At 31.5% G+C, this 108,267-nt stretch overlaps 8 protein-coding genes and 1 long non-coding RNA gene across 22 annotated transcripts; 5 read left to right on the top strand and 4 right to left on the bottom strand.

Annotated features, from left to right (window-relative positions):
• Positions 1–2,822: 2,822 nt before the first annotated feature.
• LOC114408918 (probable CCR4-associated factor 1 homolog 7) lies at positions 2,823–4,613 on the bottom strand. Its single transcript, XM_028372136.1, has 3 exons — positions 4,355–4,613; positions 4,151–4,203; positions 2,823–4,031 (listed from the first exon to the last, which is right to left on the bottom strand). The coding sequence occupies exon 3, from the start codon at positions 3,974–3,976 to the stop codon at positions 3,155–3,157; it is 822 nt and encodes a 273-aa protein (XP_028227937.1). The 5' UTR covers positions 3,977–4,031; positions 4,151–4,203; positions 4,355–4,613; the 3' UTR covers positions 2,823–3,154.
• A 10,416-nt stretch (positions 4,614–15,029) lies between these two features.
• LOC114408916 (chaperone protein ClpB4, mitochondrial-like) lies at positions 15,030–22,157 on the top strand. The gene is made up of 10 exons (XM_028372129.1): positions 15,030–15,374; positions 15,862–16,080; positions 16,158–16,395; positions 16,994–17,189; positions 17,389–17,443; positions 18,461–18,611; positions 19,494–19,802; positions 20,043–20,308; positions 20,410–21,339; positions 21,534–22,157. Exons 1-10 carry the CDS (start codon positions 15,123–15,125, stop codon positions 21,840–21,842), a joined length of 2,925 nt encoding a protein of 974 aa, XP_028227930.1. The 5' UTR covers positions 15,030–15,122; the 3' UTR covers positions 21,843–22,157.
• Positions 22,158–22,661: 504 nt separating this feature from the next.
• On the bottom strand, positions 22,662–28,381 carry LOC114408917 (pentatricopeptide repeat-containing protein At4g39952, mitochondrial). 5 transcript variants are annotated; one of them, XM_028372133.1, is made up of 4 exons: positions 25,396–28,381; positions 24,703–24,951; positions 23,930–24,245; positions 22,662–23,097 (listed from the first exon to the last, which is right to left on the bottom strand). In XM_028372133.1, the coding sequence occupies exon 1, from the start codon at positions 27,984–27,986 to the stop codon at positions 25,722–25,724; it is 2,265 nt and encodes a 754-aa protein (XP_028227934.1). In that variant the 5' UTR covers positions 27,987–28,381; the 3' UTR covers positions 22,662–23,097; positions 23,930–24,245; positions 24,703–24,951; positions 25,396–25,721. The 5 variants fall into 5 exon arrangements, with proteins under 5 accessions (XP_028227934.1, XP_028227933.1, XP_028227936.1 ...); XM_028372132.1 differs by having other exon boundaries at positions 23,930–23,971; XM_028372135.1 differs by having other exon boundaries at positions 22,662–23,071; positions 23,930–23,971.
• A 3,503-nt stretch (positions 28,382–31,884) lies between these two features.
• Positions 31,885–33,731, top strand: LOC114408915 (U-box domain-containing protein 12-like). Its single transcript, XM_028372128.1, has 2 exons — positions 31,885–32,633; positions 32,710–33,731. Exons 1-2 carry the CDS (start codon positions 32,098–32,100, stop codon positions 33,620–33,622), a joined length of 1,449 nt encoding a protein of 482 aa, XP_028227929.1. The 5' UTR covers positions 31,885–32,097; the 3' UTR covers positions 33,623–33,731.
• A 5,129-nt stretch (positions 33,732–38,860) lies between these two features.
• Positions 38,861–42,583, bottom strand: LOC114408914 (stromal cell-derived factor 2-like protein). The gene is made up of 6 exons (XM_028372127.1): positions 42,175–42,583; positions 41,898–42,044; positions 41,439–41,579; positions 39,864–39,913; positions 39,648–39,777; positions 38,861–39,339 (listed from the first exon to the last, which is right to left on the bottom strand). The coding sequence occupies exons 1-6, from the start codon at positions 42,289–42,291 to the stop codon at positions 39,256–39,258; spliced, it is 669 nt and encodes a 222-aa protein (XP_028227928.1). The 5' UTR covers positions 42,292–42,583; the 3' UTR covers positions 38,861–39,255.
• A 2,620-nt stretch (positions 42,584–45,203) lies between these two features.
• On the top strand, positions 45,204–54,051 carry LOC114408913 (nucleolar protein dao-5-like). 2 transcript variants are annotated; one of them, XM_028372126.1, is made up of 15 exons: positions 45,444–45,568; positions 46,838–46,895; positions 47,094–47,297; positions 47,408–47,589; positions 48,784–48,910; positions 49,020–49,217; positions 49,315–49,362; positions 49,459–50,358; positions 50,439–50,546; positions 50,713–50,786; positions 51,319–51,370; positions 51,929–52,015; positions 52,089–52,132; positions 52,833–52,907; positions 52,982–54,051. In XM_028372126.1, the coding sequence occupies exons 3-15, from the start codon at positions 47,142–47,144 to the stop codon at positions 53,517–53,519; spliced, it is 2,589 nt and encodes an 862-aa protein (XP_028227927.1). In that variant the 5' UTR covers positions 45,444–45,568; positions 46,838–46,895; positions 47,094–47,141; the 3' UTR covers positions 53,520–54,051. The 2 variants fall into 2 exon arrangements, with proteins under 2 accessions (XP_028227926.1, XP_028227927.1); XM_028372125.1 differs by lacking the exon at positions 46,838–46,895 and having other exon boundaries at positions 45,204–45,568.
• Positions 54,052–57,959: 3,908 nt separating this feature from the next.
• Positions 57,960–69,490, top strand: LOC114408912. 7 transcript variants are annotated; one of them, XM_028372121.1, is made up of 16 exons: positions 57,960–58,067; positions 59,839–59,982; positions 61,523–61,735; positions 62,587–62,790; positions 62,902–63,083; positions 63,407–63,533; positions 63,653–63,853; positions 63,951–63,998; positions 64,098–64,991; positions 65,121–65,228; positions 65,406–65,479; positions 66,053–66,104; positions 67,175–67,264; positions 67,338–67,381; positions 68,233–68,307; positions 68,384–69,452. In XM_028372121.1, the coding sequence occupies exons 3-16, from the start codon at positions 61,634–61,636 to the stop codon at positions 68,805–68,807; spliced, it is 2,625 nt and encodes an 874-aa protein (XP_028227922.1). In that variant the 5' UTR covers positions 57,960–58,067; positions 59,839–59,982; positions 61,523–61,633; the 3' UTR covers positions 68,808–69,452. The 7 variants fall into 7 exon arrangements, 4 of the variants coding, with proteins under 4 accessions (XP_028227922.1, XP_028227923.1, XP_028227925.1 ...); XR_003665957.1 differs by lacking the exons at positions 57,960–58,067; positions 59,839–59,982 and having other exon boundaries at positions 61,429–61,735; positions 68,384–68,865; positions 68,942–68,992; positions 69,118–69,490; XM_028372122.1 differs by lacking the exon at positions 59,839–59,982 and having other exon boundaries at positions 57,970–58,067.
• Positions 69,491–85,799: 16,309 nt separating this feature from the next.
• LOC114408911 lies at positions 85,800–91,600 on the top strand. Of its 3 annotated transcripts, none has more exons than XR_003665954.1 (4): positions 85,800–86,831; positions 90,366–90,464; positions 90,903–91,052; positions 91,171–91,600. It is a non-coding gene; the product is annotated as an uncharacterized LOC114408911 (long non-coding RNA). The 3 variants fall into 3 exon arrangements; XR_003665953.1 differs by having other exon boundaries at positions 85,800–87,296; XR_003665952.1 differs by having other exon boundaries at positions 85,811–90,464.
• Positions 91,601–92,771: 1,171 nt separating this feature from the next.
• LOC114408910 (transcription initiation factor TFIID subunit 5-like) lies at positions 92,772–102,549 on the bottom strand. The gene is made up of 19 exons (XM_028372119.1): positions 101,939–102,549; positions 101,779–101,860; positions 101,616–101,694; positions 101,406–101,503; positions 101,242–101,298; positions 99,619–99,706; positions 99,424–99,533; positions 98,900–99,007; positions 98,533–98,687; positions 96,969–97,079; positions 96,819–96,888; positions 96,659–96,695; positions 95,878–96,042; positions 95,671–95,747; positions 94,804–94,920; positions 93,851–94,116; positions 93,674–93,769; positions 93,258–93,333; positions 92,772–93,151 (listed from the first exon to the last, which is right to left on the bottom strand). The coding sequence occupies exons 1-19, from the start codon at positions 102,100–102,102 to the stop codon at positions 93,098–93,100; spliced, it is 2,010 nt and encodes a 669-aa protein (XP_028227920.1). The 5' UTR covers positions 102,103–102,549; the 3' UTR covers positions 92,772–93,097.
• Positions 102,550–108,267: the final 5,718 nt, after the last annotated feature.

The following is a 108,267-nucleotide window of genomic DNA, read 5'->3' as shown; positions in this document are numbered from 1 at the left end:
ACTAAACAAGCACTGGAATTTTAGGGGTAATTAACGTGATAAGATTATTAAAAAAAATTGGTAGACGAAAGCACACTTGCAATCTTTTTTCTAGAATAAAATAAAAGAGTACGAAAATAAGCATTGATATTTAAAAATACAAAATTACAATCTTGCACCTAGGTTTTTTATTTTTTTTCTCTCCTTGCCCTTTAAGAATTGTGAAAACAGTTCTAATAAAAACACGATATGTTTTTTTTCAAATTTCTTTGTAAATTATGTAATATAAAGAAACTTAATTAGAATACGTATACCTTTTTATAAAATTTAATTAAGTTATATGTATTTTTTTTTACATTATCTTCTAATCAAATATGATGAATTTGTCCAGGTTTTATAATCTTTACTTTAAAAGTTATATTTAAAATACTTTTACTAGTTAATTGTATATAAAAATTAAACTCATAAATATAATATATATATATATATAAACATGTAAGTATTCAGCATTATATTCAATAATATATGTTATGTAAGAAGTTTAGAATGACTCATACACAAATCAATTTAACAAAAACATAATAAAAATTTAGTCATGCTATCAAAGGCTCCATTGATCGATATTCAATTTATTGGTATGAAGTTATCGATAAAAAAATATGTGTCTAATGCATTTCTAAATTAAAATACAAGTTTAACTATTAAACTGTGTTAGCGATGATTCCCTTAAGTTTGAGACTAAGGACAGTCTCCAAGAGGAAAAAAGGAAATAACAAATTTAAGCCTGAATATTTTACATTTTATTTAGTGTCGTTTGATATTTAAAGGTCTATCAAATATGTACAATAATCACATTCTCACTATAATAACTGCAATCCCGCTACAATCACCACAATAACTGCTTCTAGAATGATAACTACCCCTATGGCAAAACATCTTCTTAACATTTCCTAACCCATCAAAAACACCTTGTCCTCAAGGTATTGGGTGCAGAAAACAGAACTTATATCCCAAATAAAAATGGGTGTAGGAATTAGTGCCTGAAGATGGTTGCGGAGACAGAGCCCTTTGGTAGCAACGAGAATGACAAAGAGGAGGAGGAAGAAAAGGGGTGGTGGAGATTTGTGTCCCTGACCGTGGCAACACACATAACAGAAAGGGAGAAACGGATGTCGGAGGGAAGGATGTCGTGGCTGGAGGGCTTTGTGTGGGAAGAAGATGCTCTGCCATGAAAATCTGTCATAGGGGTAGTTACCATTCTAGAAGCGATTATAACCTACCATAGGGGTAGTTATCATTCCAGAAGCAGTTATCATTAAGATATAGATATGCAATTGTGTTTAAAAGCTCTATGAATTAATGAATAAGGCAGAGAAGACTATTCGATAATTAACTTTCATAGGAAACCTTGGTCCTTGAAACAAAGTAATGTAGATTTCTCCCTCCCCTCTACTCCTAACAAACTGTCTAAATCTAACACTAGCATAGGACAAATACAATACATATACCAAATGACACAATAATTTTAGAATGACTATAAATTTTTATTAATATTAATAGGTACATCGAATTGGGTTAATTGTGTTTAAAATTCATAAACTCAATACCCAAGCCAATTGTAATTAGGTAAGTCAAAATCAACTCGAATCAATCCAATAACTTCATCTATAATGCATACCAAAAAGAAATTTAATCAAATACTTAGATCTTGTTAAATTCAATCAAGACCGAAAAAGATAATTAAACCAACACTTCTCCTTTTAGAGACTCAAGTCATGATTCAGTTCTAAATTAGGATTTATGGGCTATTGTTGCATCAAAGAAGTGATCCTCATACTAGCTAGATGTTCAAAATGCCTTTTCACACAAAGACATATTGCATCAGAACTTTTTATTATTTAGTAAGAAAACTCTTTAAAATTACTATTTAAAATCTGTTAGAGGTTGCAGTCGTACTTTTGGAGAATGAACTCTAATTTATCTTTTGTTCTCAATATATTTTTGAAAGAACCTAAACGGTATCTCAAACACGTAATGCATATTTTGTTTCAAACGTACTATTGGGTGCTTTCTAAAGTAATCCAAACATGTTATTTTTGAACTAGATGGCTTTTAGAAATCAGAACAATTCAAAATTATGAACGCAGGCGTGGTTAGAAAGACTGCCGCATGCCATTTTTTACTAATGTATTTTTACAATTCAAATTTGACGGGTCCACAAGGAATTGCAGAAACCTATTCAAATCAAATGCCATCATTTGTCACCAATTAAACGGTGGTAATTTAAAAAATAACCACTAAAAGAAATAATATTAGCATAGATTGAATAATTTCATTACCACATAATTAAAATCAATTCGAAAACGAGCAAGAAACATCAACTTTGATCCAAACCTGCCCTGTGAAATCTCTTCATTGCGGTGAGACTGCTAAATTGCCAAAACAGAGTAATCAAATACCTCTCATAAGTGGAAAATGTGAAACCAACAGAAGCACAGAGGCCATGTCTTCGAAAAGCGAGAGAAATAATGAAGCACCAGGGCCATCCCATCACATCTTGATACTTTCTTCGAAAATTCAAATTTATGAATCGCGTGCAATGCTTCAACCACGTTGCGAATCCGTAGTCACTTACAAGCCAAATAAATCACGCCATAATTGCATAGCATAACAAAAAGGACAGAAGAACTCAATTTGGACAACAACGCCAATAAAACCTTGGCCTATTCTGAAAGAAGGACCCGTATGGTATTTCACCCAGTCAACCCAGAACAATCACACTTACAGACACAGAAACACAACTTCTTATTAGAACTAAGAATTGGGCTAAACATCTTCAGAAATCAGAGAACAGTGTTGTTGGTATTGATTATAAGTTGAGCAAAGATTACAAGAAACAAATAGCTGCAGCAAAGCAAACTAAGGGAATCATCATATAAGTTATTATTTAAATTTGAAACACTAAACTGAAGTGATGATTTACAAAGAACTCAAGCTAACAAAACCAGCTAGGGTTTGAGTTACAGTTCAAGCAAGGATGATGATGAAAATGTTACAAGTAAACAACAACCATTTTTTGGCAGAAGTGTACACGAAGTAAAAAGAGACTCACACTTAAAACGTACTCTACATCCAATTATATTCTTCTTTCCTTTTTTCTTTTTCTCTTTCAATTTCAATTAGTCTGTCCACTCTCAACCCCTAAACCATACAAGACACCAGCATATTTCTCCGTGGAGCCACTGAAGAACGTATCCCTCAACTTTCTAAATGTACAAGAAGTGAGTAAACTATCAGACCCAGCCTGATGGCAGACGCCAACCCTCTCCACCTCCAACAACTCCGCGAGCTTGTTCAACCCTCCATGGAGGCTGTTGCAGAACTTCATCAGGTGCTTGATATCATATACCATCGGAAAATACATCTTGATCAGATCGAAGAACCCGGCCTGCGTGTCCGGCAAGCTCCGGCATGTCAACAGCTTCAGGAGGTAGCCGAAATCGTAGCCGCTGTGGAAGGTAACCCAGCGCACGGAGTCGTTCAACACGATCCCGGAGGACATGAGGAGCTCCCCGAACCGGTTCACGTCGATTCCATTCTCGCTGTTCTTCTTGAAGTCGATTCCGCACTGGCGCAACAGCTCGATCGAGTCACTCGCGAAGATGTCTTCGCTGACGTTGAACTCGCGGAAGTTGAATTGCCAGATGCAGGGGCTCTCCGTGCCGCAGGTGGGAAGGTTCCCGTTTTCGTCGGAGAAGGTGAGACCTAATTGGATCAGCTTCAACATGTCCACGTTGTCCTTCAAGGTTTGGTAGTTGTAGTCGTTGATGTTCTTGAAATTCCCCACCGGACGGAGAACCACGCCAGGGAACTCGGTATCCATCGCCACGTAGTTATACTCGTCGACGATTTCGCGGATCAACGCGAACTCCTCCTCGAGGTTATCGTTCCAAACCTCCCTGATTTGAACCGAATCGCCTTTCGGTAAAATCGACATTTCAAACGAACAAATCCGAGCAGCAGAGTGAGAATTGCAATCAAACCCCCCAGATCTGTAACAAAAACACGCGGAAACGGTTCAGATCTCAGAACCTAACAAATCCGGAACGAACATCGATGATATCTGAACAAACGAGAAACAAATCTAAACAAAATCAACGAGCCGCGATACCTGAAGAGGATTTGAGTGAGTAGAGCTTCGAACCGGTCGAGATTCAACTAGATCTGAAACAAACACAAGCATATTAGGTCCAGACGTCCAGTGAAGAAGAAGAAGAAGAAGAAGAAGAAGGAGTGGTTCTGAGGAATTAGGAGTGAACTAGAGTTGAAGCCGGAACCCTAGAATTGGAAGTAGTAGAGGAGTGAGGAATCTAACCTTGCGATGGGTGAAGAGAAGGTTGCCGTGAAGCGATATGAAGGGAGGGATCGGAGATTTGAGCTCCGATGAGGGGAGAATCGGAGGTCAACGAGCGGGGGGGGAGCGAAGAAGGGGAAGCGACAGGAAGTTGGGGGCGAGGGGTTGAGACCTGATTTGTACTGGGGATGGGGCGTGGGGTCGTTTTGGTCAGCAACAACTACACGGGAGGTGTCGTTTACAACTGGGCTCTTGCAATTCGGGATGCGACAATGTGATATCAGTCGTTAACATCTGTCTAGACCCAAATCACCGACCTTCTTGCTTTATTTTTATGCTTAAATATAATTAATTAAATATAATTTTAGTTTTCCTATGTTGAATTAATTTTTATTTTTTTTAATTTTAAAATAGAAATATTTAATTCTTTTATTTTAATAAAATTGTGTGATTTTAATCTTTATTTTCGTAATAAAGACATTTAATCATTCTATTTGAAAAAAATTATAATTTTAGTTTCCACATTTTTTTAAAATTTACCCTTTTGATCTAATATTTAATTTTATTTATGATTTATTTATTTTATTTCTTATAATATAATTAATTAAATAATTTTTTTATGATATCATAAATTAATATGTTAGGTTTATAACTCAAATCAATTGAAATAAAAGACGTAAAACATGATCAAATTTGATTAAACTTAAAAATTTTATAAAATAAAAAGACTAAATATTTTTATTTTAAAATAAAAGACTAAAATTATTGATTTTTTTAAAAAAAAAACTAATTGTCTCTAAATTAATATATTAAAATGTGAGAACCAAAATTGTGAATTGAACAAGCTTTTTTTTATTATTTTTAGTTGTTATTGATTTTAATATTTCTTTAATAATACTACTACTTGTTATTATTATTATTTTGTTTGCTTTAGACATGTAGAATTGTGTATTGATATGCTTAGCAGTTATTTTATAGTAGTTTATTTCAATCATTTATAAAAATATATATATGTTCATTTTGTTTTAAAAATATTTATTTATATAATAATCCTTGATTCAAAATATATATAAATTTTCAAAAGTTTAAACAAGATAAGATTTGTGCAGAAAACGGAAATTTTAATTAAAATTAAAATAGTGAAAGCTTGCAATTTGAGGGGGAAACAAACATAAGAATTTTTAGTGCATATAAAAATAAAAATAATGGAATAATCATGTATCGCATAGAGAAATGAAATAAAGGGGGTCTCTACATTCTAACATGGGAATTAAAAAATATAATCTAGGTATTGATTTATTTCCACGTTTAGGTTTCCATTAATTTTTAGTTAAGAGAAAGCTGCAAGTCAAGCTATTCTTGGCATAACATCTACATATCCCGGGTATTGTTGAGAAAATACTATAAATGGCAAACTGGTGATGGTACACAAGTGGGAGTGTGGAAGGATCCTTGATTGTATGAAAGTTTTTGGTCAAATTTTACCTAGCCCAATAATTTGAATCAAGTGTTGGTTGAGGAATTGAAGAGAGGTTAATGTCATTTTAGTGCTATGAAAATATGTAATTTCACCAATTGATGTGTTCTATTAATTAAATAAAAGATTAGTTAGCCTTTTATTCAAGTTTGTTTAAAAACTTTTGATCATAATATTATCACAGTTCTTTTTACTGCAAAATTAGCATAGTTATATTCACACACTCACTTCATTATGTTAATTAAATAAAACCTAAGTCGAATTAAATTAAATTTAAAGTCACTATTTTTTATAGTACAAATTATCTCTAATTTAATAAATTTAAGATTACTATTAGTATCGCTATATAAACAAATATTTGTCTCAATTTCAAACGCGCTAAAAATTTTCAGCAAAGAGAAGACATTTTGACGAAATAATTTGGCAGGAAGTCGGTAACAACTTGATAAATATTTTATAACCTCACATTAAATTTTTTTTTGTGATAAAGGACTCATGAGACGAACAGCTGTTTAATTCCATTTATTTGTTGTGATCGTTTGTTTGAAATATAAAGGATAAAAAGAGTATTTAATCACTTTTTCTATAAAAAGGATTTTTGAACTTCAATTTCAAAATAATTTATTTTCAAATTTTACTCTGCTTGCAAATAAATATTTTAAATTTCAGTTTTATATTAATACATACTTAAATTATACCCGTGATGTAAATAGATATAAAATTTCCTTTTATAAATAGTATATTTTATTAATGTTGAGTTAAATTACTAATGAAGAGAAATATTCTTAACTTTCTGTCTTTTTAATTCATATAATTTCATGATTCTAATTTTTTTTAGTTTATATAGTTTTTAAATTATAAAAATTAAAAGAGAATTAAAATATAAATTATAAAAATTAAAAAATATATTTTTAAATTACATAAATTAAAAGAAAATTAAAATATAAATTATAGGATTAAAAAGACTATTTTCAAGAATTGAAAATATAAGAATCATGAAATTATAGTAATTTAATCTTAAAAAAATTAAAGTATAAATTTTTCATTTCTTTTGTTTTTATGAATTTATAACTTTCACCGTGTTTACTGTTTAAAAAATGAATATTTCGAATTATAACTGGCAAATAAAACTGCAATACTATGTTTCTTGGTGATATTTTTTTATCCAATTCAAATAGATTACTTTAATCATTTTTTCGAATTATAATCGGCAAAAACAGTAAAACCTATAAAAAAGGTCACGGAGTGCCGACAAAAATCATCTAATTCTTATTATAAATATGTCACTAGCAAGTAGTAACCACTTATTGGCTTGGCAAGCCTTTATTAGCTTGACGTGTTTTTTATTTGCTTAAATATATTTTTTATGTTTATAAATATTAAAAAATTAAAAATTTGTTATTATAATTTTTTTATATATTTTTATTCTAATAAAATTAAAAGGTGTTATTTTTTTGTCTAAAACTAAATTGGGACGAATTCAAACCTAAATGTCTGATGTTTGTTCACTAAAAATTAAACATGTGAAACTATATCACCAACTTGCACTTAAACATCACCCCCTCATCCTTCACAACTAACCACCGCAACTTCGACCATCATGCGACCAACCACCACCCTATTCATCTCCTCCACATCGCAGAGTACCACCTCCTTCATTGCACACCACTATCCGCACGAGACACCCTCTATACCGTTGACCCTGACGCCACCAGATTTGATGGTGGAGTTTGGTTGGTGTGAGTAGTGGCACACTAGAGGAGGTGGTGCAGGTGACGGCGTGACAGGTGGTGGTAGTTATGGGTTTGGGAGAAAGGAATATTTTGCCAAAAAAAATCCTACAATTTATCATTACAAATTGTGATTTTATTTTTTTTTACAACAATTTTTTTGTAGTTTTTAACCCTTGAAAATTGCATTTTGTAATTTAAGTTTTAAAAAATGTCACATAATTTTGGATTTGTCCAAGTCTAGCTTTAGACCAAAAAATAACACATTTTTATTTTATGAAAACAAAAAACATACAAATTTTTTTTTGCAATGACGAATTTCAAATTTTTCAATATTTACAAAAATAGAAAACATATTTTAGTCTTTTTTATTTAATTGTTTGGCAACCTTTTAGGAGTATATTAGATTAGGATTTCGACATATTTTAAAATATTTTTTTATATGAAAAAATCCTGTGGTATTCAATGAGGATTTTTAAATATTATAAATAAGTTTTGTGATATTCAATTAAGATCTTTAAGATTTTTTAAGGAAGACAACAAAATGCAGTGGTATTCAATTATGATTTTTTATAACTTATTAAAAGTCTTTTGATATTAAAAAATATATAAATTTCAATGAATTATTTTTTAAGAAAAATTTCAATGGATTTTATCAGACTTCTTAGTATATAACATCTATCAAACCCTTGAGATTTTACTAAACTTTTTTTCTTTGTATATTGGTTACCAGAATTTTTTTCTCACACATACTTTATTCTCTCTTTAATATTTGGCAAAATTATAAATTTGGTCCCCCTATTTGTTTCAAAATTCATTTTTGGTCTCCTTATAATTTAATTCACGAATTTAGTCATCCATTTTTTTTTGCAATCCCGTTATTTCAGTCCCCAATCTTGAAATTGGACGTTGGTTGTCAATTGCTTACCTTAATCGTCATGTGTCGCACTTTTATTAGACATTGACCGACACATCTCACGCTTTTATTGGACGTTAATTTTATACATCTAATTAACGTTAACCTCCCGTAAAAGCGTGACATGTGACAGTTAATGTCCAATAAAAGCGTGACACATGCCAAAAATTTGGGAAACTAAATTCATGAATTAAATTATGAGGGGACCAAAATTGAATTTTGAGACAAATAGGAGAACCAAATTTACAATTTTGCCTTAATATTTTTCAAGATGCACGTGTCATATATAATTTTCCTATTCTTTTGGAATAACAAAATGTCAAATATATTTTTTCCTTTTGTTGAACAAGTGACCTCAATAATTTAAGAGGGGGTGAATTATGTTTCAAAAATATTTACTAACAAACTTTTAACCCCCTTCTAAATGATAGGCTCATAATGCAAAAAGAAGAAGTAACAATCAATTTAACAATGTTTTTTAAACATGTAAGACAAACTTGATTACAGTAACATAAATGAGATAAGGGAAGGGAGAAATAGAAACTTGATTTATACTGATTCAACCACTTTTCATGCCTATGTCCAGTCCTGAAGCAACCCACTTAAAATCTTTTATTATCTCTGTAAATCTTTTATAGACTTTGAACACACCTTGGGATCCCTCACCCTTGTTAAAAGATTCTCCAAGAGACAACCCGTTTCATGATTACAACTCTCACAATTCAAGAGACAATCAGTCTCTTGATTACAAGTGACTTTTTGAGATAAACAGAAAGATTTTTCTCCTTTAGAATGGATGATACAAATTGAAGTTCCTAAAGGAATTTCTATTTTTTAGAGATGATAATACAATTTGAAGTTCCTAGACGAATTCTCAATAGATTTGCATGTGTTCGCCCAAAAGTTGTTGAGAGAACATTTGACAATCAAGTTCTCTTAGAATATCTCTCTCTTACTTTTTGAAGTCAGACACATATATATAGGCCCTTCATGTCTTTTCAAAAATGGTTTGAAGAGATGTGTATTTTCAAAAAGTTTTTTTCTGAAATTTTTCTCTGGTAATCAATCACAGGTTACTGGTAATTGATTATACAGTTATATTTTGAAGGATAATGACTTTTCAAATTGAATTTCAAGAGTTTTGTTGCTGGTAATCAATCACACATCAATGGTAATCGATTACAGCTTTTAAATTCAAATTTCAAAACCCTTATAAAAGCTGTTTTTTAAGATTATCTTCTGGTAATCGATTACACTGCCTGGTAATCGATTACGAGAGCCTTAGATGTCTTGAAAACACTTTGTTTTGAAGCAAAAGCTTGATCTTTAATTAATCTCGAAGCAATGCTTGTTTCTTGAAACAACTTTGTATTAATTTTGAAGCAATGCTTAACCTTTGAATGTTTGTTGAAGTAATCTTGAAAACAACCTTGTTTTATTATTCCTTGGCATCTTCAAAATCATGTATTCATACATTCACACCTTTTGCATTTTTTTCTTTGTTTTCTAAATTAAATTAATGTTTGTTTTATGTGTTAAGACTAACTATATTTTTCTTATACTAATTATGTCCATCGCGAGCCAGACGTAATATTTTCATGACTGTCACCCTTAATTTTGTTATCCATATAACTGAGTTACTCTTCTGCCAGTTTTTCACTCTGACTACTCTCTTATAGTACATGTTTATTGTTACACTTCATTTAACACATGCCATTAGATTTGTCATAAAATAATTATAATAATTAAAAAAATAAGAAATTAATGTATAATTTTAAATGTATTATTTAAATCCAAAAGTGAGAATGAAAAAATGTTGTTGCAATTAAAGGTTAATACAAGAGTACATAAAGTTAGAATCAATATAACTATTACAAGATTAAAAATTATATTAGTTTTACTTTTTTATTCAAATCTCATCATTTTTTATTATTTTTTTACCAACTCTTATAATTTTAAATGTATTTTTTAAAAATTAACATAGTCCTTTCAAATCTTATAAATCTATAAATTATTTTAAAATTCCTTAAATTCTAATTATATAAATCTATTAAAATCTAAACTATCATAAAAAAAATTTAAAAAACTAATAAGTGATAATATTATTACCTAATCTTTAAATTTCACAAGAATTTTTTTTTATATTAAAACAGTCCTTTAAAATTGTAATCTAATACACCCACTTAATTAAAGTGATCTCATTTTAAACATGTGCTATTGTAAATTTACAATTAAAACATAAATTACTTCGCCTAAACCCATTTACTTAACATTAATTTTACAAAACCAAAGTGATCCAAAATTGAATTTATAAACTCTCGCTGAAACACACGTTTCTGCCACTATTTGTTGTCGTGGATTGTCCTTAGAAACCAAAGAACTATCAGCAACAAGTGTAATTACTAATTTCCATCTTAATCGCCACATCCCTTTAAACAGTTATACTTGGAATCTCTTAATAAAGTTTATTCAACCGGGTCTCTATCATAGACCAGGTCCAGGTCAAGTGAAGTGAATGTGAATCAATAATGATAAAGATTCAATCGAATTTAATAATATCAAGTTGTCATGCCTCTAACTTCCATCCACATCATGGTCCAAAATGGTAGGCAATTCCAAACAGTCCATATGAAACGCCGGTGCCATTCCCATGTAACAGCCGTAACCGCGTCACCCATGTACCAATACCTTTCTTTTTCTATTTCTTTTTAAAAGAAAATCGTCTCTCAATTTTTTACACTCACTAGCAGGGGCAGACTATCAAAATTTTAAATCCATCCGATAAATATACTAACATCAGAATTCATATATTTATAAGTATATGTTATTTCAAAATGATCTGATTTTTTTTGCGATTACAAAAGAATTGCACATTTTTCAATCACTCAAAGTTACAAATGACCATCCATTTCTGATACCGTCAAGAATCCTAGTAAACTTTTAAAGTTTGATATCTATGTCAAAGATATGACATACTCCATCTGTTACTTTATAATCATCATGTAAGAAAAAAAAACAATTATAATTTTAACATTTTAATGTAATATTAATTATTATTTTTACTTATATCTCTTATAATATTAATAATATGTAATAAAATTTAGAAATAAATTAATGATAATGTAATATTAATTTTATAAAATTATTTTTTTTTGTCTATTTATTATTTTATTATTTATAAAATATCATAAGATGATGTTATTTTAGATAGGAAGGAGTATTACTCCGGCCCTCCAATGAACATCAGTTCTCCGCTTGACTTTATTTAGATTAGAATAGTGGTCCGGGCTAGTCGTCCCTGACCTAATCAGATAAGAACTATTATCCTTATGATCGAACAACGATAGGGTAACCGGGTACAAATAAGCCAGTGAAATAGGACTAGGAAGTGTACGACGAAGTACGCGTGGTACGTAAGCGAATACGGATCACGTGGATTTGTACTGATCCGCGGGAACACGCAACGCAAAAAAACGTAAGCTGCTATACCGAATCCCCCGTTGACGAGTCGATCAGGCTCGACGACTGGAAGAAGCAAAACGAAATTCGGATTTGGCCAAAAAAGAAACAACGTTATGGATACAATGACCGATCACCATCAATAAAGAAGAACCTTTCTAAATCACTTCGGGTCAATAGAGGAACTACATATCAAAAAGACCGGATTTCATTTAGTTCCAAAGACTGGTAGGGATAGGGATCAATTCACTTCAAACTATGGGTAGCCGGATGTTTAGCAATAGGATACCCTTACTTAAGTATCTCGGCTTCATATTACATAGTACTTAAAGCCGTACAAAAGAAGCCGCAAACCCACAGCGTTAAATCATGATAAAGGATTTATGAGTCAACATTTTGCACGTTTATTAGAAAACTGGTTCATTTTATATTATATCCTTTAGTTTTAACTCAATGCTACTTTTAAAAAAAAAACATAACGAGCTTCATTGGTGCTATTTATTAAGAAAATTTATGTATGATACACATAAATGCATATATGTGTAATATAATATAATATTATGGTATATATAATTATTATGTATTATAATAATATACAACATTAATATAGTTCTATAGTAAAATATAATATATGATTTAACAATTTTAAGAATGGAAATAAGGTTTGGAAAAATTTAAAAATAATCTTCAATTATAGAATAGGTAGATTAAGTGAAGGAAAAAAAGGCTCATATTCTCGACAATTCACAGTGGCTAGCTGATAACCACAAACCTGATAATCTCATATAAAAAAAAAATCTAACGCCATAATTACATAATGGTATCACTTTAGTGCATGGTTACATCATACGTAGTACGTGAGAGAATCCAATGAAATTATTTAAAAATTAAATACAAAATGTGAGTGCTTTCATACAGTTGGATAGAACACTCGTTCAGTAAGCTAGGAGGTTTTGATTCGACTCTCAATGAAAACATAATTATATCGTAGCCAATATATAATCAATATAATGAAATTTTAGTTTAAAGATTTATTTCTCCTAATTTTTAATCTGTTAACAATTCATTATTTTGATCAAAACATTTTTCATTTCAATTGAGTTATTATATATTTCTTCTGAACTTCCGAACTGTATATTTCTTAATTTATTAAAAAATATATATAAACGTATAAACTTTGTAACCAAACAACGAAGTTGTAAACTCAAATTTAAATTTGAAACAAATAATTTTTATTTTTTTATAAAATATTAAATAATTAATTATTGACTTTTCTCAAAATCATAACATAATAGAGATTAAAATAAATTTATATTTTCACTGAATTTTGCTAGAAACATAGTTTGCATATAATTTTACTTTTTTAATTGTTTAGACAAAATATGAGGAGGGAATAACTTGTTTAATTTCAGGGATAAGAAATCTTATTAAACTTAAGGTGTATTTAATTAGGATTTAAAAAAATATTTTTAAATCTTAAAATATTTAATCAAGACTTTTAAATAATAAAAATAAGTCTTGTATTATTCAATCAATGCTATTAAGATTTGTTAAAAAAATTAATGAAATCTGATATTCAATTAAAATTTTTTATAACTTAAAAAAGTCTTTTGATATTTAAAAGTATACAAATTTCAATGTATTATTTCTTATGGTGGATTTTGAGACTTTTATGAAAAAATACACATCAAAACAATTTTATTAAGACGCTTGAAATTTCATAATACTTTTTTTAGCATATATAATCTCTTGTATCTTTGTTGAAAGTCATAGACATTTATAAATATGAGATTTTTTTTTTAATTTGGATAACATCTTGATTACATGTTTAAACATATAAAGGAACTTAATTATATATAAACATAAGAAATACATTGTTTTGATAAAACGTAAAAAGTTGTTTCATGTATAAGTGAACAAATATATAAATAAGTTCACAATAATTGTTAAACATGTTTTTTGTTTGGTGGGATGTTATTTTGAAAATAAATACAAGTATTCATACTACTCACAATATTATGGTATATAATTTTTATACAATTCACACGATTATTGATGAAAGGAAAATGAACCTATTGTATTTGTAAATATGTTAAAAAAATTTGATTTGTTATTTAACAAGTTTAGAGTTATTTGTATAAGATGGGTTTTATTTAAAATATTAGATGAATAAAATTTATTAATTTTAATCAATAATTTGAATGTTTTTTAAAAATTCAGAAAATCCTTTAAAATTTTAAATATCCAAATATCATTTCAAATCTTATGAATTTCCATGTTATAAATCCATTAAAATGTAAACTATCAAATCTCAATCATAAAAGTTTTCTAAACAATTTTAAAGATCATTATATTTTTATAATTTTTTTAAAAATTCACAAAATTTTTTTATATCAAAATAATCTTTTAAAAATTTAATGTAATATACCCCTCAATAAATTTATAAATGACTCAGCTTTTATTTTTTTACACGAAAAACAAAATAGTGAAATTGTTCATTCAATGTTTATGCTTATGTTTTGAAATTGGATTCAAATCTTCTTACAAGCCGGATAATATCACGATGATATTATTAGTCATATTTTATTCAATCCCAATATTGAAAATCTTTTAAGAAGTTATTTATATTCTTCAACAAATCTAAAACAATCATATTAGATTTATATAGTCCATTTCATTTTAAGTGAAGAATAACTATAAATAGTGTTAATCTTTCTCCATTTTTTTTATCTTTGCTAAAAAATAATTATTTAAATTTTTAAAAATATATTTGAATAAAAATTAAAAACTATATAAGTTGATTATTCTTTCTTAACATATTAAAAAAATCGAAATACTTTTTGAATAAAATAATGGTATAGGAGTATTTCCTACCATTAATAATAGACATATTTATTTAATGTTTAAAAAATATAACACAATTTAATATTGACTCTGTATGTTTTTGTTCCTCTAAAATTTGAAAAAATTGAATTTTTTTAATTTTAAAATAATAAAAAATATATTATAACCTATTCAGAAGAGAGTTCACAGGTTGTAAGAGTTTTTCTTTTTTTAAAAAAAAAATAAATTAAGACAAAATAAGAAAAAGAAAAAGAAAGGTTAGAACTTAGAAGAACATTCTACCAACTTCCATTTGCCCCTTTCCCAAGCTTCTAGTGCGCTTGATAATGCTAACCCCACTGCGACTGCCACTGTAATACGACGATGGCAACCAGAAGAACTCCGACGCTAACAAAATCCGTTTTCGCCGCCGTAACCGCTTCTAGGACTTCTCGCTCTCGCTCCCATTCCGCGCGACGACTCTTCCCCGCCATCCCTCGCGCTTCGGAGAATTCCCTTTCTCGGTCTCAGATTATCGACGCCACCAATGTCGCCTCCGCCAAGTTCCTTTCTCGCTCTTTCACTCGCACCTTCCACGCCACTAATCCCTCCCTCCGCTCCGCCGCAAGCTCTCAGGTCTCCATATTCGTTTCGCACTATTTCGTTAATTCCGATTATGCCATCGTTAGTTAGGTCAGGTATTTGTTAAGCATTCATTGATGACCGGGGAAGTTGGATTGGATGTTGAAATTTTAGTCTACATGTATTCTCTTAGTTAAGCACTTATAGAAGAAAAGAAATTAAGATTCTAAAATGAATTGAGCTTTTTCAGTAAGCTAAAATCAACTTATGCATAACGCTTAACTTTTATAGAAGCTATTTGGTTTAACTTCTCCAAAAGCTGAGGTGTATAAGTTGATTTTAGCTCCTAGTTCTGGATGGTGGATCGATTTTTTTTATTTTGTTTGTCAATTTCTTCATTTTATTTTATTTGGCTATTGAGCGCTGAACAGTGTATCAGCATAGCAATTCTTTAGGCTCTCTGGTTGGAGAATAAAAATGGACATTGATAAGTGCGTGTGTGTGTTTCTGGTTTAATGATGTGCTATTTGTATTTTATCAGGTGGCGCAGACGGACTTCACAGATATGGCATGGGAGGGGATTGTTGGTGCTGTTGATGCGGCGCGAGTTAGTAAACAACAAATTGTGGAGTCTGAGCACTTAATGAAAGCTCTTTTGGAGCAAAAGGATGGCTTGGCTAGAAGGATATTTACTAAGGCAGGATTGGACAACACGTCCGTTCTACAGGCTACTGAAGATTTTATAGCTAAGCAACCTAAGGCGAGTTTACTGGTGATATAAATAATAGATTTGCATTGGTATTTTGGAAAATTCTGACCTAAGGCTTTGTTTGGCAGGTTACGGGTGACACTAGTGGTCCTGTAGTGGGCTCGCATTTTAGCTCCCTCTTGGACAATTCTCGAAAGTACAAGAAAGAAATGGGGGATGAGTATGTGTCTGTGGAACACCTTTTGCTAGCATTTCATTCTGATAAGAGATTTGGACAACAGTTGTTTAAGAATCTTCAGCTTAGTGAGAAAGCTTTGAAGGATGCTGTACAAGCTGTTCGGGGAAGTCAAAGAGTGACCGATCAAAGTACAAATCTATATTTTAAGGTTTCTTTTTTTTTTTCCCCTAGAAATATAGGAGCACATGATTGGTCCTATCTTACTACAAATTACAATAAAGCTGAAAATTGTTATAATTTAGAAATAAACTTGAAACCAAATTGTTGCAAAAGTATAACAATATTAAGTTTGATGGGATGACTAGAAAAGGATATTGATTATTTATGATTCTTATAAGCTATAGTATAAAAGGAACAAATAGGCTAAGTGGTGATTATAAATTAGTATCATATTTAATTTGTAAGGTGCCTGTTGTTTCAATTGGCTTGTGTGACTCCAGGTGATATTGATTGTCCCTATGCTTGATCCTTGATCAGCTTACAGGTTATGAATCAAAACCTGATTTTAGTGCTCATTGTCATATCATGATCATTATTTTTTTAAATATGCCTGAACTGTTACTTAAATTTCATATGTATAAATTTAAGCCAAGCCTTGTTTTTACATAATTACATTGTTTCCATATGTTTGGTCTACTCTGTTATCTTTTCTTGTTGCTTTTGTTTCTTTGTCTGTCAGATTTCTATGTTGTGTTTGTTTTCTTATTTGGGAATAACTGTATGTAGATCCAGAGGGGAAATATGAAGCATTGGACAAGTATGGAAATGATCTGACTGAACTTGCTAGGCGTGGCAAGCTTGATCCCGTCATAGGTCGAGATGATGAAATTCGGCGCTGTATCCAGATATTATCAAGGAGAACAAAAAACAATCCTGTTATTATTGGTGAACCTGGTGTGGGGAAAACTGCAATTGCTGAAGGGTTTGTCTAAAATAATTTTATAGCAATTACTTGAAATGTGCTATACACAATATAACTTCTTGTTATTGTTATTACTTTTGTACCTTATACACAATATTACTGGCAGTAGCTTATATTTTTTATGCTGGGCTAAATATCCCCTTTGTTGTATGTGTTGTTTCTTTAAATGTACTGAAGGCCTTTTTTCATTGTTTTGCAGATTAGCTCAACGTATAGTGCGTGGTGATGTTCCAGAGCCATTGATGAATCGAAAGGTTGAGCTCCTATTGTTTTTTTCCTCTTGATTATAAACTGATAATATGAGTTGAGTTTCTTGTTTGTAGTGGTGTCAAGTCTCAATGCAGGCTGATTATGTAAAAGCTTCTGAAAAAGGTCTAATCAAGCTGCTAAACCTTGTAGTGTCATAGTTTCCTAATACCCTGAAACTTATTTTTCTTACGTTGAAATTATAGGGTCTATTTTGCTCCTCTAGCTTATGCATTTCAAGACTGAGCACAAAACTTAGATACTTCTATATATGTAGAAATCTCCCCCTCCCTCAAACTCACACACAAAGAGATAAAGATTTTTCTTGCTATTCTAAAATACAAAGAATGTTTCTTTCTTACTGTTGAAAATATGAGATTTTGGGTATTGAGGAAGGAAAATTTTCAATAATATTATCTTAAGGATTGTGATGTGCTAGAATGTGATCATATGACCACAAACCTAGTGTTCAAACCCTTATTTATAATAATCATAATCCTAACTATATAGGAAACAAATTATAAGATAAGGAAATAGGGAAACTAATCCTAAAGGATAATTGAGATATTGTAAGATATGATCAAAAGATAATATAGGATATTTGCATATATTATCATATTTATGTCCAAAACTAGACATTTAAGGTGGTGTGAAAAATATCATCTGAGAATGCTGTCATTGATTGTACTTACCTGTCTTGTAAAAATATTAAATTTTCCTATTTGAAACCCTTCTGAAGCTTTATTTTTGTCTCTTTTAACAATTATGACATTATCAATGAACTTGGAATTGAAAAACCTTATGAAATGGGTCACATCATTATTCCTATTTTCTTATCAAATTCTCTGAAATGTAATATTGTAATAAAGTGCAGCTTGGTGCTGTTAAGCTCTTGCTAATCTGCTATATGAGGGGTCCAGGCCCTTTATATTGCACCTTTGCTTAATATTTCCTTGGCAGTCAGTGCTGTAATTTTTTTTTTTAAATTTGTATTGAAAATTACTTTTATTCTTGTTGTTTAATAGTTGATCTCCCTTGATATGGGTTCATTGCTTGCTGGGGCCAAGTATCGTGGAGATTTTGAAGAAAGGTTGAAAGCTGTCCTGAAGGAAGTTACAGCATCAAATGGGCAAATAATTTTGTTTATTGATGAAATTCATACCGTTGTAGGTGCAGGTTGGTACCTTATTCTTGTTGCTCAAGCCTTACTTGTTAAACTTATAATATAGACATTAAGAATATTGTGTACTTTTTATTGTTAGACATAATATAACCATTCATATGCCTTCACCTAATAACTTAAACTTTTAGGATAGTCTGTTCGTGACGTAGTATCGTAGCCTCTTTAATTTGGTGGTCCAAAGTTTGATCCTGGCCGCCCCCCATTTTTCTAAAAAAATGTTGATTTTCATGACAAGGTAGGTGGACTTGTGCATATAGAACCAATTTTATGTTTCCAGAGATGTCATATAGAACCAATTTTATGTTTCCACTTAACAACTTAAGCTTTAAGCTAAAAAGGCTCTTGTATGAGACAATGTCTTAGAGATGTCATATAAAACCAATTTTATGTTTCCACTTAACAACTTAAGGTTTTGAGAAGATTGGTTCAGGACACTATTTATAAGAACCCACCTCCAGTCCCCTATCTCCCCCATCCCTAAAAATCTGGAATATTTGTCATCAGTTCTTGGTTATAATCAATTAATGAACAAAAAAAATAATTTATTGCTGCTGTCAAAGCAGCTTAATCTGAATAATTTCTGTTTCTGGGTAGACTGGTGGGAGGGGAGAATTGCTAATAGTAGAGTACCGATGGAAGAAAGTAATACACTATAAATATATTATCATACTGTCTATAGCTGATCCTTTATTTGCTGGGCACCAATATTTGTCCTTTAATTAAGCTTTTGCATGCCTTTGATTATATGCTCTCTTAACCAGATTTGAGTGGCATTTCGATTCATATATGGTCATCCACCTTATTTTTGTTCCAGCTCTTCTATTCAACCAATTAGTAATATGCTGTTTTTTGGTCATTGGCTCCCTAACTAACAGGGGCTACAAGTGGTGCAATGGATGCTGGGAACTTGTTGAAGCCAATGCTTGGACGAGGTGAACTTCGATGTATAGGAGCAACTACATTGAATGAGTATAGAAAATATATTGAAAAGGATCCTGCACTTGAGCGTAGATTTCAACAAGTGTTTTGCAGTCAACCATCTGTTGAAGATACAATATCCATTCTTCGTGGGTTGCGTGAACGCTATGAGTTGCATCATGGAGTCAAAATATCAGATAGTGCACTTGTTTCAGCAGCAGTTCTTGCAGATCGATACATTACAGAACGCTTCTTACCTGACAAAGGTAAGATGCGACTCTAGCACATATATTATGGGTTGATTCCTTTTAATGATTTATTTTTGGACTTACTTCAATATTTTAAAGAAGTTTATTCTTTGACTAGAACAATGCAAACTTTTCTTTTTGTAGAAAAAAACATTCTCTCTCTCTCTCTCTCTCTCTTAAAAGCCTTCAAATTGTTAATTGCTTGGAAACTTTTGCTGGTTGATTTTTTGCTTCCACTAATTTTTTTTTTCCGTTTAGCCATTGATCTTGTTGATGAAGCTGCTGCAAAACTGAAGATGGAGATCACCTCTAAGCCTACGGAATTGGATGAGATAGACAGGGCTATATTGAAATTGGAGATGGAAAAGCTCTCTTTGAAAAATGACACTGACAAGGCATCTAAAGAAAGATTAAGTAAGCTTGAAAACGATTTGAGTTTACTTAAACAGAAGCAAAAAGAATTGACAGAACAATGGGACAGCGAAAAAGTTTTTATGACTCGGATAAGGTCAATCAAAGAAGAGGTAATGTTTAGTTTGTGTGTTGTCATTGCCATAGTTCCTCTTCCCCCTCCCCTCCCCTCCCCCAAAGAATTCTACACCTTACATGTTATAAACATATGTAGATTGATAGAGTCAACCTAGAGATGGAAGCTGCTGAGCGTGATTATGACCTGAACCGTGCTGCTGAGCTTAAGTATGGAACTTTGATGTCCCTTCAGCGCCAATTAGAAGAAGCTGAAAAGAACCTAAGTGACTTCCGAAACTCTGGACAATCTTTACTCCGAGAAGAGGTCACTGACCTTGATATTACAGAGATTGTTAGCAAATGGACCGGTATACCATTATCAAACCTCCAACAAACAGAGAGAGAAAAGTTAGTCTTGCTGGAACAGGTTCTTCACAAGAGGGTGGTTGGTCAGGATACTGCTGTAAAATCTGTCGCTGATGCAATTCGCCGTTCAAGGGCTGGATTGTCTGATCCAAATCGGCCAATTGCAAGCTTCATGTTCATGGGTCCGACTGGTGTTGGCAAAACTGAGCTTGCCAAGGCTTTGGCTGGTTACTTGTTTAACACTGAAAATGCTCTTGTTAGAATTGATATGAGTGAGTACATGGAGAAACATGCTGTTTCACGTCTAGTTGGAGCCCCTCCTGGTTATGTTGGTTATGAAGAAGGCGGTCAGCTAACTGAAGTGGTCAGGAGAAGACCCTACTCTGTGGTACTATTTGATGAAATAGAGAAGGCACATCACGATGTCTTCAACATCTTGTTACAGTTGTTGGATGACGGAAGGATTACTGACTCTCAAGGAAGGACTGTTAGCTTCACAAATTGTGTTGTGATTATGACTTCAAACATTGGTTCTCATTACATACTTGACACTCTTCGTAGTACACAAGATGATAAAACTGCAGTCTATGATCAGATGAAAAGACAAGTTGTTGAGTTGGCTAGGCAAACTTTCCGTCCAGAGTTCATGAATCGCATTGATGAATATATTGTTTTCCAGCCTCTGGATTCCGAACAGATCAGCAAAATAGTGGAGCTCCAGGTAATTGATGTGCTTATATTAACTTAATCCACCTTTAAACTTATTTTGATTCATTTCCTTGTTAAATACCTATCTTTTAATGGTATTGAAGTTTCTTTTGATTGTTTATGACTTAATCCCATGTTTGTTTGACTCTATTCTAATTGCTGGAGTCTGGAGATGCATGCTAATACATGTTTTCTTACCTGCTGTAGATGGAGCGAGTGAAAAACAGGCTCAAGCAGAAGAAAATTGATCTTCATTACACAGAAAAAGCTGTTAAACTTCTTGGTGTACTGGGTTTTGATCCAAATTTTGGAGCTAGACCAGTTAAAAGAGTGATACAGCAATTGGTTGAAAATGAAATTGCTATGGGAGTTCTAAGGGGAGATTTCAAAGAAGAGGACTCAATCATTGTTGATGCTGATGTGACTCTATCAGGCAAAGAACGTTCTCCTCTAAATAAACTGCTTATTAAGAAGTTGGACAGCCCTGATGCGGATGCCATGGTCGTCAATGATTAATTTTGCCTACTAGCTTCAGTTAGATAAAAGCAGAGTTTAAAAAAAAAAATTGGTAAAACTCCATAGGGTACGAACGTAGTACTTTTTTTTTTGTGTGTAACTATTGTCTTGAGGATATTGTGTTTAAAAATAATTGTTGATTCAGGTTTTATTCGAGACTCGGGTACTTTTTTTTTTTTTTATCATGACAACCATGAGGATTGAGCTCAAGACGTCATGCATATTCTTCCAACTCCTAGTTGGCTGCCCCTTGTCGTTGATGATTATGAAAAGGTGTTAAGATTGAATACATAAGCAGCATGTATTTAAACCTCATTTTTAAAATCCACTGAAAAGATTGACAAAGAAAAACGTATTAAATAGATAAGTATTCACTATTTTCGTATCCAAGGGACCGAGGACCTGTAAGTGAATCACGATCAAATCGCAAATTTAAAGATTTTTTTCTTTTTTCTTTTTCTTTTATGTTGGTGCATGCCTTGTTGATAAGAGAGGTGGTAGACACACAATATTGGAATCCAAATTTATTTTGCGCCCTCATTACATCTCTAATGGTGCACTCTCTCTTTGGTTCTAATTCATTTTTATAGATCTTATCATGTTTCATCATATTTAAGATCTTAATATGTTTTTACTTTTAACGATGAAATCACTTAAAATGAATCTCACATGTGATCACAATATACTTTTATATTTATTTTTGTTTTAAAATAATAATTCGTTAGTATTTTAATTTTAACACAATAAATATGCAAAAGATAAAATATATTATTTCCCCACGCTAGGACGAGAGCTGTCACTTCTCAAAGGCTTGTAAAATAAGAGTGCCAGCACAAAATAAGTGCATGCTTGATTTATAGTTGAAATTGTTATGATCTTCGTTCCAATGTAATTTAATGGATAAAAGCAAAACCAAAATAAAAGCAAGAGTCCTGATCCTTTTGCAAAAATGATTTTGCCTCAAACATACTTTTCCATTTGATTTCTAAACATGCACTAAGAGTGTTGGTAGTTCTCACTAGAATGAGGACGATTCACCATTACTTAAAAAAAAGTGCGTTGAGCAAAAGCAAGGCAATTGCTTCCTGCACCTCCTTATTTTGAAATATTCCGAGATTATTCCTCCATCTTTTAAGTTTGTACGACCCACAAATGCTTCTCTGCACCTCCTTATCTTGTGTAGTTGTGTCTCCAAAGTGGATCTTCTTGACCCACCGTTAACTTCGGCACTGTAAATAAACGAGAATACCCATACCTATGTGAAAACAAGTAGAGAACTAAAGAATCAAACGCTAAACCAAAAAATGTAAACAATTTCAATAAATAATACAATATAATTAACCGAGGAAAAATTAAATCTGAAATTGAGCGGTATTCTAGAATACCTATTCCGGTATAATAGACATATATTCCGGCATAAGTGTTACAGAGTACCTTTACAAAATGTCACTTGATTCTGTAACACATGTTCCGTAAGCTTAACAGGCATTTTGAAAAGGTATTATTTCGAAACACCTATTTCGGAACACATTGTTTTCTGGGAAAACTCAATTAAAAACAATTCTTGGGAATGCTAGATTCCTGAGAATGATTTTTAAAATATGCATACTAAATGTAGGAATTTAAGATTTTCAATAAGATTCTTAGAAAACTTAAAAGAATCCCCTTATCAAATGCCACCTAAGGGTAATTTTATCTAGTCATGGAGTTTTAACTTTTTTATGGGGTGCAGGAAGCAAAAGCCCAAAAGCAATTAAGGCTTGTACATCTAGCTTCATACATCGATTTGCTGCAACCGTACTTTACAAGAATGGTTCCTATTTATAAGAATTGGTGAAGCATCTCCCAAGCAACTCCAAAGTCCAAACATTTGTCTTTGTTATATACCTTATATATACTTATCACCAAAATGCCTACAACGTCAACATGTATTACCTTTGGTGGTAATCTGGTAGAGCTAGGGAACATGGGATTCATATCATAAGAAAATTGTGTCTATAACTCTTCACAAAAATTAAATAGGTGGGGTTATATTAAGTAGGTGGAGATAAAGGACCAAGTATGTGAACAAGAATAGGATTGCTTACCATATCACCTTTCTGAAGAAACCAACGTAGTTTATCAACAATCTGCATATGTAAAAACCATTCTTTAAGCATTGCTTAATGGATGTAATTAGGAATATTGATATGAATACATTAGTAACATGAATGAAATGCGATTGATATGGGTACTACTACGTATGGTTAAGCATACAATTAGGCATTAGCATGGCCTAACAGTAATGCTGCTTTCGTACCAAACAGAATAGGCTTACTGTTTCTCTTATTCATGATATCTGTTTCACTTCAATAAAAAGTAGGATATAAAAGCTAGTCATCACATAACCCCAACTCAGCATACCTAAGGACGTAAAAATAAGTAGAAGATACTATATCAATAAGAAATGTCAATAGCAAAGAAATTCAATGATGTGACTAGATAAAGTTGGTTGAAAATGTAAGCTGGCATCCCTTCCAGCTTTTCCATGTGTAAAATGGAAAGCATGTGATGTGTATTGATTAAGTATATAGAATAGGTGTAAGATATACTTTCAGGTCGAAGTAATGGTAAATAAAATGTGTGGGGACTAAAAGAACGACTCGAAAAACAAAAACATCAATTTAACACTTGCAAATAACATGTGTGAATGTGATTGTTTGGTAAAAGACCTTTTCATGTACTTGGTGTGATATCTGCATCATCTATGTCATTAAAACTAAAACTGATAAAAGTAACTTGAGAATCCACCTTCAAGACAATATTAATAATAATCATAAATGAAGACGAGAAACACAGAAAAAGAGAGAAATAACATAACCTTGCCAAACATTTGCACACCAGGATATGACTTTGGACAGCGTACAAACAGAAAATTGCAACACAGGATCCATGTTATTTTCAAATTCTTTTGCAGACATGCAATAATAAATGGGACAAGTAAAAGGATCCCCATCAGCAATATTTCTCTCAAGTTCCTCTGCCACGTGTTTAATTATCTGAGAAAGTGACTCAGCATTACAATGTGGATGAAAAAAAGGTCCAAGGTTGCAGAAGCACATTTAATGACCTGAAAAAAGAATTCCCATATAAACTTTTAGTTACAACACAAGATAGCTCAAGAAAACCCCCGTTTCCAAAACTATCTTAACAAATCAATCAAAAGAAACACCAAATAAAATCGATGTTCAAGCAGGAGAACTAAGTCTTGCAGGAAATCATTGGAGGATAACAAGGATGAATATGCCATTAACATGGCATGTGCAACAGTTAAAGGTATCGTTTGAAGCACAACCAAATTCACAAGGTTCAAAATGTCAATGTTTTCATAAATTGTCAACATTTTTTTTTATCAGCCATAAATTGTCAACACTGTGAAGAAAATAACAGAACTGTTGAGACAAATTTCGTTAAACAGGTTGCCTCACACTTTTGGATAAGGGCATAGGTCTTAAATCAATAAAGCATCAAAATTCAAAGGAATCGAACAATGTACTGCAGAATCAAATACCACCTTTATGGAAACTTAGTCATCTCTCCCTCCTGCCAACCCTGGCGTGCCTCTCTGCTAGCCGCTGCATGAATACTTGTGAGTTACAGAATTAAAACATCCATCAAGAGGGTTATTTTTGTGGGGTGTCAGAACAATGTGAAAAGTATTTCATGATAATAACATGTCTGGTTCTTTAGCCCAATTGCTCAATGACAAGCTCATGAATGGCTTATGAAAGGAGCAAACTCGAGAAGATTAAGCCTATTGGCACTTGGTAAACTTCCAATGGTTTTCTTTAACCTTTTCTTTCTTTTAAAGCTCAGGCTTGAGGGAAGGGAAGTTTTAGTTCAGAGCAGACTCCAACCAGCTTTCTTTCCCATTGAACACCTCTCTTTCATCGTCCTTCTCACATTTTCTGCTTCTTCCCACCTCCCAATGAAGCTATACATATTGGCCATGATTATATAGTAGCCGTCGTTTTCTGGTTCCAAGTCAATAGCATACTTCGCAATTCTTATTCCCATCTCAATTTGATTGTGAGTTTTACAATGACCTAACAAAGCTCCCCAAACACCACCATCCGGAGAAATGGGCATTGATAGGACCATGGCTTCTGCTTCTTGTACATTACCATACCTTCCCAAAAGATCTACCATACAAGTGTAGTGCTTTAAATTGGGATTCACAGAATAACTCTTCATTCTGGCAAACATGTATTTGCCTTCTTCAACAAGCCCTGCATGGGCACATGCTGAGAGAAGAGAGAGGAAGGTAATTCCATTGGGCATAACATTTGATTCCTCCATATGTTGGAATATCTCCAAAGCAGATTCTGCATATCCATTCATTCCATAGCCTGAAATCATCGCATTCCAGCAAATCACATCCTTCTCCATCATAGAGTCAAATACCATTCTTGATTTTTGCAGTTGCCCACACTTAGCATACATATCAATCAATGCCGTGCCGAGAGGTAAATTGAGTGTAAAACCACTTTCATTTATGTAGCAGTGAACCCTTTCTCCTTTCTCTAGAGATGCAAGGTGAGAACAAGCTGAAAGCACTACCACAAGTGTGGCTGTATTGGGCTTCTGGTCTTCCCTAACCATTTTACTAAATAAATTTACAGCCTCTTCATGCTGTTTGATGTGAACATGAGATGAAATCAAAGTGTTCCATGATACAACATCCGTCTCCGATGTATTAAATATCCTCCAAGCAAAGGTCATCTTACCATATTTTCCATACATCTCTATGAGTGAGTTGGTGACTGAAATGTTTTTACCATCCAAAAAACCCTTTATCACATTGCAATGAATCGACCTACCCAAATTAACTGCTCCTAACTGGGCACATGAGGCAATTGCCGAAGCTATGCCAATTGTTTCGGAATGAATACCTAACCACTGCATCTCCCTGAAGAGCTCAACACATTTCACATTCTCCCCTACTTTACCATACCCAAAAACCATAAAGTTCCAGCCATCTCCACTCCCTTGGCACAACGGAAAAATCCTCTCTGCCAAACTTAACATTCCAAACTTGCAGTACATAAACAACAGCGAATCATTAACTTTCTCATCATCCACATAATATCTCCTTATAATGACTCCATGAAACGCTTTCCCTTGAAACACATCCATGGAATTACCAAAGCCCGAAAGCACACAACAAACAACAACCCCATCTGGGCGTATTTCATTTTCCTGCATTTCCCTAAACAACCTCAGACACTCCCCCATCATCCCAATCCTCGCATAAACCCCGATGACGGACGTCCAGCACAGAAGATCTTTGTGAATCACCTCACAAAAGGACCGATACGCTTCTCGAGGAACCCCACATTTGGAATACATATCCAAAACCGAAGACTGTATAAAAGAAGCAACCCCATTTTTGACAACCACCCCATGCAAACACGAGCCTTCGCTCACAGCACCGAGGTTCCCACACGCGAGAAACCCACCCTCCCACGTTTTAGCATTGGGCTTCTCATCATCTTCAACAACCCCATGCACGTGACGGAGACACCTCAAACCCTTCTCAGGCTCCCCGTTGTGCACGTGCCCGATGATGAGTGCAGTCCAAGCAACCACGTCCCTTTTGGGAATTTCATCGAACACCTTGCGTGCAAGATCCATTCGGCCACAGCGCGAGTAGAGTGAAACGAAGGAAGCGGAAGAATGGAAGAGGCCGGTTTTGGAAGCGAGGGCGTGGAGTGATGCGCCGTGGGGGAGGAGCGTGAGGTGCGCGGCGGCGGAGACGACGATGGGGAGGGTGAAGTGGTTGGGGGAGAGGTTGGAGGCGCGCATGTGGGAGAAGAGGGAGAGGACGCGAGGGAAGAGGGAGCGGGAGAAGAGGGATTTGAGGAAGGAGTTGTAGAGGAATGTGTCTTTGGAGGGAAGAGAGTGGAAGAGTGTGGAACATGAACTGGGATCGTTGTTCAGAGAGTCGTATAGAGATATCAGCTTTGAGGCCATGAAAAGGTTCGTGGAGTGGCCGCTTGTAACCGTCAGCGCGTGGAAGCGGAGGAGGGAATCTAGGGTTCTGATGTGCTTCGAGACCAAGATCAGTTCACCTGCATCGTAAGCCTTCGACATGCGTATCACCATTTTTGTGCTTCCTTAATCATGTCAGTGCTTATGTATATGAAAATCATTGTTGATAGATGTAAATTTTTTTTTGATGGTTTCTGTGTCAAATAAAAATGAGGATAGAGAGATTTGATTATAAAAGAGAAAAAAACCTAAAGACATTTGATTCAAATGAGAAAAACCATAAAAAACTAATTATCACATAATTTGAAAAGCTTGTAACACAAAGAAAACCGTAATTTGACAGAGTGAGAAACCAATTAGACCTAAAATTTATTTCAAGAAACATTTGTGTTAAACAAGTTTTCTAAGTCTAAAGCGAAAAATAAATATCTAAGGGTCCATTGGGTAGAAAGAAAAAAAAATAAAAAATTTGAATTAAAATTAAACATAGATTTCACATGATCATTTTACTGTTTAATTCTTTCATGTTTTCATGGCAGGCGAGTCTGTTCTGTCCTCTGATGTTAATGGTTCACTCTGTTGGTGGCTATTTTTTAATGAATTCTTGGGAAATGAGGTGACGGATTAGAAGTAAAAAGAAGAAGCATCGCTGCATCAGGTGGCAGTGGAAATAAATCTTTCTTGTCCCAATTCATCTTAGGAAAAATCCAAAGGTAAGTAGACCCACCACATGAGACTTGCAATAAACTCAGGATTTTACAAAGATATGTTTTCATTAATAAATTATTCATTAACATAATATAACACGTGTAAAAACGCACCTATATTTTATTTTTATACAAAAATTCTCCAGCATATTTACATTGACGTGAATGAAATGAACTACGTACGTTCAATTTTTGAGTTTGGTGAAAATTATCGTTAGTCTTGGTATGCCACAATGTTATAGCAGATGGGACAGTAATTTTTGGAGTGGCCAAACTTGGTAAAATTAAAATTATTTCAATAATACTTAAACGCCTTGTTACACTTCTTATTTTTCTCTGTCTTTCTTCTTATTACATTATATCATATCACTAATTTTATTTATAATTTCTCTCTCTCTCTCTCTCTCTCTTTTTCTCTCACTAGATAATGAATTATTAGAACCTTCCCAACATTATATATCAATTGCAGAGGTGTGTTTGTATTCACGTTACCTTCTGTTGAATATAAATGCTATGTGACATAGGATTTCCGTTTAACGTGTAATAGAAGGTAGAAAATCCACAAATCAAACACACACAAAATAATTCAAATATTGAAAGTGATACTTATATACATACCTATACATGTATGTAGTTAGTTTTTTTTTTAAAAGGCTTGTGCAGTTAGTTAATTACAATCAAATAACTAAATGAAGGTATAAATTTCATTTAATGGTTGAAAAGAGAAGGGGAGATGAATAAATTGTAAATTCAAATCTTTTTTATTAATATTTCTATCAAAATTAACAATTAGTATTGATCAATAAAAAAATCAAATAACTAAATATATATTTTTATGTCATTTAACATTTATAATTAATCTTATCAAACATTTTCAATTTAATTAACTAGTTTAATAGTTGAAAGGAAAATAAGAGATAAATAGGTTATAAATTTAAATCTTTTCTACTAACATTTTTAAAAATTAATAATTAATATTGACCGATAAAAAAATCAAATAACTAAATATATGTTTTATGTGATTTAATATTTATAGCTAATGCATCAAATATTTTCAATTAACTTATAACTTAATTTTGCCAAATACCCCACACGAACCTTCCTTCATCCACAACATTAGCTGGCGACAATATATTACCCATGGTTTATTTAAGTGAGAACCACCATATTCCTACTCTTACTACTCACGAGCTCTAACACTATGCCTGTTTAAAGGAATATTTGACTTAGGTGAAAAAGTGAAAGGGAAAAAAATATATAAAAATTAAAGAGTACTGAGATGTTTTGTTAAATTATTTAGTAGGAGAAAACGTGAAAAGGAAAAATAATTATTTTTCTAGTTATCATTGTTGCATAAAAAACAAAAGTAAGAAAATGTATGTAAAATGATACTACTATAATGTCTTAAAGTAATTAAATGCACTATGAATAAAGATTTTTTTTTTATCTTTGTATAAAAAAAATAACTTTTCTCTTTCATTTTCCTTTCAATTTGTAAGGTAAAATCCATATAATAACTTCTATCTGTGTGAAGATACGATTGTAATTTTCCTTCAATATGTTTAACAAAGAGATCGAAGATAAGATACTTACAAAAACATATTCTAAGGCTCAAGTCAAATAGTTATTATAATAAGTTAATATTATAAATATATTATTTTTATTATATCATTATTATTATGATATTTTGGGTAATGTACAAAGAGTTATTCTGATATGTTATTTTTCTTAGTTTTATGTAAACTTTCATATTTTTCTATAAAATCACATTAATTTTATTATTTCCAGCAACTTAACTAACTTATATAATTTTTGTTTTAAAATAACTCCTATAGTTAATTACTTCACACTTTTATATTTTGTTATTTATTTTTATTTCAATTTAACTTAATAAAAAAAATGAGACAAAAAAAAGAAGGTGAATAGCAATAGGCGCTATATGCAGCAACCGGCGGTGCTATTATGTGGAGTGATGGGAGATCGAGTTGCTCTTCGATGCAGCAAAGTTGCTTCAACAGTTGCTCACAATTGAAGATTTGTAAGACCAACTTTTCTTAAAGAAGCCCTAATCTCATTCTGTCCCAAAAGTGATAATAAGACTTACATGACAAGTAAAGAGAGTAAATGTGTTGTAAGAAATTAAATTTACATACTATTATTTGTGTGTATCACAACTCAATTAGTTAACTTTATTTGATAGGATACACTATTAACAAAATTCAACACATTTGGATTATTAAATTTTTTAAATATGCTGATAGGGTTTAATGTTGTGATTGTGTGTATGATTTTTTTTTTTACTTGAAAAGATAAAATTTATTTCAATAATCTCTACGAAAATATCTTATTTCTAAAAAAAAGTTAAATTATTTTCGTCTTTATAGTTTCATTATTCTTACTTTCTTAGTTTGGTATTTTTAGTTTAGATTTTAATTCTCAGTTTAATTACGAATTACTTGTTAATATTTTGTAATTGATAATATTAATCATATTTTATTAATTGTAATTGATAATATTACTCATATTTTGATGATACGGACAAAAATAAAATTAAAATATAAAATATAGAGACTAAAAAAATCACTTTTAAATTATAAGGACTAAAAGAGAATTTAAATATAAATTATAAGACTAAAAAAACCACTTTCAAAACTATAGAGATTAAAAGAGAATTAAAATGTAAATCATAGTAACTACAAAAATCACTTTTAAACCATAAGAAAAAATGTAAGAATTACCAAATGAGTAATTTAATTGGAAAAAAAAACTTAATAGGACAAACTACCTTAATAATTTGTTTTTCTATTTTCTCTAGTTTTGAATGACCAAACAATTGTATATGTTAATTTTTTAAAAATTAAATTAATTTATATATCATTGAACTATTTGATATTTTTTAATTAAATTTTAATTTTTTTCATGTCTCTGGTTTGTATTTATTTTTTAATATTCTAAAAAATATAATATTACTCATTTGATTTTATTATCTTCTTTTTCAATACTTGTTAATTTGTAGATTATTTTCCTCTGTTTTTGTACTGTACCCTCCACATACAAAACATGACATGCCAATCCATCCGAATAATTTTCTTAAAGAACAAATCATTTAGAAAAAGAGTAAAAAACTGAGTATATATTTAAGAAAATAAAAGAAGATGGATGAAAAATAGTAGGAAAGACAAAACGCAAAGAAGCATGGGTCTCCGATTTTGTAGTTTCTTTGTCTGAAATGATTACCGGTTTCCTTATCATTCCATGAATGCGAAATGAAATGAAGTTTACCACTCATTTCGTTTTTAAAACACCACAACGTTGAAAATCATCCTCTAACCACACACACACCGTCACTATAAAAGAAAGCCACAGAGACACAACAACGTGCACACTACGGTACTATAGTATAGTGTTTACTTACTTAATTACTCAGCACTCTCAAAAAAATAAAAACTTCTTTTATAAATTGGAAAAGGGACTCTTCACTCTTCTCTTTCTCTCTCTGCAATGTAGGTCGTCGGAGAATGGCAAAGTGTCATCAGAACAACGTCGGATCCATCGCTCTTGACCACCGCCACTCCGCCAAAAATGCCACCGCCGCCGGCCACTTCCGCGTGCTCCGCCGCTTGATCTTCGACGCCGTCAGCTGCGGCGGCACCTCTCGCTACCGGTATCGCCAGCGCGGTGGCGATGTCAGCGACGGCGGTGACTTCAGCTCAGCGGCGTGCCACACAGAGAAGGAGGAGAGGTCGGAGAAGCTATCGGATCTTCTGAACGCAGCGGAGAATAAAATGGCGGCGGCGGAGGAGGAGAAGAAGAAGGAAGAGGCACTGGCGGAACTGAAGCAAGTGGTGAAGGAGCTGCGCGAAGAAGACTTTAGGAAGCAGCGAATCGCCGCTGCGAGAGTGAGGTCACTAGCGAAGGAAGATTCGGAAGCGAGAGTGAATCTCGCAATGCTCGGAGCAATTCCTCCTCTCGTCGGGATGCTCGATTCAGAAGACGCTCATTCTCAAATCGCATCGCTCTACGCATTGCTCAATCTCGGAATCGGCAACGATGCGTGCGTTGTTTGCTCTGTTTTTGACCTAAACATTTTTTTTTCTTTTTAACTAACATTTTTAATTCAATTACTGCAGAAATAAAGCGGCTATAGTGAAAATTGGTGCGGTGCACAAGATGCTGAAGCTAATCGAATCGAGCGGTTTAGATTCGTCGGTGTCTGAAGCGATTGTTGCAAATTTCCTCGGATTAAGCGCTTTGGATTCGAACAAACCGATAATTGGATCCTCCGGTGCAATACCGTTCCTAGTTAGAACCCTAACGAATTTAAACGATAGTAAAAGCACGTCTCAATCCCAATCGCAAGTGAAGCAAGATGCTATGCGAGCTTTGTACAATCTCTCGATCTGTCAGAGCAACGTTTCAGTAGTTTTGGAAACAGATTTGGTTTGGTTTCTAGTGTCCACAATAGGAGACATGGAAGTGAGCGAGAGAAGTCTCGCGATTCTGAGCAATTTAGTGTCGACTCCGGAGGGTAGAAAAGCGATTAGCAGCGTTCGCGACGCGATTCCGATTCTTGTGGACGCGTTGAGTTGGACGGACTCGCCGGAGTGCCAAGAGAAGGCGTCGTACGTTTTGATGATAATGGCGCACAAAGCGTACGGTGACAGGCGGGTGATGATAGAGGCAGGGATAGTGTCGTCGCTGCTTGAGTTAACGCTCGTGGGAACCACGCTGGCTCAAAAGAGAGCCTCCAGAATATTGGAGTGTTTGAGGATAGACAAAGGGAAACAGGTTTCTGGAAGTTACGGTGGAAACTTTAACTTGGGTGTCTCTGCTCCTATTTGTGGATCTTCTTCTTCTTCGTCGAAAGGGTGCTTGGTGGAGGAAGATGGGATCATGAGTGAGGAAAAGAAAGCGGTGAAGCAGTTAGTGCAGCAGAGTTTGCAGAGCAATATGATCAAGATTGTCAAGAGGGCTAACTTGCGTCACGATTTTGTTACATCTACCCATTTTGCTTCACTCACTTCCAAGAGTCTCCCATTTTGAAGAATAATAATGAAATGAAACCATTTCTCATTGTAGTTTCGTTGAGTTTTTTTTTATCTTCTGTAGCTACTTAGCAATGATAATAATAATAATAATAATAATTACGATATGGCAGATTATATATTATTATATAATACAAGTTTTTCTAGTTTAATTATCTCACTTTAGGTTTTCTTTTTTTGGGCGTGAGCTATTTGAGCATGGGATGAGTATTCTCATGATAAGGTATTTTCTTTTAAGGAAACAATTGAATTGTGATTTTTTTATTTACTATTAATTCAATCTTATAACTTCTAAAAATAATATATTAATGGCCATGACAATCACTACATGGGTTGTGTTGTGTGTGATTCGTTTTGCAGTGTAGTTTGGTGATGCCTCTCTATCAGTAACATGACAAGAAAAAATGGAAAATCTTAGGGTGGCTTTACGAATGCTACTGCTCTACGAGCATTCCCTACATTTCAAAGAGTCGCTTTCTAATCATGACACACTTTTGTCTTCCAGTTGGCACCCGCTATTTGTGTTTTATTATTTCTAATTGTAGTTAATAAAATTAGATGGGGGTGTCGGTCATTTTCATCTACCATACCACGGATACATAACAGGGACTATTCACAGTCAATTTCTATTTGAGAATCTTCCCTCCTTTTGTTTGCGAATTTCGTGTGTAGATGAGTTTTCAGGAATCTCTGGATTAGCAGAGATGAATGCGATTTGTTGTGCATCATTTGCACTGAGATTGTTTGCCGTTAAAGCCATAAATTTAGTCAGATAAATAAAAATTCATTCTTTTAATGCCACATGACCCGGTTCACTGAATTAGTTTTTTCTTCTTCTTTCTTTTAACAGGCCACAGATCTAAATGTTATTAGTAAATTGAATCTGTTTGAATGTTGAATGGAAGATGACCTGTTGCATTTTCTCCGCACTACGTACGGGTTACATACTTACATTAACATGATGCTCGTTGTGGGGTCTACAGTCATATGTAATGTTATCTACTGCTGAGTGCATCTCAGTGAAAATATTTTAATGTCAATGTAATTTGGATATAAAAATTAATTAGGTTACCCTTCCGATCACAAATAGGGTCCATTATCATTGACTTTCTTGAAGTTTTAGCCTGACTCTGAACCCGAGGTTCCAAAAGGTGCTTCTATTATTTGAGCTACAGTGCTTTCTAGTTGGATCGCAAGAAAATCGATAATTTTTATAATTTTGCATCCCACGCAGTATGTGACCACGAATTTCAACTGATAACTAATGCCTAGTAAATGAATACAAGAGTACACTCCAATGTTTTAGATAAACTAATTGCAATGGGGTATCAATTTATGTTTTAACTCAACTTCAAAAATAAAATAAAATAAATACATTTCTGAGTAGTTTGATAGTTCCAACAATAATTGTTAGAACAAATTATGGCATTACATGGTTGAATTTTAAGTAAAATGATTTTCATCAAAATTGAATTTGAGGTAAAATAATTTATGATTAAAAACAAGTTAATAATAAAATTCAATATAATTTTTTTTATTCAACAGAAAGATTATTTAAAATTGCTTTACCTCAAAAAAAAAAAAGTTGAATACAAAGACAATATTCATCAAAATGAGACTATACATGTGAAGATTGATATTTCAACATGATTTTGAGCATGATTGGTGATGAATCCAAATTTTGCATTATCAACGCAACTTTTCTGTAAAACAATCATGGACAAAAGAGGTCAAGTTTCCGTGTGCTTCGTACACCTGCATTATTGCATGTAGTAAAACCGAAGATTAACTAAAGCCTTTCTTTCTAGTGCTATTTGAATCCAACAAGCAAACAGGGTAACTTTTTTGTTGTAAAACTGAAACCTTCATGGATAGCATTATGCTCACAATTTCCTAGACCTACCCATACCCCACACAAGTGTTGAGCTACATGCAACAAAAGTATGAATTCAATAATTGTAGGATAATTATAAGCATACGCCTCAATTTTTTATAGTTCATTTCCCCCTATTTTTTTTCTTTATCTCTATATTTTTTTATTACATCACATATTACATTTATTATTTCTCTTTTCATTTTTTTATTCTCTCTTCCCTCCACCTGATCTACCACTAAATGAGGTAGATATTTCCAATTATTCACAGTTATATTCATATATCTCATTTCTTTTTTTATATCCTTCCTCCTCATTTTTTTTATTACATCATTTTTTTCCTTAATAAAACCTATCCTCTTTCTACCTCTTTACACCCATTTACGTTTTTTTTTATCAGGAGGAGTCTTTTTTTTATCAGGACCCATTTATGTTTATGCATATATGAATATGCACCGGCAAATTATTCAATTTTGTTTTTTATTGAATATAAGTGTAGTTATTCACACTACTTTATAACAACATGCACTTGTGTAAATGTGTAATGTTCCTCTCTGTAACCCATTATTCATAACGTTATAGCAGCAGGTATACATGAAGCTAAAATCCAACTACCATCAATTGAATGGGTAATAGCTTTGCTTCGAATTCATTCCACCCAACCAACGCGGTGGGGAAGCGTATACGTACGTACTTTTATATCTGCATTCTAAGAAGTAACAAAATTGGCTACTTATCACATATAATCTATAGATATTTTAGTTAGAACATAGAGAACCTTTAGTGGGATTAGCTAGGTTTGCCAACTGTATCAGACATAAGGCTGGTGTGGTTTCAATTTTTTGGGTTAGTTTAAATTATTTTCAATCGGTTTTTGTTGAATATACAACTAAGTTAAATACTATATTCATGCTTGTAAGAAACAAGTAATAATGTAAAATTAAATATATTATTACATGTTTCTTATAAATAGGATTAGAGGCGGTACAATTTTTGTGCACCAATTTCATTAATTTTGGTGTTTTCATGTTTGTTTTTCTTACACTAACCTTTACTTACATATCCATTACTCATTTAATCTTTTCATCACGCATCGCTCATTATATACACTCGAAAGGAGTATCAATTATCAAACAATCTTTTTTTTTCCAAATAGGTTTCCTCATTTATCATGAAAAACATTGTGTCTTGGGCTTCCAACGACCGTGCAAACCAGAGTAAAATTAAAAGACACATTCACATTGCATCATGCAACTTGCAATAATGTATTTTAATTATATCAGACCCATAAGATTACTATACAAACGATAAAGTTCTCTCTGAAATATTTATTAAAATAGATACATTATAATGACTTAAATTCGAGATTATTAGTTAAGTTAAAACTAGCTCCAAATATTAGGTAGTATAACTAATTTTAGTAAAATTAATTTAGAACAGATAGAAGTGATTATAAATTTTATACTAAAACATGTGTCACCATGATTGAAAAGAATTGATTTTATGTTTTTGTCCAAACAAACACTGCCATCCGTATGCTTTGAAGAGCCGTCCCAATTACTGCAATCATGTTAAAACACACCGTCATTATTTCCATTGAATGTGGGACTGCTTATGGATTGAAAAGCAATAACAAGATGCAGGAAAAGTGTTATCATATATATGAGTGTTGCAATGGTACTTCCTACATGATACGTGCATGACCACACAATGCATCACTATACCATAACGCACAAGTTCTGTAGTGGAAGTTATTCGTCTCTTTTCTTTCTTTTCTTTTATAGTGGAAGTGGATAACGATGATTGTACACTTCTATGAGCTGTGCTGTGTTCACCTTTGTACGGGGAAAATGATAGGAGAAATAAAATGAGAGACCAATATAAATAAGAGAGAAAAAAATAAAGTTGAAAATAAAAAGTGTATATATATAAAAATTATTGTCCAGACAAGAATAACTGGCGAAACATTGTTATACCTGAGTTTTATTATTTATACACGTGTAGTGTAGTGGTCATTGATTGATGAAGAGCTAATACAAAAACGGTGTCTATACGACATTGACTCGTTCATGCATGGATCCAAAACATCTACGGTTCCTTTTCATGAAACAGTATAAATGCAATTCCAATCATAAAATGTATTTCATTTTATAATTTATATAACCAAATAATGAAAATATAATTTGATGAATGCGAATCGTACGTAAGATTCAAAATTTCATCTATCGCAACCATCAATTTATTTTCTAATAATTATTTTGTTATTTTTCTCAGTTTAGTTTTAGCATTTACTTTACATTTTTCTTTTTTTTATATCAAGCATTATATATTTTTGTTTTTATATTTATTGCAGAATGCAAACACCAAATATTTCTGGTTATTTAATGTCTGTATACGTGTGTCAATGCCAGTTTGGCATAGATACATTCATGCATGATTCATTTTGAAATTTTCAATGTCTTCAACCTAGCAGGATAGCCACTTCAAACTGCTCCTACAATGATTTCAACCAGCAATCCTGGATCTTAAAGTAGTCAAAGTTATAGACGGGTTGAAAATAAAAAGAAAAAGAAATACCTCTCATTTGATAATAAAAAAAATGAAAGAAAAACATATATTTATATCGAATAATTTTATATTCTTTTAATATACTAATAAATAAATTATTTAATAGATATTTATTTATAATAAATTACACTCCTCTCATTGATCTTTTCATTTTTCATTTTTATTCGGCCAACCTCCTCTACCTCACTTTCTATATCTCAAAAATTGAGCCCTTCATTTGTTTTGTTTAATCTCCTCCATTCCACTTCCTTATCTCAAAACTCAATCCAATTTTTAAAGTTTTTTAAAATTTTAACTATAAATTATGATCTAATGCTATAAAATAGAGAAATTTAATTGACTTTATAAAATAATTTTAAACAGACAAATCAAGACCATTAAACTAAAAGATGATAACCCGAAATCAACAACACTCATTATCTTTAACCAACCACAATCAGGGTGGGTTAATCACCATCCTCTAACATCATATCCCTCTCTCAATCACGTATAGCATAAAACACCAAACACCGAACCGTCGAAGTGGTCCTTCCAAATTCTTAGCTAGGTCATATGGTCACATGAAAATATTACTAGACAGGAAAGATATGTCCTAATTCCAAATGTGGTCTTTTTTTACTCGATCAATGACATTGACTATTTTGACTGACATGGGAAATGAAACAAAAGTTAGGAAAATATTAGCGTGGAAAATAATTTAAAATTTAAAGTTAAATAAAAACTATAAAAACAAAATAAAACACATTTAGACAAAAACTCTAATTTCACCTGAAAAGAATTTTCCTCGCTTGCAAATGAACGTAAAGGACCAGAAAGGATTTCCCATCCTTTTGCATTATCAAAATCAAAAAGAGAAACACATCCATAAAGGTTCATTTTTATCCGTATAATAATTCAATTGAAAAATAGACTCATTGCGTTTCGTAGTCCTATTAGAGGAATGGTATATGGCGTTCACAAAACAACAGACACCAAGTATTTTCAGCGGGGAAAATGAAAATGGGGCATGCACTTACTACATAACAAAGTGTACCTATGACAAAATATTACTACCGTTATCTAATCCTAAATGCTCCTGTATATTTATCCTTCAATAGAAAAACCTGCATTTGTTATCAGAACCGGTGCCAGCTACCCACTCCCACTATCCATGGTTTACCCGTTTAGAATAAGTATCGATACTAAGTAACTCATTTGCTTTCCGTAACGGGAAGGTAGACACCTTCGGCTGCCAACCACACATTGTCAGCACGCTTTTCACGAACACCACAAACCTGGTAAGATAGATATTATAAATGACAAAAATGTTAATATACATCCAACATTTTAGTTACTTATAAAATAAAATAGAATCACTACGAAAAATGACCATATATGCCATGACCACCATTATTCATTGTACTTTCTAAGCCAAATCTAACTTGACAAAATTATAGTTAGTGCCTAAGTCATCTACAGAATACTTGTAGGGTTCTGAAGAATAAATGCAGTAAGCATCGAAAATATTATTCACACATCTGTAGTCCTATAAAATGTTTTTAAAGGGAGAATAGAGTATTTTCATATCCAGGCAATTTCTCACCTCCTGCTGACCCCCAGCAATACGACTGTATTTCTTATCATGACTATGTAGATAGCCTCCAGTGTCAATATGCTGAAGGCGAATCCTCTGATCCTGCTTCCAAGTCTTTCCACTTCCTTCTATTATAAGCCTAAAGACAATGAAACAAATATAAAGCACCATCCAGAATATTGAGATCTAAATATTCATCGAGAAAAGAAAAGAAAAATGTCTCACTTCCAATAGTCCCCGGTGTCAGATTCGGATTCTCCTCCAAAACAACTGACCTAATTTCAGTTCAAAACTATGTCAGATATCCAATATCTCAGACAGGGTCTAAAACAGGTTATACTTGACAATCAAAATCTTAACTATAATCAGAAGCTAATTTGAATGCAAAGTCAAAGAGGATAATGAAAGAGATATCTATATTAGCAAAAAGTCCCTCTCTATGTATGTTCTGATAGTTCAAGAATTTTACCAGTGTCAATTTTTCTTGCATCAGTCTGTAGGAGGGGAGACAGATATAGTGAGATAGTTTATAAGTGGTAGTTAATTGCACGAGTGTTGATTTTAGTACCACAACTCTTATCCCACTAGATACTTGATAGTGCCAGCTATATAGATAGCTAAATCAATTGACAGCATTGGGATAAATAATATTGATTTTCAACACAATAGTGAATAACAATTACATCAAGATGCTACAGTAAGTCATTTTCATTGGGTTTTGGTAGCTCAATCCAAAGGACAAGTTTGGAGAAATATTATACCAACAGACCTAGTGGGATAAGGCTTTGTTGTTGCTCTTGTGTTATACCAGTTGAGACCAAAAACAAATAAATTAAAGTAATAATATGTAGAGAATCTTTAAAGAAGTATTTAAGGTTATATGATATATCATTAGAATGGTGCTACAAGCAAGGCATCAGATTAGCAAGAGATACCAGTAGAAGAAATGATAAATTGATTACAGGGCAAAAGCTACACAGAACTGCGTATTTTCATTGTCTAAGGTATACAACGTAAATTGGATGTAAAATCAAAGAGAATGTCATTCACAATAAATGGGTCTAACATAAGTTTGTTAAGAGAGGACATAGGTTCAAATCATTATTTAACCAGATTCTAGGTCTGTTGTTCATGCATGGGAAATGAAGTAGGACTAAAAGAACATGTCTAAGAAAAAAATGTACGGCATATGAGAGATGAAACGTAAAATGAAAGGGGGTGGTTCACTCAAAGCTAAGGGAAATAACATTATCGTAAGATGAAAAGGACTAAATAGCAAATAATTATGGGAAAAATCAATCTAAATATTCCAGTTTGATTTAGCTAACAGATTATTGTTAATAGATTAGAGTTTCATTTATAGATAGTGATTGATGAGGCAAGAGAGGCATTGACTGTGTGCACTAAGAAATAAGAATAGCTGTCTAATATAAAAAAATCCTTAAACATCTTCCTAAGTACAATAATATGATTCGCCATTTATTTTTAAAATATCACATACTCCCCGAAAGGGAAATAATAAAAAGAAAGCACCCTCAATTTGGTCCTTGAAGGTTATATGCCTCAATTACATTCGAATGCAGAGTCCTTATAATCAATCATCAATGATACATAGAAAAGGCGGAAACTGCGCTGAAACATTTCAAAATTGGCATATTTACAATCATACATAGAAAAGCAGCAAATATACCATGCACGAAAGAAAAATAGCTTATTTATGATGCACACATTACAGAAATCATCAACAGATCCTAAAGTTTATATCATTTGCAAACAAAAAAACTAAAAAAAAGCATTCACCTCAAGATTGCCTGATATCGGGGATGCATGCAAATGGCTGTGCAGCCACTTCCTTGTTCTCATGTGCTGCAATCTAATGATTGTGCCACTTTTAATGGGGTCACCTTGTTTAGCAGAAGTTCCTGGCTCAGGTCTTACAATCTACAAAACAATGCACATATCTTAAGTCAAGACAAAAACCAAATGCCGCAGAGCAAAATTTACGAAAAAAAAATAAAAATAAAAAATTAGAACACACTGATTTACACCGTTATCTAATCATGAATTGCCATATAATTGAAAATTTGTTGATTGTTATAGTAATTACTTTAAAAGTCATGTCTACGTTAATTTCTAATTAGTTGGTAGTGTAAAATTCTTTAAACCATAAACATAGATAATGCAGCAAAAGTGGCTCTCACGTCCTTAGATTTTTTATTCATTCAAATAAGAAAAAAAAAATATGAATGAGGAAATTACCCAGTAACTATTGGAATCGTCGACATTTGGGAAACCAGTAACCGATTGTTGTCCACTGCCAGAACCGTAGGGCACGTCATGAGAATGCAACCGAAATTTGGTCTTCTCGTGCATAAGCTTCAGAACCGTGCCGTAAGTAACCTGCACCTGCACAATTAAAGATCAAGCAATCAGAAATTACTTATTATTAATTGTCGAAAAATTGTATCAGAAAATAAATAAAAAAATCTGAGATCCCAACGGAAAAGAAAAGAGAGAGAGAGACAGAGAGTGAGACCTCGACGCCTTCGGAGGAAGCGGCGGAGGCGGAGGCGGAGGCGGTGGAAGAAGGAGCGATGTCAGAGTCGAGAGTGAGGAAGAGGAAAATGGCGAGGGCGAAGAATCCGAGAGCCATGACGAAGAGCAATGCGATGAACCAGTTCTGCTGCCAGATCGGGAAATCGGATTCCGATGGGATCCGAGATTCTCGGTAAACGATCCGGGTCGACCCGGGTGTTTGTTGAGAAGACGAAGACGAAGAAGAAGAAGGTTTTCTTCGAGAGAGGTTCTGCGAGCCTGAGGAAGCCACGGTTCGAAGCGGGTTAGGGTTAGTACCCAGATCGAAAGAGAGAGATAGAGCGCATTCAGTGAATGCTTGCTTCGCTTTGCTTTGTAAATACTTACACTGCAATGCAATGGACCTTTCTGCACGAACCGGCAAGGACACGGCACTTTACTTTCTTCTACGCGTTACGTGACATGTTTTCAACCAATGGAGATCCAACACGTGGCCGTTTGCATGACGTGGGTACTTATTAGTGGTTCAAATCATCTCTAAAATATTCAGGTATTTCGGGCCAGAGTTATGTTTGGGCCGTTTCTCATTTAGAGCTGCAGTTACTATTCATACTACCAAAATTGCTAATGACATTACTATAATGTGGAACAATCTTGCCTGACGGTGCCACATACTGCTCCCACTCCTCAGAAGCCTGATTGCACCTCTCATATGCAGGATGTCGGGTGGCTCTAAAGGAATATTTTGTAAGCACCTGAACTTCTTCAAAACTCTCTCTGATAGATATGGTGACATGTTTATCCCAACTTTAGTGTACCCAGAGCAATATGTTTGGTTCTCAAAAGGTCTAAGATCTCTTCGTGATGCATATGGAAACTAGACAACATTGGTCAAACACCTCCCTAGTCGAATTAGCCTTGTTGGTACCCCTCAACGCCAAGCGACTGCTTGCAATCATACTCCTGCACCTTCTCACGAGTTAGAATGGTCGACAATGCTCAAACACCCATGACTATAAACATAAAACTATTTGTAGCGTCATTTAATATCAACAAAGAAACAATTAAGTACACACAAAAAAAATACTTACTATGAGTAGCCTCATATAACCTACCATCTGCATGCTCGAATACAAACTCACACATGACAGTTGGTCATAGAGATAAGTTAGTGCAGTTACTCCCCAAACGTACTCATTGCAGTGATCTAGATCAATGAGGTACTTTTGGTATTTGATGTGTAGATGGGTTAGAGCTCTTGTTGACAGAAATGGTATTGTTGAGCAAATAGGTCATAGCAACCAAGAGATAGGACCTACTAGCAACATACGCGTGAGACAACCCCTCTAACCAATTTAACAACACCTTGTTGCCTACTAATGCCACAGCATCTGTCGCATGGTTTTTCACAATAGCAAGCCTGGACCTCAACAAACATCTGATTTCCTTCTTAGTGTAGCTCGTCTATGTGTGATACAATCATTGGGTGGTATCCGTGCATGTGCCTAAATTAAAATGTTATAATTGGGTATCTGTTTAAAAAAACCCACACTTTATAATAGGAAAAAAAATACATCCTTAAAAAAATGAAGAAAAATACAATTTTATCCATGACACCTAGGTCATTTGAGGGCATGATATATCAAATTAAATTTTGGTACTTTTTGCTTAACTTTCTTCATTTAATAATTTCTCTCTACTTTTATTTTAAAAAACATTTGCATCAAGATAAAAAAAAATGTGATAGTATTTTAAAGGAGAAAAATGTTAGAATTACATTCTCTAATAAACCTTTGTAGATAAATTCTCTTTTATTAATTATAGTTTATAGAAAACTATAAAATCATTAAAAAAATCATATAAGAAATAAGACCCACAAACTTTCTGATTTTTTTTGGATAAATTATAACTAATATTTTTTTATGATCAAAATACAACTAATACGAGTCTAAGACAGATTGTTTAACTATTTTTTTTTTAAAAAAACACGTTTTATATAAGTGGTTTTTTTAAAAAAATTATAAGATTTGTTTTAAAATAACTACTTATATTTAATAGAAGCAGTTCAGAGAAATATATCAGAAAATGATAAATCTTTTTATTTATTTTTAAAAATTATTTTTAAAAAAGCTTAAACAAACAAATCCATTATTTGTCCAAAAAAAATGTGTTAAAAAAGTGTCTTTTATGAAAATAAATGTGTATTTATCCTTAATAAATATATTTATATCTAGTAAGAGAGCTAGTAAAATGAATAAATATTGACTACTAGATCTTATCTTGAATGATCAATATATTAAATCGAATTAAAAAGTTAATGATTTTTTAAGTAATTACATAAATTATTGTGAGCATTTATGTATAATCATATGATTAAGATTCAGTTCTTTCATACTCACTTAAATGTCTTCCTCTCATAAAATATATCGTTATTACTATAATTAAAATATTTAATTTAGAGATCTTTTTGTTTTTATTTTTATTTTTTATTTTTTTCATTTTAGAGACCTTTTTGCTTTTATCCTAAATTTTTTATTAAAGTAAACTAAAAAAAATTGGCAATGTGAGACGGATTCCATTCTATATCAACTCAAATTCACAAGCCCGCGAAATCCGAACAGAGCGAGTGCTAGATTCTCATTTAAAACATCCAAATTAAATTTTAACATAGAAACAAAATATAGTCCACATTTTATTATTTGTTTTTTAATAACTATGTTTTATTAATTTTTAAGATTAATGTAAATTTTTAATTATCAATTATCAAATAATAAATAATTATATTAAACATTGCTTTTAAAGTATTTATTATAGAAAACAATGAATTTATTATATACAATAATTAAACAATAATATAACATTTTTACCATAAAATATTTTATTTAATTGATGAAATAAAGTAAAAAATATTATACAGATTATATATTTTATTTTTCTGCAAGTATTTTTAATTACACACGTATACACAATTAAATACACTCTCTCTCTATATATATAACCGTTCCCTTATATTGATACAGGTTTTAAAATTTCCCTAAAACAGACCTTTCTTTCTCTTGTTTAGATTTTTTTTGTGGTGTCACCAGGCCTCTCTGTCTTCTTGTTTCTCGTAAAAGGGGAAAAAGGGGGAAATTTTCTTTAAGTAAAGAACCCTAATCTTTCTCTTTCCATCTCAAATCGATTCGATTGGAGGTTTTCAGGGCATCGATGGAGTGAAACAGAAGAGAGTGTGTGGCGCGAGTCCGTGTTAGATCAGAAAGAAGAGAGACTCAGAGACGGCACCACCAAATCCAATGGCGGGAGCAGATAAAGAATTGGAAGAACAACTTCTCGAAGCCGGTAACAAGCTTGTAGATCCTCCTTCGTCAGTGGAGGAGCTCCTCGCACTCCTAGAAGTAATAACGCCTTTTCCCCTTCTTTCTTCTCTTCAAATCTTATTATTTTAACCACTTGCTCGTGATTTTTTAGATTTGTTTTGGGGGTGTTATTTTTTTTCTTTTCATTTTTACGTGTTGAGGCATGTTGCATCTCGTTGCTGTTTAATCTTTTATATAAATCAGTGGTAGAAAAGTGACGATTACTTCATGGAATGTTTGATTTCAAATTGTTATTCTATTACCTCAATTGGTTTGCCCGTCAAGGGATAAGTGTTATACCGTAGGTGTTAAGTTATAATAGACATCCTATGTTACGGGGTTCTAATTGGTACGTGATTGCTAATATTATTAATTTGTTGGAACTTGGAATTAATTATAATTAACATCAATCTTCTTAGTTGTTTGGCTAGGTTTGTGTGAAATAAATGATGGAAGTGAAGAAAATTGAATTAGGTCCTGAAATAGGCTTTGTTCAGTTTTTATCAATTATTAGAATTATTGATTGTTGATTATTGGTTTGATGGTGAGTGTAGTAAGCAAGGGGTTTGGGGTGGTGCCAAGTGCTAAGCTAGTTCCGGGGATGTTGGGCTTGGTTCTAGTGGTATTGCAGTGGTTATAGCAGAGGTGTTTCCCTGGCTTCACCGTGTAAAGGTTGAACTCCCCCCACATTTTCAGAGCACCACCATAATCTGCTGGCTTTACACCAAGTCCAGCAAGACTCACCCTCCATCTTTTGTTAATTTGCTGTTAAATATCTTGGCCTTTTTTGGTTTGGTGAGGTAATTTGGGAGGTTTGTGATGATGGGTGTGAAAGTTATCTATGATGAGTTTGGGGATTTTATGTGGAGCTAGGGGGTGTCAGGTTGGGCTATAAATAATGTCTGAAGATTAAGAGGATGGGTTGAAAGCCTTATCCCACTAGGTAGGGTTGGCTACATGGATCACATGACACCATTCTTCTTGGTTAAAAAAGAACAAAGTTTCTGAGATATTATTTTCCATGAGATCCATCTTTACCAATTCCTACAATGTCCTTCTTGGTCTCCCTCTCCTCTTTTCTCTAGTGCCTCTCAGGACATTCTTTGTACATCTCCTATTCACCTTAATCTGCTTTTTGTCGTCCTTTCTTCAATTGCTGCTGCACCAATCACTTATTGTACACAATAGTTTTGTATCTTTTCTTTTCTTGCATGGTCATACATCCATCTTAACATTATCATTTCTCACAAGACCAGCATTGTTTAACTTCCTGATTGGCTATCATCTAAGCGTTCTTTAGCTTTGCAGGTGATGGAGAATGTTCTGTTTTAAATAATGTCTCTGAATTCAGGCAATTCTAAGAAAGGTTGATTTTATAGTTTTATTATATAAAAAATTTAAAGTACTGCTAATGTTTGAACTTTGAAGTGAGGTGAAGCTGAAAATTTCATTTCTGATAAAAGATACGCAAGTCTAAACAGTCCTAACTAAATGGTTGGTCAAAGCATTAAACACAATTTTGTGATTTTAATTTTTACATCTTATTTTTCCCTTTGCACTTCAGCAAGTAGAGAGTTGCCTGTCAAGGGTTGAACAGTCCCCGACTGACTCTATGCAAAATGCACTCTCTCCATCATTGAAAGCATTGATTGCAGAAAAACTTTTAAGGCACTCAGATGATGATGTCAAAATTGCAGTTGCATCTTGCATCAGTGAAATAACTAGAATCACTGCACCTGAAGCTCCTTATGATGATGATCAAATGAAGGTGTGCACAATTTTTCTAGTACAATATATGAATGGACTTGACTGTTTATCATGGTCTGTACGAAAGACATCAGTAAATCAACTGAATTTTACCAATACATTTTCATGCAGGAGGTATTTCAATTAATAGTATCATCATTTGAAAATCTACATGATAAGTTAAGCCAAACATATCCAAAGAGGATCTCAATTCTTGAAACTGTTGCGAAAGTGAGATCATGTGTGGTAATGCTGGACCTTGAATGTGATGTGCTGATTTTGGAGATGTTTCAGCATTTCTTGAAAGCCATAAGGTAAAACTATAGTACCTGTTTTGGACAAGTTCAGCATCATTGTGGCTTTAAATACTTTGTTATCTATAATTCTACTTCAAACATGATTTGATTATTCTGATCTTTTACTACATAGTCCGTGTGAACTATCTTAATATGTGTTTATTTTTTCCTGCTTAATACCTAGCGGTAAAGTTGTGCCTTGGTGACTTGTTGGTCATGGGTTCGAATCCGGAAACAGCCTCTTTGCATATGCAAGGGTAAGGCTGCGTACAACATCCCTCCCCCATACCTTCGCATAGCGAAGAGCCTCTGGGCAATGGGGTACGAAGTTTTTAATACCTTGTAAACGCGTAATAACTTGTGTGATTACTGATCACTTCTTTCCATATATTTTTACACTCTGATGCACGAACATTTTAAATTTGACTATGTATCCCTGTAGAGGATACTGATACATGTATAGTATGGTTCCCCCGTATTAGAGCTTAAGTTCCTTTATCTTTAACCCTCTTGTGTACATTTTTTCTTTGGATAATGAAGGAATCGATTTCATGACTTGAATCAAGCATTTTTATTTGAATTCGACTACAATTATGCTTCTTCAATAGCTTCTGTAAGAGATTAAAGACCAACAAAATTATTATGATGATAGCAATTAGTAAATTAACCTAAATATCAACTATATTAAGAAAATTGAAGATATCAAGAAATATTAAATTAATAAAACATAAGCAATATATAAATATAAATACTCCCTCCACTCCTTTTTAATTGTCACATATTTTAGAATTTTTGTTTCTATTTATCTGTCAGTTGCAAAGTTCAAGATCACATTAATTACTCTTCTATCAATTATGCCCTTACTTCTCTCCTAATCTTTACACATGCATTTATTGTGGAGTGAAAAGAAAAGAGAACAAAATAGGAAACCCCACAATTATTTTATTTGAATCAAGAAATTTTATTCTATTTCTTGGTTTTCACTTAACAACCTTAAATGACAGTTAAAACGGAACTGAGGTAGTATATTTTACTAAATATATATTGCCATATCTGTATCCTGATTTTTAGAAAAATTGTTGTATTTATGTATTGTATTGAAACCATTATTTGTACTTGTACCTGTGCAACATAAGTGTTACATATATACAAATGCATTTTTTAAGACAGCTGGAAACATTTAACGTGTGGGGGTCTATTTGAAAATTTCAGGGAACATCATCCAGAAAATGTTTTTTCGTCCATGGAAACAATTATGACCCTTGTTCTAGAGGAAAGCGAAGATATATCCTTAGACCTGCTGTCTCCACTCCTTGCCAGCATTAAGAAAGACAACAAGGTTGTAGTTTGACAATTAAAATGTAGTAGATTGTGATTTTAAACCTGAACCTTGTTTATGTTGTCCAAATTTTATCATTGTTTTGATGTTGATAATTATTGTGATCTAGGAAGTTTTTCCAATAGCCCAGAAATTGGGGGAGAGGGTCCTTGAAAGCTGTGCAACCAAGCTTAAACCCTACTTGGTTCAATCAGTGAAATCATTGGGTATATCTGTGGATGATTATAGTGCAGTACTTGCTTCAATATGCCAAGATACATCTGATGACTTGGAGAAAAATGATACATGTGTTACTAGTGAGCATGTGGTAAATTTTCGGTTGGTCTTTTGTCAATTCATGTTTGAAACATTACATGATGACAAAATTCATGAAATTTTCTTTTGGTCATTTTGACCTCTTTCAGGAAGATAAGAGTGAGTCAGCAAAACAATCACTGGAGGAGTCAACACATGTATGCCCCTACTTTTATGTTCCTGCTATTTATGTGTCTTTTGGTTCTAATTTTTTATAATTGAATACTGGAATATGTTGATTGTGGTTTGATCAGGTGGTTAAAAAAGATTCAAGGGAAGTTACATCCTCTCAGCAAGAAAATCCCGATGATGTGAATAAATCTCCAAAGTCAGTCATGAGCAATGGTGTTGCATGTGTTGGAGAAGATAATGCTTTAGCTGATTCCGAGTCCATTAAAAAAAAAGAGGATGCTGATTGTTCTAATCACTCTGATGGTTTGAATACTTTTGGTCATGGGGTGCATAATGATTTGGACATTGAAAAAGTTGACAATAGTAAACAAAAAACAGAAAAAGCTACCAAGAAACAACGAAAGAAATCAAGCTCTTCAACTAAATCGGCAAAACCTTCCAAGGGTCAAGTTGCTACTAATGAGAAGGAAACTGAGAAAATGCTCGACTGTGAAAGCAACTGCAAGATAGTTCACAGTTCCCCTCACGAGGACCATTCTGTTGAAGCTGCAGGACCTTCAGAGAATGACAAAGAGATTGATGCTAATATTATGTCGCCAAAGGCATGCAATGATGATTCTGAAATTGTTGCTTCTCCACCAAGTGAGAGCCTCTGTGATGAAAATCATTCCAAGAAACTTGGACAATCAAAAAAGAAAGATGACCCTGTAAAAGAAGGGACTGCAGAGGATGTTTCAAAGCTGTCAGCTAGTGATTCAGAAGCCAAGCCTACCAGGCACTCAGTGAAAAAGGCACTTGGTCAGAAGTCTGATGTGAAAAAAACTAGTGTGGTAGATTCAGTTAAAAAAGGAAGTGGGGCTGCAAATGATGCAGATGCGAAAAAACACTCTGCCAAGAAATCTGATGAAAACAAAAAGGGTAGTGGTGGATCCTCTTCAAGGCAGATGGAGTACAAGAAAAAGGGAGGTCGGGGGAAAGCTAACTCTGAAGCAGATGTTGCAAAATCATCGGATGTGGATAAGGTATCTTTTTGAGCTTTATACGGTACTTGATTCTTTGCTACTGCTTATTAGCATTAAAGGAATCACTGTTTATTATTTAGGAAATGGTTTCTTCTCCGACATCTGGTACAAAATCAACTAAAGATGGAAAGTCAGAGGAGACTCCCAAGACAAATGTGAAAAGGAAACGCACTCCAGGAAAAGAAAATGTATGTATCCTGTTCACTCTGAATTTTTAAATTATTATATTCAAACTTCCAAGTCATAATTGTTAGGGATCTTTTACTTTAGGAAAATTCTTTCAGTAGCTATGTCTTGCTAATCCTGAATTTTCTCTTCTCACACTGATTGCTGATTATCTTGCTGCTGCATCAGGACTCTGATGTGAAGGAATATGGTGAAAACCTTGTTGGTCTACGGGTCAAAGTTTGGTGGCCTAAGGATCATGAGTAAGTACTTAACATATCTTCAATTTTTACATGTCCTCACTTGAAATTTTGGTCAACTTGTGGCCCAGAAGTGCCTTGTGCTATTTTGCATTTACTTTCCAATTTTAATCTTAGTTTTTTTAAAATTTGGTTGTGTTGAGATGTGGAGCACATGCTTTCAGACCTCTTAATCTGGACTAAATGTTGCTTTGTGTTCATGATATTTGCATTATTTGTATTACAGGCACAATTACTGGATGTATCTTTGTGTAAACCTTTTTGTTAAGTTATCGCGGTCTTGTTGATTTAATTTATTTCAACAGTTTATATGTTAAATTGTCCCTTGTCATTATTACACAAAGTACTACTCATAAACTATAATTGGTATCTTATGTAAAATTTTGTGTGAAATAGGTGGAAAGTGGAAAGAATATATGTTTGAAAACTAGGGTATACCGTCGTGCACATTCTATTTGTGATCAGTTTGCCTGTTTATTTTGATGTGATAGAAATATTTACTATATATTTTTCACTGACACATAATCTGTTACAGGTTTTACATAGGTGTTATTGATTCTTTTGATTCTGCCAAAAAGAAGCACAAGGTGATTTGACAGTTTATAGAGACATCTCTGTACCCTTCCTTCCCATCACTAAAAGCTTTGTATTTGGTCTTCTGTGTTGTTCTCCCATTTAAGTGTCTTTAGCTATTTGTTGGAAAGTCTAGATCATTTGTTACTTTTCGAAAATTACCCTTCAGGTTATTGGTACTCATTTTTTCCAATAAAGTGTGCTAGCCATCTTTTGCAATTTTCACAACAGAGCAAATGAGTTTAGCTTATCAGTTTATAGTATTGACCACAAAAATTGTCATGTAATTAAGGTTATTTGGGTAAAAAAAAAACTAATTGATGCAAAGAAACAATTCAAGAGGGTCTTATGGAAAGGGACAGGCATGTTTCTGAAAAGAATTTTATATATAGGAACGAAGTTAGTAATTGGAAAGGTTTTTCTGGAAAGTGAAACACAAATAATGAAAACGAAAATCATTTGTGTTTTTCTCATAAGCTAGACAGAGTAGCATGTGAAGAAAAGCTATATCATAAAAGCACATTTTTCAAAGCTTATCCAAATGAATCCTTATCTTCTTGTTCTTTATTTAGGTCTTGTATGATGATGGTGATGAAGAAACATTAAATCTCGTGAAGGAAAAATGGAAGGTCATTGAAGCTGACTCAGATGCAGATGAGGTCGGTCTCTGCCTTGTACTTTTCACACCAATTTTTCTGTGTCTAAATTAATGGAAACTATTTCTATGGACAGGAAGAACGAAGTGATCGTGCAGATCTTGATGTTTCCACTGATATGTATGTACTGCATATTGTTAATGTCATTTACTTTAGTTACATCTGGATGTATTATCCTATCTTTATCTGGTGTGTGTATTGTGATGTTGCCCTTTTGTACAATTTGTGTATTGTGACCGTGTGTTCTTGGCTTAGTTGGTGCTGTTTGTCTGTGCTTGTCACTTATTTGTTGCATAAATGTGTCCTCCTCTGCTCATTCCAGGGTAGTTGTTGTTGTGCCATACATTTGATGTTCCAATTATGTCTGCGGCCTTCAATTATTGAAGCTGTTGGATATCCAGAGCATGTAAGGGTTGTGAATTTTCAGATGGATTTAATACATTGTGTTGAGTGCTAAAAAAATATTTTTAAAAAAACTTTTAATATCCTTTAATTTGAAGGTAACTTCTTTGACACTGATATACTACTCATCTGTTAACTGATATATAAAGATGGAAAAGTTTCAAATTGTAGGATATGGCTATTTGTATTCCTCGTGAAGCAATTGGGCTATGTGCTGCATTTGTTTGATTTTTTATCAATTAAGAATGTGTTAGTAGATTGCTTAATGTTTTCCCTTTGTTTTGAGATTCAAATGGACATGTCTTGTTTGTTGCTGTATTTTGTGATTCTCTTTGATGCTGTGGCTTGCATGGTGTGCTTTCCAGCTGTTTCTTTATTTGGTCTTATGTACATTGCATGGTTCTCTGATCCTATTCAGGTCACTGAAGAAGAAAGGGAAAACAAGTGCTGGTGAATCAACCAAGCAAGGAAAGATGGATGCTTCTTCCAAAAGGTTGGTGAATATCAATTAACCTATTTCAGTGCCACGTCTTGTTTGATATCTAAATTTTTTACTTCAATTTGTAGCGGTGGAGCAGCAGCATCCAATAGATCAAAGGGTGCATCCACGAAGTCTAGCCAGAAGGCCAAAGATGGCAACAAATCCAAAGGTTCCAAGGCTAATAGCAAATCTGAGGATAAAGTTAGTAGAAAATCTAAGGACGGCACTCCTAAAAGTGGTAGCAGTAAATCTATTGTTGCTGCTAAAAAAATGAGTAATAAATTAAAAAATACGGATACTTCCAAGACAAGTGAATCAAAGGATGATGACAGCAGCAAACCAAAACCCTCTGCCAAGTCTAAGCACGAAACCCTAAAAAGTGGAAAATCCAAGCAAGAAACACCAAAGGCTGCCATTTCCAAAGGAAAACCTGTTAAAAGTGGTGGAAAGACTGATGTTAATGGTACTGGCAAAGTGAAATCTGGTTTATTGAAGAGAAAACATTTTGAGAATGAGAACTCAGATGTTTCAGCAGGAGAGATAGAAGATTCCAAGGGCAAGACTGCAAGTTCATCAAAGGCACAAGGAAGTGAGCTGAAGAGTAGAAAGCGTCGGAAAACCTAGAAGTGGGTATTTGTTCCCCCTGTTTATTCCTTAACTGGGTGCTTGTCTTCTGCTTATCAGTTTACTCTTCTTCAGAGCATTTAATTTTTTCTTCCTGTGGCCGGAGTGATCAAATGACTTTAAGCTGTGTATCAGGTAGCTGTTCACCGTTTTGTGGTAATTATCCCGTTGGTACTAGCATTGTTATCTTTAGTTATTGGTTAGGCCAGTTTAGTTGTAGTATGGGTTAGTATCTTTAGTTATTCTAAGACTAGATGTATGTTATTTAAAGGCAACAATGGAAATTATTTGGCTAGCAACCTTCATTTAAAGAATGCTTACTACTTACCCAATTAACGTTTTTGCATTGCTCAGTGTTGAGCTGTGGTTGATTTGTTGAGACAATACGTTCAGCATAATTGATGTGGTGGAAGCTATTGTAGTTGGCCTGTTGAGAAACACTAAGTGGATAGTAATCTTTATATGGTTTTATTAGGTTTCGATTTTTGCATGTTTGAGTGCTATATAGAAAATGATTGATTGTTTTGACTCATTATCGATTGTCACTTTCCATTGTCCAGAGCCTCTTCGCTATGCGAAGGTATGGGGGAGGGATGTTGTACGCAGTCTTATCCTTGCATATGCAAAGAGGCTGTTTCCGGATTCGAACCCATGACCAACAAGTCACCAAGGCACAACTTTACCGCTGCACCAGGGCTCGCCCTCTTCATTATCGATTGTCACAAGTAACAAAAAATAATAAATAATCTATTGGTTTTGTTTCAATAATCGGTTTACATAACAATCAATTGTCTTGTTTTTTTTTATTCCTAAACTCAGACATCCTGCGTTGAATATGAATGTCTCTACCAAACTAGGCTGGAAAATTGTACTGTACTGAAGAATTATAATATCGTTGAGACGTATGCGGCCAAAGTTTTTGATGTTTCTACGATATAGCATTATGAGAAAATGATTGTTTTCAATAATTGATATTTCACATTGATTCCAATTTTCACCTTACCTTCACCAGGTTTCGTGCCAGTCCACTACTACTGTGAGTACTGACTACTGGCATGAGCTCACTAGTGATTTTAACCTTTTTTGTTAATATATTTTTGGGCCTTAGGGTGAATGTATTAGTGTCAACTATTTTTATATGAATGTCCTTCTTGTTTATAATTTGTTAGTTGTTAGAATCCCAAATCTTTAGCTGCCTATGATAGTTGATTTATGATAGTTGGTTTTTAAAATATGATGTAATTCTCTACTTTTATTTTATCTCCATCTTATTGGTGATTATTGTTTATTAGTCTTTTCTTATTGGTCAAACGTTACTGCAAAGTAAAGTTACATGTCGTGTAGCTTTACAAGAATTTTTATTGTGTTAGTTACTATGTTATTTTACCTTAAAGTATATGTTTTGATTTAGAAGGAAAAAAATTTGCGAATATTTCAACGACTACAATATACCGGGCTTATATATCGAGAATAGTATTCGCCATCTTAAACTATTTCTTTTTTGTTGCATCTTAAAACTAATTTATATTTAATGCTATAAAAAACATATATATATATATATATATTTAAATTTAAAAAATTAAATTGTCTAAAAAGAAAAAAAAATTCACTATTATTGAAGCACCAAATATGAAAAAAAATAAAGTTTTTCATATTTTTAATAATGTCAAAAATTTCTTAAATGAGTGGATATCTTTTTTTTAGTATGAAAAAGGATTGTACATTGATAATGTAAAAAAAATTTATATTATTCAATTATAATTTATCATATATGATAAATTAATTAACTTTTAAAATAATTATTCTAAAATAATTTAAACAATAATTTATGATTTAATAACTAAAATTATTTCACTCGGAATGTATAGACATCAAACTATCTCTCTCCATATATATAATAATGGGTCTATTATCTTTTTAACGCTTAATTTTTTTAAACCTTTTATTTTTACTTTCTAAATTTTTGTTTATTTGTTTTTAGTTTCTTAACTCTTTTTTTATACTTACTTTTAGTTCCTTAATTTTTTTTCATTAGGAATAAGGAGAAAAAAAAAAAGTTAAAGGACTAAAAATACAATTAAAAAGTATAAGGATAAAAAAGATTAGGGAAAAAAATAGTAAGCCGTATAATAATTGAAAATGTTGACAACACTTGCTATATAATTTAGTTTGTTTAAACAAAAATATTAAAAAAATTAATTAGTTGATATATATATATATTGTACACATATTTCCAGAATAAAATAAAGCCATGCTAGAGTAATTAATAATTATGATATGTTTAACATTATATATATAAAAACTTTAAAAATTCTAAAAAATTATATAAATAAAAAATTCACAAAGTCTTACAAAGTAAAATGAGACCAACATAAATCTTACCAAAATACAAGTATTCGTATTTCTTAAATTTTTTCTTCACACTAATTTATTTTCAGTTTTATCTAATATAAAATCCCATAATAATCTTCTACAAAATAATTCTAAACAAAAGCTTAGTCTTATAAAACAAAAGAAGATTCTTTTAAATATTAATGTTTAAAAAAATTATATGTTTTCAAATAAAAGAAAATATCATGGATAATAGAACATTCATTTGCAAAAAAATCAAGGTAAGCAATTAGCTTCTACTTGTTTAGTGATGATAGAAATATATTAGAATTTTAGGAATTGAAAACATATATCACGAGTTTACAATAATTCACATATTACTCAACCAATTGAGTTATATCCTCGGTTAATGAAAAGATTGATATAAAATACAAAATTTATAACTACCATAATTATATTTCTAAAATTACAAATGATTTATAAGGTAAATAGGCTTTTTTAATTAGTTAGATCAGTAAATCTTAATCAATAAATCTAAACTTCAAACATAAGGATCAAAAGATACAATCAAGTAAGTTTTTTAATTTCAACACTTTGAATGTGATTTTATAGTTCATAAGATATGAATAATAATAATAATAATAATTTTATGCTAAAGTTATTAAATTTAATATGTTAAATTTTATACATTTAAACTTAAGTGTTTTTGTAATCTTTAATTGTAAAATGGAAAAAATGACTTTTTTTACCGTTATTGTAAATAAGAACATATTTTATTATTTTTATAATATTTAAAGTATATACAAATATTTTGAATAATTTAAAATATAAAAATTAATTATATTAGATATATACTGATAAGATTAAACTTTAGTTAAAACTTGTTTTAAAATTTTTTAATCTTCATTAGATAATTTACGAGACAGGGATGCGGATCCTTTCCAATTTAAAAGAACTGAAAAATTGTACTATCCATTGATATTGCAATAAACGAAGCTCAATAGTATATTGCACTAATATGTAAGTTAAGTTACCTAACTACTCATATTTTAAGCGAGAAAAAACTATGCCAATATACATTACTTTTGTAATATAAATATAAAGATAGTCTATTTAATACTTCGTGATAGTTGAAATTTTCTATTGTTCAAAAAATTAACTCCATTTGAAAAATAAGAATAAGAATTTTCTGTGTTATTTGTTCAATGTCGATGATTTTAGGCTAAATAAATAAGAAAAAAAAAGTATTGATTGTGAAATCCTATTAGAAATGGAGGAGGGATTTAATGGGTCAAGGTACAAAATTGGTCCACAAAAGAATAGTCCATTACAAATAATATGGCAAAATCAGAAATAAATTGAGTAAAATATTAATATTTCTTATAAATAGTGAATTTTGTCTTTAGCAGATTATGTTATAGATTACACCTCATTCTTTGTTTTTCTATTGGTAACAAGACTTTTATTTTCCTCCTATTTTCTTTCTATTATCAGACATAATTTATTTTCTTTTCGTTGAAGAAGGTTATATAAACGTTGGTAAAATACTTAGTCATATTTTTCTTTCATCCTACATACCTTTTCTACAATTAGCTAAAAGATGGTTTGAATTTTTTGTTATGGACTTTCCTTTTGAATCCTATTTCTTTTTACACGGATTAAGTTATTGAAATTGTGTTTAATGCCTTTTTAGTTTTAATTATTGTCACTCATTAAGAAATTGATCCATGATCTAAATCTTGTAATTGGAAAATTAAGATTTAGACTATTGTAATTTAATAACCATATACGATTCTTGAGCCTAAGAATAGGGATAGATTTTATGCATCCGCGTAAATTTCCTACACCTAATGCTTGCTACTAATTTTGCACATTAGTGCTTACGAAATTAACTCCTAATTGGAAAACCTTTGCTATTCTATTAGTAGCATAAGTAAAGTCATTTGCCCATGCCATAATGCTATGTTTGGATGAGAAAATTAAATTAGTTAAAATATTTTAACTGGGATATTAAAATATGTTCAATTATTATTTTTGTAAAACATTTTAATACATTAACTTGACAGAATTTCAAAATCTCAGCAAAACATAAAGGAATTAAAATTCTTCACTTTGTATAAAATATTGTATGCTTAGGACGCTCACTCTTTATAGCTCTCTCTTCCTCTCTCCCTCTCAGCACACCTTGGTGTCATGAGCTACCACCTTCATTGATAAGTAAGTTTTTCTTTCTGTTCATCACAATCTTTTCTTCCTCTCACTGATAGGTTTCTCTCTCTCTCTTTCTCATCTGTGTTTTTTTCTTTTCTTAAGTTTATGTTTCTTTGATTTTGATTTCATTTTTGTAGTTACAAGGTTCGCTTGATTTTATTGATTTATGTTTTGTTTTCTATTTCATTTATTTTGTTTCAATGATTTTGATATATTGGTGGGTGTGGAATTGGATGGGTTTGGAGTTGAGATAGGTTGTGAGCACCATATGTTTGTGAATATGCATCAAATAAAAGAGATATAATCGATAGATTGTGTTTAATTTAAATCACTTTGGCTTGCTTTCACACGCGTTTAATTGTTTATCATTGTATTGTATGCTTCTTTGACATTCGTATTTCATTTCTACTTTTGTTTGAATATGAAAGCCCAAGTGAGTTGTGTTACTTGTCTCTGTTTGACACCTTTAGCTATGTCCTCTGTTATTTCTTATTGTATTGGAGCTTAAGCCAACATGTGGGTTGGTAAGCGTGTTCACTGTTTTGTATTTGTGTGCCTTATTTACTTTAGTTGATCAAGCTGATCAAGAGAATTGCATACCTCTGATTTGTACTTGTATTTGTGAGCCATAATCTCTAATCTGAATAATCATTTGTTAATGGTTGTCTCAAATTTCTGCATCTCAATTATCCACTTATTCTTCCTATATACATGTAGTATTATGAACAAGTACCTCCACTTTTTGTTTAAATATTTATTTTGCCGTATCCCAAAATCTCAAATTCTTTAAGGTATGTTCATGTTCCAAGTGTTTTGTTTTATTGTGAATAAAATAAGCCCGAGACGTTGTCCTAAACAATGATTCTCCAAACTTCATTGCATTTTGGATGAAAAGTTTTGTCTTCATAATCTCCATCATGGTTAACAGTTTAGGGAGATTTTGGAAATAATACATGTAAAGGTTGATTTCTTTTAACAATTATGGTTGTATTATAATGATACTGATTTGAGTATTATTTCCACCCATTGCTTAGAATCTCCCTCTTTAAAGAAAAATATCCATGATCCATGTATAATATTTTGTTTATCAGTAGATCTATGTCTAATATGTTCATGTTGAAACTTTATTGTCAACTCCTAATATATAAATTGTTTGTGAATCGTGAATTTTAGACTTAGAACAAGGTTAAAGAAACTTTTCTTTCTCATGATATAGAATCTATGATTTAAAACAAAAGTTTGGTCAAGTTTATGATAAGTCTAAATTATTATTATCATTGACTTTGGTCAAACTCCCATGTGGTGCTGCTACTGCTCTATATTTGCCAAAGGCCATGGACATTGTGAGATAAATTCTATGAATGAGGTTTTTGCCCATTCTTAGTCTACCCTGTTAGTTTTAATATAGCAAAACCCAACTCAGTATGACTTCACATATCCAAGTCCTTCACTAGGCCAAGGAGTCATATGACGGCTGCTAAAAAGCATAAAACCTCTCTTTCAATCTCTAGGAAGGTTTTTATATCTTTAATAACACAGAAAATTAGGAATAGACAGAAGAAGAATGGGATAATCACATGTGTGAGCAATTATACTATCCTGGTTTTTCTTGGGTAACTTGGGCATGCCCTCATACCTGGGACTGCATTTAAATTTACATTATATATTCCTTGTTTTATATTTAACTTACATTACTTTGATTCAGTAAGGCCTGGTCTTTTCAAAAGTTTTGTACTGACAGAAGAAACCATGTTTTGGCTATTTTTTTTTGCTGCAGAAAACTCTATTTTAAGAGTGAAATCATTGGATCAATAAGGCAATAAGACATTAGTTCCAAAATCAAAAGTGTCTCATCATGAATGTCAATTAATCTAAATTACTCTTATACAAATGTGGAGAAACTCATGCATAGTCTCATACGGTTAGACACTCTAATAGCAGTATCTCAAAACTAGTAGTACCCTCTCTCTCTTTTGTTTTAGTTTTAATTTTTCATTGTAATTGCCCACTGGCTTCTAATTAAAGTTGTAGATAAAATAAAATTGTTGGTGATCAATTGCCAATGATTATATGTATTGCACTTTAGTTAGTATTTATTTATTTTATATGTATTGCATTTTATTTAAAAATAAAAATTTGAATTTCATTGAAATTGAATTACTTTATCAAAACAAGGAAATTAAAATACAAGAAATTAAATTGCTTCATCCAAACAAAATGTTTACAAAATGAAAAGAATTTAAATTAAGGCAATTAAAATGTCGTGTATTTGAATTTTCTAGAAATTTTTAAATCCTTCATCCAAACACAAGGTAAATGTATTTTGAGGATTATGCAGCAAGACAAAGCAAATTTATTCAACACAATAGCACAAAAAGAAAAGAAAAATGATAAAATTACATTTTTGGTCTCCCATTTTATCTCTAATTTCGAATTTGGTCCCCCAGTAAATTAATTCATAAATTTTGTCCTCATATTTTCTAAAATCATGTAATGTTGATCCCTTAGGTCACAATTAAACGTTGACCGTTAGCAAGTGATGTTAACTATTACGTGTCACGTTCTTATTGGATGATGACTGTCACGTCTCATGTGTGTCATGTTCTAATTAGTTAATAAAAATAACAATGCATTTCATCTTTCATGGAGTTGACATCGAATCAGAACATGACACACATGACACGTGACAATCATCATACAATAAGAACGTGACAAACGGTCAACATTAAATTGTGGTATGAGGAACTAACATTACATAATTTTAGAAAATAGAAGGACAAAATTTGTGAAATAATTTATTGGGGGACCAAATATGAAATTAAAGACAAACTGAGAGACCAAATTTACAATTTTACAAAAAAAAATCCCTCTAACCATGGATGTAAAAGCCGTTGTAGAAGTTCCATTAAGACATGGATGCTTTGACATACTGAGCCAAGAAGATATATAATTTTCTATCAAGTAATAAATATAATCACTTTATTTATTTATGGTACATTGTCCATCTCTTCGTGTTTTTTAATATAATAATGATATAACTTTGATAATTTTAAAAAATATATTTTATAACTTAATCTATTTTTTTAATAATTTAATTCTTCTATTCATTTTGATGTAAAGCGAAGATCTAATTTTACTATATTTTGATATTTAAAAGATTTATATATAAACGTTAAATTTTAAATATAAACAAACATCATATTTAAATATTATTTACTACAATAACACTTCATAAATTATAACAACATCATATCACAATGGATTGTCAAAACGAATAAAAATATATTTTTTGACTGTAAAAATGATTTCGCGTGAATAAGAAAGTAATATTGATAGATAGATTTATAGGAGAATATTATCAGATTTATGAGACATTTATTTTCCTCTCAAAAACCAACCTTCATTTCTCCTTCTTAGTTTTCTCTCTGTCACTCTGTCTCTCTGTTTTTCATTCATCGCAGGAAAAGAAAGAAAGGAAGCAAAAAACCCTAATCTCCCGAATAGCGTTGGATTGGAGCGTTTTCAGGGCATCAATGGAGTGAAGCAGATCAAGAGGAGGAAGAGACGCAGAAATGGGGTCTACTGATAAAGAATTGGAAGAGCAGCTTCTCGAAGCCGGTAACAAGCTCCTAGATCCTCCCTCCTCAGCGGAGGAGCTCCTCCCACTCCTAGACGTAATAACGCCTTTCCCCCCCTTTTTTTTTTCTTCCCTTCAAATATCTGATTTTTTGGGGTTGCTGTTTTCCATTCCTTTAATCTGTGATTTATCAATTAATCAGTGGAGTGGAGCCTAGAAATGGTAAACTTGCTCCTGAAAGTGTCTTCCTGCAACGTTATTCTGTGATTTTGGTAGAAAAAAAGACGTGTACTTGTTTGTGATGGGATAAAGTGTTATAGCGTATGTGTTAAGTTTAAATAGACATCCTAAGATAATATAATCATATAATTGTTGCACGCCTCAAAGTTATGGGGTTCTGATTGGTGATTGGTAATATTACTAATATGCTGGAATTGTTTGGTTAGGGATGTATGAAATAGACGATGTAAGTGAAGAAAGTTGAATTAGGTCCTATTTCTTTAGTTTTTATCAATTGTTGGTTTGCTGGTGAGTGTAGTAAGCTAGGGTTTGGAGTGGTGCCAAGTGCTAACAGTGATGCTCTGTCTGAGGGATGTTGGGCTTGGTTTCAGTGGTGTTGGCAGAGGGGTTTCACACCGTAGTAATGTTTGTTCTCCCCACCCCCACCCACATTACCAAAGTACCCCACAATCTGCTGCCTCTAGACTAAATCCAGCAAGACTCACCCACCATCTTTTTGTTAATTTGCTGTTGAATATCTCGGCTTTATTTTGGTTTGGTTCTGTGATGATGGGGATGGAAGCTATCAATGATGGGTTTAGGGATTTTATGTGGAGCTAGGGGTGTCAGCTGAAAAGTTCCTCTCTCCTAACTCCTAGCTAAATGGTTCGTCAAAGTATTAAACACAATTTTGTGATTGTACATATTATTTTCTCCTTTACACTGCAGCAAGTTGAGAGTTGCCTATCAAGGGTTGAGCAGTCACCTATCGACTCCATGCAAAATGCACTCTCTCCATCATTGAAAGCATTGATTGCAGACAAACTTTTAAGGCACTCAGATGATGATGTCAAAGTTGCAGTAGCCTCTTGCATCAGTGAAATAACAAGAATCACTGCACCTGAAGCTCCTTACGATGATGATCAAATGAAGGTGTTCATGATTTTTTCTACTACAGTATATGAATGGACTTGACTATTATCCTACACTCTATGAAAGACATCAGTAAATCAATTGAATTTTACTGATGATATTTTCTTGCAGGAGGTCTTTCAATTAATAGTATCTTCGTTTGAAAATCTACATGATAAGTTAAGCCAATCATATGCAAAGAGGACCTCAATTCTTGAAACTGTTGCAAAAGTCAGATCATGTGTGGTAATGCTGGACCTTGAATGTGATGCCCTGATTTTGGAGATGTTTCAGCATTTCTTTAAAGCTATAAGGTAAGACTATAGTAAAGTTTAGCATCATCATGGCTTCAAATACTTTGTCGTCTATAATTCTTCCTCAAACATGATTTGATGACTTTGATCTTTTAGTACATTGTCTGTGTGAACTATGTTAAATGTGTTTTTATTTTTTCGTGCTTAATACCTTTTAAACATGTACTAATATTGTTGTATTTGTGTATCGTATTGAACCCAATAATCGTACTTTTACCTGTGCAACATGGTTGTTACATATATACCAAGGTATTTTTTTAGACAGTTGGAAATGCTTAATGCGGGGGGGCATGGTTCTAACTAGCTCCATTTGAAAATTTCAGTGAACATCATCCAGAAAATGTGTTTTCATCCATGGAAACAATTATGACCCTTGTTCTAGAAGAAAGTGAAGATATATCCTTAGACCTGCTGTCTCCACTCCTGGCCAGCATTAAGAAAGACAATGAGGTTGCAGTTTGACAGTTACAATTTCATTGTTTCTAGTAGATTGCGATTTTAAACTTGAACCTTGTTTTTGTTGTCCAAATTTTATCATTGTTTTGATGTTGATAATTATTGTGATCTAGGAAGTTTTTCCGATAGCCCAGAAATTGGGGGAGAGAGTCCTTGATAGTTGTGCAACCAAGCTTAAACCCTACTTGGTTCAAGCAGTGAAATCCTTGGGTATCTCTGTGGATGATTATAGTACAGTACTTGCTTCAATATGCCAAGAAGATACATCTAATGACTTGGAGAAAAATGATATATGTGTTACTAGTGAGCATGTGGTCAGTTTTCTGTTGGTTTTCTGTCAATTCATGTTTGAAACATTTTATGATGAGAAAATTCATGAACTTTTCTTTTTGTCATTTTGACTTCTTTCAGGAAGACAAGAGTGGGTCAGCAAAACAATCACCAGAGGAGTCAACACATGTATGTCCCCATTAATGCACCTGTTTTTTCAATTCTGTGGTTCTAGATTTTGATCTTCCAGGATTGAACACTGGAACATGTTGATTGTGGTTTGATCAGGTGGTTAAAAAGGATTCAAGTGAAGTTACACCCTCTTTACCAGAAAATACTGATGTGAACATATCTCCAAAGTCAGTCATGAGGAATGGTGTTGCATGTGTTGGAGAAGATAATGTTTTAGGTGATTCCAAGTCCATTAAAAAACAAGAGGATGCTGATTGTTCTAATCACTCTGAAGGTTTGAATATATCTGGTCATGAGGTGCATAATGATTTGGACACTGAAAAATTTGACACTAGTAAACAAAAGCCAGAACAAGCTATCAAGAGACGACGAAAGAAATCAAGCTCTTCAACTAAATCAGCTAAACCTTCCAAGAGTCATGTTGCTGCTAACGAGAAGGAAACTAAGAAATTGATTGACTATGAAAGCAACAGGAAGAAAGTTCCTAGTTCCTCTCATGAGGACCATTCTGTTGAAGAAGCAGGACCTCCAGAGAATGACAAAGAAGTTGATGCTAAGATTTCATCACCAAAGGCATGCAATGATGAATCTGAAGTTGTTGCTTCTCCACCAAGTGATAGCTTCTCTGATGAAAATCATTCAAAGAAACTTGGGCGAACAAAAAAGAAAGATAGGGATGCTGAGGGTGTTTCAAAGGTGTCTGGAGCTGCTAGTGATTCAGAAGCCAAACCTGTCAGGTGGTCAGTGAAAAAGGCACTTGGTCAGAAGTCTGATGTGAAAAAAACCAATGTGGTGGATTCAGTGACAAAAGGAAGTGGGGCAACAAATGGTGCAGATGCTAAAAAGCATTCAGCAAAGAAATTAGATGAAAACAAAAAGGGTAGTGGTGGACCCTCTTCAAGGCAGATGGAGGAGAAGAAAAAGGTTAGGCAGGGCAAAGCTAACTCTGAAACAGATGTAGCAAAGTCATCTGCTCTGGATGTGGACAAGGTATCTTTTTGTGCTTTGTACAGTGCTTGCTTCTTTGCTACTGATTATCAACATTTTTGCTACACGATTTTATGCTGCTTTGTTATTTTTAGAAGTAAAGCATTAAAGGAATCATTGCTAATTATTTAGGAAATGGTTTCTTCCCTGCGGTCTGGTACAAAGTCAACTAAAAATGAAAATTCTGAGGAGACTCCCAAGACAAATGTGAAAAGGAAACACAGTTCAGGAAAAGAAAATGTATGTATCCTGTTTGCTCTGAATTTTTAAATTATAATATTGAAACTTCCCAAGATATATACGCTAGGTAACTTTTCCTTTATTAAAAATCCTTTATTTAGATGTGTCATTCTAATTCCAAAATTTTCAGTGTCTTCTCGCGCTGATCACTAATTATCTTGCTGCTTGCTGTATCAGGAGTCTAATGCGAAGGAATATGGTCAAAACCTTGTAGGTTTACGGGTCAAAGTTTGGTGGCCTGATGATCGTGAGTAAGTACTTAGCATGTCTTCAGTTTTTGCATGCCATCACTGGAAATTTTGGTTAACAAGGGGCCAGGAAGTGCTTTGTGCTGTTTGGCATTTACTTTTAAATTGTAATATATAGTTTTTGAATATGTGGTTGTCTGTGAATTGAAACATGTGTTTTAGACCTCTTAATGTGGACTAAGGTTGTGTTCGTGATATTTGCATTATGTGTATTACAGTTACAATTACTACATGTATCGTTGGGTAAACCTTTCTGCTGAAGTTATCGTGGTCTTGATGGTTGAGTTCAAGATTTCCCTTATTGGCTTATATGTTTTTTTCTTAATTTATTTCAACACTTTTTATGTTAAACTGTGCTTTATAATAATTAAAAAATTACTTTTTATAAATTGTAATAGGTACTTTATGTAAAATTTAGTGTGGGAAAGCTTTGATGTGAAATAGCTGGAGAGAATATGTTTGATCTAAACTAGGGTATATCATCATGCACATTCTATTCTTGATCAGTTTGCCTGTTCATTTTGATGTAATAGAAGTATTTACTATATATTTTCACTGACACATAATCTGTTACAGGTTTTACAAAGGTGTTATTGATTCTTTTGATTCTGCCAAAAAGAAGCACAAGGTGATTTGATAGTTTATTAGTTATTAAGTTACCCTTCCTATCACTGAGAAAAAGCTTTGTATTCTTTTTGCTCTTCTGTGTTGCTCTGCCCATTTAAGCATCTTTAACTGTTTGTCAGAATGTCTAGATGCCATAATATCTCAGGCATTTTGATTTATTTTTTTTGGGGGGCGGGGCGGGGGGTGATACATTTAGCATTGATTTAAATTGCCGAAAAAAAATGCCAGTATTGCTGTTATGGGCCATTTGTTTGTGCCTTTTTTTTAAGGAAAAGGTAGAAAAATGAATTTTTAAATTGAAAAAAAATCAAACACTTGACATTCTACTTCTATCCCTATATATAAGAACTTTTAACTAATTCAAGGGATTTAAGAAATTTAGTTAATGTAGTTTAGTAGCATTAAATTTGTCAATCATGGGTGATACAAATAGAACAACTAGATGTTCTCCTAGTACCTAGAATACCATTCAGTGCTGGTGTCTAGATATAAGGACTGTAAATCCCTCTTTTGTATCAGTACCTCTGGTACTGTTTAATCTTATATATATAATACATTATTTTGTTGATCAAAAAAAAAAATTTGTCAATCATTTATATAAGAACTTTTAACTAATTCATTCTTTCCACCTAATTAATTAATGTGTGCTGGTTATCTTCAATTCTCAAAGAGAGAGAATGAATTTATCTTATTAATTTATAGTATTTATTTATTGACTACAAAAATTTTGAAGTAATTAAGAGTATTCCGGGCTGACCCCAAAAAAATTAAGAGTATTTTGGTAAAAAAAAATAATTAATCCAATAAACAACTTGAAGAGGGTCTTATGTAAAGGGACAAGCAAATTTCTTAAAAGAATTTTATATATAGTAACAGAGGTGGTAATTGGAAAGGTTTTCCTTGAAAATAAAAGTAAATCACAAACAATGAAAAAGAGTCATTTTAGTGCTTTTCTCATGAGCTTGAAAGAGTTGCATGTGGAAAAAAAAGCTATTTCATTAAAGCCCTTTTTTCAAAATTTATTCAAATGCACCCTGTTTTATCTTCTGACACCTGTTCTCTATTTTTTAGGTCTTGTATGATGATGGTGATGAAGAAACATTAAATCTTGTGAAGGAGAAATGGAAGGTCATTGAAGCTGATGACTCAGATGCAGATGAGGTTGGTCTATGCCTTGTACTTTTTACACCAAATTTTCTGTGTCTAAATTAATGGCAATTATTTCTGTGGACAGGAAGAACGAAGTGATCGTGCAAGTCTTGATGCTTCCACTGATATGTATGTGCTGCATATTGATAATGTCATTTTTTGGCGATACATCTTTTGGCTGTATTATCTGATATTTTTCATGCATGTTTTTATGGGGTATGCATATATTGTGATGCTGCCCTTTGGCAGAAATTGTGTATCTGTTCTTGGCTTAGTTGGTGTATTGGTGCTGTTGTTTGTGCTTGTTAGTGATGTCTTGGATACGTTGTTTGAAAGAAAGCTACCATGATATATATGACCCCAAAACCTGAACCTACTCGTTTTGCAAATGTGTATTTTGTGACTGATGATTTGCCCGTGTACTTAACCTGGAGCTTTTGATATGATTTGTCCTATAGCATAGTTCTGAAATTCCCCCCTCTCTGGTTGGTCCAGTGTATTTGTTGTATATTTGATGTTCCAATATATCTGTGGCCTTTAATTATTGAAGCTGCTGGAAATCCAGAGCATGTAAGGGTTGCAAACTTTCAGTTGAACTTAATAAATTGTGTTGATTGCTTGAAGAATTATTTTTAAAAAAACTGTTCATATGCTTTAATTTATTGGAAACTTTTTTGACACTGATGTGCCCAGTTAACTGATATATATAGATGGAAAAGTGCCAAATTGTAGGACATGCCTATTTGTAAACCTCAAAGAAATTGGGCTATGTACTGCATTGGTTTGATCTTTATCAATTACGAATGTGTTAGTAGATTGCTTAATGTTTTCCCTTTGTTTTGAAGGATTCAAATGGACATGTCTTGTTTATTGCTGTATTTTGTGATTCTCTTTGATGCTGTGGCTTACATGGTGTGCTTTCCAGCTGTTTCTTTATTTGGTCTTTATTTACATTGGCATCGTTCTCTGATCCTATTCAGGCCACCAAAGAAGAAAGGGAAAAGAAGTGCTGGTGAGTCAACCAAGCAAGGAAAGATGGATGCTTCTTCCAGAAGGTTTGTGAATATCAATTAATCCATTTCAGTGCTACTACGTCTTGTTTGATATCTAAATTTTTACTTCAATTTGTAGCAGCGGAGCAGCAACATCCAATAGATCAAAGGGTGCATCCACGAAGTCTAGCCAGAAGTCCAAAGATGGCAACAAATCCAAAGATTCCAAGACTATTAGCAAACCTGAGGGTGAAGTTAGTAGAAAATCCAAGGGTGGTAGTAGTAAATCTACTGTTGCTGCTAAAAAATTCAGTAATAAATCCAAAATCACTGATACTTCAATTGAATCAAAGGATGATGACACTGGCACGCCAAAACCCCCTGCCAAGTCTAAGCATGAAACTCCAAAAAGTGGAAAATCCAAGCAAGAAACCCTGAAGACTGCCCTTTCAAAAGTAAAACATCTCAAAAGTGGTGGAAAGACTGATGTTAATGGTAAGAGCAAGGTGAAATCTGGTTCATCGAAGAGAAAATATTCTGAGAATGAGAACTCAGATGTTTGAGCAGGGGAGGTAGAAGATGCCAAGGACAAGACTTCGTGTTCATCAAAGTCACAAGGAAGTGGGTACTTATTCTCGCTGTTTATTCCTTACCTGTCTTGTGCTTACAGCATTTAATTTTTTCTTCCTTTCGCCAGAGTGATCAAATGAATTTAGGCCGTGTATCAGGCAGCTGTTCATCATTTGTGGTAATTATCTCGTTGTTGCTGGCATTATTTTCTCCAATTGTTAGTTAGGCTAGTTTAGTTGTAGTATGGGCTAATATCTCTAGTTACTTTTCATTGTTTCTAAACTAGATGAATGTTATTTGAAGGCAACGCCTGAAAATATTTGGCTGGCAATCTTCATTTAACGAATGCATTGGCACTCCCTGATGCTGACAGGTTGACTAATGACTACTTACTATCTACCGAATTAACGTTTTTGGATTGCTTAGTGCTTTAGATGTGGTTGTTGTTTTGTTGAGAAATACGTACAGCACAATTGATGTAGTGGAAGCTATTGAAGTTGGCCAGTTGGGGGGCCACTAAGTGGAAGGCAATCTTTGTACGGTTTGTTTGGTTTCGATTTGCATGTTTGAGCGTTCAATATTAGCTAGTACATAGATATCAACGCAATATTACTTCCTGAGAATCTTTAGTGAGTTAACGTATTCCATAATTTACATTGATCCATTTGTTTTCCTAGTGAAGTGCGCAAACTTTGTTCCATTCTTTTTGACCTTGATTCCACCCCCACCTCCACCAGGCACCCAAAAAGAAAGTATGCAAAATAAGGGAAATGCCTTCGCCTTTAGCGTTTTTCACATTTATGTTAAATTTTTTGCGAGGTTAGGGTGAATGTTTTAAGCTTTTTTTTTTGTTAATAAATCCGAACTATTTATTTAAGATACACTTCTATTTTTATTGTCTATATGCTCCTGATATGAATTGCAATTCTTATGGTGGGCCTGACACTGGAACATATTTCGGGCTGTTGCTTCCTGCACCTCCAAGTTGCTCCTTGTACTGTTCCTGAATGTTCTCTTGCCTTCTGGCTTGGCTATTCTGAAAGTCAAAATCTCTAATCAATTTGGAATGTAATTTTACATTATGGGTTGGTCATTCTGGAAAGGAAAAAGAGGTGCAGGAAGCAACTTGAAGGTGTAGGAAATAACAGTCCATATTTCATTAGCACATGGAGGAAAGCGTGACCTTTTTAATTTTCATCATATTCGTAGATGAGTGCAAATGGATAAGATTTTGGTAAAATTAGTCTCCTATTAATTGGGAAATATCTTTGTGCAAACACAAAAACAGTATATATATAATCAGTAAAGACCGGTGATTTTGGAAACAAATGTCTTCAACAATTTCATCTTACTTTTGTTAAGTTCTACATATCAAAAATCAGTTTCATGAAATTAAATTTGCTGTGGCACGAGACATGAAACTTCAGTTTTAATTTTTAATCAACAACGGTTTTGATCTTTCAAAAAATCCTTATAAGAAAATTTTGTCCTTCCTGCTGTGGATCGTCGATTTTAAAATTGCACCCCCACAGACTACGATCAAATAATCCCTTTCTTGTTACAGACCATAGCTGGTGGTGGTTTTGCCTTTTCATAGTTTAGTTAGAACTCCAAACCTTTTAGCTGCCTTTGATCGTTGATTTTTATAATATATTGTAGCAGGTTTATTTTCTCTCCATCTTATTTATGATTATTTTTTATTAGTCTTTTCTTCTCTTTTTTTGGGTCAAACCTTACTGCAAAGTGAAATTACATGTCGTGTACCTATTATACAAGAGGCCAAAACCCAATTGAATGTATGGGTCATGCAAAAGTGACTTTGCTTTTGTCCTCTTGCTAAAGGCACATATATTCATTATCACTGATCACCACTCAGAATTTTATACTTTTTGAATTGATTTGCAAACTCCACTTTTTCTTTTCTAGCTGCATATTCTCTTTTGAAAGAGATTAATTCATGCATCAGAAAGACGGCACTTTGTCAGAATATATATAAAAGAATCCACTAATTTCAATAGTAAGTTTTTTTATTATTTATCTTCATCATTCATTTTTTAAGATCTAATAATTATAATAAATAATTTGTCTTAAGCATTAAATTTCAAGAAAATGAATGAATGAAGTAGATTCTCCTCCCCCCCTCTCTGTTATATTCACACACACGCAAGGAGAAATTAAGTTACTCCTAGAATAATTTTACAAGAATTATTCTTCATCATAATCATTAATTTTTTTGAAATCTAATGGTTAAGATTAGCTATCAATTACAATCATTAGATTTCAAGAAAATGAAAATAAAGATAAAAAGTAACTATAAAAGAATTACTCTTGGAGTAAGTTATTCTGTTTCTAGCGAGTTATAACTAGAGAATATCTTAAAATACATAATGTTGTAGTTTGTTAACGCACTTAAATTAAAAATAAAAGAGTGTATACGTTGATAAACCCTGTTTCATAACGTATACACCCTTATTTTTTAGTATGAGTACATTAGCAAGTTACATTATTGTGTATTTTAAGATATTCTCCAATTAGAGCTTGTTAATACACTACACTCATGCTAAAAAATATGAGTGTTTACATTAGAAAAATCTTTCTCTCTATATATATGATCTTTTTATTTAGGTGAGAATGAAAATGAATAATTTTAATCCTTAAAAGTTTTGTTAAAGAAGAAAATAAAACCTTAAATTTAAATGGAAGACCAAAATTAAAAAACCTATTAAAAAATTTACTCAAATAGTGGTGGTATCATTATCACTTTTGTTGTTATTGTTGTACTGCCGTAATTGTTATCTATGATAGTAACGATAATGGAGATAACAACAAAAGAGTGTGCTTTTAACATGGAAGAGTAAGAATAATGAATCTTTAACTCTAAAATAAAGATTAAGTTATTTCATGGATCTTTGGATTATTTGATATTTTTAATTAGGTTTTTAAATTATTTGTTTCAATTGGGTCATTGAACTTGAATTTATTTTTTAATTTGATCCTATTATCTAATTGACATTATGAAAAGTTATTTGCTTAAGTTAATTATGTGAGTTTGTAACAAGGTTGTTGTAAGATGGAGTTTGAAAAGGCCTGCAATAGAATATTTAGGTTGAGTGAATAGAAAAAATGAGAATATTGGATGAAGAACATGGTTAAGAATACTAAGTTTAGAACCTATGGAGGTGAAAATACCCAATGCAAACCTACAAATGTGAATATACTAGATTTGGGGATTGGTTTTGATCAGTGTAGGGTTTTAATCAACAAGAATGCTGAATGAAGTGTTACCGTGTGACATGTCGTAAGGTGTGAGTTGCTGAGAAATCGACAACCAAGAATGTTACAAATGGTACCAAAGTCGACCTTTATTCTAGTGTAGTGTGATTCGAGGACGAATCAGACAAAAGCTAGTAGACATGTAACACCTCAGACGAATTACATTGAAATGAAAGAAATCCAAAGGTTGTACAAGCATGAGACTATGTAGTTGAGAATGACTTATAAAAATTAATTGATACTGTCTATACCGACAAGATGTATCTACTTTTCGGTAGACTATCACTTAAGAATTCCACGATTAAGTGTGCTTACCTTGAAGTAGTTATGAGATGGGTGACCTTTCGAGAAGTTTCCCATAAAGTGTGAATGAGGGCAAAATACATTGATATGTTCCATGTTAACTTGTGAGGATAATCATTGATTCTGGAAGCAACTAAAGCAAATTGTGGAGGTCTAAAAAAAGACTACTTACGGAGGGTTATGATCGAAGGAAGATTTGATCAACAAAGATGTTGAGTGGAATGTCTTAGAGTGTGAGTTGTCAAGAAGTCAATAATAAAAAATGTCACAAATTAAGTCCATCTACTTAATTTTTCATAAAAATAGTTAGTCGAAATGATTCCATTAAAAAATAAATACGTATTCAAGGATCCAATTGAAAAAAAAAAAGAAAATATATGAATATAATTAAAAATTATCAAATAATTCATGAACGCCTACCCTAACTTAATCAAATAAAATAATAGAGGATGAATATTGAATCACAAAATTTACTTTTTCTTGAAAGATATGTTAAATAAATTATACTAATATAATATTTTTAAGTTAATAGTTATAACAATTTATTTTTAAATTACAAAGTCAAAAATCATCCCTCCTGTTATCCTAATATAGTTGTCATCGTAGGTTGTTTTACATAATAAAAAAATAATAAACAAATAAAAAAAGTAATAATTTTATAAAATTAAATTTATATTATCGTTAATTTATTTATAGATTTCGTTATTCATCATAATATTATAAGAGATATAAATAAAAAAGTATAACTAATGTTACATTAAAAAAAAGAGAAATTCTTGACCGGATACAAACCCAACACCTCTTCCTTACCCACAATCAATAAAAAAATTACAAAACTAATACGTAAAAAACAAATAAATCCAACTTATAAAATAAAACAACTAACATTTAAAACAAATAAATAGAATTCACGATTTTCTTACTACCGTTTGGGCGTAACCGTCTCTCCTTCCTTTTGTTTCTGTATCAAAATCTTTGTTAAAAATGTTAACCTTTTTTTTTTTTAATTAGCTTATGAGTTATGATGGGGGAATGAAATGTCTATTATAAGCTATTTTATTATGTACGTTAATTATAAAGTTATTTTAAATGGTATATTACTTAATATGATAAATAATTATTTGATCTATGAGATTATGAATTAGATTTTATTTTTTTAAAAAAATAAAGGATAAATACAAAATTGAAGAATTTACATGTATTTATAGATCTATAAGGTATAATAATCATATGTATTGGGTTTTATTTTTCTTATAATATTCATGTGATATTTTTATATTTTATATGTGTATTACACAAAAAATTAAGTAAAAGAAAAGGAAGTATTACTGTACTAATCATTAAAAATAGAGAAACATATTTCAAGAGGTTTTGATATATAAGGAGAGAGATAGGGTTAATGAAAATATTAGAGAAAAAATCGTGCGATTTGATTATTTGTTTTTTTATTTTATGAGTTGAATTTTTTTTATTAGTTGTAAATTTTTATTGGTGGTGTGTAAGGATGAGATATTGGATATGTGTCCACCTAATTATTTTTAGATAAATTTTTTTACACGATATATTTTTTTCTCTTATTTCATTTGAAAGTGCATTTCACACACCACCTTTACAGGTAGCCAAAAAGATTCTCTCGACAATTTCAAACTACCTTCCTTTTATTGTTAACTTGTATATACTTAATTAATCCCTTATCTCTTTTTAATCTTTCCTCTTTTATCTTCATCACTTGTCCCTTTTACTAATTGTTTATCCCTTTTTGTCTCCTCGCTAATTTGAATTTTAATAGTTTTTTTTATAAAAAAAATAAATGACCAGTGATTAAATTATTCTTTTTACAACAGACATATTAGTGTTTGATCTTACAAAGGTTTTTCTATGATTTATGCGATTACAAATATTAATTATATGCCTTTAAATATGGGTATGAAGAAATCAATATCACTATCTCTCTTTTCGATAGAGGAATTTAAGATTATTCAAATTTTTTCGAAAGTCATCCTTTTCCATATAAATAATTTTTACCTATAAACTTGATTCAATTTGTCATTAATTGGGTTAGTTCAATTGAGCTTGACAAGAAAATTACACAAATTCAGTCTAATCTAAAAAGAACATTTTGATAAAGAAGATTTTGATTGCTTTAAGTGATGAGTTTAGTCAAACCTTATCCAACTCTACTCATGTAGACTCATGTATTTTACTTTCCATCTCTTTAATTAAACTAAGTAAGGGTTTATTGAAATAAATAACTTAATTAAGTGTTTATTGAAATATTTATCGTATAAGATACTTAATTATGTATAAGTTGCTTCTATGATTGAAAAGAAAATAAAGTTAAACTATATATTTTGATATAACCTGTAAATTATTTTCCGAGTTATCTTAAAGATTTAATGAAATAACTTAAATATAACTTACAAATATATAAACTTTGTTATAAGTTTTCTCAATCACATACTCAAATACTTATCTCGCAAAATAGGTCAAAATTAACTTTAAATAAAATATTCCAAACGCATGAAATTAAGGAGTCTTTTCCTCTCTTTTTTTTTTCATTTGAACCAAATCCAATCTTAATCTGTACACGGAATAAATTTGAAACGTACAATATACGCAATTTATTACCCCGATATTTATTTTCATTTCTTAATTAATGCTATTGCATACTTATTTTCTTTTTTAGAGAGCATACTTTTTCTTTTAGCAATGTCGAAATAGGATTTTTTTTAAGGTGAACTCGGATATCTTTGTGACGAGAGTGAGTTATTCTTTTGAGATATGAAGATTTATTTAAAAGATTATTTTTTTTTACTAAAATTTTTTTGATATACACTGACTTCAGATCAAATTCCTAATTTCGTGCTTAAGGGATAAGATTATATATAAATTATATCACACCATGTTCATGACATTGAAATAATATATGATTTTAAAGTTGTGTTTGTTTCAAGGTATAAATACACATTCCTGAAAAAGTGAATTTGTGAATATTACACTCCTATGTCTGATCCAAATTTTAAAAAATCAATACTTTCAAAACCTGTTGATTTTCAGAAATATAAAATGTTCACATTTGTCTTACTTTTCATTCTCTAGGTGAAATATAGATATCTTGCATTTTCATAAAGATATATTTAAATATTTATTGATATACATTAATTAAAATTTGAACTAAATAATCAATAATATATAAAAAATATTCATATAAATTATAAAAAAAGAATTTAATATCGACCATGCCCAGAATAATATGAAACCAAGTTCTCAATGCACATGGGCTTGCAAGTTGTAACTCTCTCGAGTCTCCACCCCACCTGCCTTTGATTCCTCAACAACGGATCCCTCGTGGTGTACGGATGTAAACTGATCGCAGTTATGTTTTCATTCCCACTTGTCTTTGAGTCTTTTGAAAACTTCACCCATGCTTTAATACTACATTTCTTCATTATTAATTATTATGATCTGCTTAAAAAATCAATTTGTTTCGTTCATATATTAGTCAAGGCTTATATTTTAAGTTTCATTCATATATTTATATGTGATACTGCCTTCTATAATATTTTGTCAGATATTATTAATTTATGTTGCTATTATGAATACAACTATTGTGGGCATGGTCATGAAAAATATTGTATAATTATATTTAAGAAATCCTTTTAAAAAAATCAGTATGATTGATCCCTCGTTTATTTGATTCCATATGATGTTTTATTTATCATCTTATTACATTTTTTATGCTTGTAATATTACTTAATTATCATAAACATAATTATGCATTTGTAAAAATTCAATGATTTAATATCTCTACTAAACCATATATATATATACACATTTTAATAAATTAAATATTATTTTTTGGGATAATGGTCTTATTTATCGTGGAAATAAGTATACAAAATATCTTGAAAATTAAATAATTTATATTATATTTAATTTAGGTAATTTTGATGTATACTTATGTGATTTAAAATGTTCGATTGTAAATATAATTTGTTTCAATGTTTTTTACGCATATAATTGTAAAAGAGTATATTAGTCAAACATAAAGAAATTTTAATCTCCTTGGGGAGACCGACCAACACTCATTAAATATAAAATGAGACCAAAAAATTTCGTGTTTTAATAAATGTCACCCCAATAGTAAAAAGTATTTAAGAGAATGCGCTCCTATAATTATTTTCACTTGGAAGTCTTAAGCAAGTTTTGGTGAATAAAAATTAATTTAAATACTCCCTTCATTCCAAGATAATGGTCTTTTTAACTTTTTATTTTTTTTTTTCCAAAATGATAGTGATTTTAATTTTTTAAACTATTTTTCAATAATATCCCTAGACATAATTAAGAATGCCAATTAATACTTGCATTGAAAAGAGACATTCTTCATAAGAATAACTTAATGGATAGTGGAATGTATTGTTATTGGTGGTTTAATGGGATGATTTATGATGAAAATTTTAGAATGTTTTAGTCTAAATTTGTATTTCCTCTAGACTGATAAATAAAAATAAATATTTTTATATTATTTAAGAAAGTTGAAATCATTTAATTTTAATAATTTCAAATAAAATATAAGGGTATTCCTAAAATGTCATTAGTTGTAATTTGATATCATGAAAAAAATATAGTTCTTGAAAATAGAGTTGTAAAATAGGGGTGAAATTAATCAGATTTATTTATATTTAAGTTTAAGATACAAAATAATTTTTTGCTTAAATTAAATATGAGTTCAGAGTAAATATCAATTAATTTCTCTTAATTAGTGTATCACAACCTTAAAAGACTATTATTTTAGAACAAATGAAGTATGCAATTATCTCATTAATAATTCAGAATGAATTAAAATTTAGATTTCAAGACGTCTTTAAGTACAACATCACTTACTTAACTTTAAGCATAAAAATATTTAACTTTAAAAAGGTATTTTTTTATAAGTTCTTAATCAATTTAACTTAAGTTTTTGTATAAGCTTATAAACATTAGTATGCTAAAACGGTAATTTTTTTTACTCCAAACATCTCATATTATATCAATAATAATAAGTGAATAAATACTTTGTCTGTCAAAAAATAAGTGAATGAATATAAGATGGATTCTAATAAATAAATAAATGCCTACAAACAAAACATCCAGACATCCTATAGTAACATGTGGGCAAAAGGTAGTTTTCTTAGGAAAAACATTTAAGCTCTAAGTGTAAAAAGACCATTTGTCACTATGCTTAGTTTAATTAACATGAATCTTCATACTTTTTTTTAATTAAGTTTAAAATTAGTAATTTCTTCAAATCAATGTTACTATAATAAATTATTTATGTTCAAATTAAATTATTTTAATTGGGGTGAAGTTACGATTATACCCTTAATTAGTTAATTTTGACTACAATACACTTAATTAACTTATTTAATTCTAAATATTATCATCTCTTACAATCTTGCCCAATTTTTTTATTATAGCTAAAATTAAACATTTTAATCGTAGTACTTAATGTGATGTAAGTTCAGGAGTAATCGGAATCCAAGCTCCGATGCGTCAGTGACGTGCTTGTGGCGATTGCACGATGTAGATATGGTAGATTTTCAGCTAGAGTCATCTTTGAATGGTGTTGTTATTTTGTTATGTGTGTGAGAGTAAATGCCTCTTCATTCATGGGATAGAGGTCCTTTTATAATCTTCTCTCTCTTATATCGAGCTTCTTGGGCCTTGTTCTTGGCTTTGACCTTTCGGGCCTTGTCTTAGTATTTGTGAAGTTGTTCTTTTGGGTCTTTTCTGTGAAAAATTGACCCACAGCCCAACACTTACACCATAATAATTGTCCTTAAGTTAGTAGCACTTGAGTATAAGTAATACCCACTTAAGTTGTAGAGTTAATATTATCCCCCATAATAGTTATCTCTAAGTAAGTGTCTCTTGGATATAAGTAACATTGACTTAAGTTCTAAAGTTAATATTATCCCCTATTACAAGTGTCCCTAGCTTAATGTCACTTGAGTACAAGTGATGTTGATTTAAACTGTAAAGTTAAAATTATTCCTGATAAGAATATTATTTTTTTGGGAAAATTAACATTTTATCCTTAATTTACTTAATCGTCAAAACAATCACCAAAATTAGTCTAGATGGGACTCTTTTTGTTCAGATGATTTAATAAAAAAATAATTCTTGAAATTCTTCTCATTTTTTTGGGGGTAGGTTGGTTGATAGGGTTTAGGTTAAAATAAAAAGACGAAAAACATAAAGATAACGAGGGTACAAAGTACGAAGGAACGGTCCCTGCCTCTGCCTGTGTCTGCTACGGTCTACGGCTAACAAAATAATTAATAATAACAAATGGACGGCACCTCAATTTTACTCTAAAGGCCAACCATTCCTTTTTGGGTGCACATCGTACGGGTTTCATGCCTCTGTCTCGTACATATCTGACTAAATTACCACAAAAACCTCATATCTTTACTTTAATACGCCTCTTCTCTTCATGCCTTACGTTACTCTCAATAATCAACCGCCAAATTTATTTTAGATCTTGCTGACCAACTGAAGAATACTTTTATCTATCGGCTAAACAATTAACAATATTTTTTTTCATATAAATTCATATGAAAGCACATATAAAGTAACACAATTTTATGTATTTAAAAATTAAACTAAGGGATTGGATTGAACGAGGTTAATCTTTCATAACATGATAAATTAAAGTTTGAGTCAATGAATCTTCATTAGAATAAGTGTCCACATTTAGTGTTTGATTCCGATCGTGTCTCGAATAAAATTTTCTTCAGAGGAAAAAATATGTAAAAAAATAAAAAATAAAATTCTCTTTTACTTTATTAACTAGTGCCATAAGGAAGGATAACATTTATCATATATTTATTCATCATTTTTTTGTTATTAATTCTATTTTTATAACTAAAAAAGTCAACAATAAAAAAATACTAGTACTATTTACTTACACCAAATTATTGTAACATTTCTTAGTTTTTTGAATAATTATAAAAAAGGAGGAAAACACAAAACAAGATTAGATACAAGAAAAAAATTGAAAAAAAAATTACAAATATAAATAGCATACTCATAATAGAATACCTAATATCATCAAACATTAGAATCAATTCACATGATGTTATTTTAATTTAATTAAGGTTTAAATCATAAATATATAATTATATTAAATATTTGGAGTAACAAATTTTATGTTAATCGGAGATATATGTATTTTATGTTATAATTTTAAGGGGATCCTTATAAAATACCAATAATCACTATGAACGCATCACATTATTATATTATTAAAAAGAGTTTTAAGAATATCTAGATCCACAATGATTAATCAAACAAATACAATGAAATCTGAATCTGTAGGTACCAGTGGTTTCATGGTTCTTTCTCAATCCAAACCTCTTTGTTATTCAACAAGACCTTCGTAACTCTTCAGATGGGGAAAAGAGAAATTATGTTTGACGACTCACTGTATTGGGGACCATAACCTTCTTATAGCGTATTAACCTGATAAGGTTTTCATTATCCTCTAACGGGTCAACACTGACTGCTCATTTAAGTCCATATCACCTGATTTAGTTATCTAACGGACTCACTTAATTTGATCACATAAAATAAAACTCATTAATGATAAATAGCTAATTAATTATCTTATAATATTAGCCCATATTAATTATTGGAATAGAAAATTCCAACAATCTCCCACTTGGGTTGCATATTGTAACGATTATATCAAAATCTTTAAGCGCGCATTTGTACGCTATTTACCTTTAGACTTTCACCTTAACAACCTGGTGCATCTCATGTATCAATAATGAAATCACTGCCACTTTCGTCACTACAATAAATGTAACTAGACCCCAATGACCACCACATCAATATACTTAATGACATAGGTCAATGTGGATAAGCAACATGGAAATTACATGCAATGTGATCTCAATCATGCCTATTTTCAATTGGTTTAAATTTTATTCTTTATAAAGATCTATTCAAACACAACATAAATATTGCAAAAAAAACAAACTAATAATGAAATGATAAACTTCAACTTTATTTATGCAAAGAATCCAAACAAAATGTTTGTAACCCATAAGATATAGAACATAATCAAGACTCCCACTAAACTAAGGTACTATTAGGAATTACACTCATATGACTAGTGTGCTCATGAAAAAACTTTAAGTGTCAGACCTATAGTAAGTGGATCAGCTAGCATGAAATGAGTCCGTATATGTTCTATACAAATCTGTATTTTCTAAATTCTTTATTTAACAACCAAATACTTTATGTCAACAAATTTTTACTTGGTTGAATCCCTAATAATACTGTTAAGATATTGTCCCAATAAACACTCGATAGCTTCTTAATGTTGGCAACAACAAACAAGTTAGTTATAATAATTTAGCAATCATAAATTCTAATACGATGTCTCGTAGCAAAAAAAAAGTATTAACTCCACCAATATGATTAAATGTGGATCCTCATGTGCATCGATTGCTATTAAGATATTCTATAAAAATTGAAATCAGAATACCTAATGATCTTTAAACTTCTAGACTTTCGATATGAAAACATGTAACTTCTTGTTTTCTTCAATCAATTAGCACATTATGCGCTTTACTACTTTCTAGTGTTGCATACCAAGATTACTCATATATCACCTTAGGACTTCCACTAAAAATTATTTCAAGACAATAAAAAAGATAAACTTAAGTATACATGATAAATTGTAATATAATTGTTTTGCAACAATAAACCGTGTGATGATAGTTGTGATCAACATATAATACCAAAATAATAAATTTACTCCTACTGAACTTATAGCATACACAATCATCTACCAAATTTACCTCAAAAATCATAAGAGATAATCTTGATGAATTTTGTAATACCATAGATGAGAGACTTGTTTAAAAGCATGAATGAATTTCTTTAGTTTGCATACTATAAACTTTAGATCATCTTAAACAAAGTTTTTCTGGTTGCACCGTATAAATTGTTTCATCAATATTTTCATTTAGAAATGTAATTTTTACATCCATTTATGCAAAACAATCATCAACATGATCTATAGTGTCATTATAGTCCTAAAAGAGTCTTTTTAATAAATATAAAAGAAAGTGTCTTTGTGATCAATGTCTTCCTTGTAAAACTTTTGGCGACAAGACAATCTTTATATATCTCAAAAATTACCCATTTAATCCGTTTCGACTATAGATATTTATCAACAACTTATGGGTTTCACACTTTCAGACAATTTGACGATATCTCAAATGTCATATTCAACCATTGATTTTATTAAATCATTTATGGCATTAATCCACTTGAGAGTTAGAGCACAATATGACTTGATTAAAGTCGATTAGGCCTCCTCACTCTAATGTCATATTCATGTTCTTAAAGAAATATAACCTAATCATTCAAAATACATTTTTTTCTTTTCTCTAGAAGATCTTCTTAATGACACTTCTTAAGGATATTGAGTTTGAATTTTAGGTAGTGCTTCAGAGGAAATCTCCGTATTGTCTTGTCTTTTAATAATGTTAAGAGTAACATCATTATTTAATTATCATATCCGTCTCTTGAACAATGGTAAATACAAAGACTTATCTATTGTCAAGAACAAGTTATTCTTTAAAGACAATACTTCTTATGTTTCTTTCCCCTTCAAACTCAATTTTTTCAAGGAGTCTTGCACGTCTAAAACATGATCTTAAAATAAGATTGTAACAACAATAAAAATTGTAACTAATTATCTTTAAGTCTAGCTTACCTTCATGCATCCTATAAGACATTGCTTCTCATGAGAGACTAACTTTATTATTTCTAATTAAATAAGAATAATTGAATTTGTCCAAATTAGAAATAAATTGTAAATGAAATTGAATCTTTTAATGCAATATAACAATTCCTATAGTTTCAATTGTAACTTTATGTCATCACCCATATATCACATAGATGAATAAATTAATCTTTTATTATCACTTGACAAATGACTTCATAGGTAACATCGTATAGATATGCTTATGTGAGTAGTAGAATCAAAATCTATCTACTAACACCCTTCGATACAAAAATTAAATTAACTTTAAAATAAATAAAAATAAAAAATTTATAATTCTTCACACACTAAATAATGTAATTGTGATTTTTTTTAATATATGTCTCATCCTAAAAAACAACAAGAGAATTCCTTATCTTATTTTCTTGTTTCTTTGGTAGTTACGTAACCTAAGAAACTGTATATTCAGATTCGGTACTTTAATTTTTTTATTTGCAGAATCTACTATACGCACGTAAATTGTTTTATTAGCTCATGCTTACTTAATTAAAAATCGTCAGCTTGTTGTCTATAATATATAAAAATCGTCAGTTCGTCGATTATTATATAACATGATGGCATCATGGCGTTCCAAACCTCAAGAGGCAGAAGTTTGGACTCTTTTCCCGACTTTAATCTTCAAAATTTCATAATTGAGCTTGATTTTAAATTAGTGGTTGAGAGGGTCTTTACAACTACAGTTCTGGGAATTCTGAGTTTTAAAGTCTTAACCATTTATGTTTCAAATTATGTATATATGTCACCTCTTTTGTGGTGACCATATTGAAAAAACAATGGCAACAAAGGTAGAAAAATATTGTAACAAGAAACTTTGACATCCTCCTCAAACAATATCCTCCTATATATAAATATTATCTGCTTTCTAATGTCTTCACTTTTTTTTCCCCTCACATTCGCTCTCCTAGAATCCTAGCATTCATATTGTATATCGTGCTTTTAAATTTTATTATTAGTTAATTGATTAGTTAATTGAATGATTTAATGACATGTAACAATATCAAAAATCAATTTTAATATATATTTATCTTAAAAATTTAAATACGTTTCTAAAATACATATGATATATCATCTTATCTTATGATTTTAATATTAACTGAATGGTTTAGCTTAATTTTTTTTATCTCTTTTAATATATCATTTTTAACATCTTTTAATTCTAACTTTAATACAAATATTTTTTTTAGATCATCAATAATTAAAAATAACAATATATCACAACATAAACTTTTTTCATCATAAACTTAAAATATATTTTTTTTGTTAAAAAATTATGAATTATACTCCATCATTCCCTAATTAGTAATTATAAGATCATTTAAATTAATTCACGTTCCTTAAAAAAAATAATCATTTTATTTAATCACATCAAATTTGTCAATTATTTATACTATCACATCAAAATTATCATTTTCTTATCTCTTTATCCACTTAATTGTTTCTCATCAATGCTTAAAGAGAAAATAATTAAGCAAGGCTAAGTAGAGAAAAAAATTAATGCATATAAAAATTAGTAAATAATTTTATAAAAAAGGACAAACAAATTTTTAAAAAAGATCTTATAATTAGAGATGAAGGGAGTAAATTACATAAAATAAACATTTTTTTATGTGTAATGCACAAGTTGACAATTGCAAAGGTATATACTACCTTCGACTAAGTGATAAGGAATCATATGTGATTAGAGAAAGAAAAGTTTGACAATGGGTAGAAAACAAAGTCTTTAAGAGTTTGGGTAAAATTGTGTGATATTTATATTTTATACTAAAACGTTACATGAAATTCATCATAAAAAACAGTTCATCACAATCAATATATTTTTTAATACCAGAAAACTTTTTATAGGTTATAAAAAAAATCCTAATTGAACATCTACCTATTTTGTCATCCTCCTGAGTTTTTTTTTATGATAATCCTAATTAAATATCGCAAGACTTATTTATATCATTTAAAAGTCTTGAGTGAATACCATATGAATTTTTTTTATTGAAAATGGTCTTTTAAAATTCCATAAAACACTAATCCAATATACTTCCTTAATATTCGATCATATCTTAAACAAAATTATTTTTTAAAAAAACTTATGAAAAACAAAAAAAGATAAACACTTTTTATTATGATATAAAATTATTTTCAACTACTAATATTTCTTTAAAAAAAATAATTAAAATTTGATTTAAAAATAAAAAGAAAGATGATAGATTAAAAGAAATAAATGATTAACATATAGGATTAGAACAAGACATATAAAATATAACTTAAATAATCTTTTCATTCTTATAAAATAATAAGAAACTTTTTAGTTCCTTAAAAAAATATACTAATTTTAATTTTTATTGTCAAAAGTATTAATTGATGATATAACAACTATGTTGATAGTCAATTAACCTGTTACATTAATCATTGGGTAACATGACAATCATATATAATTTTTGTCTGTAAATTATATTTTTAAATTCTCAAATATTTAAAACAATTAATAATATCAGACTAATTAATGAATGATAAATAATTAATAATTTTTTTTAAATATATAAATTATATTTTAAATTTTGGATAAACAATTTATATTGTTATATAAAATTATTTTTAACTCTTAATATTTGTAAAAAATATTAATTTAGTTTAAAAATAAAAGATGAAAATGATTGATTAAAATAAATAAATGATTAACATATTATTATAAGATTAGAACAAGTCATAAAAAAACTTTTAAAACCAACAAAGATCAATACATTTGATAAGGATAAGAATCAATATGGATGAATAATTTGTAATATATTTATAAATACTAAGTGAGTCTTGAGGCTATACTTACATCTTATAATGATATGAGTTTGAATTTTATCATTGATATCAGAATTTTATTAATGAATAATTTATAAATAACATTCAATGAGTGTTAAAACCAACGAATTTTCAAGATATATTCAGCTTACCTAACTTTTATTTCAGTGAAAAAACATTTAAAAAACATCATCGCTTAAGAATAATCTTTGTATTAAGATGAAGACTCAAATTTATAACATAGGGACAGATGAGAAATTTGGCCCTAATAAAGAGCAGGGGTTAGATTTGTTGGTAAAAAGATAAGATTTGTTGGTAAAGTGAAACTGCAAAAGCAATGGGAGTACAAGAAAGATGAGATGAAATGAGTAAAGGGGGTAAAGGATTCAGAAGAAGAACAGGGTGAGGTGATGTTTGGGAAACGTTACAGTACGTGTGGTCGCAGTGAATCCTAATCGTTATTTGTCTCCCCCAAATGTCGCAGGCCCATAGTCCAATCAGCCCAATTTCCGATACCATCATTACCGTAACCAACATTTTGGTACCCTCACTGATCAAACGGCAGGGAACTCCCCTTTCTTAATCCGACGCTCATTATTCCATCATATTCTCTTTCTCTTTGTACACTCCGCCCACACCACTGCACACACACTCTCTCTTTTTTATCATGTCGTTCATGTTCTATTTGTCTTCTCCTTAAACGTCACATTCACATTCACCCCTTCAGAGTAGTAAATGTTAACTCATCATAAATAAATAATTTTGCTTTGCTTTGCTTTGCTTCATGGTCATAAGATAGATAGATTTAGTAGGCAAAACCACACAACCCCAAAGGTAAAAAAGCGTTTTCAAGAGTGTCACTTGTGACATTTAACTATTTAAGGGTCTGTGTTCTGAGGAGAAAAGCTGCTCTCCATCATCTCCATTTCTCAAAGGGTGCAAGTGCAACCATTGCAACCTTCAGTCTGAGGTGTGTGTATGTGCGTTTGTGGGTGGAGGTTGGGATCTCATACGTGTCAATCCTACATGTTGCATGAGTAAGGGCTTTGCCTTTCTCATCACTCAACTCAGATAGATAGAGATATAATACCAAAACCAAGTTCATCTTTCTTCTTTTCTTTTTTCTCTTATTTCTTGATTTCATATTACTTTTTTTAACAAGTATTTTATATTAGTTAAAAGAATTACGAATATTTTTATTATTATTGAAAAATATGCTTAAATTTGGTATGACTGTGTTGATATCTATTTTTCCCCCAAGTTTTTAATTAATTATTACAAAATTGATACGTTAAGATCCTTGTTATTTTTCCTTTTCTTTTGAGATTATGTTCTTGTTTGGTGTCAAACCCTAAATTTTTTTCTTCTAGTAATTATATAAAATTGTTGATGAATAAGATGGTGGGTGGATGTGGATCAATAAGTCCATCGTTTTTCCTTTAATGGGTATCTCTCTATTCTTCCAGATCTGATTCAATTCCGAATTTTTCCCCCTTTTGATTTTTCCAAATCCACTTTTCTTTATGTGAAGCTTTCCAAATTTGGGCAGGTATTTGTATTTACCCCTCCACTCAGTTTTTCTTTCTTTGGAACTTAGAAATTGACAGAAGAGAGTGAGCACACAGAAGCACTTGGTATAGTTATATACTGTTGCTTTTGCGTGCTCACTTCTCTTTCTGTCAACTTCCAGTGCTGGAAAATTCCTTTCAATTCTGGCTCTGCTTTGTTCCAAATTCCAAACCCCAACCCCACCCACACTCTCGATCTTTCTCCACACTCTGATGGAACTGAAGAACATCAATTGCTACTTCAACAGGTTAATTATATCAAACAGTAAAAAGCAGTGTCGTTTTGCCGTTCCTATGTTTTCCTTTTCCTATTTTATTTTTCATTTTTATGTTTCAGTTTGATGATCTATTATCTTATTGATTTTTATTATATTATATTATATTATATTATAGCAGTGTTTTACTTGTCTTTATGTAATTTAATATTATCTATAATTAAACGGAAAAACGTGACTTTCTATAGCGTGTGGCAGAACGAACCCCCTCATTATTAGTGCAGATTAATTTAGGGGCATTTTTTTAAAATATGTGTACAATACTATAGCATAGCATGGGACCATTCACGTCATATAGTATGGTCCTCATCAATTTTTCTTCTCTCAAACGTTCTTTTGCTCTCTCTGTCTAACATTATCTTCCTGATTTCATGTTCATCATTCCCTATATTTTATAAATTTTGCACATGCGAACGAGGTTTATTTACATAGTAAGAGGTACTGTTTCCTGTTGAGTGTTGACTAGTGTTTGTGCCCACCTCAGGTTAAGCTAGATTCTTTGTTTTTTGGATATCTGGAATTTTGGATGGGTATGTGTGTTAACCGGTTTTGGTTGGTTTATCTGATAAACCCTATCAACTTAAACTGTACTGCACGTTGTTTGTCTGAGCTATTACAAAATTGTTTGAGAGTTTGAGGATAGCATAGCATAATTTTGATTCCTTCACATCCTAAGATTTTGATTCTCCTAGATAAATCTTCATTATTTAGGAGATTCTTGTTAATTTTTTTCTTTTGAATTACGTGGTGCATTTTAATATGGAAAAAAAGATTTTTGGTTGAGAATATTCTGCTGACGCTGCAGCATAATTTTTCCTTAAGTTGAATACAGTTATAAGCTTAGGCTTTGACCGTTCTTAATTACTTCTTTGTGGATAACTAGCTGCTTTCCTGAATCATGAGTATGTAGATGTTGGAAAAGAAACACCATTATGTTGGTTACTGTTTCTACTCTTTTTTTTTTGTGATTGCTTCCTCTCCCTTTCTATTAGAAATAGCTGTTTCTAGCTGCTATTGATGTCATATATTGGATGGGGACTAACATGCTTGATATTGTGATTCTTGTAGGCAACATCAATTTGTTATTGAAAAAGTTAATTACCAATCAAACATAGTATTTGCCTATCTCTTTTTTGGCAAACATAGGCTTTGTTGCCACTTAAAACAAATCAACACCGTATTCATGCAGTGCCTAATTAATGGAAATTCACTTCTCATACTCCTGTTATACTACTACATAAAATCAAACGATGTTAATCAACCTCAACGGTGGCTTCTTATGGCAATGGTCCTTCCTACAGTTGTGAAGGTTAACAATTCTATTATTTTCCTTTTTCAATCGAGTTTTATTGGATAGTGGAGATTAATAAGCCAGGGAGCCCATTTATTTCCTCAATTAGTGTTGTTAAGGTTTTCAAAACAAAATTTTAATGCAATTTATTTTAAAAAAATATCTTTGTTCTATATTTTTGTGGCATTATATGTTGGTTTGTATGCACTTTTGTAATTATTATAATTGTCAGAAGCCGTCATCTTTATAATGCCACAAAGATTTTGTAGTTTTTAGTTTCAAATAGGGATTCGAATTTTCTAATTTCTATATGTTTATTTATTAGCTTTATAATTTATTTTTCTGGAGTTTTATCTGTAAAATTTGTACCACCTATCCTTTTTCACATTTATTTTTGGCTTTCTTTTGATGGAGACAATATATGCACCCCCATTGGCGAAAAGACAACTTAGAATTGGTGGATGTATTAGGAGTACGTGGCGGATATGCTTGCAATTTTATTATTTTTTCCCTAGAATTCTTTAGCTTCAATTGTATTTATATTCTATGATCTGAAGAATATGTTCCATAATTTTCTATATATGACTAAAATGAGGACAAAATTTTAATGTTACCTTTGAATTTCTGTATTAGTCAGAAGTTTCATGTGGCTAACAGTTTAAGCCCACTGAACCATCAACAATAAAATATAGTTTTCTTTGTGTGTGTGTGTAATTAGCTGATATGGTTTTCACATGTATAAATATGAATAAGATTTACTTTTCGGTTATATTAATTTGAAAACGATTTTTGGTTGTCAAATTGAATCTGAGATATTTACAAGTCCAGGTCTTTAAAATGCATCTACTTCACAATATTTTCAAGTCTGGTATCCACTGTACTTGTTTATAAATGTGTGGTCAATGGATTTCCTTTGACACTCTTATTTTTTGTCTTTCAATTTGGTTTGTGATTCTGAAAATAAAAAAGTAAAGCTTTTTGTGGAAAAAGAAATAATGAATATATGGTGATGGGTTATTGTAAGTATTTGTTATTATGCAATAATCAGAACCATAATCATATGCCGTATGGATTATTGATTTATAGTAGTTTGCTACATATTTCCCCCATGATTCATTAATTGAAAAACATTTCATTCATATATAGAAGATTCTATTGTTATTGTGGGTTACAGGTTGCTACTCAGCATCTAATGATTTTTGTTTTGGTATTACTGTACACACTGTAATTGTTCCCTACCTAGGTCAGAAAATCAAAGTTTTACTGCCACCCTAGCAGACTCATAGCATCCTTTTAATTAGATTCGATTAATGATAAGTGTACACCCCATTTTTTGGGTGTATGAATGGAAAGAAGAGAAAAGGAAAATAATATATGTGAATTAGGAAAAGAGAGATAGGAAGAAAAATAAGGTGGAAATGAGATGGAAGACAAAGTGAGCAAATGCTAAGTATTTTTCCTTTAGATTCTATGACTTCTGTCCCTAGTGAAAATTGATTTAAACGGTTTGATTCCATGGCTTGCATTTTGTATAAAAAAAAGCTGAAAATTTATACTGTAGAATTTAAGATTGCACATATATGGAAGTGTGTAAATTCAACAAAGAATTAAGAGGCTATTTGATTTGTGAAAACATTTTCTGTTTACACTTTTAATTACAAACCTACATTTTAGTTAATTGGGTTCATTTTCATTTCAAATCGAGTTAAGTTATAACTTTGTATTGTGTTTTGATTTTTCAAAGAGTTTCACTTGAAATTGTGTTATTTTTTCTTTTCAATCCCTGTCATGGCTTATAGTTCAAAATGATTATTTTAATTATGTGTCCAGTTATATATGTTTTCTTTTGTACTTTATCATAATTGGAGACTATGTACCTGCTTTCTCTATATATGCTAAATCTTATCTAATCTTAGCAGGTCATATTGAATATTTCATCATTGTGAACCACTTCTTTTGATAAGACATTCAAATAATGATTGATATGGCTATATTTTTAAATTTGATTGTCCAATTGTTCTGTCTACAAATTTTTAGGCAAATGATTTAGCATCTTAACTTTTGTCTGCTAAAGAAATTTCTAGTGCACAAAAGTTACTTAACTTTACAGTGAAACTTATCAAACTAATTCAAGTTTTTTTAAGGAAACATTACAATTTAGGATGTATTTGTATTTGTGGTGATTAACCATTTTCAAGTGACATTTTGGAGCTCAGTAATTAAGCATCAAACGGAAGCTGGGGACAATAGCTTAATTCATGGTGACATAACAAAATCTAACAAAGTGCATGTGGTCAAAGGTTTCAGCAAAACCGGTAATTATGAATGTGTTATCTAATTGATACTTTTCCCCCCTCAAAAGTCAAGTATTATCGTTTCAGAATTGACAATCACTTCCATCAACACTTACAAGCACAATTTTTATTCTTTAATTTCTTGTTTGCTCTCATCATCTTCTTTGTTGTCCTCAGTAGGTATTTGCATTGAACTTACCAATTATTATTAATATTGATTCATGTATTATTAGGAGTTAATTATAGTCTGTTAAGTTGTAACTTATCTCGTTTGGGTGCTTCTAGTATATATTTTTTCTTGCCCAAATCATCAACTATGATTCCTTGAAAACTTGAACTTTAATTTTAATAATTTTGTTTTGAACTTCCATTGATTTTTTTTTATTAGGGCTGACATTTAATTGAAAGGATCATTTAGTATTTGTGGTGAATTGTTTTTGTTCATGCCTGTGTCACTAGTGATGAGTTAGTTCCCGAAGAGAAAGCAAAATTCACCCTTGGATTGAAGTACTGGGGTAGCTGACAAAATATTGGGATCATTGGAATTTGAAAATGCCAAACGAATAAAAGTCAGAGGGAAACGAAGTACTTGTGCTGACCTTACTTTAGGTTTGTGGAAACATTTCACCCTTACAGAGTACATTTTGCCTTATTTATTTGCCTTGTGATAGGTGATGTGTTTGGAAATAATTTGAAAAGATTTCTTTCTTTGTTTTTGTTTTTGAAGTATTTCAGTCCTATGTTTTCGGCTTAGAATGAAGTACTATACAGATGCTGAAGACAACAATGAGTTGATTACAAGAGAATTGTGTGTTAAACCTCTCACTTCGGAAGCATATCTAAAGTATGATTTATGATATGAGAATTGTGTGAACGTGTGGTTGTAAATGCTGCTCCCTTCAAATATCAGTAACTGTGCCCGGTCGTTGCAACTTGCAAGTTGAGGGAATGTGGTATCCATGTCATCATTAGAGGATGTTTTTGGAACTGGTTTGAATTTATCATCAATTTTAAACTATTCAGTCTGTAAATGTTAGCCTAGTTTTTGGCACGAGGTGCAAACTTACCAGTTGGAACGAAGAAATATGCTTTACTATTGGAATTTTGTAGTCAGATTCTGAAAGTAAAATTTCCTTGTTTTTCTTTTTGATGTGTAAGATTATTGGTATTCAAAGTTCAGACACTGTCAACATTCGATTGGTAACTAGTTTAGACGACGAAACCTTTTATACAAATTTTTAATGCAGAACATAAGATTTCTAATTAAACTAAAACAGTTTCCATTGGTTAATCTATGCGTTAGCTAAAATTGGCTTTAATATTTTATGCACCATTTATCCATAAAATTTCCCTTTTGAGTTCTGATCCTTGTTTAGGAAACAACATATAATGTGGTGATATATTTTAAGAATGATTTCAATAAGATAAATGATACTTATAAAATAAAATCAGTGTGTAACCAAAAGATAGTAGGGGAAGAAATTAATGAAGAAGAAAAAATTGAATTTAAAATCTTGTAAATGATAAGATGATAGAAAGAAATAGACAAAACATAATTTTATATAAATTATTGTATGCGTTTCATCCAGCTTTCAATCAAGGCATGATGATCATTTGGTTTGTGTAACCAGACGATATTTATTTGAAACTTTTATTTGACACTCATTATTTTTTTCTCTTGCGATAAAATAATATCTTTAATCACAACTCCATTCCAAGTAAAAGATTAAACCTTGGACTTTGTTAAGAGCATCAAGTACCAAATCACTTATTTCAACTTATATATCAAAACTTTCGTTCTTTATATTGACAATTGCATTATTCTGGTTCTCGTGATTATATGCAATTTTTATAAATTTAGGAATGCTACTGAGAATCTGAATCATTTTTATATATTTTTTCTTGTCAAGGCTGCTCCAACTGTCACCCCCTCGGGTACTGTTCGTGTACGCAACAAAAAGTTTACTTTTACTATTATACATTGCACTTTGATTCATAGAAAGGGGAAAAATCATGACAAAATTTACAGCCAAAAAAAAAGGTCGATATAGTAAATAAACTTTTAAAACACTTTTTTGAGCTTACTGTGATAATTTTTGTAAAATTATATCTAAATTCTCTATCACACTATTTTTAGGAAAGTATCTATAATAACTTCTTAATTTAAAGGCTATACGGTAGCAATGAAAATTAATTTTACACAATCAATCACATTATAATTGATATGATTTTTAAAATAATTATTATAAAGATGAACCAACTTAGCATGATTTTTATTTGTGTAAAATTATTTTACACACGACCTATTTTCACACAACTTTTTATCCATAAACAATAAATGTGATAAATTAATTCCTTGAATTCTCACAAATATATGAAACGATCACTAGTCATTACAAAAGTGGAAATACATTCATTCAATGAAAAAAGAGAATATGATCTCTAAATTTAAGATCACTTATAAAAAAAATATACAGATTACAGACAAATTTCACAACACTAAACTAAGTACATTTCTTAATCCTTGCGAAAATGCCCTACATATAGGACCCAGAGGGAGTACATAACTATGATGCGCGTTGCTTTTTAGGCGAGAAATTCAGCTTCAACCACTTTGATCTGATCTAATCTATTAGTAGACATACTCAAATATATTAACCACTTTTTGATAGAGCGCCAGCCGCAAAAAGAAGATTCCTTCGAGAAAACTGTTTCCATGAAAAGAAAACAAGCATCAAATCATATGATTGAATCTTCACCAAAATTATATCAACACTAACATGGCCATTTAATAAAGCGTTTAAGAGACCTTACCCGTAATGAGTAAACTGGAGTAGATTTGGTTGACAAAGTTTTCAGCGATCTAAGTCTGCTGTTAGCACTCCCACTTCTAATGTAAAAAGGGTAATCAGTGGTCTTACCATAAGAAGAAAATTCTTTAGATGACATTTAGTGCAAGTAATATTTTAACATTCACGAAAAATATTTGAGAATAAAAGATCCTTGAAAATGTCAAATTATGAATAAGTGAGAATTAAAGTTTCACGTGGTAATTGAGTGTCAAGTTAGTAAACTTTTCCATGATAATTGATAGTACATATATTATTCCTATAAAAGTTGAGCAATAACACATTTTATAAATTTTCCCAAGAAAGTGGTTTAGTTAGAAATGAAAGATTTCCTATGCCAGACGATTCAAAACAATTATATGCCATAATAGACTAACTTACTTTTCTTCAGCCCTAGAAACCTTGGTGCTCGCATTTACATCCCACAATTTTACAGTGCAATCAGCAGATCCAGATGCTATAATAGAACCTTCAGAACTGATACATCCAAATTGATAGCAAACTTAAAAACCATTAATCTCCTTACTAATTATGATAAAGTAGTGCAGTAGGGATCACCTGAAAGCAAGGGACCAGACACATGATGTGTGGCCAATCAAAGGTGTTAGACAGCGGCCACTAGAGAGGTCCCACATCATGATCGTGCCATCTTCATCGCCAGATGCCATATAGCGACCATCAGGAGACATTGCCAAAGACAAAATCATAACCCTGTGACCAACGAAAACCCGGACACACTCACCACTCTGCACATCCCATAGTCGAACTGTTTTATCACTGGAACCAGTTGCAATGTAGTTGCAGTTGGCATGCCATTGCACACACTAAAAAAGATCACAAAACAGGTAAGGGGTGTTGCTTAATACATAATGATTAGTTTTTAAGACTTGAGACACAAACTTTGATTTACAAACTCAATTCACAATTTATTTTGGTATAGCTCTTTTTTTACCTTTTAAGATTAGGTGGCAAAATATAGGTTCCAGTGACAAATATTTTTAATATCTAACTCAATTCAATAACTCTACTATTATAGGACTTCATAGGGAGACAGATGAAAAGATCATTTTTCCCCTTTCAAAACAGACTTCATAAAACCCTGCTTAATCATATATATCACTGGTACATGAATCTGAAGCAATCGGTTAGGCTCAAGAGAGCTATATTCTACACTACTCCTAAAAACTAAAGAGAAAGCTAAAAGATAAACATTCATATTCTCATTGGTATCTCAATAGACTGCAAACATTACATTAGTAACACTAACAAATGGCAACCATACTCTTTTTATTATCTAGTATTTTTAGGAAATATAAAATAAAACTTGAATATTAAAAGGATGATATCAAAACTATCTACTCCTAAAAACATCCTACTTGGGCCTAGAAAGGCCCATCCTATCATTATCAATATGTAATTATAAAATTAAATGAGCTAGTGACAAATATAGACCCCAAAAAAGAACAATATATGGAGAAAAGCAACAGAGTATATTGAATGTAATAACTTACATCAACATCAGACAAGTGCCCTGCCATTATTCTTAAGGGCTGTATCCTGTCCATGGACCAAATCCTAGCAGTTCTGTCATGTGACGAGCTGGCAAAATAATGCCCTACAGGACTAAACTGCATCCATAAAAGTAAATAAATAACATAGCATTCAGAACGTACATGCAAAGAATGATGTCTAAAGGGAGGAAAAAAAGAGTAATAAAATATCTTTATACTAAGAAATCAAGATTTTGCAAGCTGCAATATTGATTTGAGAGTACAAAGCAAAGCATTGATTCTTCAACAAATCCATCGATGCACAAATGTCATACATACAAAACTTTCATATTGTAACTAACAAAATCAAAGGTATCTCTATTTTCTAGAATAGCATGCAGCATACTAAACATTTTACCAGCAAAAACTACAAAGTAAATTACATTTTTTTTTTATCGGCAAAGTAAATTACATATTACATAGAGGCAACAAGGAAGTACTATTTTTTATCATTTTAATTATACCATAATAAAAATAGGAAAAGTGACCGAGTGGGCTTTATAAAGGCTTTCCCTCACAGATATGCTAAGAGATAGAGTGACCTTGCTACATTGATGTCATTTGTTAGGATATCTCTTTGTATCCTTCATTTTGTCTTATCGTATTTCTTTTACACAAAATAAAGTGGACCACATTAATAAGACATTTGGAGCATATATAGAAAATACTGTGGTCTAACGTGCATATACAAGCACATGCTATATTTGTATAAGCAATTAAAAAAAATAGACACCATATTTTAATGTTAAAATTTTTATTGGTGTAACAACTGGTACGTTGTTCTACATTCACTATCAGAACAGGAAAGTTCAGAAGAAAATGTTTTACCTGAACATCCCAGACAGGGTAATTGTGACCCTTATAACAAACAAGATTGGCATTAAGTTTTGTGCTCCATAATCGAACTGCATAACCATTTAAGATTCATAAGGTTCAGAATTAAAACTGGAATATAAAAGAAACAAAATAGAAATTACTACCAAAAGTTAGGAAACAAATTGGGAAAGAACATAAAATGAGATCAAGTAAGCATACTTGTTGAGTCTGCTGAGGATGAAAGGATAAAATCCCCGACAGGACTAAAAGAGGCTGCATAAACAGGCCCTGAATGACCTTGAAACAATGTATACTGTCTTTTCCCACCACCTTGCCCAAATATTTGTTCATTTTGTGATGTGTCATTCTCACCCTGCGAAAGAGCTAATGATAGCAAAATTGATAACTAGACATTTATAGCAAGCAAAACTATTTGCTCATGTTCAAATAAGCTTCCTTCCAACCACGATCACTTTATTTGTTCAACTCAACTCTCAGTTTTATTTTTGGGGCCCGGGAGTTTTACAGTTTTAGCAATTAGAGGGGGGGGGGGGGGGGGAGTTCTGATCCATTCCCAATCATTTTGAAATAGAATGCCCACACTGCCCTGAATCACATTCTTAAACCACTTTTATTTTCAATGCTCATAGACTAAACGATAATGCACCACAAAGGATTTAGGCTATCTTCCACATTATCCAAGTCTAATAATTCCATCACTAGATGACTAGGAAGAGAGGTATTTCTCAGAACCTCTCTTTAGCGAAAAGTTTCGTATGTAAAACTATACCACTAAATGTCTCACCAATATTAAAATACAAGTTGATTTCCTTAGTGCCTCGATTAAACTACATTAGGTTACTGAAGCATGTTACAGGTTAAAAAGTATATCTTCTCTGAACCATTATACTTGTTTATAACCATATTCACATTTGTCAAGCAATGAATGCAACAGTAATAGCTTGGTCTAAACAAAAGAAATTTACAAATACAAACTTACAACTGGCCTGTTGTCCAAGCTTTGCCATATCCCAAACCTGTGTATACAATTCAGAAATTACTAGAAATTCAATCATCAAGTATGTTAAAACTGCATCATAGAAAGAGGGTTTTCTATTGGAGGGGTGGATGGAAGGAGACATATAGAGAAGAAAAAAAACCTTCAGTGATGAGTCAGAAAATCCTCCAGCAATCAATGATCCGTCATGGGATATTGATGAACAGCTTAAACTGAGATGGTATGCAAAAAAATAAGTACTAGGCAACAGAAATTATATAGATTACAATGATAAATGTGTCTTGGACATTACCCATTATGTGTATTGATATATGTGTAAAAGCTAACTGATGGCAATGCAACACTGCTAAGCTGTACACGGTTCCTTAAATCCTCCAGGACGGACTGTTCCACTTCAGTTGGGCTGCAATAATGCAACATTATGAAATTAAATGAAATGAAGTTACAAATGCACTAGATTGAGATCGAAATTTTGACATCAATTATTAATACATTACATAGCTGACATCATTTGATAACGAAATATACAGAAGTGAAGCACTTGAAAATAGTTGTATGATCACTCTTTCCACTTGGAACTCCCATTTAAAGAAGAAGCTTCCCCCTCTTAGAGTTTGTCTTTTATGCTTTGTTTGGACAATAAAAGATATAGGAGAGGAAGATGAGAGAAATATAGTCAAAAAGATGTATTATTTGGATGAACTGAAATGAGAAATTTCTCTCTATTTCGTTTGGATAAGTAGAAGAGTGAAGAGAAAGAAAGTGTACATTTATTTTTATCCTTATAAAAGGAACAAGAATGAGAAATCGAGGATAAAAATATAGAGTTTTGGAGCCCACTTAAAAAGAGAAACAAGAGAAATCTATCCATCTGAGAGAATCTTTTTGTGGGAAAAATTTCTCTCCCTCTTTTCTATGCTGTCACAAGCAAGTGAAATGGGAAATTTCAATGCTCATAGTTTCCTAGAGGTAGACACAGCTCATAGTTTATTTGCCTTGCTACATTCTTAACTTTTCCATGTTTATGTTTGTATTTGGATTTTCTTTCTTTGTAGGGTTTCTTATCCTCCTCCTATTTGATGTTACCCCCTTCTCTCTCTATGAGAATTTCTTTTTTTATGACCCCAAAAAATACAAAACTTTGCTTCCTGTCTAGTTCAAAACTAGCATTCAACCTAGCACTGAATGAAGTATCACAGAATGTTAAAACATAAAACATCTATAACACACTGAAAAATCCACTGACAAAGCCAGTAGGCTATACCGGCAAATTTTTTTTATCGCAAACAGAATATTTAGAGTTGAGCCTAACTTAGAATCTGATTATATTTTTAAAATATAAAATATAAAATTCACTCAATGAAGTACATTAATCTAGGTTTAACTCAACTAATTGCAAGATTTTGAGCAGAATATTGCAGGAAATAGGGCCCGGTCTCAGAACTTTGATAAACTCTGTAAGCAAAAGAACTAAAAAATAAAAATACAAGCGTAATTTGTATTCCAATTTCCAACCACAACAGAAAAATAATCTTATTAAATTAAGTAGTTTTGAAAATAAATGAACAACTGAATGCTGATATTTTTTTTTTATTTGACCATTTGGCTAAACAAAAAGAACACTAATCAAATAATAGGGAAGAAAAATTGTCAGTACAAGAAAAACTATTTAGATAAAAGATATGCCGATTGAATGACTTCTATGCTTTTCTCTAACTTTAGTGCCATTAATTATTTTAGTATTTGACCATGCAATTTCAAAAGAACATAATTCCATGATTGCCTTCAGCTTTGATCCACATCCTACATCTAGTTTCAAAAGCATGTTAAATGAAGATATGGAATTGAGAGAATACATTACGGGCAAGGGGAGTTCTGGCTTAACTCGAGGAGCTGCAGGTACAGTGCTAGCTTCTGGTTTAGCACTTTTCCCAGTTGCACTTCCACCCTTGTCCTTTTTTACTTTTTTGACTGAAGCACCACCTTGCTTTCCTCCTTCAATGGATCTTTTCTAAAAGATAAATATTTGAAAATTGAAGTGAAAAAACACTCAAATATGGGATTAATAATGGAACTGAAGCAAATGAAACATCTTAAATTAAAATTCATGCACATACTTTGTTAGAATGGCCTACATTCTAGATATAAATGGTACTGTATTTCCTCATATAAGCATGAATGAATTTGAATAATTGTCAGAGGTGAATTTTAGAACAGATATACCTTAGTCTCATCATTCTCCCCCTCTTTTGCTTCCCCTTCACCCTTTTCAGAGTCTAAAAGCAAGGCCCCGGCCTTCTCCAGCCGTTCTTCAAGAGAGTCTTCAAGCAACTATGGGAGAAACATATTGAGATTTAAATCAGATAATTACTGAATCAGTCATTAATGATTAATATCAGATTTTCCATTCATTTGAAAAATAGAACAAAGAACTCTTTTGAAGCAGGGTCTGGAAATTGTAAGAAATTTTCACCTAGCTTTCACTTTATTTCTTGTTTTCAAATATTTGCACAAGAAATTGTAAAACAACAAAAAGTTTTTTCACCATTTCATATACAAATCTTTGAAAACAGAAAACATAGTGAAAATAAAGCAATACTTTTGTGATTATTAGTGAAAACATGAAATGAAAATAAAGTTTCAAGTGTTTCTCTTGCTATGAAGACACTTTTATTACAACGAACTTACAAAAGTAAATAAATAGGCTTGTATTAACAGAAACAACATCAGCAAAATAATAGACTCACCCCCCAATGAATTTCTTTTTGATTTATCAGGTTTGCTGCTTCCTGGCTGCTTCCAGTTAGGGTAACAGCTTCCGGGTCATCGGAAATTAAGCTAGGTTGTCCAGGGGTTACTATATTACAACAAAAAATGATGAAATGCATGCAATAACAAGGCAGTTCAAATGAGAAGATGAAATCTATAATGAATAAAAGTACCTTGAAAGTTAATATGCTCATTGATAATACCAAGTATAGTGGTGGATTGCGTACTGTGTAGATGTTGCAACAGAAGCTCATAGGAATACTGGCAAAACATCAACTATTATCGGTTTGCCCCATATATTTAGTTCTATTTTAATGGGAAAACATAAAGATCACCATGATGAAAATTAAGAAACAAGTACCAATGTAGACAGAGTAGACAATAATGGTCCATTTTTTTAAAAAAAAGGACCAAATAAGTTGTCCTTTTGAACAGAGTCCAGGGATATATTGTGGATTCATGAATTTCATATATTGATAAAATAAAATATAAGCTAATCTTGAGTCTTAACACCGGCATGTTAATTCCATTAAGCCCTTAAATGAATCAAATCCATGAAGATAAAGATAATCAACAGCAATGGCATACCATAAATGCCCACAGTAAATACTGGGAAGCCAATTAGTCAAAGATTAGCATGGAAATTATGATGCATCCCAAATTTTTCCTCTCAATCAATAAGTTAGATCTGATGCTAAAGCTTCACACCTGAACATGTGAATACACTATACTGAGATGATGAATATTTTTCACCACTCGTCAATGTGGTGCTACCTAAATCACAATCCCTACAGTATGCAGTAGAGACACAGGTGTGACGCTTATTGTAAGATTTACTATTGAGAAGGTTAGGTTAAGATGGTGTGCTATTTTGTATGCTGGAATGGTCATATTTTACTATGATTACATCCTTACTATGTACATGAAAAATAATAGAGAGAAAATCTTGGTCATATCTAAAACTGGTGCATACTAACTTTTTTATCATAGGTTTCATTTTGTTTGTTTATTTATTTTGAAAGAAAGATTCTGAAGGGTGTGTGAAATTTGGCTAAGCTCACTTAAGTTAAACCCCATTAAATAAGATTCTAATTACCATTTAAATCCAGAAAGCCTTAATGCAATTGAGCCTTGTATAAGTTTCATTACAACCAGCAAAGTTTATCCAGGAAAAAAAATTGCTTAGTAACAACCCAGTGTCAAGGTCATCTTTCCACAAGGAGAGATGAGTTAAGCATTTCATAGAATATTAGTCTTTTACAATTCAGTACTTGGCTTTTAGGATACTCTCAGTGGTTCAGTGAGTGAATGTACCATGATTGCATTCATGCAAATATACAATGTGGTTCAAGGAGGGTGGAGGAAATTTAGTCCCATTAACTTCAACTCATAAAATTAATGCGATGAAGTGCCATATCACGAGCAGGCATGATCCAGAATATAAATCAGCAAATGGAATACCTAGTGATAAAGCTGTAGACCTACAACAACTTAAAGCTAAATGAAAACCAAATTGCTATAAAGTAATTTGCATTTAAATTATAGGCATGACCCAACATAATATTATGACCTGAAAACCCCAAGGCACAAAAGCATCACAATATCGGTCCAAATAAATTCACATATGATCACAGTTGTGCACATAAGAGAAGGCACAGAAGGAGCACTAGCATTCGGGATGTTGCTGAAACTAGTTGACTAAGATATTTACTTTGATTATTTGCAAATTAAAAATAGCTAAACAAAAATTATGGCATAGCCGTTAAACAAATCCAGGAGAATCAAGACATTATTACCTCACATATCTTTATGTTGAATTTGCTCTTTCTAAGCGAGTGAGCGAATTCCATTTCCTGCACGAGAAAGTACGTTATTATATTATTATACACTAATTGCTAATGATCAAACAACAAATTCAAGAAACTAAAAGAACGAATACAAAATTTAGATAGCAACCAACCTCAAGATGGTTAGGAGAAAGAACTCCTTCCAACTTCTGAAGGTCACGCAAGTGCATCATTTCATGGTCTTCGCGGAAAGTATTGAAGAAGTTCCGAGCTGAAAAACACCAACCACAATCAGACATAAAACATAAGAACAAAACAAAACAAAAAACACATGTTGCATTGCACTAACGTCCCACATTTATACCTCCTCTAAATCAAATTACCTTCTTGAACGTGTCCTTTGGCGACAAGATCCATAAAGCAGTGGATAAACACAGGATAAAGTACGCGGAGCAACTCGTGCTGCAAGGAATATGGAAGTCAAGTAACAAAAACGCGAAATAATAAAAAAGAAGAATTAAATTAACAAAACGAATTTGACGTTACCTTGTACAAATCGAGTGAAGAATAAGTCCATGTTCTTAGTCTGCTGTAGCCGTCGTGGAACCTAGCAGGACCAGTCTCCAATCTGCAAAGCAACATAATAGGGTTTATGAGAGTGGTGAAGAAGTGACACGTCAGCAGAGGAGAAAAGGTAGAGAAATACTGAGAGAAGGCGAGGAGGTGGTTGGCAATGTCGGGTTCGAGAAGTGAATTGGAAGTGTTGGATTTGTTGTGTTGGAATTCTTCTTGGAAAATCTTCTCGGTTTGCGTGAAGCCTTTCTTCTTAAGGAATGCTGTAACGTATCCAACTATTTTGTCGTCCTCCATTCTTTCTTTGATCTCAGAATCAAAAACCTCTTTCTTCTTCCACTGCCTCGCTCGCGGGCACAAGAAATTTGATTCTTCCTGGGGGCTATTTCTGGAATCAGATCTGTTATATGGCCTTGGCCTTTTACTTACTTTACTCTTGGAATTTGAATCCTCTACCTCCCAATTTTTAAATATCCCCAAACTACCATTTTCATATTATAAATTTCCTCTTTTGGGATTTGAATTCTGCACCTCCTAATTTGATTCTTACTGTGTTTTCTCTTCGTCTCTATTTGCGTCCACGCTTAATCATCTCACAAACTTTCGTTTGTTCCTCTTTGTCTCCATTTGTGTCGTCTTTGCCATTGTTCTATTCCAACTACGCAACTCCAGTGAGGTTGGGTCGACGTGCAGGGGTGTTTTCTCTCATTTTTTTTATTAAGTTGTTGTTTTATGGATAACCCTTTCTGAAAGAGAAATAACGGCAATTGTATTCAAAATAGTTATTCTAGGGGCTTTTATTTCGCTTAAGAAATGGTCATTCCATAACACTAATAGTAAAATAAAGTTTCCATAATTCCTATTTCAAAAATGTGTACATTTGTTCCAGAACATGCAATTTAGAATGTTGATAGCATTTTCCAAAAAACCTATTCTGGAAGCATATTTTATGTAATTCATAAAGCCTATTATATGGAATTCAATTTGTGTTCCAAAATGGTCATTCTAAGATATTTGAAAATAGGGATAAGTGCTCCAAAGACCTATTTAAGGATAACTATTTTTAGAAGGTAAAAATTATCTTTCAAAATAATTATTTTAAATTAATTATTTTAAAATAAAGATTCCCGGTGAAATGATTTTTTTTTCCACACAAATAAAATGGGAGGTGCAGGACACAAGTTTCAAATTGGAGTTGCATGATTCAAATGTCTTAGACCCTTAATCATTGGGCTTTAAAAGGAGAGCAATTCTATTTGCAGCTCCATTTTTTCTCTCATTCGGCATTTTTTATATTTTTTACAAAAATATATTTTGGAAAAAAATTAAAAAGATTTTTTTTTCAAAAATGTATTTATAGATATTTTGAAATTTAGTTTCGAAAATGCATTAAATACATTACCAAAAGTAAACTTAAGAAGGATTAAAACTATAGCATATTTTAAAAATTTAATATATTATATAAATTATGAAACAGAAATTTTTGGCATGCTTTGTATAGAGCATGGCATCCTACAGGCCACATTACAGGCAATGGTTACACGCAAGTGAATAGTGAACAAGATTCGCAAGATGCCCAAAGTCACATCCCATTTTGAAGGGTTGTAACAGTGTTGTGTTGCATTTCAATGGTTGAGGAGTCTTATTACTTAACTTATGTTCCCTTAACAAATAAAAAAGTGTCTTAAAATTTTTGGAAACTGATTTTCAAAATCCTTTAAATAACATTCTAGAAACTAATTTTCAATAAATCTATAGAATGTGAAAAAAAAAATATGAAAGAAGAGAAAATGTGCGAATAAGAGTGTGATGAAAATAAAGAGAAAGAAAGGCAGTAAGTGAGTGAGAGGCGACATTGATGTTGAGAAGGAAGCAGAGACTGGAGATTGCAGATTGCAGATTGCAGACTGCAGAGCCCACAGGAAAGGGAGAGGCACCTTGAATGCAAGGGGGTATTTTAGAAATATTAAAAAAACATTAAGGGGTTTATTGAGAAGAAGAAAAAAAGTCACAATTACAAATAACATTGCGAAATACTTTGGGCTGGACTCTGGAGGGCAAGCTTTTGGGCTTAAACTTTTTTTCTGAATACTTTTGGGCTTAAACTCCTTATTGGGTTAAACTTATTTTTTATCTTTTTTCGGAAACTTAATTAACATTTTTAATAGTTTTATACCCTTAAAAAAATGTAATGATTTTTTGGTTTCCCACCGTGTCCTCGTTTGGAGAATCATGTCCAAGACACAATCGAATATTAAATGTAAATATTCCTAACCTTCATTTACTATGTTGTGAAAAATTAATTCATTCCATTAGACCTAACTCCATTATTAAAAAATAAACCATAGCTACAAATACAAAACTTTAGTACGTAAGTATTATATCATTATTTAATGATAAGATTTAATGAGAATGGCTAAAAAAAATGATAGAAAATTGTATAGGAAGTAAAATTAGTCAAACGTATGTGGAAAGACTAAATATATTTTACTCGTATTAAAATTATTACTATTCAAATTGAGATCATATATCTAATGCACTTGTATAAAAAATTTTATCATTGAAAAGGGATTAAAAAATAAAATATGAAATAAAATAATTAACATAATAAGAAAAGACGGAAAAAAACTAATAATATAAAAAGTATTGTAACATATAATAATATAATTTAAAAAGTCATAATTGTTTTTTGATATATTGAGTCCCGGGAACTAATTAGGATTAGAATAAGCCTCAAGGTTCAGTGAGTATTTGAAAAATTACTAACAGATCACCTAATAAAATCTTCATATTAACAATGGAATTTGAACTCGTGTCCTTGTGGTATACGAGTTCAATCCTGATCAACGAAACAAACTTTTGTTATTTAATCTTTGTTTTTTACTTTTATATTAATTTTTATTTTTTCTTTTAAAATATTAAATACTAGTTTTAAATTTAAATTTTAATTAAAATATGTTCATAGTATAAATATTTTTCAATAACCCTTTTCTGAATTAATATTCTCTTTATATGATAAGGAAAAAGAATTTTAAACCTAAAGTCTCATTTAAACAACCTAAATCATCGTAACAAAAAAAAAAAAAAAAACTAAACCCTCGAATAAAAGTGGTTGGCGATAGATCACTGTTAAAATTCGTAGTGGAACGCAGTTTTTGTTTTTTCAGCACCGAAGTTTCTGAAAGGGAATTATCATGGGCAGGGGTGGTGTGTCGACATGAGACACAATATTTTTTGACAACTGATGAAGTGTGTGTTTAATTTTTGGTTTGAATAATAAACGTTAATAGCTGAAGAAATAAATAAGACAAATGGGATAATGGTTAAAGAAATAGAACGCAGAATTAAAAAAAATTAATATATATTTTTATGCAATAAAAAAATAATAAAATAAAACTTATCAATGTTATGAATCTTCAATAAACAAAGCATTTAAGTGTACCAACATTTTTTATACACGTGTCTCATATTAAGAAAGCGAAAGTCTTTATTTATTTTTAGCGATTTGAATAGAATGTTATGGGAATGAAAATGGTAGATGACAAGTGTCCAAGGTTGTAGTATGGGCATGTCATGCATTATTGCGAGAGGTTGATAGCAATTCCGTGTTCTCATCGCAGCTCTCTGCTCAAACATCGTTGTACTGCAACGAATCAACGATTCGATTGCGACTTTGGAATTCCACTCGAAGTGGACTAACAACAAAGCAAATGGGATATGCTAATAATTTTCTCCACTTAGTGCACGTCTGGTTGATGTTATTTTGAAAAATATAATAATAGTTGCTTGTCAAATATGTAATCATTTACTTTATCTAAGTTTCAAGAAAGGTCTTAAAAGACAAACTATTTATATTAATTTAAATACGATCAAACATTTCCTACTAGGTTTTATATTTTAAATATCACCAGTTTGTTATTTTCTTTCAAAGATACACTATTATATTGATTCGAAATACTTATTAAATTTGTTGATAATTAATTTTTATAAAAAAAATATGATAATTTTTAATAAAATTTTTCCTCTCAAGTTCCAATAACATTTTTTTATCCATAACACTTTAATTGAAATCTTCCTTAAAATAATCAAACTTAATAACACTTGAATTAAGGGGTTGCTGGCTATCACTTTATTATTCAATCTTTATTTTTTAACTATAAATTAATTTTATTTATTTATTTTCTTAAGAAATATTTTTTTTTACAATTTAATTAAAATATGTTCATATAGTAAAAATATTTTTATATTGTTATCTAATTATGATTGTTGCCTAATTTAAAACTATTGTTTTGTAGTAACTATTTTAAAAATCAAATTTAAGATACTTTCTATCTAGTTGGTATATAATATAAAAAAATTAACAAAAAAATTAATAAAATTAAGCTCTTCGGTTTAATATTGGTGCATACGTAATCTTTGATATCATCCATCAAATAATTATTCATATTAAAACTATATTTCATATGTACTCAAACACTATAGGAACAAGAAGATTTAATTACTCATTGACCTTTATATTTATAAAAAAAACTGTTCATTTTAATTTTATATTAAAATTTTATTTTCATTTTTGCACATATTATTGTTAATCTCCTTTATTTTTTCCATTGGAATTAAATTGATACAGGTAGAAATTAAAAGATATTAAAATTTCCCTTAAATATATTTTGATTTTTCAAATTTGTATTGATTGTTTTCTTCCAAATTCAAATATGATCTCTTGAGTCTTTGAATTTCGTAAAATATAGTTTTAGTTCTTTGTGGTTGACATCATTGGAGGTGTTTATGACATGACTAAAGAAGTTCATACGAGCATATGACATGTGTAAGTAATTAAATGATGTGAATTTAAAAAAAAAGACTTAAATATCTTTTTGTTTCTTAAATTTAAAAGGAGTTTTTTTAATTATTTTATTTGGAAATAACTCATTTTCATCTCCGAAGTTGATGTTAAAAAATCTATTGATGTAGCAAATTTATAAATATAATTTATGACAATTTGAAACTCTTAAATTTAGGATTAATGAATAATATTTTAAAATTCATTTGCTGAAGGTTTTAAACTCCCAAAATTCATTAAAGCAAAATAAAATAAATGACAGTAAACTTTACAGCACATACTTTTGTCTGTTTTATATTTTATTTAATTAATAATAAAAAAAGTGTATGATGAAATATAAAACTGTACTTCCTATAATGATTTTTTCACTGCAGGATATTCAATTCCTTTGATTTCACCTCAATTCACTCCAAAATGAAATTCAGAATTAGTTTTTTTCATTTACAAAGTTAAGAGCATAATGTGTCCTTTTCATATTGACACCAAATATTTGGGCAAAGTGATGAGAAAAAATGGATGGCAACCTACTAGCAGTAGCAGCTACCGGCTACTAGTAATCATGTTAGGCTAATGCAACTGCTGACTACGCACTATCATCAGCAAAGCACCATGCCCCATACATCAGCAAATTTTATTTTAGATCTTGTAAATAAGATTTAGCTCCAATAAACTGAAGACACGTGTATATGAAAGTTTAACTGTTTATTAGAAGTTGTAGTTGCATTTCATATTTCATATTAAAACAAACACCTACGTACATATCATGTTAAATTTAACATGCTATTTATATTTTGGTATTTATATATTTTGATAAATATTGAATAGCTTGGCCTATAAATGTCTATGAAAATTGCAAGAAAATCATTCATAAGTAGAGTTAAAAGTATACGCTGATCGATGATCAAAAGTTGTCTCAAAATGATACGTTTATTGACCCCTAATTGACAATTGCATAATCATTCTTAATCAGGTCATCGTAAACTTGTTTATGTCAGTTATGAGAGATCAATATTTACCAGCAACAGTTAGGTTGCCCCTTAAATTAACACAAATATATGAAAATTGAACAAGAAAAACCACCAACCAAACCATTTGCAACACTCCATATATATTACACAACTCATAGTGTACAAAATTAAATCCCTCAAATTGCCATCGCTGAGAACTATAATTAGGGATGACAAAAAAATTATCCTACAAATACCCATGAGTAAAATTCATCATGAATTATCAAATGGATATCCATATATAATTTAAACGGATTTTTCTCTCCTCATTTGTTAACAGAACAGGGTAAAAATCATACTATCTGTGCCTGTGGGTATTCGTTACTTGCTAAAATTAAAATAACTTTAGTTTGCTATAGTTTCTCTCTCTCTCTCTTATTTTTTGGCATTTCCTTATAATTGGCTATGTACTTGAAAAACTTAAAATCAATTAAAAATGAATGTGATCTAATGTACAAAAGTTTATAGTACTGGATACTATTATTATTATTATAAAATATCTTAAGGAATTAATGGAATGAAATTATAATTTTCTTTTATGTTCATGTATCTTTTAAAAAACAGAATTGACAATTATTTGATAATTTACTTATATATATTAATATATGAAAAGAC

This window comes from Glycine soja, chromosome 4 (assembly GCF_004193775.1).
Source record: "Glycine soja cultivar W05 chromosome 4, ASM419377v2, whole genome shotgun sequence".
Classification (NCBI taxonomy): domain Eukaryota; kingdom Viridiplantae; phylum Streptophyta; class Magnoliopsida; order Fabales; family Fabaceae; genus Glycine; species Glycine soja.
Note: the sequence above shows the minus strand (reverse complement) of the source record. Positions and strands in the feature narration are given on the sequence as shown.

Coding starts and splice junctions, on each gene's coding strand:
- LOC114408918 (XM_028372136.1), bottom strand. CDS start 3,976: ATGTCGATTTTACCGAAAGGCGATTCGGTTCAAATCAGGGAGGTTTGG.
- LOC114408916 (XM_028372129.1), top strand. CDS start 15,123: ATGGCAACCAGAAGAACTCCGACGCTAACAAAATCCGTTTTCGCCGCC. Junction 16,081..16,157: donor TTATAGCTAAGCAACCTAAG/GCGAGTTTACTG, acceptor TTTGTTTGGCAG/GTTACGGGTGACACTAGTGG. Junction 17,190..17,388: donor AAAACTGCAATTGCTGAAGG/GTTTGTCTAAAA, acceptor ATTGTTTTGCAG/ATTAGCTCAACGTATAGTGC.
- LOC114408917 (XM_028372131.1), bottom strand. CDS start 27,986: ATGGTGATACGCATGTCGAAGGCTTACGATGCAGGTGAACTGATCTTG.
- LOC114408915 (XM_028372128.1), top strand. CDS start 32,098: ATGGCAAAGTGTCATCAGAACAACGTCGGATCCATCGCTCTTGACCAC. Junction 32,634..32,709: donor CTCGGAATCGGCAACGATGC/GTGCGTTGTTTG, acceptor CAATTACTGCAG/AAATAAAGCGGCTATAGTGA.
- LOC114408914 (XM_028372127.1), bottom strand. CDS start 42,291: ATGGCTCTCGGATTCTTCGCCCTCGCCATTTTCCTCTTCCTCACTCTC. Junction 39,778..39,863: donor GACACCGGGGACTATTGGAA/GTGAGACATTTT, acceptor CATTGTCTTTAG/GCTTATAATAGAAGGAAGTG. Junction 39,340..39,647: donor TTGCTGGGGGTCAGCAGGAG/GTGAGAAATTGC, acceptor CTATCTTACCAG/GTTTGTGGTGTTCGTGAAAA.
- LOC114408913 (XM_028372125.1), top strand. CDS start 45,467: ATGGCGGGAGCAGATAAAGAATTGGAAGAACAACTTCTCGAAGCCGGT. Junction 50,359..50,438: donor AATCATCGGATGTGGATAAG/GTATCTTTTTGA, acceptor TTTATTATTTAG/GAAATGGTTTCTTCTCCGAC. Junction 50,547..50,712: donor GCACTCCAGGAAAAGAAAAT/GTATGTATCCTG, acceptor CTGCTGCATCAG/GACTCTGATGTGAAGGAATA.
- LOC114408912 (XM_028372121.1), top strand. CDS start 61,634: ATGGGGTCTACTGATAAAGAATTGGAAGAGCAGCTTCTCGAAGCCGGT. Junction 63,534..63,652: donor GCATTAAGAAAGACAATGAG/GTTGCAGTTTGA, acceptor ATTGTGATCTAG/GAAGTTTTTCCGATAGCCCA. Junction 67,265..67,337: donor ATGACTCAGATGCAGATGAG/GTTGGTCTATGC, acceptor TTCTGTGGACAG/GAAGAACGAAGTGATCGTGC.
- LOC114408910 (XM_028372119.1), bottom strand. CDS start 102,102: ATGGAGGACGACAAAATAGTTGGATACGTTACAGCATTCCTTAAGAAG. Junction 101,504..101,615: donor CAAAGGACACGTTCAAGAAG/GTAATTTGATTT, acceptor GGTGTTTTTCAG/CTCGGAACTTCTTCAATACT. Junction 101,299..101,405: donor TTTCTCCTAACCATCTTGAG/GTTGGTTGCTAT, acceptor TTTCTCGTGCAG/GAAATGGAATTCGCTCACTC.